At 46.0% G+C, this 144,179-nt stretch overlaps 1 protein-coding gene across 2 annotated transcripts; it reads right to left on the reverse strand.

Moving 5' to 3' along the window:
* Positions 1–13,941: 13,941 nt before the first annotated feature.
* Positions 13,942–85,553, reverse strand: LOC141162070 (lipopolysaccharide-induced tumor necrosis factor-alpha factor homolog). 2 transcript variants are annotated; one of them, XM_073647758.1, is made up of 6 exons: positions 85,278–85,553; positions 75,882–75,944; positions 25,626–25,687; positions 23,749–23,808; positions 16,649–16,808; positions 13,942–14,619 (listed from the first exon to the last, which is right to left on the reverse strand). In XM_073647758.1, exons 3-6 carry the CDS (start codon positions 25,669–25,671, stop codon positions 14,511–14,513), a joined length of 375 nt encoding a protein of 124 aa, XP_073503859.1. In that variant the 5' UTR covers positions 25,672–25,687; positions 75,882–75,944; positions 85,278–85,553; the 3' UTR covers positions 13,942–14,510. The 2 variants fall into 2 exon arrangements, with proteins under 2 accessions (XP_073503859.1, XP_073503858.1); XM_073647757.1 differs by lacking the exon at positions 75,882–75,944 and having other exon boundaries at positions 85,278–85,539.
* Positions 85,554–144,179: the final 58,626 nt, after the last annotated feature.

Below are 144,179 nucleotides of genomic sequence, written 5' to 3' on the forward strand. Positions count from 1 at the left end.
CAAGCCCTCATAAAGCTACGTTGATGAAAAAATAAAAATACTATGTCTCCAGTGGAAAAAATGAAAAAAATAGCTTTGTTCCAGGCAAGTCCTTAAGGAGTTAATAGGAATCAAGGGAAAATCCCATTTCGATAAGTGTGTGGCCTAAAGATCAGAGATCCAGCGTGAGTGTTTATGGTGTCGGCTATCCTCACTCATTCTTGGTAACATATCACAAATGGAATTTGATCTTCTCGTGACTGTATGTTTCACTAATACATGAGCCGTCACACCTAATGCCTTTATATAAGGGCATGACCCAGCTTGTTATGGTTGTGTAAGAGCACAGTAAATTCCTTACGTATTCTGACCTAAGTCTTGTAGCCACAAAAGATTCCCACTTGGAGGGAACTTATCATCTTCCCATACATGTTTCTTTTAATAATTCCTCTTTAAACATTTTGGGAGCACCTTTTCTGAGAACCTAGCGGGTCGGTGGGGCAGTGATATGTATAGGAATACAGTGGTAGCTTTCTGTTATCTAGCATTACTATGTCGTGGGTTATCCTTTATTAATAAGAAATGCTAGCTGTAGTTGGCTGAAATTAAAGCAGTTTTCTATAGGTGCGATGCTACGGTTAATTTTCCTATCAACAAGAAAGTAAAGGTATTGTATTCCAGATCTGCAGCATTTCAACACTTTGAGGCTGCATGGGAGGCCACTACAGGGATGTCAAACTCAAATACACAAAGGGCCAAAATTAAAAAGTCATGGTCCAACCTTGATATTTATAACAAAAACATCTACATTTGAGGAAGTTTTTCCTTATCATCAAATATAACGATGAACCTTTTCATATGGAAACAAACTTAAGTTTTGCTTAATCCCTTTACGACCTATGACGTATAGGTAAGTCATAGGTCGCCTCCCCATGTTTGATGCGGGCTCCAGCACTGAGCCTGCATCTTTTCCGGCAAATGCCAGCTGATTTCATCAGCTGACCTAACAGCCGCGGGTGGAATCGCAATCCACCAGCAGCTGTTAACATGTTAAATGCCGGTGTCAAACTCCAACAGCGGCATTTAACATGGCTTCTCCGGAAGCATGTCACTAGCTCTGGCCAACGGTGCCCCTGTCACATGATCGCGGAGCGTCAATGGGTTGGCATGACAACCCGGGGTCTGCAGGGAATCTCTGTGGTTGTCATTGCCAAACTGCAATGAGCGCTGCCCCGTGACCGGCGCTCATAGCACATGAGCGTTTTTGCTACACATAGCAGGACTGAAGCCCTGCTATGTGTAGCACAAGCGATCAGATGATCGCAGCTTCTAGTATCCCATGGAGACTATTGAAACCAGTAAAAAGTAAAAAAAAGTTTTTAAAAATATTCAAAAAATTTTAAAAATATAAAAGTTCAAATCACCCCTCCTTTTGCCCCATTCAAAATAAAACAATTAAAAAAAATCCAAAATACACATATTTGGTATCGCCTCGTTCAGAATCACCAGATCTATCAATATATAAAGAGAATTAATCCGATTGGTAAACGGCGTAACAAGAAGAAAAATCAACACGCCAGGATTACTTTTTTTGGTCGCCACAACAAATGATATCAATAAAAACATCAGCTCGGCGCACAAAAAATAAGCCCCCACCCAGCCCCAGATCACGAAAAATGGAGATGCTACGGGTCTCGGAAAAAGGTGCCATTTTTTTTTTTTTACAACCTTTGGATTTTTTTTCAACACCTAAAATAAAAAAGAACCTATACATGTTTGGTATCTACGAACTCGTAATGACCTGGAGAACCATTGAATACACTGTGACTTTAAGGCATCATGCTCCCATCTGAGTCTTGTGTTTGGACTAGTCGCCTCCCCCTGCTGTGGTAGGTATGTGCTGAGAGAGAGAGAAGAAACCAGGTAGTAGAGACCTCAGGTGGATGTGTGTGTGTCGGCGTCCCTGATCACCAGAGACTATAGAGAAGACACTCTTACTCTATGGAGAGAGAAGATTACAGACTATAGCCAGTTTTGTTGTTTCGGACTTTGTCGAGGAGTACAGAAATTTATCCTTTTCTTGAAGACCGTTTTCCCTGGAGACTGAGGACCTAAGATAACACATAACACAGAGTGTCAGCCATTTCTGTGAGAGTGAAGCAAGATTTGCTGGAAGAAAGTGTTCCAGTATACAAGGAAAAGACTCAAGTGAATTCATCCAGCTCTTTCCCACCAGGAACAAGCGGCGGCCGCCATCTGCGCCTGATCTGCGCACTCGTGAGTGATCCAACGATGTGAACTGTTAGGGTTTAGCATAGTTTTCTGTAGCTAGGACACTGTAGCAGCGTGGCCCAAATAGCAGAAAACCAGATAAGAGACTAGCTCAGAGTAGTTTGTGAAACTGGTTTTGCACTGTTTGTTCTGAGCTTTCATTGCCATAACTAGATCTACATATGTTCATGTTGGTAATATCGTTATTGTAAATATTGTTATTTTCATCTCCCAGCATATAATTCCTTTGTATACAATAAAGCCAGAGTTTTGTTCAGTCTTCTCGTCTGCTGTGCCGCACTTGAATCTTGCCTTGCGGTGTTCTTTGGAGACCGCTACCATGGAATTGCACTTTTTTGCTGTGAATCTCCTGGCCCTGTGCACAATTTTTAAAGGGGGAAGGCGCGCACTTCGGAAATGCCCCCAGCCAATAGCTGGGAGGCATCAAGTATATAAGGCACATTCCCCAGTAGGGAGATGTCTGAGCAACGTTCTCCATTTAGTAGTGTTGTGCAACTAGTGAGTTGCCAGGTCCCTGTACCCTGTGTTGTAGGAGTCTGAACCTTTTCCTATATCCTGTGTTGTGAAGTCTTGAGTACTGAAGCCGTACCTGTGGTACCTGATTCCTGACACCTCTCCGGCGGTACCTAAACCCTGACTCCACTCCGGTGGTACCTGAGCCTGACACCGCTCCGCCGATACCTGAGCCTGACACCGCTCCTGCGGTACCTGAACCCTGAAGCTGATCCAACGGAACCTGAGCCTGAAGCCACGCCGGCGATATCTGAGTCTGTTTCAGTATCAGAATTCAGACCTGCCTGTGACTCTGGGTCTGTGTCCATTCTGCCCGGTGACCCAGAACCCATGTTGTCTAAACAGTGTCCGAATCCTATCCTGACAGAGACTTCGAGCACGTGTCTGTGTCTGCGATCCTGACCTCTGGTGTAAGCAGCTGCAATACCGGGGACTACCTAGGAGTGGTACCTGACACTAGGTAAGCCCGGCCCATGGCACAGTGGGTTCATGATCTGCATGTGTGACAGGGAATAGGAGAAAATGAACCCTATAATTTGTTATGCGATTTCACCCGATCACAGCGTTACCCCATATGTGGTTAAAAATGAATGTTTGGGCACATTCCAAAACTCAGAAAGCAAGGAGCACTATTTAATTTTTGAAAAGCAAATTAGAAAACTGAGTTGCATTTGCAGAGCCCCTGAGGTGCCAAAAAAGCACCCACAAGTGACCCCATGTGGAAAACTAAGCGGCAAAATGAATTCATCTATGGGAGTGGTGAGCATTTTAACACACAAACTACATCACAGAATTTTATAAGATTGGGCCGTGAAAACAAAAAAAAATTAGGGGTTCTTTCTGCTAAAATTTTACTTCAGTGTCAAAGTCTTAATTCACACAAAGGGTAATAGGACAAAATGGACAAGACAATTTGTTATGCAATTTTTACGGAACGTGGCAGTACTTCGTATGTGGTTGTACATTACTCTTTGAGCACACGGCAGGGATCAGATGGGTAGAGTTCAACTTGGCTTTTAGAACACAGAACAGACATTTGAATGGACTGAGGGCTCCATTTGCCAAGCCGATGAGGTCCCATATCAGCAGAAACCCCTAAAGCGACCCCATATTGGAAACTTCACTGCTTAAGGAATTCATCTAGGGGTATAGTGAATATTTTGAACCCACAGCTGCCTCGCAGAATTTTATAACATTGGGAAGTGGAAACTATTATTATTTATTATTATGGCGTCATTTATTCCATGGCACTTTACATGTGAAAAAGGGGTATACGTAGCAAAAACACTTACAATAATCTTGAACAAAATGAGTCAGCGACTCGTAAAGGAGGAGAGAGGACCCTGCCCACGAGGGCTCACAATCTACAATATAAATATAACATTTTAGTGGTAAAAATTTAATTTTTTTTATTAGCTGCAAATTTGTCAGTTACACAGGGGTTAATAGGTGAAACTTGACCCCACAATTTATTGTGTAATTTCTTCTGAACACAATGATGCCCTATATGTCATCAGAAACTACTGTTTATCCGCATGTCAGGGCTGAGAATAAAGAAGCGCTATTTGGCTTTTTGTTATATTGCTAGAATAGTTTGCAGGCGACATTTGTCGAGCCCCTAAGGTACCAAAACAGCAAAAAAACAAAACAAAGGTGACCGCATTGTAGAAATTGCACCTCTTAATTAATTAATCTATGGCTGCAATGACTATTTTGTAACATCCACGCTGTGATTTTATTCTGAAAAATTTTAAATATGCCAGTTTAGTGCCCATACATTGTGCCTGGCTTGTGGAGACACGCACCCCTAAATTGTTAATTGGGCCACTACAATAATGCTAAACATGTGGCCGCTTACTGAGGTTTAGGCACAATGGGGCTCAGAAGGAGGGGGGCATTTGGATTTGGGAGCATTGATTTCACTGGATTTTATTGGGGGGGTGGGGGGTTGGAGACCTGTTGCTTTTCTGGAGTCTTTCTTCTCCCAGTAACATGGGAAACCCTATATTTCCAGTGACACATGATGGACCTGAGTGGGGACGGGTTATGGTTTTTATTTGCAACATTTTGGGCTACATAAAATTTTTTGATGGCTTTCACTATAAGGCTGGGATCACATTCTTGTGTTCTACACTGAGCATTTATGACAAGATTTCCATGAAAATCCCACAAATATGCGATTCAGACTAAATCTCTGATGGCAGATGGAGACACTTTGTACTCTGCTTGGCATCTTTGTAAGGAGATGGACCTATTGCCCATGTTCCACTTTGAAGAATAAGTGTATCATTGAATTGTCTAATATGAACTGTGACATGTATTAATGATGTTGGTATTGTGTGTTGCCTGATGGTAGGAAGAGTTAGAGTTAAAGATTGAGACTTGCCTAGAGTTGGAGGGGATAAGGTGAAGGGAGAGAGACAGTGTCCTGTCAGGACATCAGGTAGGGCCCACTGTGCATCTGAAGAAGACCTAAGATTGTTATGATCTGCAACATGTACTAAGGAAAGATAGGGGAAAGCTGTCCTTACAGTAAGACTAAGCTGAATCCCTACGATGTAGCGGGCTGCCTGTTCCTAATGAACAGACCCGCCTTAGTCCTCGGCTAGTCTGAACGAAGACCAATAGAATTAAGGGAGGGGTCCCTAAAAGAACTAAGGACTGGGACAAAAATGGGACACCTCCTGCAAAGAAGTTGTTGCAGAACACAAAAAGACAAACTGACAAAAAGTACTAGAGGTCCCAGAGGACCAAGCAAACTACACAGAGAAAGACACAGAAGCACCTGGCTAGAGAGACAGTCAAACACTGTAGTCCAGCACAGCCAGAAGGGCGGAGCTGGAATATAAAGGCAGATGGTCAAGTGACCGCAAAACACAAGATAGAAAAAACAAACAGGAGGGTTCTAACAAAGGTCTAGAGAGTAGCAATGCCGCTTGACGTGGGTGTCCTGAAGTGACAGAAGACCAACACAGTGGATAGAGTGAGCGGAGCCAAAAGGAAAGGAGATCCGACGGACGGACAGAATGGTTAATCAGAGAGGGGTCCCAGAAGAGGATGCCTAGCAGTACAGCCCAGAGTTTATAACGGGCCAAGATGGGACAGAGTATGTGAGACGAAGACAGTGTTCCGGGCGGGAGTTCAAAGCCGTCTGCGACAGAGAAATTAAGTACTGAACTTACTGGCCTCATAGCAATAAGAAAATATCCCTAAAGCACATAATCATTATTGAGTAAGGGACTAGAGTCTAGTGTCCCCCATAAAGTAACAATACCGCCAAATAAAGAGGTGGAGTACTCCGAACAACATGAACAAAACAAGAAAAAATTGCAGCAACCATAAACCACCAGTACAATTAAATATATTAATGAAAGAAATTTATTTTTAAAAGTAATTACCATACAGTACAACAATGTGTCAAACAAGGAGGAAAGAATCTGGAAAGCCACCAAGTAAATCCAGAATATCAAGCAATGTCTAGTGGCATCATAGTTCACTCGTGGTGAAAGAAGACGTGGAACCGGAGGTTGAGAATAGGACTCTTGCAAACTTGACTGTAGTACTGAGCTGGGTTATGGTGAAGTAGAGTGAAACAGTGAACATAAAGAACAAGCGAGAAAAGAGGAAGGAATTAGAACTATGTGTGGAAAATGCTCCATATTGTGAAGGAAACGTTTATTAGTTTGTGTACAGGCAATCTACTGTACATAATCCCACCAAGTTATCATTTAGTAAAAAGCTTATTTTTGACTGGTGGTCTTTCTCATTGAATTGTCTAACATCTGGTCCTGGCCAACCAAAGTCATCGGTAACATACGGCCTGCAAGGGTGTAGCACAAGTCCACGCACCCAGCCAGGACTCTCAACTTCATTTAACGTGTCGGGGCACAAGAGGTGAGTACCTCGCCCATGGCTACCACCCCGCACCATGTTACACATGGTATGGTCAGCAGGATTGAGTTTTGCAACCGGAAGAGCAGAGTGATGCGGGGAGGACTCAAGTTTTGTGGAAGATGGCAACCATTGCATGGTCTAAAATGGCGCTGAGCGCAAACTTTTAAATGGCGGTTAGTGGTGCAGAACAAGGAGATGGTACTGCTCATCATGGGCGTAGAAGGAACAAAGGGTCGCAAAGAGATGTCCAGCCCTCCAGAGATTACACCTATGGAGGGAATGTCGGAGTTGGAAGTATCAGCCCCAGCGTGGGAGGTCACTTCAGTCAAGTAGAAGAAAAAGGCCTGCCCAATGAGGTGTAACTCCGGAAAATGGGCAGAGGAGATATGGAAATGGGATGGTGAACCAAAGATCCCCACACAGCGAAAGGCGAAGCAGTGACGTAGGATGCTGAGTGGCGAGGAGATGGCACCATTAGTCTGCTGGAGGTCAAAGAAAGTGTAATACTAAGCACTGTCAGAGACAAAAAGTGAAAATGGTGGAGTGAAGTTAATGTTGGGAAGGGGAGGCCTTGCGCTGGAAGAGCCGTCCGATGAGAAGATAGGACGCGGTTGGTTGCAGCAGTTAATGGTGCTAATGGAGGAAGAGGTGAGGCCGGATGGCCTGGCACAGGTGCCTGGGTCCCCTCAAGTAGAGCTAGAAGTCAGACGTGAGCCAAAGGTTGAAACTCTGACCATGGCCTGGTTTATTGCTTGCTGAAGGGCCAAGTGGCTTTCCCAGATGCCTGTGGGTCTCTTGCCGACCCCAAAAATAGTCACCACCCCTGAGCGACCACCCCCTTACCACCAAGGCGTGGTAGATCACGGACTATCTGGGACAAAAAAAGAAGAGAAGAACAAGTACAAGCCCAGCTGGTTGACCCTGGGGGAGAGTACTTGGTTCAGTATATAACAAGGGGGATAGTTCTGTCCTTCAACCGCGAACGAGGGTATGGCTTCCTGGAAGAAGAGCGCACCAAACACATTGTACGAGGGGCGATCCAAAAGTAATGATAATCGGTTATTTCTATTTCACACAGAAATTAAAATAAAATGTTTTCTTCTCTCTTAGGTACCCACTAGTCAAGGAAAAAAAAATCACTTAAATAGGCCACGATTCCCGGGAGCTACATTCATTTGAATAGGAACTGCCGAGGAGTGAACATCAAAATGGAAAAAAACGAGCTCAGAGCTGTCATCAAATACCTCTGCTTGAAAAAAATGACTACCAAAGACATACACAGCGACTTGGTGGAAACATTGGGGGACTCTTCTCCTCCATATTCCACAGTTGCACGCTGGGCCAAGGAATTTAAGCTGGGAAGAACATCGACGGAAGATGAACATCGTGAAGGACGCCCATCCACGTCCCTCAATGAAGAAAACGTGAAAAAAGTTGAAGTTGTATTGGCCGATCGAAGAGTGACTATCAGGCATGTAGCTGAGGTCACAGGGATCTCATATGGCAGTATTCAAAGAATCCTTGCAAAAGAATTGCATATGAGAAAGGTCTCGGCGCGTTGGGTGCCAAAAATGTTAACCGACGAGCAAAAGAAGAAACGAGTTGACATTTCAATAGCAAGTCTCGAAAAGTTCCAAGCAGACAAGGAGAATTTTTTGTCACATTTTTTCACCATGGATGAGACCTGGATCCACCACTTTGATCCCGAAACGAAACAACAATCAATGACCTGGAAACGAGCCAACGAACCGATGCCGAAGAAATTCAAAGTGTCAAGCTCAGCAGGGAAGGTTATGGCGTCCGTTTTTTGGGACGCTGAAGGAATTATTATGGTGGACTATTTGGAGAAGGGAGTCACTATTACGGGCTCCTACTACGCAGAACAAATAAGAAGATTGCGGGAGGCTATCAAGGAGAAAAGGCGCGGCAAACTGCGGGCTGGAGTGTTGTTTCACCAAGATAACGCGCTGGCTCACAAAGCTGCAGTTGCCATGGCTACCATTCAAGAAGCGGGCTTTGAACTGGTGGAACACCCCCCCCCCATTCATCAGATCTAGCCCCCAGTGACTTCTTTCTCTTTCCTCGGCCCAAGGAACACCTCCGGGGCAAGAAATTTGATGACAATAGCGACGTGATAACCGCTGTTGGGGATTTTTTTGAGGGTCAAGGTCAAGAATTTTTTTCGAAGGGAATTCTAAGTTTAGAAAAGAGATGGACTAAATGTATAGACTTGTTAGGAGACTATGTAGAAATTTTTTTTTTTTTTTTTACTATATTCATTGTGTTTAGTATTGATTATCATTACTTTTGGATCGCCCCTCGTATATATGAACGCTCGCTCCACCAGCTCGGTCACGTTTCCTCCTACTCACAGAGCTTATAGCCCCGGGAGTGGATGCAGTTTCTAAATGAAGACGGTCCAAGAGGGTGGTTCATGGTGGTCTTCTCCAGTTTAAAGATGGGATCCGAGCCCAAAGGATAGTCCCTGGCAGTCTACAGGTCTACATTTTTTTAACCAATTATTAGATGTGGACAAAAGTCTATTGTGGACCAAAAATATCTCCTAGGTTATGACTTCTCCTGTATGAAAAGATTGGTTTCAAAACTGCCATTCTCTTGGTTTCTAGCCACAGTCCTATGGACAGTATAATTCACACAGCAATCCATAGAAACTGGCACATTATAGAAAATGATAAGGATTTACAAAGAATGGCAGTTTTCAAAACCAATCTTTTCATACAGGAGAAGTCATAGCCTAGGAGATATTTTGGTCCACAATAGACTTCTGTCCACATCTAATAATTGGTTAAAAAAATGTAGACCTGTAGGTAATTTCAAATGCGGGAATTGCCCTAGTTGTCATCTACATATTACAGAAAATCCGCTACATGTTGGACCGGTCACCCATAAGGTGACTGATTTCATGTCCTGTTCCACAAAATTTGTGGTGTACATTATTTACTGCCCATGTATGTTCTTCTTCATAGGTAAAATTATTAGATCTTTAAAAACTCTGTTTCGCAAACACTATCATTCAATTCATACAGGTAAGGGCTCATTCAGACTTATTAAACATCTGCAAGATAAACATGGTTCAGATCGGGAGACACTGCGTTTTGCAGGATTAGAAGTAGTTAATTATCCACCTCAGGGTGGTGATCATAATAAAATATTACTAAGACATGAAGCTCGATGGATCATGAACACTAACACTCAATGATCCCTAGGTCTAAATGATAAATTAGACTTATCGATTATAACTAGTCTGATCATTTAATAATGTATTTTTTAATTTTACTATGTATACTACTTGCAGCGTGATCTGCTTGGCGAATAGCTTTTAGAAGGGTGTAACTTTTGTCAATTATGCACCTGGAACCGTAGAAGCGTTGGACTAACGCGAAATGGCCGTCGTCTTTGTTCTCCTCCTCCTTGCATTCTACCGAATCTATTTCCCATGCAATGGAATAAAGGACTGTTAGTATTTTTACTGAATTGGTGAGTACCGCTTTTCTCTTTTTTCTTATGTGCAATGTACACGCTACTTCAGCAGAGCACCATATTTAATCAATATACCACAGAAGCTCAGTAAACTATGATTTCAATGCTATAATACTATATATTGCCTGGTGCAGATATACTATATTGACTTTCCTTACAACAGTACAAGAATAGTTTTAATTTTTATGCGGTTCATCATGGGGTATAACTGATAAGGCGGCTTTATTATTTATATAGTTTTTTATGTTTTTTACTATCACACACTAAAAATGGTGTTTTAAAAAAAAAAAAAAAATCATCACCATATTCTGAGAGCTGTAATTTTTTTTTTTTTTTGCGAACACAGCTGTACTAGGGCTCATTTTTTGTGCGAAGTTGAAGATTTTTTTGGCACCATTTTGGGGTATGTAACATTTTTTGATCGCTTTTTATTCAGATTTTTCAGACGTAAAATGAAGAAAAACCAACAATTCAGTTATAGTTTTTATTTTATTTTTTTTGAGTGATTCACTGCAGTATAAGTGATAAGACCGACTTATTCTTCAGGTCAATATGATTACAGCGATACCAGATTTAACGTATATCTTTTATTATGTTTTGCTACTTTTACAGACAAAAAACTATATTTTACAAAGATTAATTTGTTTTTGCAGCGCCAAATTCTGAGAGCTGTAACTTTTTTCTTTATTTGCAGAATGAGTCATATTAGGGCTTGTTTTTTTGTGCGACAATTTGGCGTTTTCATTTATACATTTTTTTTTTACATATGACTTTTTGATAGTTTTTTATTTATTTTTTTGTGTGTCAGTATGATGAAAAAGCTACATACTTAGCGTGTTTTTTTAATTTTTTTTACGGTGTGCGGAATAAATAATGCGACAGTTTTATAGATCTGGCCGCTCTGGATATGGTGATGCCAATTATTTAATAAGATTTTTTGCTTTTGTTTTAACCCAAAAGCTGCATTTTTAGTGGCAAAATTACTTTTTGTAATGCGTGTACGATTTGTGTGTTTTTTTTTTTTTTACACATTTTATTTCAATTTTTTTTACTTTTACACGTAGTCCTACTTTGGGTCATGTATATTCTTTACTTTGATCACTGATCTCATGCATTGCAGTTCTGGTGTACTGTGGTGCCTGAGACCCGAAAGTCTCGCTGATTCAACCTGTTAGACTCTGCTTATAGCAGGATTTAACAGGCCACCATACCCTGAGATATGACACCATGACAACCATCGAAACACGCAATTACAATCGCAGGGGGGCTATGGTATCAAAGGGAGTAATGTTACAACCTTTTAACCACTTACAGTCGGGAAAATAAGTATTAGATAAACTGCCGATTTTGCAATTGTTCCCACCTACAAAGAGTGGAGAGGTCAGTAATTATCGTAGGCTACCTTCAACTGTGAGACAGAATGTAAAAATTAAAACAGAAAATCACATTGTATGATTTTTAAATAATTAAATTGCATCTTATTGCATGAAATATGTATTTGATCATCTACCAACCAGCAAGAATTCTGGTTCTCACAGACCTGTTAATTTTTCTTTAAGAAGCCCTTCTACTCTGCACTCATTACCTGTATTAATTGCACCTGTTTGAACTCATTACCTGTATAAAAAAACACCTGTCCACACACTCAATCAATCACATTCCAAGCTCTCCACCATGGCCAAGACCAAAGAGCTGTCTAAGGACACCAGGTACAAAATTGTAGACCTGCACAAGGCTGGGATGCGCTACAGGACAATAGGCAAGCAGCTTGGTGAGAAGGCAACAACTGTTGGCACAATTGTTAGAAAATGGAAGAAACACAAGATAACTGTCAATCTTCCTCGGTCTGGGGCTCCATGCAGGATCTTGTTTCGTGGGGTAAGGATGATTCTAAGAAAGGTCATGAAGCAGCCAAGAACTACATAGGAGGACCTGGTCAATGACCTGAAGAGAGCTGGGACCACAGTCTCAAACATTATCGTTAGTAACACAATACGCTGTCATGGATTAAAATCCTGCAGGGCACGCAAGGTCCCCATGCTCACGTCAGCACATGTTCAGGCCCATTTGAAGTTCACTAATGACTATCTGGATGATCCAGAGGAGGCATGGGAGAAGGTCATGTGGTCAGATAAAACCAAAATAGAACTTTTTGGTATCAACTCCACTTGCCATGTTTGGAAGAAGAAGAATGAGTACAACCTCAAGAACACCGCCCCAACCGTGAAGCATGGTGGGAGAAACATCATACTTTGAGGGTGCTTTTCTGCAAAGGGGACAGGACGACTGCACCTTATTGAAGAGAGGATGGATGGGGTCATGTATCGCAAGATTTTGGCCAACAACCTCCTTCCGTCAGTAAGAGCATTGAAAACGGGTCATTGCTGGGTCTTCCAGCATGACAATGACCTGAAACACACAGCCAGAGCAACTAAGGAGTGGCTCTGTAAGAAGCATTTCAAGGTCCTGGAGTGGCCTAGCCAGTCTCCAGACCTGAACCCAATAGAAAATCTTTGGTAGTAGCTGAAACTCAATGTTGCCCCAACACCTGAAAGATTTGGAGAAGATCTGTATGGAGGAGTGGGCCAAAATCCCAGCTGAAGTGTGTGTAAACTTGGTAAAGAACTATAGGAAACGTCTAACCTCTGTAATTACAAACAAAGGTTTCTGTACCAAATATTAAGTTCGGTTTTTCTATGGCATCAAATACTTATTTCATGCAATAAAATGCAATTTAATTATTTAAAAATCATACAATGTGATTTTCTGTTTTTTATTTTTAGATTCTGTCTCTCACAGGTGAAGAGTACCTACGATAGAAATTACAGATCTCTCCATTCTTTGTAGGTGGGAAAACTTGCAAAATCAGCACTGTATCAAATACTTTTTTTTCCCACTGTAGATGCCGCTGTCACAATTGATTAATTTACAGGGTTAATTGGCCCTGATTGGTTCCAAAACTGGTAGGGGCCATTGTCACAGGGTGCCACCTTAGGGATTTTCATTCGCTGCGGGGCAATATTCACTTAATCCTCAGCGCTGCGAAAAAGCAGATTTGAGCATTAACGCCCTTTAAAAGGTATATTCGTCATTAAGGGGTTAAGACTAGAGTTGAGTGAATATGTTTGGCATTTTCAGCATTGTTCAGCAAATCAGGGATGTTCATGGGCTTAGCTGATTTTTTGGCACGAACAAGCCGGAACCCCGAACTCGTACCCGAATTTGAAATGCCGAACAAATTCGCTAAACATTAGTTATGACAGAGGAGAAGCCAATTTTCTCTAATTTCTTGTTATATATTCATATACATAGTTCTTCCCCCACCCTGATCATTGGAGAGAGAGAATAGAGAGTGAAAGAAAAATAATAATAATCACACAATACCAGCCAAGAATTTCTAAGAGTCTGACATTACGTGACGCAGAGGTTATCAAGAGCAGTGCCCCTCTTAATTTGGCATATGCTACATCGGGCTTTTTTGCCATATGAAACAAGTTTTGATTAATTGATAAAACGAATGTGTGCATCCATAAAACAACAGAAGCACATGAAGGTTAAGTATCTGCCCATAACATGCTATGAGTGCCAATCCGTGGAACTTGTGCAAAGAAGATTCCAAACAGAGCCCTACTCTTAGCTCTACCTACTCATCTGTAAATAGGACATATTTTACTAATTGCACATTATTTTACAGTGTAAAATTATATTTAAAATTATATTCTCAAATAATTTAGCAGAGACAAAATAAGAAACCAGACAAGATAGTTGGAAATAAATTCTTTATAAAATTTGGGTAAACTTTGCAAATGAAAATATAAAGAAATATAAACAGGGAAAACCAGTGCAATTTACCATGCCATATAAAATCCACAATGCATATGATTAGTAAACCAGATCACATTCTCAGGAGCTCATACTTGGAGATCATACTGAAGAAAACTATTGGTGTAATAGCTTTAGATTTTACAAGAAAGAGAAAATATCCTTTCTTTTCTGCACAGTTAAAAGGGTGGTCTGGGACTTTTATACATTGATGATCATTATGATCGTTGGCAGTGTGACACCCCACACTCCTGCTGATAAGCTGTTCTCAGTGCTGGAAGTAGTCCATTGCGGAGCTGCTCAGCACAACTAAACGATATAGTGGCTGCACTATACTATTGACAGAGTTGTGCTGAGCAGCTCCGCAACTGAGCACATATGGTCATCACCGACACAGCTAATTGGCAGTGATGCCGTATGTCTCAACCCAATGATCAGATATTGATGACCTTTCCTAAGGATAGGCCAACATTGTAAAAGTCCCAGTCAACCCCTTTAAGGAATTTTATTCAAAGCCTTTTGTATTTCGATATGTGATGATTGCAGTTGGGGCAAAAATGGTCGACATCCTTACAGCTGTCCATGCAGAAAGGAATCAGGCAGCATCCTAACCAGCAACTACGAAGAAAACACAATAAGTTAATACAAAAATCCAGATTTCATAGAAAATAAGCAGTCCCAGTAATGTTTGGGATTCACCTCTATGATGTTCTTGAACATGTTACTTATTGTTGACTAGACATATTAAACTATAATTTCCTATGGCAATATTGCAATATATAAGTGTGTCTAGTCTTCTAGAGACCTGAGCTGGAACCTGAAGATGCCCAGAAGACCTTCTACTCCCAAAGAACACAAGTGTTATATAGATATAGCATATAGTAGTTTATGGGCCATGTTAGACATTCTATATTCTGACCCAGGAGCCACCTACAGATCATGTTTTAGGATTTCTTAAGTATTTCCCAGGTGATAATTGCATCACTTGGGCATGCAAGAATTCCATCACCTGTGCAATATTAAGGAAATCCTGAAGACATGACCTGTTGGTGGCTCTTGAGGACCGCAGTAGGGGAATACTGATCTACTGCCTGATCCTCATAAACGAACTCATTTGTGTTCATATAGTGCGGATTTAGAAATTAAAATCCACGGGTTAGAATTGAATCCAAAAATACTTGTGATACTGTATCTTTATATTCTCCTCTCTTTTTCAATCCACAATTAGAGATAAATTGACCAATTGCTTAAATTAGGTTTTTGTGCTTCTTGTAATTTTTTTTTTACACATTTTTGGCAGTGTTTTTATTTTCATTTCATGATCTTTATTAAAAAATGAAATTTGTAATCCGCCAGTTTTCACGCTGACTATTTGGCTTATTTATGACTCATACTTCCTGTCCTTTCAGGAAGAATTTCCAGGAGTTTCCTTATCATCAAAGGCAAGATAACAATGGCAGGTCACCTCTGTACACAGCTGATTACTCAGGATCCAAGCTGACCCTGCTCCCCCTCCCTTTATAATGACCTTTGCACACGCTCATTAGATGCTTCAATACAGAAGAGAGGGTCAGAGTCATTGCTGATAATGTACAAGTGCATTTCCTGTAACAAAAGGAGTCTAAAAGAGCCCCAGTGGCCAGAGTGAAAATTACAAGAGTTCTCATTTTTATCTTATTAAAGATTATGATATGGGTAAAAATGGCAAAAAAGAAATATGTTTAACACAAAAACAGAAATTAAACAATGGGTAATTTTCTGAGGATTGTATTTATGGGTCGATTGTAGAAATGCGGTACAAAGTTGGTGCATTTTTCTCTCCCAGTCTAGTGAATCCAAATTAGAAAAAAGTGTGTATTAAAATCTTTTCTTAATTTCGAGTTAGTCCTGATTTGGTCTTAAAAATGCATACAAAAAAGACTTCCCTTTCTTGAACAAAAAAAATCTTAGAGTTAAGTTTTCACAATGAGTTTTTGCTGACTTTTTTGAAGCTGTGAATTTTCACTGGTGCAAAAAAACAGTGTCTAAGACTACGTTCCCACAATGAGCTTTTGGTGAGTTTTTGATGTTGCAGATTTTCTGTACCATTTCTGCACCTATTAAGTAGATTAGGTTACTTGTGTTTTTTTCATTGTGTTTTTGAGTGCTTTTTTTACATGTATTTTTATTGCGTTTTTGGCACGGCATTTTTTGTCTCTTGTTGGTATGTCATCTTTTAAAAAAAGCTGTTTTGTTTTTGATACTTCTTGGTATTTGGCTTTGAGAAAACTTTATTGATATACTTAAGTGCGGATTACATGTGTTTCTGATGTGTTTCCTCCACAAAAACGGCATGTGCGTTTTTTTTACCTGTGGATTTTTCGCACCTAATGCAAGTCTATGGGAAAAATCTGCACATAAAACTCAATGTGAGAGAGAAGTTGACATGTTGCATATTTGAAACATGCACCGCAGGTCAGTTTATGCTGAGTTAAAAAAAAAATCACAGTGGGCATGAGATCTCTATAAGTCCCATCCACCTTGCTGGAACTGTAAGACGCTGCGTCTTTGACTCACCAAATGCTCATTGTGGGAATGGAGCCTAAATGAACCTTTTTCACATTCTTATGCAGGATTAATTTTATAGTCTGTTTATGGCAATGCTTACCCAAGCAGACACAGGATGCCAAATACAAGCCAGACAAGGAGCCCTATGTTATACTCTATACGTGTCACTACATTCTGGTGACACACAGGACAGGTGCACGATGCTGGCGTGTCAGCAAATGATGTTGTCATGATCATGGTTGTGGTAGGAGCCAAAATCACTGTGAAGGAAAAGATAAGAAAATTATTAATTTGAAAGAACTTTGTACATAGAAAAAATAACATTAGAATAATAGGAACCTAGACCTATAACCACATTATATCAGTAAGGAAACAACGCTAGAAAAATGTTCCCAGAACTTTCAGGTTAGATTCAGATGAGCGCTGCACTTGGGGACCAGTTGCGTCTACAAATGGTGAATATGACTGGCTCCATGTACAGGTCTGTGTGCGGATGGATGCGAGAGCTGCCTATTATTTACATGCACTAGTGTGGGCAATAAATGGGACCAGACAAGAGCATGCTGCCATTTTTTCTCCTTGTGAATCTTGGATCTTTGTTAAAAATAGCCCATGTGCAGTAGAATTGGCCGTGAGCTGTCCACAGCGTCGGACTGGAGTACATTGGGCCCCCCATAAAAATCATTCTTGGGGCCCACTATATAGCTACCGGACTATAAGACGCACTTTTTTCCTCCAAAATTTTGGAGGAAAATGGGGGGTGCGTCTTATAATCCAAATGTTGGGGGGGGCGGTGTATATATATGTGGGGTGTGGGGGGAGCGGTAGCGGTGGAGGAGTGAGGCACAGGACGCAGCTGCCGCCCGCTGCAGCCTACACTGTCCCCGCTGCTAAAGAAAATGAATATTCACTGCTCCCCATGCCCATGGGGCATGGGGAGCAGTGAATATTCATGCTCCTTAATAGCAGCACACAGAGCACGGTAGTGCTTTTCCCCAAGCGCTTTAAGCAGTAACTGCTGAGCATCGATATTTTTTCCTCCTCCATATAACCCTGCCACTGGTTGACTCCCCTTGTTTCCACTGGGCAGATCCTGGTTCTGATGAAGGCCGAATGAGGCCGAAACGTAAACTTAATGAATCATGATAATAAAAAATTGTTTTTGAAATCTTTTCACTGAAATTTGGAGTGCCAGATTCTTACTTTTCATAAATTCTGTGAATATTCATGCCCTTTAATAAGCGGGCACACGCGATAGCCCGGCAGCAGCGGGAGCGCAGAGCGGCTACACTGTGTGCCGGCTATGAAGGAGAGTGAAGTCACTGCTCCCCGCGCACACAGTCCCGGCGTGGGGAGCAGTGACTTCCAGCAGCTGATCTCTCCATGTGAGCAGCGCATGGCAGTGACGTCATGCGCGGCTCACATGGAGAGATCAGTGCGGGCAGACCAGACGCAGTGCTGGAGGAGAGAGAAGAAAGGTGAGTAGGAGTGTTTATTTTTTTTTTATGTGCAGCCTGATGGGGATTAGGGGGACCATGCATACTAGGATAAGGATGAGGGGGCCATACATACCAGGTTAAGGATTAGGGGGCCATATATACCAGGGTAAGGATGAGGGGACCATACATACCAGGGTAACACTGAGGGGGCCATACATAATAGGATAAAGATGAGGGGACCATACATAACAAGATAAAGATGAGGGGGCCATACATACCAGGATAACTCTGAGGGGGGCATACATAACAGGATAAAGATGAGGGGGCCATACATACCAGGATAAGGATGAGGGGTGCCATGCATACCAGGATAGGGATTACGGGTGCCATGCATACCAGGATGGGGATTAGGGGTGCCATGAATACCAGGACGGGGATGAGGGGTGACATGCATACCAGGACAGGTATGAGGGGGCCATGCATACCAGGGCAGGGATGAGGGGTGCCATGCATATCAGGATAGGGATGAGGGGTGCCATGCATACCAGGATGAGGATTGCTGTGCCATGCATACCAGGATGGGGATTGCTGTGCCATGCATACCAGGATAAGGGTTAGGGGTGCCATGCATACCAGGATAGGGATTAGGGGTGCCATGCATACCAGGATAGGGATTAGGGGTGCCATGCATACCAGGAGAGGGATTAAGGGTGCCATGCATACCAGGATAGGGATTAGGGGTGCCCTGCATGCCAGGACAGGGATGAGGGGTGCCATGCATACCAGGACAGGGATGAGGGGTGCCATACATACCAGGACAGGGATGAGGGGTGCCATGCATACCAGGATAGGGATGAGGGGTGCCATGCATACCAGGATGGAGGGGTTCCATGCATACCAGGATGGAGGGATGCCAGGCATACTAGGATGGGGATGGGAACCACGTATAAAAGGAAGGGGGGGCATATATACCAGGATAGGGGATATTGTCAGAATTGGGGGATATTACCCCTATACCAGTGTCAGCAGAAGACCCCCTCCCCCTTAAAAGTGCATCATGAACACATTTTTTGCTTAATTTTTTTTTTCCTCCTCTAAAACCTAGGTGTGTCTTATGGTCTGGTGCGTCTTATAGTCCAAAAAATACGGTACATAGAAATAAATACAAGACCATCAATTGTGTGATATATAAGATAATATACTTCTTATTGGTAGAGAAAGAGCTGGTGCTCAGATTTTGGTGCAGACTTAATGATAAATGTCCCCTGATGTGTATTAACCACAAAACCAATGTTTTATAGCACCAGCATAATGGATGGGATTTTGTGACATCTCATCCATACGCTGATAAAATCCACAGCGTGATTTGACTGATGCTGCGGATTTGTCAATATATGCTGCGGATATTCACCATCGACTTCATCCTTTACAGTACAAAAGGATCAAGTCAGTGGAAAAGGTGCATCAGTAGTAAACAAAGCAATATCGGCACAATATCTGTGTGGATATTACTGCTGTTAATTTGCTGTGGGATTTCCATTGTAGAAATTAAGCAGCAAATACATTGTGACTGTACCCTCTAATAGTGGTGGGGACCCTAAATCACTTACGTATGATATTGGAGTGATCTTGAAAGAGCTTTCCCTCACATCACCCATACACTTTTTGCGGAAGTCTCTCTGCCACATTTAAGGCCATAACTTTTTATGAAGGGCCTCATTTTGTTAGCAGTGGGGAAAAAAAACTTTTAATCAGGCAGGGGTGATACAGGCAGAGGGGGCGCAGTGAGGGGTGATACAGGGAGAGGGGACTCAGTCAGGGGTGATACAGGGAGAGGGGGCTAAGTCAGGGGTGATACAGGGAGAAGATGTTCAGGCAGTCAGGGTTGATACAGGGGGATGGGGATCAGTCAGGGGTGACACCGGGAGAGGGAGTGCAGTCAGGGGTTATACAGGGAGAGCGGGCTCAGTCAGGGGTGATACAGGGAGAGGAGGCTTAGTGAGGGGGCTCAGTCAGGGGTGATACAGGGAGAGGGGGCTCAGTCAGGTGTGATACAGGGAGAGGGGGCTCAGTCAGGTGTGATACAGGGAGAGGGGGCTCAGTCAGGGGGTGATACAGGGAGAGAGGGCTCAGTCAGGGGTTATACAGGGAGAGGGGGCTCAATCAGGGGTGATGTAAGGGGATGGGAATCAGTCAGGGGTGATATAGGGTGAGGGGGTGCAGTTAGGGGTGATGCAGGGTGGGGGTGCAGTCAGGGGTAATAAGAGGGATGAGGGAATATGGCCCTCATTCATCTATAAGAAACGTAGCCCCCTCCCCCTCTATCACTCCTGACTAAAGGCCCCCCATTGTACTTCCTCACTATTAGGCTGGCAGGGGGTCTCCTTCAATCATTGCAGCTGTATCAGGGAGTCGTCTATGTCCCTCTGCTGCTGAAACTGTAGGGGAGGGGAGCGGGCACTTTGTGACTCACAGGCTGTGCTGTACAGCCGGGGAGGACACACCAACAAAGCTAACACTGATTGGCTGCGCTGCGGCCAATCAGTGTTAGCCTGATCACGAGCTGCACAGCTCTCCCTGCTTGTTCAATGCAGGGAAGAGTGGTGACATAAGAAGCTAGCAGGACGCAACAGCGCTCTGTTACTTACAGCTAGTGCGCTGCAGTCTGCAGCAGGGGAGCGTGGCTTCAGTGTTCAGTGACGCGCACGCTGTGCTCTGCTCTCCTGCCCGGGTTGTGTAACTCTGGAAGGAGCTGGGAGGAGTAGTGACATACTGTAAGTGGAGTAGTGGAGTAGCGCACTAGCTGTAAGTAACAGAGCGCTGTTGCATCTGATAGCTTCTTACTTCACCGCTCTTCCCAGTTAGACAACATGGGAGAGCAGTCAGTACGCGCATCGCTGGCACATGTGACGTACAGTACAGACCAAAAGTTTGGACACATCTTCTCATTTAAAGATTTTTCTGTATTTTCATGACTATGAAAATTGTACATTCACACTGAAGGCATCAAAACTATGAATTAACACATGTGGAATTATATACTTAACAAAAAAGTGTGAAACAACTGAAAATATGTCTTATATTCTAGGTTTTTCAAAGTAGCTACCTTTTGCTTTGATGACTGCTTTGCACACTCTTGGCATTCTCTTGATGAGCTTGATGAGATCTGTACTGTATGTTCATTGTGCCAGCAGATGACAGTGCCTGGGCCCACCGAAGGATCCTCCGGTCCCCCGGTGGGCCAGTCCAAGTTCTCTTTCCATGTGTGGTTATTTGTGCATATACACTGTGTTCCAAATTATTATGCAAATAATATTTTCTCAGATTTTCCAAAATTACCTATATGAATTGCAGTCATTGTAATTTTCCAGTCAAATAACTATTAGAGTACAATTGAAAGGTTTTTGTACAAACTGCCTATGATAACAGTATATTTTTAAAAAAATAAAAAACTCAAACTGCACTCAAAATGCATGTTCCAAATTATTATGCACAGCAGAGTTTTCAACCTTTTCATTTTAATAAAGAACAAAAAAATGGTCATTTTTGAAATTATAAGCATTAGCAGGTTATTACAAACTGAAATCAAACAGTTTTCAACTCAAAACTTTATTCTAGGTGATGTTACATTTGCACATAGGACCCCTTGTTCGAAAGGAGCTTCTGAACTCTCTCGTCCATTGAATTTGTCAGGTTTTGGATGGTTTCTGCTTTAATTGTTTTGCATGAGGACAGAATACCCTCCCAGAGCTGTTGCTTAGATGTGAACTGCCTCCCGCCATCGTAGACACTCCTTTTGATGATGCTCCAGAGGTTCTCAATGGGGTTGAGGTCAGGGGAGCATGGGTGCCACACCATAAGTTTGTCCCCTTTTATGCCCATAGCAGCCAGAGATGCAGATGTGTTATGTGCAGCATGAGACGGGGCATTATCATGCATGAAATGATCTCGATGGTCCAGATGGATGGAGTGGAGGATGGCTGGTTGATGGACACCCCATGCAAACACGGCTACAGCGCTAACAAGGAGGAGGTGGAGTAATGTTTTGGGCTGGAATCATGGGGAGAGAGATTGTCGGCCCTTTTAGGATCCCTGAAGGGGTAAAGATGAACTCCATAATGTATGTTGAGTTTCTCAAACAGCACTTCCTTCCATGGTTCAAGTAGAAGAACCGTGCATTCCGCAGCAAGATCATTTTCATGCATGATAATGCACAAAAAATAAGTATCTTTAGGGCTCGCTCACACCACCGTATTTTCCGTCCCCGTGCGATCCAACAAAAAATTGGATCACAGGCAGACCAATGTTATTCTATTGGTGCACATCAGATTTTTTTTGCACCATGTCCAAGTTAGATCCAATATTCGGATTTCACTTGGCCATGCAAGACAATGAGCACGGGGAAATCATCAGACTGCATTCGGATAACATTTGAGTGCAGACTGATTTCCATGCACTGACACAATGGAGAAGATGGAGATGGATTATTTCTCCATCTTCTCCTCATCCGAGAGAATCGGATCACACTATGATTACACTCTGATCAGCCTTGCATCAGAGTGACTTTTGCATAATTGGCCCGATTCTCTTGGATGAAAGACATAAGTATCCTAATTTACCTAATAGGTGCAGAAAATCAGCAACATCAAAAACTCACCAAAAGCTCATTGTGGAAAAGTAGCCTAAGGGTAAGATGCTGCGTTTTTGAAGCAGCGAGAATACACAGCAAGTGGGCATACAGCTCTAGGGCTCTTTCACACGTCAGTGTGAACAACGCCCTCATCATGCTTCTCTGTCGGCACTGCGATCAGCACCAGCAGGGACAATGATGAGGGTAGTAGTAGTCAGCTCCCGCAGTGTCCAGCGGTCAGAGGATTACAGCGGGGGACATCTCCGGACAGGTGAGTATAAGGAATTTTTTATTTTATTCTTATTTTTACACAGAGACACTGCGGGAGCAGACTACTACTACCCTCATCATTGTCCCTGAAAGTGCTGATCGCAGCGCCGACAGGGAACCATAATGAGGGCAGCGTTCAGCACCCGGCGTTTGGGAATAGCGCTAACTGTACACTGATTCCCAGGCGCCGGTACGTGTGATCCTGATGCAGCACACAGGCGGCAAACGGTTGCCACACGTGTAATACACACGGGACACACGGGACACGGATATCTCCGGTACCGTTTTTTCTGGTACCAGAAATTTACAGACGTGTGAAACCGGCCTTAGGCTATGTTCACACTAGGCGTTTTTTGAGGATTTTTTTAGGCATTTTTTATGCAAATTTTCAGCTGTGTTTTACAGTACCAGCAAAGTCTATGGGATTTCAGAAATCTAATGCACACAGCTTGGTTTTTTGTCCTCAGTATTTTGTGCTTCGCATGATTTTTTGCACAATAGAGCATGTCACTTCTTTCAGCGTTTTTTCAGCGTTTTTGACCCATTAAAAGTAATGGAAAGCCACAGAGACTGTGTGCTGCTATACCATCTCCTCCATGGGGCCTCATCATTTTTCTTTCTATTTACACTCTGGGATGCGCAATGGCTTCATTATTTGCTGGAGGTTTTTACTAGACCCAGCGGTGACCATATTTCTATTGACTTTTCCTATTACTGACTCATTATGTAAATATAGTGCATGTACTTGAGACTAATGATGTTGCACAATATTGCGTGCAAACTGTTTTGTATGTTTACTTAAGAAAAACTTATTCCCCTAAACAAAAACTACAAATATGTACACAAATTATTGCACTATACCTGCCGGTTGTGGCCCTCCACTTCCATAGGCTGGTGGGGGTGGATAAGCCCCTCCAACACCTGTACAGAAAATAAATATAAGTTTAAAGGAGACTGGATAACAAGGACTATTTACTGCATACTGACATATATACTTATAAATGACGCTATTGCCTTGTAACAATTACATTATTTCCATACAATAATGCCTCCCAACTGTGCTCATTCTCACAAACACCTTTACAATCTTTAGGATAAAGCATGTATTGTACATATACAGGGTGGTCCAAAAGTAGGTGGACTGAAAATAATAACATTTATTTTGATTTATATATAAAATTATATTTACTAACACAAGCATAACACTGACAATTCAATTTTATTCTGAACAATAATACAAAAGCCCTTAAATTTTATCAACGTAGGTGCTCAAACTGTTTTCCATTACAATTTGTACAGCTTTGAAGTCTGCCTCTTACGCTTCGACAAACTTTTTTGCACAAGTCTCTTTGGGTATTCATTTCTTGAAATGCATCTCTTATGTAATTTTTCAAATCACTGACACTTTTTGTTTTTCGACTATAAACTTTGTTCCTGAGTACTCCCCAAAAGAAAAAATCCATTGGGGTCAAGTCTGGTGAACGTGCCGGCCAATAAAGTGGGCCTCTTCGGCCAATCCATTTATTAGGAAATGTTTCATCAAGATACTCGCGGACTACTCTTGAATAATGTGGAGGGGCCCCATCTTGTTGGAAATAAAGGTCATTTGAATTAGGCTCTTGCTGTAACCGGGGAACAACTTGATTCATTCGAATTTCGAGATACTTATCTCCTGTGACTGTTCCATCAAAAAATATTGGTCCTAAAACACCAAAACTTGAAATACCACCCCAAACATTGACACCAGGCTCATTTAGTTGTTGCTCTAATGTTAAATACATGTTCTCATTATACCAGTAAATACAATTATGTCTGTTAATATGGCCGGAGAATTTGAAAGAAGCTTCATGACTCCACATAATGTTATCTAAAATTACTGGATTTTGTTTGATAAATCTTCCCCTTCATAACCTTATTACACTTTCTGTCCACCTACTTTTGGACCACCCTGTATAAAAACAGTACTTAAGTTATGTTACATTGTTAAATGATAGATTGACCTTTTAAAGGACTTTTCCATAAGTAAAAGTAGGCACAGGTCCATTCTTGTCCATATATTGTTTTTGTTTTGATTTTTTACATTCATAATTTTTGCAATAGGGTTTCATTACAAATGTTTGCGAGCTTGTTTCGACAATAGGATTTGTAAGCCTTAACTTTCTTCTTCTCAACCTTCTTTTGGGCTCACATCCATATTATATAGTCTGTACCTGGCATGACAGTGGGTTTTGTGGCCTGAATTAACAACCTTATAAGCATATGTAAGGCTGGTAGTTTGGATCTGAAATAGAGATGTGTCTATTTTTTTGGCATGTGTAAAAAATAAAATGGCACACATTTTATGCATTTTTTTTCTTGACTTTTTTTGGTGAAAATGGGTAAAGAAGAATGCCATTACTTGAGAATGCAACTTTTTGAAGGGAAAAAATTACATAATAAAACCACAACAGAAGAAAATACAATGTTTGTATTTTCCTCTCATGTTGCCCTATTCATTGACTGCTAATATCTGGCATCGCAAAAAAAGCGGTAGAAAAAATTGTACATTAAAAGTGTCTAAGTTGCCGTCACGTGACTCAGAAGAAGAGCAGAATAGAGCTGAATATCGGGGATAACGGTGGAGGGTGAGTATATTAACACACTACACTACATACACATATACACAGATTTAGTGAAAACTACTTAATGGGGGGCTTCTTTAATTAAACACCTGAAGAATTAAACATTGTCATACCCACCTGGTTGGGGGTGAGATGGTGGATAACCTTTGTCTGAGTCATACATGGTAGTTATTTTTCACCTGCAAAAGAAAGAAAAATGATTTGAAAATCATCAAGCCATTCTTACAAATATTAATCCCATCGTATAAAATGATCACCATGCTGACAACCCAATAGATTTCCCCATCCCTTTCTAATACCCCTGCTCGTCCAAAGGAGAGATTGTCTCTGTGACAAGTGGTTCCTGGTGTTTCTGCTGCCTACATCATCCCATGTAGAGGGCCTACTCATGGACTGTAAGATAACATCCATCCAACATCACATCACATGTACGAGGAATTTTGGTTTTGGAATCCTTGCCGAAATTCAGCAACAAAGTACAGTATAATGCTCCTGAATTGGGTTTTTACACAATTGCAGTAGTATTAGTAGTATGTACTATCTCTTGCAAAAAGGCAAATGATTTCATGCTGTGCAGTGATTTGAGCGAAATCCGCCCCTAAGCCGACAACCTAAACCGCATGTAAGGCTGTGTGCCCACAATGCGTTTCTTTAAGCGTTTCTGCAGCGGCAAGTCCGCCGCAGAAATGCTTAAAAAACTCTTCTTAGTAGGTCTGCTATGTTCCCCAATGATGATCCGCATGTGCTGTGTACATGCTGCGGAAATTTCCGCTGCGGATTATCATTGCGGAAAAATCTGTAGCAAATTATTTTGCGAAATCGCGGCGTTTTTGCCGCCATTGACTTGCATTGAATCACTTAATATCTGCATGACTACATGAGCACATGTGGATATTAAGTGATTCAATGTGCGGATCGTACCCGGGTATGGAGAAGAGGAGACTCTCCTCCAGACCCGGGTACCATGGTACCTGTAAAAAAAAAGAATTTAAAATAAAAAAACACATTATACTCACCTTCTGATGGCCCGCGGTCTTCTATCTGGTATGTCTTGGCTCCATGGTAGCTCGCGATGGAGTAAAAGGACCTTCCATGACGTCACTCAGTCATGTGACAGGTCACGTGACCGCTGATGTCGGCGGTCGCGCAACCAGTCACATGACTAAATGACGTCATGGAAGGTCCTTTTACACCACCGCGAGACACCAGGGAGACCGGACGCATCGGAGAAGGAGACCGGGGGCCATCGGAAGGTGAGTATAATGTTTTTTTTTTTACTTTTTACCATTTTTATTCTGTTTCTTAACTAACTTTGTCACACTATATAAAATCCATGCCGGTTGCATGGATTTATATAGTGTGACCAAGTTGTCAAGCACTTTTCCAAGTGATGCTAAAATCGCTTGACAACCCGCATGCGAAATCGCATGTGCAAAACGCGTGAAAAACGCTTGTCCCTGGCTGAAAAAACGCATGTAAAATCCACATGCATTTTTTCTGCCAGGGAGATGCAGAAACGCTCAGGAAAAATCCGGAGCATTTCTGCATTGTGGGCACATAGCCTTACACACGTGGATTTCATTGCAAATTCCGCCGAAAATTTTTAGGCTGGTTTCACAATTCATTTTTGTGCTGTGTGCATATCCCCTTAAGACATATTAAAATGTATCAACATTGGTAACAGTGCGGCAAAAATGAGTACCAAGCACAGCAATGACCTCATGTAATTATATGTAGTTTCCAAAAATTGTGAAAGCAAATTATTTATATTGACAGCAAAGAAAACTCATTTTATGAGGATGTTTGACATCCATTATACAGTATCAGAAATCACAGTATCAGCACGAAACTATACATGAAAAGGGAAGTATGGTAACAACAGAAATTTCAAGAAGGCCATGTTTAGAGGCTGGAACTACACCCAAAACTGCTGGGGGCCAGAGGGGGCGCTATCGAGCAACTGAGCCTCGGCCAGTGCATTGGGCGCTAGGGCATTGATTCAAATTTTGTCTTGAGTGAAAGGAAAAATGGCCTGTATTGCCACAAGTTAAATGCAAGGTTACAGCAAATTAGTTTAAAACAGAGAGAACATAAACCCATACGATTCAATGGAGCTAGTCACAGTGGTGGACGTTGGTGCAACCTGTGCAGCCACACAGCGGCCCAAGAGATTTGGGGGCCCACTTCTACCTCCAAAGTAGGAAGAAGCTTCTGTCATAGAAGGTGCATTCTGATGAACTATTATACTGCAGATGGCTCATATACTGTTCTTGTACGGCGGCCCTCTTCTATGTCCATCCCTGAATTCACATATCTGTTTTTTCAATGGATCTGTGTATTCAATGTTCTAAAACTGTGTATATCTCATTCTGGTCTGTTTTTGATCAGAATAGGCCATTTAAGTCAATGAGGATCCATTAACAATTAACATAAAAGCCATCTGTTTTTTGACTAATCAGTTTTTGTAGACACAAATATGGACATGGTCGTGTGAACATAGCCTCAGCGCAATGTGCTTGTATGACATTTACATGAAATTCCACTGCTTACTTTATTCATTATACTGGCCAAGAGTCCAGATTTTGTCAGGACAATCCCATAGACCCAATCACTAAAGGAATTTGGAGAAATTACAACTAAATTTGTGCATTTCTCCAGGGAATTCTGCGGAAGGGCTTCAAAGTACTGAATTCGTCGCTCTAGATCTTGGTATAACATCAAATACTTGGGATTGCACTGCCTCTTAGTTCTGTAAAATACGTTAAATGTCCATATTGTATTATGGAATTTTGAACATAATGACTATGTATGTAATCAAGTACAATCTAATAACATGATATTTGTCTGTTTGCTTTGTACATACCATATGTCAGGATTCCACCGCTCAGTGTGCCTTGACGCACTCTGACCTTGGAATTCTAATTCTAGACTGTGATCTGACTATGCCTTTGTCTCTTCCCTCTGATTAAGACGTACTCTGACTCACGGCATGTCCGTGAAAAGAGACTCAGCCTCACACCAGACAGTTGCACATTAATTTCAGATTGAGAAACTTGCATAAACTATTAGACTCAATTTTGCACTTTTCAGCCTAAAAAATAGCAGTTCGCCACATACCAACAAATCTTATTAGGAGTTGTAGAACGGGATTTAACATACAGTAGCTGGACAACAATGCACAAGTAGACAGATACCGTACGTTAATGTGGCACCCCAGGGGTCTGGTTTCCACAGTAACGGCAATGTTATGTCTGAGAGCAGGTGGGAGGTCTCTTGGTCAGGAATCCTATGCATGCCACACCTCCTGCCCAGTCCTGGGAGGGGAAGAACTTCCCCTAGATAAACCTGGGGCTGAGGCAGGGTTAGGAAGTTCAGAGGGAGAGTGCAGCCAGGAGGGCTGACAGGGAGCTGTGGCTCCGGCTGGGCCCAGCTCCTGGGCCATGCCAGAAGTAGAGACAGAGAAGAGAAGCAGCTATGGGAAGAAACAACAGGAGCTCTGTGGGAGCAGTGCTACAAGGAGTCAGGGGCTGGCAGCTGCAGAGCTCGCCCTGACTGAGAAGATTTCTTACCGGACCCGGAGTCCGAGGCTGTGGGGACTAACTCCTACCCAGCAGCAGAATCCGTCAGGCAGGGGATTGCAGGTCCTCTGGCCAAGAAACCCGAAGGCACGGTCACACGCATGGGACCAGCACCGCCGTCGTGGAGCGGAAGCTACTAGAAGGCCCCGAGTCACCGGCCATACGGGTGAGCACCACACGGTACACTCAGGGACGTGGGCTACTTATACCCGCCTCTAGCAAGGTAGCCAGAAGAGTACAGTTAGTTTGGGAGGCCTACAACTCCGCCTGGCCAGGGGAGATCCCATCTGCTCAAGGACTGACCAGGCCCCGATCGCTAGCAAGTACTCCGGGAGGGTCTATCTTTGTCACCAGTAAAGACCCTGAACTACACGCATCGTCTCTGAGTGGTTCCTGCTACCCCCATCATCCACGTCGGCTGCCCTGAGGCCATACCCCTCCCGTTGGGGGTTATACCATCCCCGCTGCACCATCCTTCCACCGGCCTCAGCGGTCTGCCCTGCAGCGGCAGCTCCAAAGCTGCATTCAACGGGTGGCGTAGTCATCCAACATCTACTGCTAATAGACTCGCCACTTAGTTTGACTCCCTGGGCACGGACCGGGTCACCGCCACGAGACTACAACCCTCAAGAGATCCGGCTCCGGGTAAGCTCCAGCGTGCGCAACGCAGCGCGACACAGGCCCAGGGGCGCGTCATTAACATAAGTAGAGATTGGAATTCGGCAGATCACTCAAATTTTGCAAGAAAGATTCGATTGGAATTACCATTATTTGATGTGAATTAAATGTTACTTATTGTGCCATTGGGTCTCTCCAGATCCCAGAGCATTACAAACATGGGGTGAAAAAAAATACATTGCCGCCTACTTGTGCGGCAATGTCACTGCAGCTCAGTGTGTCTAATCACATCTTCTTCTGCAATACTGACACGGCACTTAGGGTGCCGAACAAGCCTAAGATGTCACTATGGCATGAAGGACACAGTTACATTTCAGTGAGCGCCATAATGATGTCACACATCTCCTAAGGAGCTGACTAGATGTTGGATGTCAAAAATCAGGCGACGCAGAAGCTAATACAAGACTCCTCTTGTATTCGCTTCCGCGTCGCACCGAACCACAAGTTGCAGCAGATGGACAGGTAATTGGTGAGATATTTTTTTTCACCATTTGTCTGCTGCAAATAACCAAATGGTGGCCACCTATTCGCCATTTTGTGGAATTTGAGGGAAGCAATTGAAAAAAAAATGAATTATGGCAAATTCAAATTTTTGAAAAATTAGAAGCAAACTCAATTTTCCTCAAATGGCTCATCTCTAAACTTAAATGGCTTGTCTACTGAAAACAAGCTATCACTTATCCACTGGATAGGTGATAACTATTTGATCAGTTGGGGTCTGACCGCTGGGACTCACACGGATCAGAAGAATGGGAAACTTTTATCCCCCTTATAATGGAGCGGCAGCGCACATTGCTCATCTTCTGCTCCATTAATTCTACAGTATATAGAGCTGCTAGAAAAAAGCCAAGTGCAGAGCTTGCAGCTTCATGGGGAACGAATGGAGCAGTGGTCAAGCATCTGCTCTGCAGATCCATTCTGACAGGGATAAAGAATTGAGCAGCGGTGGGCATCCGACATAAAAATTCTGCTGATTGGTGCTGGTCCGAGAGGTGGGACACCCAACTATCAGTTATCACTTGTCCATTTCTGTGTGACACCCATATTGTTTTCACTGGACAGACCCTATAATATTTCTTCAGCTGCTGATACAACACTGATAAAGCTTTAAAAGTGGAGTAATAATAGTTACATTTTACCAAACGCAACCACTTCAAAAAGGTAAAAAACTTGATAAGCAAAGTTCTCTCTGGCAATCACACACCAAGATGCTCCCAGCAATTCAATACAATTACACCAAACTCATTGTTCATGAGAATAGGTGCAGGACTTACGTGACTGAATCAGTGACACGCCATCTACCACTTTATTTTTTATGTGCACACAAGGTGTGAAGCAAAGGGACAAGATGATAGCAAGATAGTAATGAATCACCATTCTCACTACACAAATACAGTACATGGCTTTTGTATTATTCATGCATTGTATGCACACCCCTCGACATTGATATTGCAAGACCAAGAAGGAAAAGTCATGGACTTATGGAGTTAACAAGATCAGCAGACATGTTAATGATATGCAAATTATGATAAAATGGAAATACTGAATAAATCAAGATGTTTTGAGAATGTTGAGTATGAGCGCCATATGTCCACAAATAAATGCACAAATAGAGCATGCACACTATGGAGGCTCTGTCTTCCCTGCACTCACAGTTGGGAGATCCATATACAAGATATGGTGTATGGATTCTTGCACTTGGTACAGCACACTTCTGTATCTATTTTCTACATGAAGACAACAAAATAGGATTATTAATTCTATTATATTATTTATCCAAATTTTTTTTCAATTTAAGAGTAAAAAAAAAAGTTTAGTTCCTCTTTAAGGAAAATTGTGCATTGCAGTACAATTTATTAAACGTGCAGTTATTCAGATTGGAAAAAAATATCTTTCTATATCTACAACTGTAACCATGAGAGGGGGCATCCACTGCATCTAGAGGAAAGAAGGTTTTACCATTGTTGTAAAATTGATTCTTTACTGTGAGAGCAGTGAAGTTATGCAACTCTCTCCCCAATGATGCTGTTATGGTAGATATGTGTCAGATTGGAGTGCCAAGGACCGAGCAGTAACCAACTCCAGGGCCCCACTTTTCAACTACATGCAAGTGTAACATTATCCTCAATCACAAATTTATACAACAATAAATTGGGCAGATGTCATGGGTGTGTCATCTTCGTTTGGCATTATAGACACCTTCTTAGACCTGTCTCACTCTACGACCCAGCGGCTACCTTCCTCTTGCTGATTAACACCCTGGCCTGGGTGTTTAAATACTTTCAGTTTGCAATTGGGAGGCACCGGTGATATTCACGTTTCCTTGTGGAAGCCAGGAGCTAATAAAGTCTGCTTATTTCCTCTCGGGTGCTAAGAGGATGTGTGTAAAATCTCTCTGAAGTCAGCTCAAGCTAAGTTACATTCCCCCGTTACATTCGCAGCTTGTTGTCTTTAGTTGTTAGTGGGGACTGACTAGTTCTCATCCCCCCTTCCCTAGTCAGGGTCTAGCTCTAGGGAAATACAGGGATTTAGGTTCCTGTGCGGCGATTGGTGAGGAACCAATATAGGGATGATAGGGGAGACAGGGTGATATCAGATCAGCCTAGGAGGTCTCCACTCCCCCTTTCCCTAGTGTCTGGTCTCCCTTCCCTTCTTCCCTTCGTGTTGCACTTAGTCTTCCACACACCTTGCGTGACAGTAGATTGTTAAATTAATAAGATGTTGCCTTTGTCTGCACATAGTGACTCAAGTGTATAATACCAAGTACTGCTCATATCAGAGGGTGGTGGTCCACTCTTGCACAAGGACCCACCGGAGGATTCTCCTTTTCTCCTGTGGGCCAGTCCAAGCCTGTATTCAGAAGGAACCTGGTTGCCTATCTAAAATAATTTTTTTACAGAGGCAGATATTTTCTTTAGAGCAAGAAACAAAGGTTGTACCTCAAATTTAAAAAATGTGCATGGCTTTGCTAGATACACATAAAATAATGAAGAGAAAGAATCCAGGAGAGTTTTGAGGATGTTCACTCCACATGTAGGCTCTATGTTTTGGTTATTCAGAATGCTGGGAAAATTCTCCTGAGTTAGACATGAATGGAGTTGTCCATCACTCTGACAACCCCTTTTTAAATACTGTATTTCCATGTGTAAAATGAAAAAATAACAGATACCTCCTACATCGGCACCATTCCAGTGATGGTAACGCCGGGTCTCCCAGGGCTCGCGTGACATTGCTATTCCACGTGAGCACTGAAGGCAATCATTGGCCACTAACAGACTGCAGTTCTTGCCTTGCCTTTGGACATCTGAGGTTCATCTGATGGAAGTGTGGGCTAAGCAGCTGATTAGTGGCTGCTTCAGGCTGCAATGCTCATATGGCATAAAAATGTCATGCGAGCCCTAGAGGCCTGGCACCGGTCATCACTAGAATGCCTCCGGAGGAGGTGAGAATCTGTTATTTTTATATTACACTAGGGGATATAATATTTAAGGGGTTGCCAGACTAGTGGACAACCTCTTTAATTTGACTGTTAACTAAAACGAGCCTAAATAGAGAAGACTTTTGCCTCAACTGTATTGAAAAGCTTGGTTATTTATACTTCCAGTTAAACTGAATACAAAGTAAAAATATTCTGTTGCAAATTGATTTTTTTGGTCATTGATAGTGACTATATAGGCATATAATAAAACACATTGGGGCTCTATGTTACGTTACGTTTCAGGAGGTCCCGAGTACAGTGTAAAGCAAGCCTTACAGAGATTTTCTCCCCAAAAGCATTGTAAAGGCATAATAGTGTGTACATGTGGGAGTTCTCTGTGCTGCCAAAGAGGTTTTCCCATGTATTTGAGCCCTAAGGTGGCTTTGTGCCCCCTGGCTAACCTGATGTTTGCAACATTTCATAATGCTTCACTTGCAGGACGGCATGCTGTTTCCTCCATGGAAAGCAATCACAATGTTAATCTTGTTTGCCTATGTTAAGAATACTTCTGCCCAGGCTTGTTGCTTGCTAGTCCCATTGTTCATTTTAGAGCCACACTTATTAGTGGTAAGCATCAAAACAAGTAGGTGGTCAAAGCACAATGCTGCTATTGTTTCCTATGCCAGAACTAATATTTTGTAGTTGATTACATGATAGATATTTGGTTGGAAACCAGTGTCGGACTGGGATGCCAAGGGTCCACCAGTAACCTACTCCAGGGCTCCACTTTTCAGCTACATGCAAATGTCACATTATCCTCAATCACAAATTTATATAACAATGAACTGAGTAGATTGATAAATGAATAAGATGCTGCCTTTGTCTGTACATAGTGATTCAAGTATTTAGTGCCTAGTACTGCTCATATAAGAGAGTGATGGCTCACTCCTGCACAGGGGCCCACCAGAGGATTCTCCTGTTCTCCTGTTGTCCAGTCCAAGCCTGCATATATCTGTATACTTTGTGTCTAAATAAAAAATATCCATGAATGATTTATAACTTTGCACAAAATATGGCCGCTTTTTAAAACCAATTATCTATTATCTTGTGCTCTTTAATATTGATTGGTTTAATTTTTGGTGGGTTTAGGACACTTAACACTAGAACTACTGATGGAGTCATTTTGACTCCTTTCGTTTTTTATTTCTCTTCTGTGACTACATTTTTCAGAATTCCGGCTTGAAACTCGGTGACTTTTCCTCAAATATGATGTGAAAAAAGATTTTGTGAGAATAAATAATTTTGGTGAAAAATTTGCGCGTTTTTTTCAAAATTTACCAAGAACTACTGAAGGGAGTCATTTTGACTCCCTACTATATTTTGAGGTCCTTTTGTCACTAAATGTTGCTATAAAGTTTTGTGCATAATTTTTTCACTCTGTCTTATTTACCCTGATGTTCATATAGATGTAGTTCAATTTACATGTCAACTTTTCACATTTTCCTTGTGTTTTACCTGCTTGTATTACTGAGTAATGCTGAACAAAATAGCTTGTTTACTCTTGGCTCTTATCTTATGCTAATGAAGGGTGGTGTTTTTCTAAGGTCCTAGCAGGAGACAGTATTCTGGATAGTAACTTTACTTTCAGTTCAGCTGAAGAGACAAAGAGAACAGACGCAGATATACGAGCTCTGAGGACTCATACAGGTATGAATTGTTATGAAATAGTTTAGCTGTCTGTCAACTGATTCAGCCCACCTACTTTTGAAGGTGGCAGAACAGTTATTATTTCTTTTAGTTTTCATTTCATTTCTATTTTTCAGCAGGGAACTATATAGAATTATGGAATTTGTGAGGAATATGGAGAGAAGACGTTTGATAAAGCCTCAGGATATTCTGGCTACTTTGCAATCCATACCGGAGGATGAATCGGAATCCGAATTGCAGGAACATGTATTTGATTCTGACAGTGATGAAGATTTCATTCCTCAGAACATATCAAGTGAATCTGAAGACTCAGAAGGAACAAATCCAGAAGGTAAGTAGTTATGTGTATTAATTTGTTCTTCCACACACTGAGTTAGGGCCTGTGCACACTAGCAGAATTCTGGCTGAATAGCCATCTGGATATTCTTGCCGCAATACAGGCCGTACCTGCCCGCTCATGCCTGAAGCTCTGCTCCGAACCCCGGGCTGGAGCCGCTGTCAGGGACAGAGCAGCGCTTGCTTACGCGCGAGCACGGCTCCGTCCCAGACAGCGGCTCCAGCCCGGGGTTCGGAGCGGAGCTTCAGGTATGAAACTCCTCTCTGTACCTGAGCGGGCAGGTACGGGCCGGATTGTGGTGAGAATATCCGGTCGGATATTCCGCCGCTAATCCAGCCAGTGTGCACGGACCCTTACAAAACAAAAATTCTAAATATTCATCAACTTTTTTACAGATATTCCAAGCACATCAACTGGGGATCGGGCTCATGCAGTTATGTTGCCTCGTGACCATCCTCCTGGTCGTGGACAGAAAAAAATCAGCAAAACGTCCCAGAAATGAAAGAACAACAGATAACGATGGCGGCGAAGGTAATGCAACAACAAACACCAGAGAAGGCGAATCTGAAGGAATACTAGTTTCAGCGGATGGTATTCAATGGAAACCTGTTGAAATTGGAGAACACTTGCCTGGTAGGCGTGACAGCCAAAATATTCTTTGAGAAGCACCTGGCCCTACAGGATACGCCAGAAGAAATATCATTATCGATAGTCCTTTGAGCGCATGGCGTTTATTTTTTGATTCATATATATTGACACATATAAAGAACTGTACGCTTGCAGAAGCATGCAGGAACAATAATTTACAGTTTACTCTATATGATGAGGAGCTAGATGCATTCATTGCGATATTCTATGCTCGTGGAATATCTGGCACGAACCGTCACTCGATTAGCAGTATTTGGTGTAATGACTGGGGAATACCGTTTTGCAAAGCGACAATGTCTAGGGACCGCTTTGTTGAAATTATGAGGTTTCTCAGATTTGATGAGAAATCTACTCGATCGGAGAGACTGCAAACGGACAAGTTTGCTCTATTTTCTACTGTGTGGGACAGGTTTATTGAAAATTGTATTGCGTGTTACAAACCTGGCCCATACATAACGGTGGATGAGCAACTTTTCCCAAGCAAAACTAGGTGTCCATTCACGCAGTACATGCCTTCCAAACCAGATAAATATGGCCACAAATATTGGCTAGCTGTTGATAAGAGGAGCAAATATCTGGCAAATGGCTTCCCTTATCTAGGCAAAGATGACACACGCCGTGCTGAGGACCGTTTAGCTGACCATGTGGTAATGAAGTTATTGGACCCGTTTTTGAAAAAAGGTCGCAATGTTACAACCGATAATTATTTTACTTCAGTAAAATTAGCTAAACAGCTAAAAAGCAAAGGAACAACCATCGTGGGAACACTGAACAAGATAAGGCGAGAAGTGCCTAAAGAAATAAAATCCATGAAAGAGGAATTGTACAACACTAAAGTGTTTAGAAATGAAGACAATTTTACACTTACAGTATATCAAGGAAAGCCCAACAAAAATGTTGTCATTTTGAGTTCCGTCCATCCAGATGTTGTTGTTGCGTCTGATTCCGCTAAAAATACTTCAGAAACGGTAAAGTTTTACAATGAAGCAAAATATGGAGTAGATGTAGTGGATCAGATGGCACGAAAATATACCACACGAACATGCACAAGGAGATGGCCTGTTCATGCATTTGAAAATGCCTTAGACTTTGCGGGTATAAATGCATGGATAATATTCAAGGAGATTACCCACCAAAAAATGTCACGCAAGGCATTTTTGCAAACGCTTGTGAGAGAGTTGAGTGGTCCTTATGTCACAGATAGGGAAAAGGGTTCCATGTCCCAAGTTTCTACATGCTCAGAAGTGATGGTTCAAACAAAATTTTGCCAGATCAAAGAAAAGTGCAAGAAAAATAGATCTGTCGGAAATTGTAAGACTTGTGGTAAGTCTTTGTGTGGGCAATGTACTGCCATAAATCAAAGGCAATGCCTAAAATGCGAAACACCAAATGTTTAGAAGGTGAATTCTGCGCCATATTTTCATTTTTATGCTCCTCCACCTACATTTTCTCTGCTTTTTGTTCTTCAGTTGTTGTTTATATGTGTGCACTTGAATAAAAAAAAATGTTTGAAAAACGTCTATTATAATTATTGTTATTTTCTGTAGAAAAATAAGAAAAGCAGAAAAAAAACAATCAAAAGCATTACTGTTGGATCTCACAATAATAATACATTACAAAAAATATAATTATTAATAAATAACCACAAATGAAACTCTAAAAATAAACAAAAACAAGCAAGGAGTCAAAATGACTCCTTTCAGTAGTTCTAGGCGGGGTCACGAGTCCAGTAGTCCTAGTGTTAACAGGTTTTCCTTTGATTAAATAAATTAGACCAAATTCAGATATCCATGAAACACTAATGCAATTTGATTATATTGCATTAGTGTTTCATGGATGTCTGAATTTGGCCTAATTTATTTACGTGTGGACATAGAGCTGCGTCCCTCTGCCCCTATAGTTAAATAAAAAAGAAAATTTCTAATAGAGGATTAATTTGAAGATTATGTTGGATTTCACTTATATACTAGGTTCAAATATTTACCCAGTAAAAAGAAGTGAAATCCAACATAATTAATCCTCTATCAGAATTTTTTTTTAAATCTAGGGGCAGAGGGCCGCAGCTCTACATCCACACGTTTCATCAGCGGTGCGATTGTCAGGTAAAGATCTCTTTCTTCTCCACAGCATGATTCATTCAGTTTACCGCATGATGGCCCTTTATGTACTCCATACTTACTGTTTGTGACCAATAAGAATATAAGGTAATTGTTTTGTATTGAGATGTGCCTTATTATTACAGCACTCCCCATATCTATAGCAGGTGGAAGGGTGTATAGGATATAATAGGTGCTCCTATATGATCTTTCGCTATAATTTTCCCTAGAAACGGTAAGGAAAACTATTTTTTCATCTTTGCACTAAATGCACTGAACACATGCTATCGTCACAGACAGTATGTAGCCAACATAAGAAAATGCTCCCATTTTTTGAGATGCATTACATTAAAGTCATCTTAGGCCTTGCATTAAGTGGAATGATGTAAAGGATGTATTAGGCATTCGTGGTCTGTTTGGGGTTCTTGATTATATGCTTTATCCCATTACTGTTTTTTTGTTTGGAGAAAACATTTTTCATTTCTTTTATCTATAATAGTGTCAGCTAAATACTTCTACTTAAGTCTGTAACTGCAACAATATAGATGCATATCACACATAGATGTATATCACATCTTTGTACACAAAATATTAAGAATTTGTGCCGCTTTATCTAATTTTTAATGTTTTTTTTATATTTTAAAAAAAAATTCTAATAAAGGATAAATTTGTACACTATGTTGGATTTCACTTCTTTTTACTGGGTAAATATTTGAACCTGGTATATGGTTATATTGCATTTTGTGGGAAGTGTCCATCCCTTTGTGGGTTACTCCATAGATTGAAGGACTTTTTTATGATAAAAAATCCATGACCCACTGTTTAAATACTGACCATAATGTCTGGACTGGCCATGGGTCTCTTGACCCAAACTCATATATGCCCATGAGGCTGGCAAGTTCGGGTTAGGAAACCTGTGACTGGTCCGGACTTCACAGTCCGTGCTCGGTTGGACGTCAGAATTTGATCTAATAGAACAATTTATGTAATCACAGGCTAAACATACCAAAATTAAACCAAGCATTATTAAAAAAGGATAAGTAAAAAGAAAAAATATACCAGCTCTCCCTTATTAGATGCTGCAGATCTTGCAGGGAAGCTCATGATCCATGCTACCGTAGGGCATCAGTCAATGAGGGGGAAGAAAGGATATGATCCAGCGCCCAGATTCATATTTCCACAATGTGTTAAAACCAATAGTCCTTTATTATAAACAGTTTAAAAATTATTGTGTCTAAATAAAAAATATCCATGAATGATTTATAACTTTGCACAAAATATGGCCGCTTTTTAAAACCAATTATCTATTATCTTGTGCTCTTTAATATTGATTGGTTTAATTTTTGGTGGGTTTAGACACTTAACAGGTTTTCCTTTGATTAAATAAATTAGACCAAATTCAGATATCCATGAAACACTAATGCAATTTGATTATATTAGGCTTTGGTATCAGAGAAGGTCTGATACCAAAACCTAAGAATGCTTGGCATTCGAAACGCGTCTGGTTGCATACATTTTTTTCTGCCTCCGTCCCCCCTCCATCTCTTGCCAGAGGTTTCACCGCCTGTTATTAATTTTGTCAAGTTACCCCTTAATTTTTAAAATGTTTTTAATAAAAGACTATTGGTTTTAACACAACGTGGAAACATGAATCTGGGAGCTGGATCATATCCTTTCTTCCCCTGCATTAATAAAACCACAAGTTAATAGATAATTGGTTTTTAAAAAAAATGCAACCACATTTTGTGCAATGTCTGAATTCAGACTTATACTCAAAAAACTACGCCAAATACTATTTCTGGTGATAAAGCAGATTTTTTTTGTAATCACCCACAACACTAATTAGATTGGTTTCACGCAAATCATTTTTCAAGCTACTGTTTTTGAAGCAGTTTTTCATGCAGTTTTTTTTAGCTAAAGCATAAAGTGGACTACAAAGGAGTACAAGGAAGGATATACAGTACAGACCAAAAGTTTGGACACACCTTCTCATTTAAAGATTTTTCTCCATTTTCATGACTATGAAAATTTTACATTCACACTGAAGGCATCAAAACTATGAATTAACACATGTGGAAATATATACTTAACAAAAAAGTGTGAAACAACTGAAAATATGTCTTATATTCTAGGTTCTTCAAAGTAGCCACCTTTTGCTTTGATGACTGCTTTGCACACTCTTAGCATTCTCTTGATGAGCTTCAAGAGGTAGTCACCGGAAATGCTCATCCAACAGTCTTGAAGGAGTTCCCAGAGACGCTTAGCACTTGTTGGCCCTTTTGCCTTCACTCTGCGGTCCAGCTCACCCCAAACCATCTCGATTGGGTTCAGGTCTGGTGACTGTGGAGGCCAGGTCATCTGGCGTAGCACCCCATCACTCTCCTCCTTGGTCAAATAGCTCTTACACAGCCTGGAGGTGTGTTTGGGTTCATTGTCCTGTTGAAAAATAAATGATGGTCCAACTAAATGCAAACCGGATGGAATAGCATGCCGCTGCAAGATGCTGTGGTAGCCATGCTGGTTCAGTATGCCTTCAATTTTGAATAAATCCCCAACAGTGTCACCAGCAAAGCACCCCCACCCCATCACACCTCCTCCTCCATGCTTCACGGTGGGAACCAGGCATGTAGAGTCCATCCGTTCACCTTTTCTGCGTCGCACAAAGACACGGTGGTTGGAACCAAAGATCTCAAATTTGGACTCATCAGACCAAAGCACAGATTTCCACTGGTCTAATGTCCATTCCTTGTGTTCTTTAGCCCAAACAAGTCTCTTCTGCTTGTTGCCTGTCCTTAGCAGTGGTTTCCTAGCAGCTATTTTACCATGAAGGCCTGCTGCACAAAGTCTCCTCTTAACAGTTGTTGAAGAGATGTGTCTGCTGCTAGAACTCTGTGTGGCATTGACCTGGTCTCTAATCTGAGCTGATGTTAACCTGCGATTTCTGAGGCTGGTGATTTGGATAAACTTATCCTCAGAAGCAGAGGTGACTCTTGGTCTTCCTTTCCTGGGGCGGTCCTCATGTGAGCCAGTTTCTTTGTAGCGCTTGATGTTTTTTGCAACTGCAGTTGGGTACACTTTCAAAGTTTTCCCAATTTTTCGGACTAAATGACCTTCATTTCTTAAAGTAATGATGGCCACTCATTTTTCTTTACTTAGCTGCTTTTTTCTTGCCATAATACAAATTCTAACAGTCTATTCAGTAGGACTATCAGCTGTGTATCCACCTGACTTCTGCACAACACAACTGATGGTCCCAATGACGCGCCCCCTGGGCCTGTGCTGTGGTGCAGCGTTGCGCACGCGGGGAATACCCGGAGCCGGATCTGTTGGGGGTAGTAGTCCTCGTGGCGGTGACCCGGTCCGTGCCCAGGGTGTCAAACTAAATGGCAGTCTTTAGCAGTAGATGTTAGAGTGTTCGACTACACCACCCGTTGAATGCGGCTATGAGGCCGCCGCTGCAGGGCAGACCGCTGAGGCCGGTGGTACGATTGTGCAGCGTAGATGCTATAACCCCCAACGGGAGGGGTATGGCCTCAGGGCAGCCGACGTGTTTGAAGGGGGTAGCAGAATAGCATGCAGGTAGCAGGAACCACTCAGAGACGGTGCGGTGTAGTTCAGGGTCTTTACTGATGACCAAGGTAGACCCTCCCGGAGTACTGGCTAGCGATCGGGGCCTGGTCAGTCCGTGAGCAGATGGGATCTCCCCTGGCCAGGCGGAGTTGTAGGCCTCCCCAACTAATTGTATTCTTCTGGCTACCTTGCTAGAGGCGGGTAAAAGTAGCCCACGTCCCTGAGTGTACCGTGTGGTGCTCACCCGTATGGCCGGTGACTCGGGGCCTTCTGGTAGCTTCCGCTCCACGACGACGGTGCTGGTCCCTTGCGTGTGACCGTGCCTTCGGGTTTCTGGGCCAGAGGACCTGAAATCCCCTGCCGGTCGGTTTCTGCTGCTGGGTAAGGATTAGTCCCCACAGCCTCGGACTCCGGGTCCGGTGAGAACTCTTCAATCAGGGCGAGCTCTACAGCTTCCAGCCCCTGACTCCTTTTAGCACTGCTCCCACTGAGCTCCTGATCTTTCTTTCCTATAGCTGCTCCTCTCCAGACCAGACTGTGTCTCTGTCTGGGACTCCTCTTCTTCTCTCTAACCCTGCCTCAGCCCCAGTTTTATATAGGGGAAGTTCTTCCCCTCCCAGGACTGGGCAGGAGGTGTGGCATGCATAGGATCCCTGACCAGGAGACCTCCCACCTGCTCTCAGACGTAATATTGCTATTACTGTGGAAACCAGACCCCTGGGGTGCCACATTCCCCCCTAGTAAAATTTAGTACTCCGGGACTAAACATATTTTTGTAAACAAAACAAGTTATAAACAGAAACAGCATAACAAAGAAAAACACATTATGATGGTCACGGCGTGTCCGCAACCGGGTGCAGTTTTTGAAGAACCCAAGGGTGTCCATTTCACCAAGGAACAGGGAGCCGTAACCAGGTAGGGGTCTGTCCTACCCCGAGTCTTTAACAGTCTTAGTCCTTTCCTGGGTTACGCTCCGAACATATATACAAAGGATTCCGGATAATCCATAAAGACACCTATGAAATAACTAGAGATACATAATTATTTACAACAATAAACAGATAAATGCAAATAAAACAGTTTGAGCACTTTAAATCCTCCAACGTACGGGCAACTGGCCTCTAGTGGCTCTAGTGGACCTACGGAGCTTACTGACTGGTCCTGAGCTACAAGATGTAGGAGCTGTCAAAGGTAAACTGGGCAGCTGTCTATGGGCTCTTTGGCTCACTAGGGGTACGGCAGGCTCACTATAAGCAGAGGGTTGATCCTCCTGGTCTGCTTGTGTGGGGTCTTCTGCCTCCTGGACCGGCTGCTCTTCCAGCTCTACCTGTTTCTCCGTAGGCACTTGGGATGCTGGTTGGAGGAAGGTGAGGACTGGTACCACAACAGCGCCATTGACTTGAGTCCAAGACCGAGGGAAGTCTCCGAGTACAGTACTAACCATCTCCTCCCTTTCCTCTACGGGTTGAGGATTTTCTTGATCTTCTTCAGGGTTTCATAACTGCTCGGGACACTTCTTCAGATGATCTCGGGATACAATGGCTGTGATTTCTCCTCCGTCCTTACTGATTATGCAGACTTTCGGGTTCTCATGGCTTGAGGGCAGTACGGTGTACGGGTCCTTCTCCCACTGGTCGTCCAACTTATGGAGGCGTCTCTTCCTCTTCAAGACCTGCTCTCCAGGTACCAGGGGAACAGCGGGAGCATACTGGTTGTAAGTCTTCTCCTGTCTTTCTCTAGCTTGACAGAGACTTCGCTCCACGCTCTCCTGTACTTTCCGGTACTGCTGCTGCCTTTCTGTGTCCCAGTCTGCTTCTGGTGAAGTGTCCTCGGGTGTCAGGACTCCCATCTCCAGATTAAAAGGGAGCTTACCAGGTCTTGCTCTCATTATGTAAGCCGGGGTACAGTTGGTAGAACCTACCGGGATGTGGTTGTATAGGTCCACCAGATCAGGCAGTTTCTCAGGCCACAGATTGCGTTCTTCCAGGGGCAATGTTTTCAGAAGGTCTATCACCACCTGGTTCATTTTCTCACAGAGTCCATTGGTTTGCGGATGATAGGGTGTTGTTCTTATCTTCCGGCAGCCATACAGAGTGCAGAACTCCTGGAAGACTTCCGCTTCAAAGGCAGGTCCTTGGTCCGTCAGCACCTGCTCTGGGTATCCGTGTGGACGGCAGAAGTGCTGCTGGAAGGCTCTAGCTGCTGTTTGAGCCGTTAAGTCCTTAACGGGGACGACAACCAAGAACCGGGAGTAGTGATCCACGATGGTTAACGCATAGATGTAGCCACTTCTGCTGGGGGTCAGTTTTACATGATCCAAGGCTACCAGTTCCAACGGCTGCTTGGTGACGATGGACTGCAGGGGAGTCTTCTGGCTAGCACGGTCCTTCCTTCTTAGGTTGCATGGGCCACAGTCTCTGCACCACCTCTCGATGGTTCCTCTCATGCCTACCCAATGGAACCGCCCGCGCAGCCGGAACTCCAGCTTCTTCCATCCGAAGTGCCCAGCTCCGTTGTGGTATGCCTCCAGTACCATAGCCGCGTCTCTTCTTGGCACCACTACTTGCCAGATCAGTTCATGCGTCCGGGAGTTAACCATTCTGCGGCACAACTTCCCCTTGTAAAGGAACAGTCGACTCTTCTCAACCCACAGTTGCTTGGCCTCCTCCGGAGCGTCTGGGTCAAGGCGGGCATCTGGCTGAGTCAGCATCTCCTTCACCAGTCGGACGGCGGGGTCACTGTCTTGCGTTTCCGCCCAGTTGTAATGAGGTAAGGGGTTGAACGTAGCAGATTGCTTACCCCTTACACGGTGGGAATACTGGATAGTCCCATGACGGTGGAACGCGGGGAGTTCAACTTCTTCCAGTTCCTCTGGATCTTCCCCTACGTCCGGTAGGTTTGGCATTCTGGACAAGGCATCCGCGTTGGTATTGGAGCGTCCTGCCCGGTATTTGATCGTGAACTCATAGTTGGACAGGCGGGCCATCCATCTCTGCTCCAGGGCACCGAGTCTTGCCGTATCCAGGTGTGTCAACGGGTTGTTATCCGTGTACACGGTGAACCGGGAAGAGGCGAGGTAGTGCCTAAAGCGTTCGGTGACTGCCCACACCACTGCCAGGAACTCTAGCTTGAATGAGCTGTAATTCTCAGGGTTTCTTTCGGTGGGTCGCAGTTTTCGGCTGGCGTAAGCAATTACCCGTTCTTTCCCCTGCTGGATCTGGGACAGTACGGCTCCTAGCCCGATGTTACTTGCGTCGGTGTAGAGGATAAAGGGCTGGCTGTAATCAGGGTACGCCAGGATTTCATCCCCCGTGAGGGCCATCTTCAGCTGGCGGAAGGACTCTTCTTCCAGCTTCTCCCATCTGAAGGGTGGCTTCTGGTTCTTGGCCTTCCTGGACTGGCCTATCAGGAGGTCCTGCATAGGAGCTGCCTTTTTGGTGAAACCGGGAATGAATCTTCGGTAGTAGCCTACCAACCCGAGGAACTGCCGCACTTCCTTTACGCTGGAGGGGCTTGGCCATTCCTTAATTGCGGTGATCTTATCAGGGTCGGGAGCCACTCCGTCAGCACTCACCACGTGTCCCAGGTACTGCACCTTTGGTTTCAGGAGGTGACACTTGGAGGGTTTCACCTTTAGGCCGTAGTTTGCCAGGGCTTCGAACACTTCTGCCAGGTGTTTCAGGTGGTCCTCGTAGGTCTTGGAGTAGACGATGATATCGTCCAGGTATAACAGGACCGTCTCGAAGTTTCGGTGTCCCAGACAGCATTCCATCAATCGTTGGAAGGTTCCTTGTGCGTTGCAGAGTCCGAACGGCATGCAGGTAAACTCACTAAGTCCCATCGGGGTGGTGAATGCGGTCTTCTCCCGGTCCGCCTCTGCTACAGGAACCTGCCAGTACCCGCTAGTGAGATCCAAAGTGGAGAAGAAGTTAGCAGATTTTAAAGCAGCCAAAGACTCCTCTATCCTTGGTAAGGGGTACGCATCTTTGTGTGTGATACGGTTGATTTTCCGGTAATCTACACACATTCTCATGGTGTTGTCCTTCTTTTTAACCAAGACTAGTGGAGCTGCCCAGGGGCTACAGCTGTCTCTGATTACCCCAGCCTCCTTCATGTCTCTAAGCATCCCCTTGGCGTGTTGGTAGTGTGCAGGGGGTACGGGACGATACCTCTCCTTTATGGGAGGATGGTCTCCCGTGGGGATGTGATGTTCTACCCCCTTTACTCGCCCGAAGTCTAACGGGTGTTTACTAAACACTCTCTCGTACTCTTGAACCACCCGATAGACTCCCTGTTTCTGGTGTGAGGGAGTGGAGTCAGTACCCAAATGTAGTTGCTGACACCAGTCCTCTATTGTTTTCTTAGAGCCGTTACCTTCCTCTGGATGAGATGGAGGCAAGGGTTCCACGGACTGTACAGAATTTTGATTGATGGTATACAATTTGGCTAGCGTAGCATACCGGGGCAGGTACACTTCCCTTTTCCCGATGTTTATTATGCGAACGGGCACCCTCCCATGGCGTACATCAACCACCCCCCGTGCTGTCAAAATGGTGGGCCTACTGTCTGAGTAGACGGGTTCTACCATTGCTTGGTAGTCTCTACCTCTTAGACCAATAGCTGCCCGGCACCAAATCATCATTTCACTTTTTGGGGGCATGGCAATAGGGAAAGGGTCACACATTCTCACGCTACCAATCTCACCACCGGAGAGTTCCACCTGTTGCCGCCGCATCAGTGCCCGGATCTCTTTTTGGAGCACTCGCTGTTGGCCGGAGCTGGCGTTCTTGGCAACCTGCTGTAAAATGAAAATCACCTCTGCAAGACAATTTTCAATCACATTAGTTCCTAGAGTTATCTTTGGGTGACTCTCGCGCTTGTCAATGTCTACAATGATCAGTCCCTGTGCTGCCAGTTCGACTCTACCGACTTTAATGGTCATCTCTTTGAATCCGATCTGTGGCACGGGTTGACCATTGCTGGCGATGATACTCAAGTCGTCGTCAGGGTAGCGGGTTATATCCGAGTCATTCCAGTACTGCTTAAAGAGCACGTACGGGATGGTGGTGACCTGTGACCCGGTGTCAAGTAGGGCACTCATAGGAATGCCATCCAGTACTACAGGCAAGACTGGACGTCCTCCCACGTATTTGTCACGCCAGTTCGATGGGCCTGGTGATCTTATTCCTAGGGGTTGGCCCTCTACCCCAGGTTGTGCCAGTTTAAAGGACAGTACCTTGCCATATGTCCGGGTTGATTGCAGCGGCGGCAGATGGGTTGTCCGTCCTCGTTGTATCGGTCGCTGGGTCTTCCTCTGGCCGGTGGGGTCCTCCTTGGTCGACGCCACGGGATGTCCTCCGGTCCGGATGCCAGCTGGATCTTCCCTGGAGCAGCAACCTGTAAAGACTGCACAGTTCGGGTTAGCGCAGCTAAGCTTTTAGCTAGCCCTTGGACCTGATGGTGCAGGTCTGGAGCCGGGTCATTGTTCAAAGCCTGCGCATCAGCTCCCACAGGCCCTGCCGACAAGGGCGCCGCCTCCTGGTGGTAAGCGGTAGTAGGGCGCCTGTGGGCCACAACGCCACCCGGTGCCGGTTCTCGGAGCACCCGGATGGCTCTGTCCTTGAACTGTGCAAAGTCCAGATGAGGATCCTGTAAGGCCATTACCCGCAACTGGGTTCGGTGGGCATTGCAATATAGTCCCTCTATAAATTGTTCGGTCAACAGCCTGTCCTCGTTTCCCACGCCGTCAGGGTCGGCCTGCTTAATGGCTCTCAGGGCCTCTTGTAGGTTTAGTGCATAGTCCCTTATATTCTCATGTGCTCGCTGTTTGCACCCGTAGAATCTAAGCTTAATCTCAGCTGAGGTGCGGGTATCAAAGGTGTCCTTCAGCCGGGTTAATATCCCTGCTACAGTCCTCCTCCCAGGTGGCCAGGACTTTACCTCCCTTTGGGCTGCCCCGGTTAGTTGGGCCACCAGGATGCTCACTTTTTGCTCTTCTGTGAGGGGGTACACCTGGAAGAGGCTATCCAGCTTTTCTCTAAAGTCATTCAGGGTATGTGACTCCCCTGAGTACTGGGGTAGCCAGGCTGCCCCCGGGATATAGGGCATAGTGAAAGGCATGACCGCAGCAGCCGTGGCGCTGGCGGTGGCTGCGGCAGTGAAGCTCTCCTCCGTATCCGACATCTTCCTCCCCCCTAGTGGACCGTGGCCTACCTTGCGATGATCCTCTTCCGTAGGCCGCGGCTCCGCAGTGGATCGTCAGGGTTGAGGACCTTCCGTCGCGCTCCTATGATGTCGGCGTCTGCTGGGCTCCTTCCAGGACCTTACGCAACGTCCGGACGTGAGGCGGGGCTTCAGTTCTCGCGGGCTTTTCGGAGTCCACGCCCCTCTTCTTCCCGCGCGGCGTCTTCAAGATGGCGTCCAACGGCGGGAAAACTCCACGGATGGCGGGAAGAAGGCAGAAGATGGCGTCCAACGGCGGGAAAAGTCCACGGATGGCGGGAAGGAGGTAGAAGATGGCGTCGGATGGCGGGAATCTTCACCACAGGTAAGTTTAAAAGTCTCCTTTTCAGGCGCGCAGTACCCGGTGGTTGCGGGCACGTAATCCTGCCGACTACGCCAAAGTTGATGCGCCCCCTGGGCCTGTGCTGTGGTGCAGCGTTGCGCACGCGGGGAATACCCGGAGCCGGATCTGTTGGGGGTAGTAGTCCTCGTGGCGGTGACCCGGTCCGTGCCCAGGGTGTCAAACTAAATGGCAGTCTTTAGCAGTAGATGTTAGAGTGTTCGACTACGCCACCCGTTGAATGCGGCTATGAGGCCGCCGCTGCAGGGCAGACCGCTGAGGCCGGTGGTACGATTGTGCAGCGTAGATGCTATAACCCCCAACGGGAGGGGTATGGCCTCAGGGCAGCCGACGTGTTTGAAGGGGGTAGCAGAATAGCATGCAGGTAGCAGGAACCACTCAGAGACGGTGCGGTGTAGTTCAGGGTCTTTACTGATGACCAAGGTAGACCCTCCCGGAGTACTGGCTAGCGATCGGGGCCTGGTCAGTCCGTGAGCAGATGGGATCTCCCCTGGCCAGGCGGAGTTGTAGGCCTCCCCAACTAATTGTACTCTTCTGGCTACCTTGCTAGAGGCGGGTAAAAGTAGCCCACGTCCCTGAGTGTACCGTGTGGTGCTCACCCGTATGGCCGGTGACTCGGGGCCTTCTGGTAGCCTCCGCTCCACAACGGCGGTGCTGGTCCCTTGCGTGTGACCGTGCCTTCGGGTTTCTGGGCCAGAGGACCTGAAATCCCCTGCCGGTCGGTTTCTGCTGCTGGGTAAGGATTAGTCCCCACAGCCTCGGACTCCGGGTCCGGTGAGAACTCTTCAATCAGGGCGAGCTCTACAGCTTCCAGCCCCTGACTCCTTTTAGCACTGCTCCCACTGAGCTCCTGATCTTTCTTTCCTATAGCTGCTCCTCTCCAGACCAGACTGTGTCTCTGTCTGGGACTCCTCTTCTTCTCTCTAACCCTGCCTCAGCCCCAGTTTTATATAGGGGAAGTTCTTCCCCTCTCAGGACTGGGCAGGAGGTGTGGCATGCATAGGATCCCTGACCAGGAGACCTCCCACCTGCTCTCAGACGTAATATTGCTATTACTGTGGAAACCAGACCCCTGGGGTGCCACACCAACCCCATTTCTAAGGCAAGAAATCCCACTTATTAAACCTGACAGGGCACACCTGTGAAGTGAAAACCATTTCCGGTGACTACCTCTTAAAGCTCATCAAGAGAATGCCAAGAGTGTGCAAAGCAGTCATCAAAGCAAAAGGTGGCTACTTTGAAGAACCTAGAATATAAGACATATTTTCAGTTGTCTCACACTTTTTGTTAGGTATATAATTCCACATGTGTTAATTCATAGTTTTGATGCCTTCAGTGTGAATGTACAATTTTCATAGTCATGAAAATACAGAAAAATCTTTAAATGAGAAGGTGTGTCCAAACTTTTGGTCTGTACTGTATACTGTATTTCTTTTTCCTGCTGGATCTACTTCTGGTGTTGACTTGGAAGAACTCAGCTTTTGGATATTATTTTTCAATAGAGAGACAGACACACTGATACCAGTCCCTGTGGAAGTGGCTTATAACTTGAGATGCCAATGTATTTGGAAATTCTTTCTTCCGGCATCTACCATCAGGGAAGATAGTAGATGAAAATATGGTAGATGAGTGAAATTGGTGAGTACTGATATTTTCCTAATATGTTTGGGCACCTTAATGATAAGTCGGTGTAGTTGGCTCCGTGGCTAAGACTCAACCCAGCTGTGATGGCCATCGGTCTCATGATTTGGTTTCATCCTTAGTGCTGGAGGACTTTACTGTATATGATCATAATTCACTATAAAGCTTCATAATTTTAGCAATTGTGCAATCTTATTGTATTTTCATACTGTTGTTTCCTTTGTGACCTGAATACCTAGGTGTGACGTTCTAAATTATGAGATTTCAAACTACAGAAAGAGGAAGTTTCATGTGGAGTTATGGTGTGGCTCAGTATTTTGTACAACCCATTGTACACACAGATGAAAAGTCAACAACGGCTAGAAAATAAGCAACACTTGCATGTAGGTATAGCTTATTGAATTATAGCAAAATCATTCCTGTTCTAATATCATACGTCAAATGTGAATAAAGTGCATAAACACTGGATAGGGTATTGATTAAAGTGTATGTTCACCCCTGAACAAATGTTGAAGTTTATATACTATCTATTAGAGATGAATGAATTGTTTCAAAATGAATCTAAATAGTGTAAAATTTTAGGAAATTCGCTAGACCTGATGAATTCCAACAATTTGTGATTTGCTTTGCACAAATGACCTAAAAAAATCCAATCACCATTTTGCTCAAAGCGGAATATTTAATCAGCCTGAGAAGACTCACATGACCTCAGCCATAACCAGATGGGCTTTTCCATGATGCCAGATAGTATCTCACATGGTATAGCATATCCAATCTCCAGGAACTAATATAGCCTGTACAAAAGCCAAGGAAGGGAATGCAGCAGCCATTTTAGGGTGAATCATGATAGTGAGAACGGCTCACAGCTAAGCAATAAAAATTGGGAGAGAAAGCCATAAAAGATTGGCCAAATACTACATTGTGTATTGTGCAATTGCAGCACTGAAGAACATGGGTGTTATAGTCTGATTCAGTTGATGGGGGAGAATGAGAGAGCGAGAGAGAGAGATAGGAGAGGTGGCAGCAGCAGTGCCTGTGTCATTGATCACACAGTAATATATTCTACTTGGTGGCTGTCCTGCTGCATTCAGTTACATTTTTTTTTCATTTTTCATGAACAAGAAAGCAACAACACAGCAGTGTCTGCTGGGCCACAGCCCCACTATCAGTATTCGGTCAGTATTTTTTTCTCAGGAGTTGGAACCAAAACCAGGTGAGGAACAATCAGAGAAAAGGTATAATAGAAACAAATCACCAATTCTGCATTTATCACCCACTCCAGGTTTTGGCTTCCACTCCTGAGATAAAATACTGACCAAATACTGATAGTGGGACCTTGGTCTTAGAGAAAGTGTGTTTGTCACAAGCAACTGTAGTGAGTTTTTGCATTTCATGTTCAGTCCTTTTTGGGAAGAGAGAAACAATTGTGCTAAAAAAATCCAAAAGAAAATTTATCAAAATCCAGACAATTAACAGTGATTATCTACCTCGCAAGGTCTGCATATCACAATCTACTTTTTTTCTTGGAACCCACTTTAGTAGTCATATTCTACATCCATACGCTCCACACAAATACTGTAGCCTGTTGCCATTGCTGACTTTTTATGACATGTACCTACTTAAAATTTCTTGTTCAATCCTTTTTTGCAAGGGGGATATAACTGGGGTTGAAAAGAGTAACAAAAGTCAGTTATAGTGTAGTAAAAAAATATAAGGTAAAAGAAAAAGTGGCAATGGGCCTAATGTAATAGAAATAAAACCATACCACGGTATTTGGCAGTAAGAACTGGCACCAGTTGTGCGGCAGTAATATTACCAACTGCAAGCCAGAATTGACCTTCTTTGCCTCCAGTGTATTAGTGGGGAAGAAGCAGAGGACGTTATGGAAGGTGTGGCACATTACTCATATCAGTCAAGCAGAATGGTGTTACCTCTTACAGCGACACCGTCAGTTTGAGTCAGAGTTTTGCATAGTCCTCTTCCTGCACGGCCATAACAGTTAATCTTTTACATTGTGGACTTTTAATTCCAACATTGACATCTCTATTTGTTCTCCAAAGCCATTAAACTCTGCTGGTTAAGGAAAATATTTTACACAACAACTTCTTCCAGTTTATTTATTGGATTAGATGAACAATTAGCATTTAGACTTGGATGAGATGGAGGACATTATTCAAATGCTTTGATGTTTTTGGTGGCTCTGTTAGCTGTGTGTGCAAATGGCACTTTGCAAAGTTTTTGACGCCTAAAAACAGGCATAGAGGGAATAATGCTGATGTGAAAATAGCTGCCCAATCATCAGCTTGCTCAGCCTGTTGGACACACTCTTTTCCTGAAGCCAATCTGTGTTTACCATCAATATTACATTATTAATTATTTTATTTAACATAAATTCACCAGATATGTGATTACAATCCGGAAAGAACCAGAAGTGACCATGAAATTAAAATTAAAACTTTTTTTTTTTTATTAGAAAACACTGATTAAAATCAGTTTAAAAATCAGGAAAAAATACTGGAAAAGATAAAGAGCTAGAAGCTTCAATTAATAATACTAGCAATACAGGTTAACAAGGGTCAAAACAAATATCTAAATTATATTATCAGCTAGGAGACAAGTAAATATCAATTCATACATGTGAGCATATAATTTGAAAAAAATTGTTACAAAATAGCAGCTAAAAAAATTAATCGAATGGCTGCAATAGTATAAAATCACCCAGAAGTAAACAATGCTCATATATACTTGATCATAGAATCATAGAATCATAGAATGGTAGAGTTGGAAGGGACCTCCTGGGTCATCAGGGGAGGAGTCCTGAGGAGATAATTTGCATATTCCCACTGCATTTTGGGGTAAGTGAAGAGTCTCCGCGAGCTCCAAGAACACTGGATTTTGGCTGTTGGAGCTGAAAAGAGGACATCGGTAAACCAGGGGAGGAGTCCTGAGGAGATAATTTGCATATTCCCACTGCATTTTGGGGTAAGTGAAGAGTCTCCGCGAGCTCAAAGAACACTGGATTTTGGCTGTTGGAGCTGAAAAGAGGACATCGGTAAACCGCGCGCCTACCGGCGCGTGCATTTTGAAGCTTTTTTTTAAGCTTTTTTCACTGTTTTCAGAACATTAACAATAAGAACATGGAAGAGTCCAGGAGCCATTTGGTGAGCTGCATATCCTGCTACATGTTCACAGACTTGCCAGTGGAAAAGCCAGACTTCACATGCCAGAAATGCAAGCTTGTGTCCCTGTTGGAGGAAAAGTTGCGAAATCTAGAAGAGAGGTTAACTACCTTGAAAATCATTAAGGAAGGTGAAGAGTTCTTAGACAGAGCAGAATTATCTCTTCATGATTCAGAAAGAGAAGAAATTCTCTCTGCACCTGAGGAAACAGAGGAATGGAAGCATGTGACCCACAGAAGCAGGAGGATCGAGAGGCAGTCAGCACCCATACTGCTCAGGAACCAGTACCAGGCTCTCACGCAGGAGAACCATGAAGAAATACAGCAAAATAAGACTTTGCCAGCAATGAATAACCTTGTAAGCCCTCAGAATCCTCCTGGATGGAGAAAGAAAAATGTTGTGAAGAAAAAACGGAGAGTGGTGGTCATGGGGGATTCCCTGTTAAGAGGAACAGAGGCCGCTATCTGCAGACCAGACATAACCTCAAGAGAAATGTGCTGTCTTCCAGGAGCAAAAATTAAAGATGTGTCTGACAGGATATCAAGACTCTTCAGACCTACAGATCACTACCCATTCCTGCTAATACATGTGGGGACAAATGACACCGCAAGAAAGGACCTGGAAACCATCTGCAGTGACTTTGAAGACTTGGGCAAGAAAGTGAAAGAATTGGGAGCGCAGGTGGTCTTCTCATCCATCCTGCCAGTGGATGGCCATGGAACAATGAGGTGGAATAAGATTCTACAGGTGAGCAACTGGCTACGTCGATGGTGCCGTCAACAAGGATTTGGATTTCTGGATCACGGAATGAATTACCTATACGATGGACTACTTGCTAGAGATGGGGTGCACCTTACGAAGACTGGAAAACATGTATTTGGAAGTCGCCTTGCTACACTCATCAGAAGAGCTTTAAACTAGAACAATGTGGGAAGGGAAGCAAAAGGCCAGAAAAAGCCATACAGCTGACAAATACTATTGAGATCTCTGCTACTGGAAGTGGAAAGGAAGAACAAAGACAAAAAAATCTAAATAATAAAAATATGGGAGGAAGAGAAACCAATCACAAACTAAAATGTTTTTATACAAATGCACAAAGCATGGGCAACAAACAAGGAGAATTGGAACTACTAACGCAGGAAAAGAAATATGATGTCATTGGAATCACTGAAACTTGGTGGGACGATACACATGATTGGAATAAAAGGCTAAAAGGATACAACTTATTTGCAAGAAACAGACTTGATAAACGAGGAGGAGGTGTTGCATTGTATGTTAGAAAAGCGTATATCTGCACAGAGACTGAAGCTTCAGAGACTGGGAGTTCTGTGGAAACTGTTTGGGTAAGAATACAAAGAGAGAACAACGGAAAGGACACCATTGTAGGCATTTACTACAGGCCACCTGGGCAAGCTGAAGATATGGATGAACTCTTTATGTATCAAATGACCAAGTTCTCCAAAAAATATGACGTAGTGGTCATGGGAGATTTCAACTATCCAGACATTTGTTGGGAATCTCTCTCAAGTAAAACTAACAGGTCAAGCAAATTCTTATCCTCTCTTGCTGACAACTTTATCTTCCAAAAGGTAGGGGAGAAAACAAGGGGATCTGCTACTTTGGATCTAATTCTTATAAACAGGGAGGAAATGGTTGAGGAGGTAAAGGTGGCTGGGACCCTAGGAGGCAGCGATCATGCTATTATAGAATTTTGGATAACTAGAGGAGGAAGACATGTGAAGACTCAAACTTCAAGGTTAGATTTTAGAAAGGCAGATTTTAAGAGACTCAGAAAGAGAATAGGAGGGATCCAATGGCTGGATGTCCTTAAGGACAAAAATGTCCAGGAAGGATGGGAAATTTTTAAAAATGAGATTCTCAAAGCACAATCGTTAACAATCCCGAAAAGTAGGAAGAATGGGAAGCATTTAAGGAAACCAGGATGGATGAACACAGAACTTAAACACATGCTAAAAAGAAAGAAAGAAATGTTTATTAAATGGAAAGAGGGAGGCATATCTAAAGAAGATTATAATGCAGTCTGCAGATCCTGTAGGGCACGTATCAGGTTAGCTAAAGCTGACAATGAATTAAGGCTTGCAAGAGATGTCAAAAGCAATAAAAAAGGATTTTGGGGGTATGTCAAAAGTAAAAGAAAAGTCAAAGATGCTATAGGATTTTTACAGGATGAAAATGGAGAAATGGTAAGAGAGGATGTTGAGAAGGCTGAACTTTTTAATTCCTATTTTGCATCTGTTTTCTCTCAGAAAGAAAATGTAACATCAACTGATCTTCACTGTCCTTTTAAAGGAATATGCTTCAGCAAAGCATTTGACAAAGTATCTCACATCATCCTTATTGAAAAAATGACCAAGTATGCAATGGACCAGGCAACTGTTAGGTGGATTCATAACTGGCTTAGTGATCGGACTCAAAGGGTGGTTGTAAATGGCTTCACATCCAGCTGGATGAATGTCTCAAGTGGGGTACCACAGGGCTCCGTCCTGGGACCTGTATTGTTCAACATCTTTATCAATGATTTAGATGAAGGAATTGAGGGTAAACTGATTAAATTTGCTGATGACACAAAGCTAGGAGGGATAGCTAATACTAGAGAAGAGAGAGAGAGGATTCAAAAAGACCTAAATAAACTGGAGCAGTGGGCAGCAACCAACAGAATGGTTTTTAACAGGGAAAAATGCAAAGTACTACATCTGGGCAATAAAAATGAAAAAAGCATATACAGAATGGGAGGAATAGAGCTAAGCAACAGTACATGTGAAAAAGACTTAGGTATACTAATAGATCATAGACTGAACATGAGTCAACAGTGTGATGCAGCAGCAAAAAAGGCAAATACAATTCTGGGATGTATTAACAGAAGCATACAGTCTAGATCACGTGAAGTCATTATCGGTCTTTACTCCTCTTTGGTCAGACCTCATCTGGAATACTGTGTACAGTTTTGGGCACCACATTTTAAAAAAGACATAGACAAACTGGAGCAAGTTCAGAGAAGAGCGACCAGAATGGTGACTGGTCTGCAAACCATGTCCTATGAGGAACGGTTGCAGGATTTGGGAATGTTTAGCTTGCAAAAAAGAAGACTGAGAGGAGACTTAATAGCTGTCTACAAATATGTCAAGGGCTGTCACATTGTAGAAGGATCATCTTTATTCTCATTTGCACAAGGAAAGACTAGAAGCAATGGGATGAAACTAAATGGGAGGAGACACAGATTAGATATTAGAAAAAACTTTTTGACAGTTAGGGTGATTAATGAGTGGAACAGGCTGCCACGAGAGGTGGTGAGTTCCCTATAAATCCATGCAACCGGCATGGATTTATAGTAGTGTGACCAAGTTAGTTAAAAAAAAAAGAATAAGAATGGTAAAAAATAAAAAAAAAAAGATTATACTCACCTTCCGATGTCCTCCCGGTGTTTTGTCCGCTCCGTCCGGTCTCTTGCACTGCTCGCGCTGGTGTGAAGGACCTGCGGTGACGTCATTCAGTCATGTGTCAGGTCACATGACTCAATGACGTCATGGCAGGTCCTTCACAACAGCGCGAGCAGTGCAAGAGACCGGACGGAGTGGACAAAACACCAGGAGGACAGCGGAAGGTGAGTATAAGCTTTATTTTTTATTTTAAATTATTTTTTTTTACAGTTTCTATGGTGCCCGGGTCTGGATGAGAGTCTCTTCTCCTCTACACCCGGGTACCATCCGCACATTGAACCGTGTGATATCCACTTGTGCAGATGCAGTGATGCTGATGTCACGCGGTCCAATGCAAGTCAATGGCGGCGATTACGCTGCGTGTCCGCAAAATTAATGGACATGCTGCAGCTTGGGCATTGACATTTTGGCTTGTCATTGGGGACCCGGGGGACGGATTACCAAGCGTTTCCCAAGCGTTTACGCTGCGTAAATTCCGCAGCATAAACGCTTGGAAAATGCTTAGTGGGCACACAGCCTAAAGGAGTGGTCTGGGATGAAATGTTCCATTTAAAAAGTCAGTACATCTTTGCATACAAGGTCAGGTTTCTATAATCTGTTTTTAATCCTTGCCCTGTAAAATCTACGCAGGGTTATGTAAGGATTAATAGAGTTCTGTTGAAATACTATAAACCAGTTTGATTTGACCAGGAAGCAAATAGTTTAAACCGGTATGTTGCTATTTGTTTTGCCATGGATAAAGTTTTGTATGAAGGGAGCCATTCGTCATGTTTCCACCTCTATACCGGTGTAGGATCTTAGTCACACAGGTGCTGATATCCTGCCACTTTCCGTGACTCAATCACCCATAATCTCTGGCATGTGCTTTACAATATACTGTAAGTACACACCAAAGCTGTAAAACTATCCTTTTTATCATGATTATAAAAAATTACAACTTAAACACCACTGCAGCTGTAAAACCACCAGCCCATCAAATAGACAAATGATAGCAACACATGACGAGAAGAAGAAGAAGGTTATGTTTTGGAAACAAAAGCCTCTGATTACATATAAATTACCAAGGAGTAGTCTGAAATTCAACTCGTTCCTATAAGGGCACTCAAAGAACTGAAGGCAAGATATTGCCTTGACATTGACTTAACAAGTTTGATCACCTATCCACATTTAGATGGGCTCTGCAGAGTTTCGTGGTATGACCACCAGTAATCAGCAAGTTTTCTCCTAACCTATGGATAAGGGATAACGTTAAAACTTAGTACAAACACTTTAATGATAATGTCTTGAATTATTTATGCACTACAGTTAAAAGTCAGGAAGAACACTAACGTATCCTTTCCTACCATGTATGTACCTTCTCCAGAGAAATAGCATTGTTGGCCAACAAGCGGTTAAAATGTGACTGTCATTTTAGGAGAACTTGCAGCAGAATGTCTGTCTGCCTCAAGATCTTCCCTCCTCCACTGTCCATAGAATTTTCTAAACACCAATTGTCATCTCCTATCTCATTAATGGGAAGATCTGTCTGCACTGAAAGCAGATTTTACTTGTGAATTGAGAGCAAAAGTTCAGTCCAGCAGAAGAAAAAAGCAGATTTCTTTGATAAGGCATATTTAAAAGTTACTCTTTAAAGGGGTTGTCCATCCAACCAAATATATAAGCCTAAAAGAGTATGGTGTATAATTCATTATAGTTCAATTATGCCATGTTCCCCCAAATCTCTATTATACTTTCTGGTTCCAGCAGCTTCAAAGATGTGTGTGAAGAGGGTTTCAAATACTAAGTTAGCCTCCTTCAAATACTGCTCTGGTTATAAGTGACATCAGAAATGCTGGAAGGGTGAAATATTTGTCTGAGGTTGTCAGCTTAAAAAGGCAAACTTGGATTGACTTCTCGTTAGTTACCCCATGTAGCAGATTCCACAGGAACCCCGGTCTTCACCCATTAACTACTACACAGGTATCTAGGTTTACAACAGGGCACCCTGGGTTGCATCCATGAAGTAGCTGCTGGCTGGAAGAGCCAGCCAAAGGCATGAGTGGTCAAACTAGTTGGGTTAGTAACTGGAGGGACAGAATCAGGGACAGAATAAGCATATAAAACTGTAGTAAGAGGAATAGCTGGGATCAGATATAAGGAGGTCAGTTGAGAGTGAAATCAAACAAGCCAGAGACAAAGTCAGGTTGGATTATGCAGAATAAGAGGCTGGAATTAAGCTGGGTGAGGAACTGTCACGGGTGTGTCAGATGTGACAGACAGTCGCCCTTCAGTTGGTTGCAGAAGATCTCTTCATTTGGCATTACAGACACCTTCTTACCTCTTTCACTCTAGGACCCAGCAGCTAACTCCCTCCTGCTCTAATTGACACCCTTGCCTGGGTGTTTAAATAGTTTCACTTTGCTGCAGGGCGGTGCCGGTGATATTCACATGTTTCCTTGTGAATGATTGGAGCGAGTGCAGACTGTTTACTTCCTCCCTGGTGCGAAGAGGACTTGTGTGTTATCTCTCTGAAGTCATCTCAAGCTAAGTTATCTTTCTCCCGTGTCTGTCTACCTTGTTGTCTTTAGTTGTTAGTGGGGATCAACTAGTGCTCATCCCCCCCTTCCTTATCTAGGGCCAAGCGCTAGGGAAATAAGGGGATAGGTTTTCGCGCCGCGATTGATGAAGCACCAATAAAGGGATGGTAGGGGAGACAGGGTGATATCAGATCAGCCTAGGAGGTCTCCACTCCCCCCTTTCCCTATAGTCTGGGCTCCCATCCCCTCTTCCCTTCGTGTTGCACTTAGTCTTTCCCACACCTTGCATGACAGGAACAGGAAATCAGCAGACATATCAGAGATGTATAAGGTAAATCAAACAATATTTCCCATCAGATTGCTGGTAGGTTAAATAGGATGTGGTACTGACCCGCTTGCCACAGAAAGGAGATGATTACCTTTACTGAGCAGTCAGACAGCACACACATACACTCTTGGCGGTGATATTGGTTTCCACCATCACCAGCACTGCTCAAAAAGTAAATGCGATAGAGCCTGGTTACACGGGCAAATGTTGCTGGAGTAGGTTCATGTAAGGATATAACACAGTGACGCTGTCGGAGCCAAAGTGGCTACTAGTGGATCTGATTAGCTAGTGTAATAGAACTGATATTGATATAATTGAGTTATTTAACTTAATATGTAAGCTGATTTATGTTTTTTTCTGACATCTATTAGATGTCCTAAGTGAAATTGAGCTGGCTCCTTGAAAGATTCACTGGTACTTTAGATCCAACCGTGGCACATGGGAAATGCACTGCAATTATCATTTCCTTTCACATGCTAAGGCTAATTCCTCTTAGTTTGTTAATAGCTGTGGCCAAGTTACAAAGAACAATTATTGTAAATGTCAAGCACTACAATCGTTTATAATGTTGTTTGCCTACATCAATAAACACAATGACTTTTTCTTTGATTGGATTGCTGGATTATCCATGAGGGTGTTTTCGCAGGTCATAAAAACACACCTTTAAAAATACTAAAAAATAAGTGCGATAATGCCTTTCACGCAATCTTTTTCAGCATTTTTAAAATTTTAACCCTCTAATATGATACAACAAAATAAAAATAGCGTAAAAATTATAAATCTTTTTTTTCTTAAAACCATTTTTTCATCATGTAAAAAAATAAAATAAAACACACATTGGCATGTTAATAATGAATGAAAGTGATAAAAAATATCACATTACTTAATCCATATTGCAAATGCTTTAAAAAAAAAAAAGAACTTGTAAGATTCCTGAGTGATGATCCTTCACCAGCCTGCCCAAAAAAAATCTATAAAAAAAATGATTGTGTGTCCCAAAATTGCTCCAATTAAAACAGTAATGACGCGCCCCTGGGCCTGTGTCGCGCTGCGTTGCGCACGCGGGAGCTTACCCGGAGCCGGATCTCTTGAGGGTTGTAGTCTCGTGGCGGCGACCCGGTCCGCGCCCAGGGAGTCAAACTGAGCGGCGATGTACTAGCAGTAGATGGTTGGTGACTACGCCACCCGTTGAATGCAGCTATGGAGCTGCCGCTGCAGGGCAGACCGCTGAGGCCGGTGGAAGGATGGTGCAGCGTGGATGGTATAACCCCCAACGGGAGGGGTATGGCCTCAGGGCAGCCGACGTGGATGATGGGGGTAGCAGGAACCACTCAGAGACGGTGCGGTGTAGTTCAGGGTCTTTACTGGTGACAAAGATAGACCCTCCCGGAGTACTTGCTAGTGATAGGGGCCTGGTCAGTCCTTGAGCAGATGGGATCTCCCCTGGCCAGGCGGAGTTGTAGGCCTTCCCAACTAACTGTACTCTTCTGGCTACCTTGCTAGAGGCGGGAATAAGTAGCCCACGTCCCTGAGTGTACCGTGTGGTGCTCACCCGTATGGCCGGTGACTCGGGGCCTTCTAATGGCTTCCGCTCCACGATGGCGGTGCTGGTCCCACGCGTGTGACCGTGCCTTCGGGCTTCTGGGCCAGAGGACCTGAAATCCTCTGCCGGACGGTTTCTGCTGCTGGGTAGGAGTTAGTCCCCACAGCCTCGGACTCCGGGTCCGGTAAGAAATCTTCTCAGTCAGGGCGAGCTCTGTAGCTGCCAGCCCCTGACTCGTTGTAACACTGCTCCCACAGAGCTCCTGATGTTTCTTGCTATGCTGCTTCTCTTCTCTACTCTTGTTCTGTCTTCTTTCTCACTCACTCTGCCTCAGCCCTGGGTTTATATAGGGGAAGTCCTTCCCCTCCCAAGACTGGGCAGGAGGTGTGGCATGCACAGGATCCCTGACCAAAGGACCTCCCACCTGCTCTCAGACGTAATATCTCTATCACTGTGGCAACCAGACCCCTGGGGTGTCACATTCCCCCCTAGTGAAATTTAGTACTCCGGGACTAAACATATTTTTTTAGAAAAACATAACAAAGTATAACAATAACAATACAATAAGAAAAACACATAAGATGGTTACGGCGTATCCGCAACCGGGTGCAGTTTTGAAAAGCAAGGTGTCCATTTCACCAAAACAGGGAGACGTAACCAGGTAGGGGCCTGTCCTGCCCCAAGTCCTTAACAGTCTTTAGTCCATCCTGGGTTACGCTCCAACTATGTACAAGGATTCCCGGTAAATCCACCAAGGACTCCTAAAAAGAACTAAAAACACAAAATTATACACAAGCAACTATAAACAAGTAAACATTATAAGATAGCTTAAACATTTAGATCCTCCAACGTGCGGGTAGCTGGCCTCTAGTGGCCCTAGTGGACCTACGGAGCTGACTGTCTGGCCCTGAACTACAGGGTGTAGGAGCTGTCAAGGGTAAACTGGGCAGCTGTCTATGGGCCCTCTGGCTCACTAGGGGTATGGCAGGCTCACTATAAGCAGAGGGTTGACTTTCCGGGTCTGCTTGTGTAGAGTCTTCTGCCTCCTGGACCGGCTGTTCTTCCAGCTCTACCGGTTGCTCCGTAGGTTCTTGGGATGATGGTTGGAGGAAGGTGAGTACGGGTACCACAACTGCACCATTGACTTGAGTCCAAGACCGAGGGAAGTCCCCGAGCACGGTACTAACCATATCTTCCCTTTCCTCTACGGGTCGATGGTCTTCTTGTTCCTCTTCAGGGTTCCTCAGTTGTTCGGGACACTTCTTCAGGTGGTCCCGGGATACAATGGCTGTGGTTTCCCCTCCGTCTTTACTGATGGTACAGACCTTCGGGTTTTCGTGGCTTGAGGGCAGTACGGTGTACGGGTCCTTCTCCCACTGGTCGTCCAACTTGTGGAGCCGTCTCTTCCTCTTCAAGACCTGCTCTCCGGGTACCAGGGGAACAGCGGGAGCATACTGGTTGTAAGTTTTCTCTTGTCTTTCCCTAGCCTGACAGAGACTTCGCTCCACGCTCTCCTGTACTCTCCGGTACTGCTGCTGCCTCTCTGTGTCCCAGTCTGTTTCTGGTGAAGTGTCCTCGGGTGTCAGGACTCCCATTTCCAGGTCAACAGGTAACTTACCAGGTCTTGCCCTCATTAGGTAAGCCGGGGTACAGTTGGTGGAACCTACCGGGATGTGGTTGTATAGGTCCACCAGATCGGGCAACTTTTCAGGCCACAGACTGCGTTCTTCCAGGGGCAATGTTTTTAGAAGATCCATTACCACCTGGTTCATTTTTTCACAAAGTCCATTAGTCTGCGGATGGTAGGGTGTCGTCCTTATCTTCCGGCAGCCATACAGATTGCAGAATTCCTGGAAGACCTCCGCTTCAAAGGCAGGTCCCTGGTCCGTCAGCACTTGGTCCGGGTACCCGTGTGGACGGCAAAAGTGCTGCTGGAAGGCTCTAGCTGCTGTTTGAGCCGTTAAGTCCTTGACGGGGACGACAACCAGAAACCGGGAGTAATGATCCACGATGGTTAACGCGTAGACGTAGCCACTTCTGCTTGGGGTCAGTTTTACATGATCCAAGGCTACCAGTTCCAACGGTTGCCGGGTGACGATGGACTGCAGGGGAGTCTTCTGGCTGGCGCGGTCCTTCCTTCTCAGGTTGCACGGGCCACAGTCTCTGCACCACTTCTCAATGGTTCCCCTCATGCCTACCCAGTGGAATCGCTCGCGCAGCAGGAACTCCAGCTTCTTCCACCCGAAGTGTCCAGCTCCGTCGTGGTATGCCTCCATCACCATGGCTGCGTCTCTTCGTGGCACCACTACTTGCCAGAGTAATTCATGCGTCCGGGAGTTAACCATTCTGCGGCACAACTTCCCTTTGTAAAGGAACAGTCGACTCTTCTCTGCCCATAGTTGTTTGGCTTCCTCCGGAGCGTCTGGTTCAAGGCGAGCCTCCGGCCGAGTCAGCATCTCCTTCACCAGTCGGACGGCAGGGTCGCTGTCTTGCGTTTCCGCCCAGTTGTAGTGAGGTAAGGGGTTCAACGTAGCAGCCTGCTTACTCCTTACCCGGTGGGAATACTGGATAGTCCCATGACGGTGGAACGCAGGGAGTTCAATTTCTTCCAGTCCCTCCGGATCTTCTCCTTCGTCCGGCAGGTTGGGCATCCTGGACAGGGCGTCCGCGTTAGTATTGGAGCGCCCTGCCCGGTATTTGATTATGAACTCGTAGTTGGACAGACGGGCCATCCACCTCTGCTCCAGGGCACCGAGTCTTGCCGTGTCCAGGTGTGTCAACGGGTTGTTATCCGTGTACACGGTGAACCGGGAAGAAGCAAGGTAATGCTTAAAGCGCTCAGTGACTGCCCATACCACGGCCAGGAACTCTAGCTTAAATGAGCTATAATTCTCGGGGTTCCTTTCGGTGGGTTGCAGTTTTCGGCTGGCGTAGGCGATTACTCGTTCTTTCCCCTGCTGGATCTGGGACAGTACGGCTCCTAGCCCGATGTTACTGGCGTCGGTGTAGAGGATGAAGGGCTGGCTATAATCCGGGTACGCCAAGATTTCATCCCCCGTGAGGGCCATCTTCAGCTGGCGGAAGGACTCTTCTTCTAGCTCTTCCCATTTGAAGGGCGGTTTCTGGTTCTTGGCCTTCCGGGACTGGCCTATCAGGAGGTCCTGCATAGGCGCTGCCTTTTTGGTGAAACCGGGAATAAACCTTCGGTAGTAGCCTACCAACCCGAGGAACTGCCGCACTTCTTTTACGCTGGAGGGGCTTGGCCATCCCTTAATTGCGGTGATCTTATCGGGGTCGGGAGCCACTCCGTCAGCGCTCACCACGTGTCCCAGGTACTGCACCTTTGGTTTCAGGAGGTGACACTTGGAGGGTTTCACCTTTAGGCCGTAACTCGCCAGAGCTTCGAACACCTCCGCCAGGTGTTTCAGGTGGTCCTCATAAGTTTTGGAGTATACGATGACATCGTCCAGGTACAACAGGACCGTCTCGAAGTTTCTGTGGCCCAGACAGCACTCCATTAATCGTTGGAAGGTTCCTGGGGCGTTGCAGAGTCCGAACGGCATGCAGGTGAACTCACTAAGTCCCATCGGGGTGGTGAATGCGGTCTTCTCCCGGTCCGCCTCTGCTACAGGAACCTGCCAGTACCCGCTAGTGAGATCCAAGGTAGAGAAGAAGTTAGCAGATCTTAAAGCAGCCAATGACTCCTCTATCCTTGGTAAGGGGTACGCATCCTTGTGTGTGATACGGTTGATTTTCCGGTAATCTACACACATCCTCATGGTGTTGTCTTTCTTTTTGACTAAAACTAGCGGGGCTGCCCAGGGGCTACAGCTATCCCGGATTACCCCAGCCTCCTTCATGTCTCTAAGCATCCCCTTGGCGTGTTGGTAATGTGCAGGGGGTACGGGTCGATACCTCTCTTTTATGGGAGGATGATCTCCCGTGGGGATGCGGTGTTCTACCCCCTTGACTCGCCCGAAGTCTAACGGGTGTTTACTAAACACTCTCTCATACTCTTGAACCACCCGGTAGACTCCCTGTTTCTGGTGGGAGGGAGTGGAGTCAGTTCCCAAGTGTAGTTGCTGACACCAATCCTCCATTACTTTCTTAGAGCCGTTACCTTCCTCCGGGTGAGTTGGAGGCAAGGGTTCCACAGACTGTATAGAGTTTTGGTTGATGGTATATAATTTTGCTAGCGTGGCATACCGGGGCAGGTACACTTCCCTCTCCCCGATATTGATTATGCGAACGGGCACCCTCCCATGGCGTACATTGACCACCCCCCGTGCTGTCAAAATGGTGGGCCTACTGTCTGAGTAAACTGGTTCTACCATTGCCTGGTAATCTCTACCTCTCAGACCAATAGCTGCCCGGCACCAAATCATCATTTCGCTTTTTGGGGGCATGGCAATAGGGAAAGGGTCACACATTCTTACGCTACCAATCTCACCGCCGGAGAGTTCCACCTGTTGCCGTCGCATCAGTGCCCGGATCTCTTTCTGGAGCACTCGCTGCTCGCCGGAGCTGGCGTTCTTGGCAACCTGCTGTAGAAGGAAAATCACCTCTGCAAGACAATTCTCAATTACATTAGTTCCTAGAGTTATTTTTGGGTGGCTCTCATGTTTGTCAATGTCTACAATGATCAGTCCCTGTGCTGCCAGTTCGACTCTACCGATTTTGATGGTCACCTCTTTAAATCCGATCTGTGGCACGGGCTGGCCATTGCTGGCGATGATACTCAAGTCGTCGTCAGGGTAGCGGGTAATATCCGAGTCATTCCAGTACTGCTTAAAGAGCACGTACGGGATAGTGGTGACCTGTGACCCGGTGTCCAGTAGGGCACTCATGGGAATGCCATCCAGTACCACAGGCAAGACTGGACGTCCTCCCACATATCTGTCGCGCCAGTTCGATGGGCCTGGTGATCTTTTTCCTGGGGGTTGGCCCTCTACCCCAGGTTGTGCCCGTTTAAAGAACAGTACCTTTCCATATGTCCAGGTTGATTGCAGCGGCGGCAGTTGGGTCGTCCGTCCTCGCTGTATCGGTCACTGGGTCTTCCTCTGGCCGGTGGGGTCCTCCTTGGTCGACGCCACGGGATGTCCTCCGGTCCGGATGCCAGCTGGATCTTCCCTGGGGTGGAAACCTGTAAAGACTGCACAGTTCGGGTTAGCGCAGCAACGCTCTTAGCTAGCTCTTGGACCTGATGGCGTAGGTCTGGAGCCGGGTCATTGTCCAAAGCCTGCGCATCAGCTCCCACAGGCCCTGCCGACAAGGGCGCCGCCTCCTGGTGGTAAGTGATAGCTGGGCGCCTGTGGGTCACAACGCCACCCGGTGCCGGTTCTCGGAGCACCCGGATGGCTCTGTCCTTGAACTGTGCAAAGTCCAGATGGGGATCTTGTAAGGCCATTGCCCGCAACTGGGTTCGGTGGGCATTGCAATATAAACCCTCTATAAATTGTTCAGTCAACAGCCTGTCCTCGTTTCCCACCCCATCAGGGTCGGTCTGCTTTATGGCCCTCAGGGCCTCTTGTAGGTTTAGTGCATAGTCCCTTATACTCTCATGCGCTCGCTGCTTGCACCCGTAGAATCTAAGCTTAATCTCGGCTGAGGTGCGGGTATCAAAGGTGTCCTTCAGCCGGGTTAGTATCCCTGCGACAGTCTTCCTCCCAGGTGGCCAGGATTTTACTTCCCTTTTGGCTGCCCCGGTTAGTTGGGCCACCAGGATGCTCACTTTTTGCTCTTCTGTGAGGGGGTACACCTGGAAGAGGCTATCCAGCTTTTCTCTAAAGTCATGCAGGGTATGTGACTCCCCTGAGTACTGGGGTAGCCAAGCTGCTCCCGGGATATAGGGCATGGTGAAGGGCATAACTGCAGCAGCGGTGGCGCTGGCGGGGGTTGAGGCAGTGAAGCTCTCCTCCGTATCCGACATCTTCCTCCCCCCTAGTGGACCATGGCCTACCTTGCGATGATCCTGTTCCGTAGGCCGCGGCTCCGCAGTGGATCGTCAGGGTTGAGGACCTTCCGTCGCGCTCCGGTGACGTCGGCGTCTGCTGGGCTCCTTCCAGGACCTTACGCAACGTCCGGACGTGAGGCGGGGCTTCAGTTCTCGCGCGCTTTCGGAGTCCACGCCCCTCTTCTTCCCGCGCGGCGTCCTCAAGATGGCGTCCAATGGCGGGAAAACTCCAAGGATGGCGGGAAGAAGGTCGAAGATGGCGCCGGATGGCGGGAAAACTTCGCGGATGGCGGGAAGAAGGTAGAAGATGGCGCCGGATGGCGGGAAACCTCCACGGATAGCGGGAATCTTCACCACTGGTAAGTTTGAACAGTCTTTGCTTTTCAGGCACGCAGTACCCGGTGGTTGCGGGCACGAAATCCTGCCGACTACGCCAAAGTTGACGCGCCCCTGGGCCTGTGTCGCGCTGCGTTGCGCACGCGGGAGCTTACCCGGAGCCGGATCTCTTGAGGGTTGTAGTCTCGTGGCGGCGACCCGGTCCGCGCCCAGGGAGTCAAACTGAGCGGCGATGTACTAGCAGTAGATGGTTGGTGACTACGCCACCCGTTGAATGCAGCTATGGAGCTGCCGCTGCAGGGCAGACCGCTGAGGCCGGTGGAAGGATGGTGCAGCGTGGATGGTATAACCCCCAACGGGAGGGGTATGGCCTCAGGGCAGCCGACGTGGATGATGGGGGTAGCAGGAACCACTCAGAGACGGTGCGGTGTAGTTCAGGGTCTTTACTGGTGACAAAGATAGACCCTCCCGGAGTACTTGCTAGTGATAGGGGCCTGGTCAGTCCTTGAGCAGATGGGATCTCCCCTGGCCAGGCGGAGTTGTAGGCCTTCCCAACTAACTGTACTCTTCTGGCTACCTTGCTAGAGGCGGGAATAAGTAGCCCACGTCCCTGAGTGTACCGTGTGGTGCTCACCCGTATGGCCGGTGACTCGGGGCCTTCTAATGGCTTCCGCTCCACGATGGCGGTGCTGGTCCCACGCGTGTGACCGTGCCTTCGGGCTTCTGGGCCAGAGGACCTGAAATCCTCTGCCGGACGGTTTCTGCTGCTGGGTAGGAGTTAGTCCCCACAGCCTCGGACTCCGGGTCCGGTAAGAAATCTTCTCAGTCAGGGCGAGCTCTGTAGCTGCCAGCCCCTGACTCGTTGTAACACTGCTCCCACAGAGCTCCTGATGTTTCTTGCTATGCTGCTTCTCTTCTCTACTCTTGTTCTGTCTTCTTTCTCACTCACTCTGCCTCAGCCCTGGGTTTATATAGGGGAAGTCCTTCCCCTCCCAAGACTGGGCAGGAGGTGTGGCATGCACAGGATCCCTGACCAAAGGACCTCCCACCTGCTCTCAGACGTAATATCTCTATCACTGTGGCAACCAGACCCCTGGGGTGTCACAGTAACATATAAGGGAGTATGGCCTGACTGGGAAGGGGTATGGTTTGTCAGGAAGAGGAATGGTGTAATGTGTGACATGTGCCAAGTTTAATGTAAACTTCTGACGAAAAGTAAGCCAACTAATTGGTGGCGTAAACTCACACTAGACAGTCAGATTTATCAAATAGCCTAAAACGCTGATAAATTTGGCACATTTTATAATTATCTAGTAGAGATGGTGCAAATCGATTCGAAGGACCCAATCCAAATGCCACATCAGTTATCTATGGTTGCTGGAGGTAGCCTAGCACACTACCTTCTACATGCAAAACCCACAGCTTTTCTTTCGATTAGCTGGCCTGATGTGGCGTCACATGTGCGTCATGCCGCAATGATGACATTGTGCCAGGCTGGCTAATCAAAAAAGGAGTCGTGATGACCTCGGGTAGGAGGCGGTTCGCCTTGCTCCCATCCAGCAGCCATAGATTACTGACGAAGTCGCAGATCGAGTCCTGCGAATCTATTTGCGCCATCTCTACTGTCTAATCTAAATTTGTACTGTCTAAGGATTACACAGTATACATAAATAAGCCACATTGTAGGTAGTATATTTTATAATTCAAAACAGCCATCTGGCCAAAATGTTTTTTTCATCCTCCAAAGACATAATTAAAATAACTATAAACAAAAAGCCACAAAAATGTTGCTTTTTTTTCTCTTAAGGGAATCTGACAGTGGGATCCACCCTCCTATATGGGCATAAAGGTCATGTTAGGTAGAATTAAATGATACCTTGAAATCTGCAATCAAATGTCTTATTCCAGAAAAATCCAAGTTTTTATTAAAACGCAAATGAGCTGTTAAGGTATATAGGGTGGACACTGGTCTCCCTGAGACTCTGCCTCCTGAGCTTATTTTAAATTAAAAGGGGCTTTGCCAGTGTGAGATATGTATTTGCTGACACTTTGCTCTCTTGATTTCACTGTAGAGTTGAGTGTGATTAGAACTAACACAGTACCGCAGAGCTGAGCGTTGTCTCATTACAAAAAACATCTGCAGCTCTCCTCACAGTGCTATCATATCAGCTGTACCAACAATTGTTTAATAAAGGTATTTTATTTCATTTATCTATGTCCCTGATGTCTTTTTGACCTTATGTTCGGTGTTCTTCTTTTGGTTCTCATATTTTTGTTCTGTAGGTTACCAAAAAAGTGGCAGAAAGAAAAGCATACACATACCAGCAAAATAATATTGTGCATTGGAGCTGTACCCACAGAACAGGAGGATATTTAAGGTTTTCCGATGATACATTTTTTATTGTTTAAGTTTCCATGGATTTTCTCACCACCCTTGGTCTCTACCTCTCCTCTGCTCCCGGTAATTGTATACAGGTTGCAGCAGTGATGTCACAAATACACATTACCGCTGCAGCCAGTAAACAATTACCGGGAGCAGTGGTGGAGACAGGAGCCGATGAGCAAATCTCTGTTTGTTATTTTTAACCCTTGGAAACCTGGGGACTAAAAAAAATAGTAACAGAAAAATACAAGACTGCTTAGGGTAATTTTTATTTAAGCAATTAAACTATTTTAAAAGTCCAAAAACCCTATAAGCTCCCATAATTGCATGGGGAAGGCAGCGAGAGGGTTACTCTTCTGCTTCTCAGCATAATATAAATAACATAAATTACAGATAATTCAACAATTAATGGGGTTTTACAATTTTTAAAAACTGCAAATTTTTAACTTATTTCACTTACTAATGTACAGTCTCTATCTAAATTGCCTCTGTAAGTCAAGCTCACGTGCTGATATATGATCATACTCCTGCTTGTGTGGCATCTGATCCTCATCATATGGGTCTCATGAGAACAAGGTCCCATGCCCCCTGTTTATATGGAGCGTCCACTCATTATGCAGCAGTGCTAATTCAGAGCATGTTCACACAATGGTTTTTTTAAGGCGTTTCTTTGAGCGAGTTTCCTGAAAAAGTGCTTAGAAAATTTTTGAAAGATTCTCCCTATTAATTTCTATGTAAAACCACTTTGCAGTTAAGGCTTTTGTGCAAAAAAATCATTAAAACCTGCTTCAGGCCTCCAAAAATTCCAAGCGGTTAAAAGAAATGAGTGGAAAATTCTTTAGCCGTTTTCCACTACGGAGCCGTGCCATTTTTTACAATACAAGTCAATGGGAAGGCTTAAAAAACAACACACAGAAGACGCCTTGGTGCCTTTTTAGAGCGTTTAACATTTGCACCACAAAAAAGGATAATGTTTCAATCATTGCTTAGCAGAGTTGAAAAATGCCTGAAAAGCGCCCAAAAAAAGTAAAAAAAACAGCTAGAAAAGGCTAAAAAATAAATGTTTCGGGGTAAAAAAAAGGCGTTATTTCCTGATGCAGTTTTTGCCCACCTGAAAAAACATTGTGTGAACATATCCTAACTGTCAATCAATTATCAAAGGGCGAAGTTAGGCAGAGAGTGGATTGTGGAGCTGAGACAATGGAAGTGCACCGCCACACCCCAATGTACTTCCACCTTTATTAGTATATGACTTAAAAATGCTATTTCTCTAAGGGAGAACGGTGCTGTGAGGATACAATGGGATGGAATAAGTTGTATTTTGAACATCTATTTGGGTTGGGAGGGGGTATTGCTATTTTTAATCATTTCAAACTACTGCAGATCATTTTACAGGTAAGCACTGGCGGACACAGGCAAGAGAGGCCTCTGTGCAAGAACAATATATGGACCCTTTGCAGCCCAATATCTCATCATAATGCACAATTCTGCCTACTTTGAAAGGTAGATGTGGCCCCCTTAGCTTTCGGGCCCCTGTGCGACTGCTTAGGATGCACCAATGATATGTCCGCCCTGGCAGGTAAGTATGGTTATATTAAAACATAATACATGTTGCAGGGCTCATCACACCGCTAAAACAGAGAAGATTACATCTTAAATTGAATTGTAGGTTTGAATATTAGACACCAATTTGATTTTATTTGCCTGAAACCAGTCATAGTGGTTATGGATGCCTTTTTGTGATATTAGGAGGCCCTCACCATGGAACAGAGAGCTGCACCAGCACTGGTACATCTCATCACGTATCGTCCCTTGCAGAAAATACTTTGTACACTTGACAAGATTTGCAGCAGCTGCTCGGGAGATTTGAGCTTGAACATTTCATGCAAATAATGGTCACAGCATTCTTTGGCCGTCTTCCATCCCTGCCGCACCCTATTCCCAACTTACAAAACAGAAAATGAATGCCAGTATTCTGATACTCCATTAGGAAAAAAAACATTCTGAAAGAGCAAGTTTCCTGTAAGTTTCAGGAGGTTTTCTCTTGGTCTTTTGACTGGTAAGTATCAGATAAGGGCAGCATGTCTCATTGGCCTTCTGATTGTCTACTTAGCTGCTCTACCAATATAGAGGAATCCTGCAAGTGATACAAACCAATCATTGTGATGGAGGATATGACCAACCCATGCTTGAAAGAGTTTTCCATTTTCAAAAAAAGTAGTCCCAAAAAGATTTTAGTTACCCCACACCCCTTAGAGTCCAACGCTGGCTCTCCACTACAGGCTCTTGTCTCAGACTTTTACCAGCAGCGGTGATGTCATGCTGATAGCTCAGTGATTAGCTGCAGCGGTGATGGCATATTGATAGCTCAGTGATTGGCTGCAGTGGTGGTGTGTACTAAGCGCCCTCTGTGATTGGCTGCAGAAGTGATGTGTGCTGCTGTAGAGGAGGAGCAGTGGTGGAGAGCTGGCACTGGACCCAGGGAAGGCAAATACTTTGGGATTTTTCATGAGTGTAAGATAAGCATAAGAGATACATAATATAGTTTTGTATCACTGCATTTATTGAAAGGACACAGTGGTTCACATTAATGGAGACTAGGATAGCACACTATTCTACGCCAAGCACATTTATTAGAAGGCACGAGCAGGCATATCTTTGCACCATTTTTATATTTTTGTCTTAATAAATTTGACAAAAAATGTTGTCTCCTTACAGATTGTGCCTCCTGTTGTAGTCAGTAGTTTATATTTGGCTTGTGAAAATAAAATAAAAAAAAAATACTCAAATTTGCTGAGCATCATCAATTGTGACTTCCTAGGCACAGAGCGCTTGAAATAAATGGCTTATCCATGGGGCAGCTGCTCTTTATAGTATCTCTCCACTAAAGGGGTGCTGTATAGGTGACAACCCTACACTTTTATAATAGCAATGCATGTCAGAAAGCATTGTCTAAAGAAGACTATCGATAATATTCATGGTGGTGGTTTGTCATGTTGAAGTTTACTCATCATCACATAAACCAGGTAAGCTGGGAATGTGTATAAATATATCATACATCCCTGAATTTCTACATGATCACATTTGCGTCATTCATGATTAGTATTGTTAATTCCCGGCAGTTTGATATATTTCTTGAGAATAATTGGTGAATATCACTTTTATCATGAAAGTTTGCAGATTCTTTGGGCACGATTCATCAAGACTGGCATTTTTCGGGCCGGTCTTGACGAAGAGGGTGGAGTGGAGTCAGAGGTGCCTGATTCATTAAGAGGCGCAAAGTGGCGCGCACTTCTGTGTGGGCTTCGTCACAAATGACTGGAGTAAGATTTGTGGCGTAAGGATTGCCGTCGCAAGGGGTCACCATGCTCCTTCTAACCCCCAACTGAACAAAAGTCACAAAATTTTTGCCTCGCATTACATTAATCGGCTGATATTACAACTCAGTCCTTTTTACTTAAAAAGGACTAAATGTTCTCATACATGGAAAAACGTCAATGCAGTTTTCGATGGAGTTCTTCCTTTATGCACTGGAAGTTAAACATGCATTCCTCTGCTCTATTAAGTGTGTATGGGACTTTAACAAACCCATAGAATTTGGCTGGATTCATTAACACTGGGGTTGTGTAAACAAGTCTTAATGCAGCAATAAGATGCACCAAATTTGGCACATTTTATCCATGGTGTGCGCCTCACCAGAACTGTTACTCCAGTCAATGATTGGAGTAACATTTTTGGCATAAGGACTAACATAAACTTATGAATTTGAAGGGTGGGCGTAGCTATGCACAGTCCCACCCTGGCACCTCGACATCTCTGTCCATTTTGTTGGAGAAGACCCAAACTGTCATGAAAAGTTTAAAATTTTTGTGTAACTTTGCATTGCCCAAATAGTTTGCGACTTTTCAAAATGTTTTTTCGACAGTCTTCTTTTGGTCACTTTAGTGAGTCGGGGATATTGACTTTTAAAACATTCAGAACCCCTAAAGTGCAAAAAAAAGATGATTCTTTGCTTGCCAGTAGGAACTTTGTTGTTTGGATTGTTAATTGGGAAACTTAAACCAAAATGCGTCCACCTTGCTGCATGTAGGGCTGAAAACAAAAAAGCCTTTTAGCTGTACTGATGGCTATATTATATATTGGGCTAGTTTCAGATAACATTTTTCCCATTTCCATATTTTCTGGGGGGGGGAAATATGGAGTTCTGTGATTCAGGATTTGAGCATAATGTATGTAAATAGAAAATTCATTATGCCATCATGTTCTTCCTGTCCTAACATTTCACGATTAGACGTACTGTAGTAACAACCATAAAACGGCCCGCCAAGCTCCAGCACGTAAAACATTACTACCTACATGTTTGATTCGGGAAGAGGTACATAAGCTAATATATTTTTAATGAGCACAAGGAAGCTAATATTTCACAATACTTCACATCATGACAAGTTTGTTGGTGGAACAGGAATGGAATTCTTTATCCTCCTTAATATATAGTAAACGGAACTATAAAACCCTTATAGTAGAGTATTTTACCTATTCTCACATGCCCAGCACACATGCCAATCTACATGTTTAATGATAAATTGCTGAATAAAGTAGGTTTTAACTGTTAAAAGTGATTTGTAACACAAATTTTGACATGTGTTTTGTGAAAACCACTCACAAACTGACCACTAACTGTGGTGTTGTTCATAGAGCCGGGGATTTTTCCACTGCAGATATGAAAACTGATTTAGAAAGTAACATGTCACTTATTGACACTGTCACTTCCTCCCGAAGACCATGGCTGGTAGCCACACAGATAATTCTGCATCCTGAAAATCTGAGGCAGAGATATTAGGGTCAACCTTTAGATATTTCGCAATGGATTTCACATAAGGTCAACAGCCATGGAAACGTGCCCTGTACTTAACTGGCCCTGAGCACAATAGTTACGGATTTTTAAAAACACACTAATGTAGGGGGTGAGCCCTACTGAACATTGATTGACACTGTTGCTTTAAGAGACAATGCTCCCCTCCCTGCTTCCTGGTTCATCTCCCTCTCTCAGAACACACCAAGAAGCACGAGGGGGGGGGGGGGCTAATCCATAAGCAGAAAACCCAGAGGGGAGCATGGTCTCTTAAAGCCACTGTGTCAATCAATATCCGGTAGGGCTGACCCCTACACCAACATAAGTCTTAAAGGAAACTTAGTCAGGTCTATGACTGTTCCAAACCCATCCTACAGCATTATGGATGCGGGTTTGTCTTTTCTAATAAGGTATTTACACTAATATTCCTATCTTGTAAAAATGTAATTTTATTCTGCAGCTTCAGATTAAGAAAGGACTAGTCTTTATACTAGTCCAGCCTCAAATTGACAGAGATTTTCAACAGTTTTACTATGATAAGTATTTATGCAAGCTGTCAATCATGACAGTGGGGGGTGGTTATTAGAGGATCCAAGGAAGGCTAGTCTTGCAGAAAGACACAATCCTTTGGACTAGTCCTGCCTTATTTGCATATCCAGAGCTGCAGAATAAGGCTACTGTGATGCTGAGTCACTACTCACAGGCAAACTGTGAGAAAGGGTAGTCAAGAGGTCGAAAGTCAGATACCAGGAGGGCTCGCAGTCTGGAACGGTAAATCAAATGCGTGGTCAGAAAACAGTCCAGGGTCAAATGCCAGAAGGGTATGTCAAGACAAGGAAGTAAAACAAATGAATAGTCAGAGACCTGAAATCAAGAGCAGGAGGGATAAGCTACAAGAATAGTCATGACAAATCTTAGGTCCAGCAACAAGGTCTGAGGAAAGAGACACAGGACTAAGCAAACACACCTAAGTTAAGCACAGCTACAACTGACACAGACTACTAGCTGCAAGCCAGCTAAATACCTTGCAAATGATTAAGAATGGAAGGCACCCAAGGAAACGCCAGCAGGCTAAACCAGATTTAGCAGCAGGGCTGTCAATCAAAATGTTGACAACTCACCAGCACGCCCCAGGATTAGATTGGATGATTGGACTATCACTCACAAAACTGACAGTCCAGCACACTCCAGATACCATAGGGCGGCTGAGCTGTCACTCACAGCAATCCTTGGCCACAGTCAATGTAGAAACTGTGACAGCTACTTGCCCCAACGATGAGCTTTTGGTGAGTTTTTGATGTTGCAGATTTTCTACACCTAGTAAATAAATTAGGCTACTTGCATTTTTTCATTGTGTTTTTGAGTGCGTTTTTTTACACGCATTTTGTATTGCATTTTTGACACTGCAGATTTTGTCTCTTGTTGGTATGTCATTTTTTTAAACAAAACTCCTTTGCTTTTGAAACTTCCTGGTATTCGGCTTTGCCAAAACATTACTAATACAGTTATGTGCGGATTACAAGCATTTTTTATGCATTTCCACTCTAAAAACGCAAGTGCATTTTTTACCTGTAAATTTTCTGCATCTAATGCAAGTCTATGGGGAAATTCCGCACATAAAGTTCAGCGTACCTGCAAGAGAAATTGATGTGTTGCAAATTTGAAACACGCACCGCAGGTCAGTTTATGCTGAGTAAAAAGGAAGTAAAATTTCTATAATTCCCATCCACTTTGCTGGAACTGTCATAAGACACAGTGAAAATACTCAGTGTTAAAAACTCATTGTGTGGGCACATGACCTAAAAGTTAATTTTCACAAAATATGAGCGTTAAGTGTGCAGCATAAAGCAATACACAAATCCGCATCCATATCAGTGGGGACCCGACTGGTTCAATTTAAAAACAAATAACCAAAATCTTCATCTTAGTTCATACATGAAGATATACTTTTTGATGTAAAATATTTACAATTATTAACAGTTTTTGGTGCTTGAAAGTGAAATGATGTGATGGTAAAGAGAACAAGTGGGTTCTTAAAGGCAAAATCATTTTGGGATCCCTGTACAGTAAAACTTCCATTATGACAAAAACGCACATGATTTTATTTCTAATTACAGCAGATTTGTGCTTTTTGCTATAGTAGAAAAACATTAAAAGAGACATGCGGTTCTTCCAAGAATGTCAGAATATATCCTTTGCTGGCTGCCCCTTCTTTACAGAGTAAGACTAGCATCACACGACTGTATATTCTCTCACCTGAGATCAGAGTGTGATCCAATTCTCTCGGATGAGAAAAAAAAAAAGTCTCTGTTTTCTCCATACTGTCAGGCCATGATAATCGGACTGCACTCAGATGTCATCCGAGTGCAGTCCGATGTTTCCACTGACTCATTGCTTTGCATGTCCCAGTGCAATCTGATAATCAGATCAAATTTGGGCATGGTGCAATTTTTGTCCGGTCCGAGGAAAAAAATCGAACATGTGCATGAACTCAGAATAACATTGGTCCGAGTGCGATCCGATGTTTTGTTGCATCACATGCGGACCGAAAATATGGCTGTCTGCACGAGCGCTAATACTTAAATCCTTGTATGATTTCTGTAGATCAGTCGCACAACTGCCTGACCTGTCCCATCACAGCTGCTGGGCTGCAAAATAAAGCTGCAGGGATAATAGTATTTATCCGCTCTTGTTGGATCCTTTTATTTATTTTTTCTTAATAAAAAGACAAGTAATAATAGAAATAGGTAATCATTAATCACTTTGTAACAACCTGTGTAATTGTCTCGGTTTGGGATGAAAGTCTGCCATCACGAAGTGCACGATGTAAGGATTCAGGAGTCACATGGAGTGACATGCAGTGACTTAAAGGGGTTCTCCCAAGAATGAAAGTTCATTTTAACCAAGAGATCTTGGAATAATAATAATTTCCACAATTGGATGTGTTTAAATAAAATGTTCCTGTTCTGAGATAATCTTATAAATGTGCCCCTGCTGTGTACTGTGTAATGGCTGTGTCTGACCGTACAGGAACATGGTCTGATCATACCACATCTCCTGGGCAGGGAAGGATGCAAAAGAGTATACAGACATTACAGCAGGAGATCACAGCTGATTCTTTCTGTGAGCTAAAACATTTCACTGCCTGTTTATAAACAATGTTTTACTTCAAAGAAACAATCAGCTGAGATCCCCTGCTGCAATGTCTGTATTAGTGTTGAGCCACCCCCGTAGTGTTCGGGTTCGGTTCGGTTCGTCGAACACCGGGATGTTCGAGGAACTGTTCGTCGAACTGTTCGTCGAACACCTTAGAACACCGTCGAACACCGTTAAAACCAATGGCAGGCAAACAAAAACACATATAAACACATAGAAAACACCTGCAAAGGTGTCCAAAAGCTGACAAACTGCTCAGAAGACACTCTCTTTAAAAAAGCCGGCCGGCAAATTCAGCAGCGGCATACACCGGTACCCGACAATTTAGACAAGAAGGAATAGAGCATCACACATAGATTAGATAGATAGAAACATGTCAGTCACACATATAAGAAGCACAGTGACAGTGTTGGTTACTGCACTTGTCATTTAGTGTAAAGGATTTATTAAAAAAAATATTAGTGTTTTCATGCACCGTCTCTTTAAAAAAGCCGGCCGGCAATTCAGCATCTGTACCCGACAATTTAGAACAGAAAGAATAGAGCTTCACACATAGATTAGATAGATAGAAACATGTCAGTCACATATATAATAAGTACAGTGATAGTGTTGCTTACTGTACTTGTCATTTAGTGTAAAGGATTTATTTAAAAAAATAATAGTGTTTTCATGCACTGTCTCTTTAAAAAAGCCGGCCGGCAATTCAGCAGCGGTACCCGACAATTTAGAACAGAAAGATAGAGCATCACACATAGATTAGATAGATAGAAACATGTCAGTCACATATATATGAAGTACAGTGATAGTGTTGGTTACTGTACTTGTCATTTAGTATTAAAATAAAGGATTTATTATTAAAAAAATTGGCGTGGGGTTCCCCTTAATTTTAGGCTCTAGCGGAGGTTAAGCAGATGGCTGGGGCAGATGTTTGAAGCCTGGGAAGGGGGTAATACCCACGGAGCTTCCCAGGCTACTAATATGAGCCCCCAGCTGAATACATAGCCTTTACTAGCTATTAAAATGGGGGACCCCCCAAAAAAAATGACGTGGGGTCCCCCCTAATTTAATAGCTAGCAAAGGCTAGGCAGACAGCTGGGGGCTGATATTAATAGCCCAGGAAGGGAGCCATGAATATTGGCCCCCTCCCAGGCTAGAAACACCAGCCGTCAGCCGCCCCAGAAATGGCGCATTCATAGGATGCGCCAATTCTGGCACTTAGCCTCGCTCTTCCACGCTGCCCTGGTGCGGTGGCAGGGGGTAATAGGGTTGGGGTTGATGTCAGCTTATAATGCCAGCTGACATCAAGCCCAGGTTAGTAATGGAGAGGCGTCTATAAGACACCCCCATTACTAACCCCATAGTCAAAGTTAAAAAAAACACAAACACCCAGAATAAAGTCCTTTAATTGAAATAAAGACACAATTCTTTATTGTTCTAAATTAAACCATACTTACCATCACGCCCATTCCAGCTGAAGCCAACGATCTCCTGCAATAAAAGAAAAATAATAAAGCAACCTCATCCTTACCTTTCCATGGTTCCCACGACAGCTTCAGCTCTGCTACATCGAGATAACAGGCTGGACCGCAGCAGAACGCTGCCATCCAGCCTGTCATCCCGCAGACACTGAGAAGCGCAGGCTTGCTTGCGCTGCTCAGCGTCTCTCTGTGACGACATCCAGATGAGCCGAGTTCATGTCCAATGAACTCGGCTCACCTCATGCACGTCACTGACAGCGTGGGAAAATTCTCACGCTGAAGCGCTGATTGCAGGAGAATTTTCCCACGCTGTCAGTGACGTGCAGGAGGTGAGCTGAGTTCATTGGACATGAGCTCACCTCATGCACATCACTGACAGCGTGGGAGAATTCTCCTGCACTCAGCACTTCAGCGTGAGAATTTTCCCACGCTGTCAGTGACGTGCATGAGGTGAGCCGAGTTCATTGGACATGACCTCGGCTCATCTGGATGCCGTCACAGCGAGACAGTGAGGAGCGCAAGCATGCCTGCGCTTCTCAGTGTCTGCGGGATGACAGACTGGATGGCAGCGTTCTGCTGCGGTCCAGCCAGTCATCTCGATGTAGCAGAGCTGAAGCTGTCGTGGGAACCATGGAAAGGTAAGGATGAGGTTGGTTTATTATTTTTCTTTTATTGCAGGAGATCGTTGGCTTCAGCTGGAATGGGTGTGATGGTAAGTATGGTTTAATTTAGAACAATAAAGAATTGTGTCTTTATTTCAATTAAAGGACTTTATTCTGGGTGTTGTGTTTTTTTTAAATACTTTACTAGAAATTCATGGCGGTCATGTCTAATACTGGCGTGACCCCATGAATTTTGGGCTTGGGGCCAGCTGATAATACCAAGCTGGCCCTAACCCCTTTATTACCCAGTGAGCCACGGCACCAGGGCCCTGGATGAGTTGGGTACAGCGCCAGAAGATGGCGCTTCTATGAACGCGCCATTTTCCGGGGTGGCTGCGGACTGCAATTTGTAGCGGGGGGGGGCCCAGAAAGCTTGGGCCTCCCTGCGCTGCAGATTCCAGCCCCCAGCTGCCTAGTTGTACCTGGCTGGACACAAAAATAGGGCGAAGCCCCACATACTTTTTTTTTAATTATTTCATGAAATTCATGAAATAATTAAGAAAAAAGGCCTTCCCTATATTGTTGTGTCCGGCCAGGTACAAATAGGCAGCTGGTGGTTGGGGGCAGCCCGTTCCTGCCTGCTGTACCTGGCTGGACACAAATATAGTGCGAAGCCCCACTTCAATTTTTTTAAATTATTTCAGGAAATTCATGAAATAATTTAAAAAAAATTGACGTGGGGCTTCGCACTATATTTGTGTCCAGCCAGGTACAGCAGGCAGGAACGGGCTGCCCCCAACCACCAGCTGCCTATTTGTACCTGGCCGGACACAACAATATAGGGAAGCCCTTTTTTTCTTAATTATTTCATGAAATAATTTAAAGAAAATTGACGTGGGGCTTCGCCCTGTTTTTGTGTCCAGCCAGGTACAACTAGGCAGCTGGGGGCTGGAATCCGCAGCGCAGGGAGGCCCAAGCTTTCTGGGCCACCCCCGCTGCAAATTGCAGTCCGCAGCCACCCCGGAAAATGGCGCGTTCATAGAAGCGCCATCTTCTGGCGCTGTACCCAACTCATGCAGGGCCCTGATGCGGTGGCTCACTGGGTAATAAAGGGGTTAGGGCCAGCTTGGCATTATCAGCTGGCCCTAAGCCCGAAATTCATGGGGTCACGCCAATATTAGACATGACCACCATGAATTTCTAGTAAAGTATTTAAAAAAAACACAACACCCAGAAAAAAGTCCTTTAATTGAAATAAACACACAATTCTTTATTGTTCTAAATTAAACCATACTTACCATCACGCCCATTCCAGCTGAAGCCAACGATCTCCTGAAATAAAAGAAAAATAATAAAGCAACATCATCCTTACCTTTCCATGGTTCCCATGACAGCTTCAGCTCTGCTACATCGAGATGACAGGCTGGACCGCAGCAGAACGCTGCCATCCAGCCTGTCATCCCGCAGACACTGAGAAGCGCAGGCTTGCTTGCGCTCCACAGTGTCTCTCTGTGAGGGCATCCAGATGAGCCGAGTTAATGTCCAATGAACTCGGCTCACCTCATGCACGTCACTGACAGCGTGGGAGAATTCTCACACTGAAGTGCTGAGTGCAGGAGAATTCTCCCACGCTGTCAGTGACGTGCAGGAGGTGAGCTGAGTTCATTGGACATGAGCTCACCTTATGCACGTCACTGACAGCGTGGGAAAATTCTCCTGCACTCAGCGCTTCAGCGTGGGAGAATTCTCACGCTGAAGCGCTGAGTGCAGGAGAATTCTCCCACGCTGTCAGTGACGTGCAGGAGGTGAGCTGAGTTCATTGGACATGAGCTCACCTTATGCACGTCACTGACAGCGTGGGAGAATTCTCCTGCACTCACCGCTTCAGCGTGAGAATTTTCCCACGCTGTCAGTGACGTGCATGAGGTGAGCCGAGTTCATTGGACATGAACTCGGCTCATCTGGATGTCGTCACAGAGAGACGCTGAGCAGCGCAAGCAAGCCTGCGCTTCTCAGTGTCTGCGGGATGAGAGGCTGGATGGCAGCGTTCTGCTGCGGTCCAGCCTGTCATCTCGATGTAGCAGAGCTGAAGCTGTCGTGGGAACCATGGAAAGGTAAGGATGAGGTTGCTTTATTATTTTTCTTTTATTGCAGGAGATCGTTGGCTTCAGCTGGAATGGGCGTGACGGTAAGTATGGTTTAATTTAGAACAATAAAGGATTGTGTCTTTATTTCAATTAAAGGACTTTATTCTGGGTGTTTGTGTTTTTTTTAACTTTGACTATGGGGTTAGTAATGGGGGTGTCTTATAGACGCCTCTCCATTACTAACCTGGGCTTGATGTCAGCTGGCATTATAAGCTGACATCAACCCCAACCCTATTACCCCCTGCCACCGCACCAGGGCAGCGTGGAAGAGCGAGGCTAAGTGCCAGAATTGGCGCATCCTATGAATGCGCCATTTCTGGGGCGGCTGACGGCTGGTGTTTCTAGCCTGGGAGGGGGCCAATATTCATGGCTCCCTTCCTGGGCTATTAATATCAGCCCCCAGCTGTCTGCCTAGCCTTTGCTAGCTATTAAATTAGGGGGGACCCCACGTCATTTTTTTTGGGGGGTCCCCCATTTTAATAGCTAGTAAAGGCTATGTATTCAGCTGGGGGCTGATATTAGTAGCCTGGGAAGCTCCGTGGGTATTACCCCCTTCCCAGGCTTCAAACATCTGCCCCAGCCGTCTGCTTAACCTCCGCTAGAGCCTAAAATTAAGGGGAACCCCACGCCAATTTTTTTAATAATAAATCCTTTATTTTAATACTAAATGACAAGTACAGTAACCAACACTATCACTGTACTTCATATATATGTGACTGACATGTTTCTATCTATCTAATCTATGTGTGAAGCTCTATTCTGTCTGTTATAAATTGTCGGGTACCGCTGCTGAATTGCCGGCCGGCTTTTTTAAAGAGACGGTGCATGAAAACACTATTATTTTTTTTGATAAATCCTTTACGCTAAATGACAAGTACAGTAAGCAACACTGTCACTGTACTTCGTATATATGTGGCTGACATGTTTCTATCTATCTAATCTATGTGTGAAGCTCTATTCTGTCTGTTATAAATTGTCGGGTACAGATGCTGAATTGCCGGCCGGCTTTTTTAAAGAGACGGTGCATGAAAACACTATTATTTTTTTTGATAAATCCTTTACGCTAAATGACAAGTACAGTAAGCAGCACTTTCACTGTACTTCGTATATATGTGGCTGACATGTTTATATCTATCTAATCTATGTGTGAAGCTCTATTCTTTCGGTTCTAAATTGTCGGGTACAGGTGTATGCCGCTGCTGAATTGCCGGCTTTTCATGTTTCACTGTTGGCACTGTTCCCATCGATTTGGGCAATCACTGTAATGCCACAACCACCATGGCTGTGGCATTACAGTGAGTGGCAGACAATCCCTGCATGATTGGTGCTCTAAATAGCGCCAGACATGCAGGACACGCTTTTGGTGCACGAACAGTTATCGAACATAACCTCGAACAGCCGAATTTTTTGCAAATCGTTCGGGTTCGTCGAACAACTCGAACACCGCCCAAAACAGCTCGAATTTGAGATTGGCGAACAGTTCTAGTCGAACACCGCTCATCTCTAGTCTGTATACTCTTTTGCTGCCTCCTTTGCCCAGGAGCTGTGGTATGATCAGACCATGTTCCAGCACGGTCAGACACAGCCATTACACAGTACACAGCAGGGGCACATTTATAAGATTATCTCCGCACAGGAACATTTTATTTAAATACATTCAATTGTGGAAATTATTATTATTCCAAGATCTATTGATTAAAATTAACTTTCGTTAGTGGGAAAACCCCTTTAAGACTGTCATTCCAAACCTGGACAACACTTTTAACTAATTTTGGAAAATACAGCTACTGTTGCTTGTAAACATTCCCATTAATCTGTACACATGGAATATACTCAGCATATAGATAGCCGCTCCTGTACATGTATATCATGGGCACTGACGTGTCTCACAGTGGCACCGTATGACGGTACATGAGCATTAGATAGTACGCCTAGTCCTTAGTTATATTATGTCACTTATACATCGAGTCTCTTAAATATCATTTTTCTGCATATTCTGCCCTGACGTATAACTACAAGGTGGGAGCAGCCACGGAGCTTTTTATTAAAGGAAAGGTGGATCCGATTTCATCATTCAGGAACAAGAAGTTTATTGCTGCATATTCCTATAATATATGTTGACTGTGTAGATATTTAATGTATGGCTTCATGCACATATTCTTTGAACAGCATTTTTAGGCTCAAAAAAGCACGCAGAATGGACAGCATTTTTTGGTTGCTTTTTTATGCGTTTAATTAATGTGTTTTAAAGTGTGGTTTTTTTTTTTTTTATTTCTGTTGCGTTTTTAACAGTATGTCATGGGTTTCATAGATCATGAGATTCTAAGTTTTCTCTATGACTGCATTCATATGAAGCTGTTCAATTTAGCTTCCACAAAAAAGTCCGGATCTATTAAAACAAGTCACCCACGCATGGCTGCCAGATGTGTGCCGCTGTTTCTCATTATCGTAGATTAGAACGGCAGAGTCTAATCCAAAAATACAGACCGGCATGGGACAGGCAGGGACAGGGGACAGAGAAAAACACATGAGAGAATCACCCTATCGACTTCTATGGGTTTGTGTATTGTCCTTTTTCTTGAATAGACCCCATAGACTTGCATTAGATGCAGAAAATCCACAGGGAAAAAACGCACATGCGTCTTTAGTGGGTTTCTGCGGCGGAAACACATAAAAAACGCATGTAATGCAGTTCTGTCAATGCCAAATACCAGGATCTATAAAAAAAAAAATTAGCTTTTTTGAAAGCATGGCACACCAAAAAGAGGCAAAAACACGATAAAAATGCATGCTAAAAAAATGCAATAAAAACGCAAGTAACCTAATTTAAATTATTTTGGTGCAGAAATTCTGCCGCTTAAAAAAACTCAACAAAATCTCAGCGTAGGAGCGTAGCCTTACAATCATATGAGTTGTAATGTCACAAATGCAACATAAACATCACCAGGAATGCAATACTCGTTAATATAAGTGTTTTTTTTTCACAAGAAAAAAATATTAGAGGACCATACGTACAGCATAATTCAATTTGGAAAAAATGTCACAATCAAGTAAAACCAAACTAAAATAAACTAAAACACAAAAATAGTGATTGTGAAGGTACCGTACCCTTAAGGCATATAGTTCACAGGTGAAGAAGAAAGCTAAAAAATATAGTTTTATATTGAATTATCCATGCAAATTCAGGACCAACACTAAATAGATATCTGTATGTAATGTACTGTAGAGTTTTACATACTGGTGTTCATTGTAAAGGCTTGTAACATAGATGTCCATAAACTGCTATCTGCATGGTTTTATTCTTCTGCCAATCCCTTTAAACTTGGCACGCGAATGATGATCTCTCGCAATCTTACATTAGAATTCACAAGTATTAATATGATTACATTAATACGATTATAAGATAACAAAACTGTACTAGAATGATAACCGTGCACAGTGACTAGACACAAACATTTATACCACTGAATGGTACTGCAAACAGGAATAAAAAAAAACAACATGATATTGAAAGAAATAAAAAAGTAAAGCTCATTCAGCGAAAATAAAATAAAAAGCCTGCAACAGAAGAGAACAACTCACCAACAGACGCTTCAGACTCTGCAGCTCGGGAAGGAATGGAGAACAGCTAGCACAAGAAAGGAGAGGAAGTGTCCTGTAATTGTAATGTGATGTCACTAATTGGACCACAGCCCACAGTGTACTCTGTCACTTCTACAGTTCTTGCAGGCCGCCCTGGAAACATGAGCTATTTATTCACATGACTTTTTAGATCGGTAACGCCATGATTATTTCTGAGGAAAGCCAAACAATTATCTACTTCTTCAAAACTGTAAAATCAAAAACAGACCTCGGTTAAACCAACAGATAAATGAGGAACTATATACAGTGGCTTGCGAACGTATTCACCCCCCCTTTGGCATTTTTCATGTTTTGCTACCTCACAACCTGGAATTTCACTGTTTTTTTTGAGGGTGTGTATCAGTTCATGTAAAGAACATACCTACAACTCTGAACATTTGGTTTTCTCTTTATTGTGAAGCAAGCAACAAATAGGACAAAATAGCTGAAAACTTCTGTGTGCATAACTATTCACCCCCCTGAAGTCAGTACTTTGTAGAGCCTCCTTTTGCTGCAATTACAGCTGTAGGTCGCTTTGGACAAGTCTCTATGAGCTTTCCACTGGGATTTTTAACCCCAGTAGGGGATAGGAGCTAAGTGGAGCTCTCAACGTAACCCCTGATATGACGCTGCAGAATCACGACAGGCGAATCCGCAGGGTAACCATAGCTACTATGATGCGTCTTATAATGATGTAGGATTAGGAGGCGGAGGGTCTTGCTGCCCGCCCTGATGTGACGTGGCTGAGGTTTAATCCATTCAATTGCCTGGAGACCTTCGTTGTCTTGGTGCAGCTTAAGAAAATATACATCTGGGAGGCGTTATCTATGGTCATACCCCCGGACGTCACGTTACAGAGACCTGGTGTGCGCAACATGCCGGGCTGTGATGGTTTCTAGGATGCGGTGGTTGCTAGGGTGTGGCATGAGCAAACAGGATGCCATGTCACATACATTGGATAGATGGAGTCCAACAGGCTAAAATGATATCGGGAGTGTATCATCTCCTACAAAGGAGGAAAACTATATCTATACCACAATGCCTCATAAAGAGGTGGTGTAAAAACACTATTATAAATGAGGAGCATTGACATGGGATTTTTTGACAACGTGACATTGTATATAACGTTACCTTGGAACTAATAGCTGAAACCCTCGCCACCCCAAAAGTGAGGTAGGATGCCTTCAGCAGGAGGGAAAATCTGTCTATTTAAACAACTAGATCAGGAAAGTGCACATCATCTCTTTTTTTGCAAGGAGAGAACAGAACTCTGTTACCCGAAGAGAATACCCACCATTGTGGGTTTCTCTCTTCATTTCTTTTTTCATTTTTTTTGCTCTATTCTTTGGCACAAAGCACTTTGAGATACTGAGGCACCTTTCTGCTCCAGGAAATAGGGAGTAACGTGGACCTTATGTCCTTTAGGTGTCAATTTCTTTCCCCAACAAGAACATTCCCCTGAGGACATCTCGGGACTGAGAAAAGAAATGCATCGAGAGGATTATGGGGTATTTATTTAAAGCCATACTTGGGTACTGCCCTTGTTAGCCCGGAAGCAAATGCAGAGGGTACGACAGGGCATATAGTTTCCATCAGTGGCTCCCGGACATCCATAGAAACTGGTCGGATATGGTTACCCTCTACAGCTGGAATGGGGTGAGATCGAGACTTTTTTGAATACTTTCTTGCACCATGACACTTTTTTATGTTTCTTATAATCGGGTGTGTTGTTGATTTTCAAGGTGATTACATAAGCGAATAGTGGATCAGTACCATTACGTCCTGTGTTTCCTCATTAGGTAATAGGGTCCAATTATGTACCAAGGAGTTTTGTTATTATGTCGAAGGTTATACGATTTTTTTAAATGCATAATTAAAAGTTTATGTTTTAATGAGCCTTTCGATGCTTTAATAGTTTGACTAGGCCACTCCAAAACATTTACACGTTTCCCCTTAAACCACTCGAGTGTTGCTTTAGCAGTTTGCTTTGGGTCATTGTATTGTAGGAAGGTGAACCTTCGTCTCAGTCTCAAATCACTGACAGACTGAAACAAGCTTTGCTCAATAATATCCCTGTATTTTGCCCCATCTATCTTCCCCTCAACTCAGACCATTTTCCTTGTCCCTGCTGCCGAAAAACATCCCCACAGCATGATGCTGCCACCACCATGTTTCACTGTGGGGATGGTGCTCTTGGGGTGATAAGCTGTGTTGGTTTGGTGCCAGAGCGTTTACCTTGGTGGCCAAAAAGTTAAATTTTGGTCTCATCTGACCACAGCACCTTCCTCCATACATTTGGGGAGTCCCCCACATGTCTTTTGGCAAACTCAAAACGGGCCTTTCAATTTTTGTGTGTAAGTAAAGGCTTTTTTCTGCCCACTCTTCCATAAAGGCCACCTCTATGGAGTGTACGTCTTATTGTGGTTGTATGGACAGATACTCCAGTCTCCGGTTGGGAACTCTACAGCCATTCAAGGGTAACTTTTGCTCTCTGTGCTGCCTCACTGAGTAATGCCCCCCTTGCCCGGGCTGAGAGTTTTGGTGGGCAGCCTTCTCTTGACAAGTCTGTTGTGGTACCATGTTCTTTCCATTTGATGATATTAGATTTGATGGTACTCCAGGGGATCATCAGAGATTGGGATATTTGTTTAGAACCCAACCTTGACTTGTACTTCTCAACAACTTTGTCCCTGACTTGTTTGGAGATCTCCTTGGTCTTTATGCTGGTGTTTGGTTAGTGGTGACTCTTGGTAAATGGTGTTGCAGCTTCTGTGGCCTTTCAGAAAAGGTAAAGTGTATATACTGACAGACCATGTGACATTTAGATTGCACACAGCTGGACTTCCTTTCACTAAGCATGTGACTTATGAAGATAATTGCTTGCATCAGAATATTTTAGGAGCTTTATGGCAAAAGGGGTGAGTACGTTTGCACATACCAATTTTTAATTATTTGATCCCATAAATTTAATTTATGCCCATATTTGTCTCAGTGCAGCGGGCGCCATGTAGTGATGTCTTCACGCCTGATGCGCTGCGATGTCAGATGCCAAGGAAGAATGATGGAGGAGTAAGAGTCAGCTGACACTCCCTCTTTCATCATTGCTTTCAATGATGTATAGTGATGAGCGAGTATGTTTTGTTAACCCTTTCGCAAAGTATGCTCGGGCAAGCACCGAGTAGTTACAGCTGCTCGGTGTTATGTTTGAATCACTCCCGTGTGCATGATTTGCGACTGTTTGACAGCTTTATTACATGTGAGGAATGTGTAAGAAATAGACATTCTTCACATGTATTAAAGCTGTCAAACGGTCGCAAATCATGCACACGGGAGTGATTCAAACATAACATCGAGCAGCTGTAAATACTCGGAGCTCGGCCCGAGCATACTCGGCGAAAGGGTTAACAGAACATACTCGCTCATCACTAATGATGTACAATTGTGTATTTAGTAGTGATAAGCGAGCACTAAAATGCTCGGGTACTCGTTGCTTGGGTCGAGCAAATTGGAATACTCGGGTGCTCGACCCGAGCAACAAGCCCATTGTAAGTCTATGGGAAACTCGAGCATTTTTCAGGCGGCTCCCCCCGGCGGTCTGCAGAGGGCCTAAAAATTGCCCAAATCGATGGGAACAGTGCTCAAATAACATGGGAACAGCATGGGGAAGACCCCTGGAAGCATCTCTGACTCCCAGATCACTGCTGTCAGCAATGTGGTCAGAGTATTACACCACTTTTACGGACTCACAATAAAACATACAAAAACGAAACCAAAATGGATTTTCCTGGGAAATACAGTTATATGAAAAAGTTTGGGCACCCCTATTAATCTTAAGCTTAATGTTTTATAAAAATTGGTGTTTTTGCAACAGCTATTTCAGTTTGATATATGTAAGGAGAACAACTTGCAAGTGGCCACTTTAAGTAGCTTTTCTCATGATTGCATACACCTGGCTATGAAGTTCAAAGCTCAATGAGGTTACAAAACCCAAAAAAGTGCTTTAGTAAGTCAGTAAAAAGTAGGTGGGAGTATTTAAAACAAGAAAATGATAAGGGTGCCCATACTTATGCACCTGTCAAATTTTGTTTGAATGCAGATTGCACATTTTCTGTTAGTACAATAAACCTCATTTCAAGGCAGAAACATTACTTTGTCCAACAGTTATTACATATATCAAACTGAAATAGCTGTTGCAAAAACACCAATTTTTATAAAACATTAAGCTTAAGATTAATAGGGGTGCCCAAACTTTTTCATATAACTGTATGTTAAGGAACATCCTTTCCAGGGTAATGACTTGTATATAAGGCAAAATAAATAACCAAAAACAAAAATACTCCTCCACAACATGGGCTATGTTCACACGTAGCTTTTTTGATGCATTTTTGCACTTTTGAATTGCTTTCAACCAAGACAAATGCATTCACCAGCAAATGTCATTTTAACATTTTACAACCTTATCTGGCCATGTGGTGTGTGACACATCATCAGACACATGCATACAGTGCAGAAATGACATGGGAACCGCATGGGGAAGACCTCTGGAAGCAGCTCTGACTCCCAGGTCACTGCCTAAAAGTGTGCCCATCATAAGTGATCCTTGGCGCATGCGAAGATGCCTCCCACCATGCACCCGTCGTTGTAGACTTGCAACAATCACCGTCCACATCCTTGTCCCACTGCAGTGTTCACTTGTACCTACCCCATTCCTTGGAATGCAAGCGCAAATATGCAGGCAGACACCCACCCACCCACAGGCTGCAATACTATACTGCCAAATTTTTGACAGCTGCTTGCACTTGAAATGTGGCCTTTTAGGCTCGTGGAGGCGGAAGCTTTTCACAACCTCATGCCAACGGCGGCCTAGTGTCCATACTCAGTCCCCAGCCGCTACTATATTTCCTGGTATCGCCTCCGCCTTCCACAAGCACGGGTCCCACAACATTACACATGCCCTCCCCAGTGCACTTACTGGGAAGGACCGCCTAACCACAAACACGTGGACAGGTGAATGTGGCCAGGGACGGTACGGAGCCAGTACACAACTTTTTTTGCTAAGAGTTGTATTTAGCTCGGTGAAAGGACTGGCATAGAGGGAAAACGTATCTACCCTGCATATAATTTCTCCCAGGAAGTCCTGTAATTGAGCTTGTTGCAGAAGCAATGGCAGCCAGTATAACATCAACTCGCACTTGTCGGTGGTGCTTTGACACACACACATATCTTTCTTTGCTCATTTAATTTCTTGAATACAGAGTTGGACAATGGTCTGATCTGTAATGCGTTTTGAGAAATAACATGCATAAGCATGGCCGATCCACATTAGAAAAGCAGCCATAGAGTGTCCGGGAACCTTCCCCCACACTTTTCTTAGCCAGGGCTGCTTCTCGGCAGGGTTGGACGGGCCCACCAGAGAACCGGAGACTCCTCCGGTGGCCCCTGGCTTCTCCTTCAGGAGAGTTCATAGTGCTGAGGTGAGGCCATGATGATGATAGAGGCCACCATCTGCTTAGTTTTCTGTTACTTGGAATGCAAGTGCAAGTATGTAGCCAGTTACCCACCCACCCACAGGCTGCAACACTAAACTGCCAGTTTTCTGGGCAGCTCTTTGCACTTGAAATAAGGCCTTTTAAACTCGTGAAGGCGAAAGCTTTTCACAATCTCATGCCGGCTGCGGCCGGGTGTCTATACTCGGTCCCCAGCCGTCACTATATTTCCCGGTATCGCCTCCACCTTCCACAAGCACGGGTCCCACAACATTACCCGTGCCCTCCCCGGTGCACTTACTGGGAAGGACCGCCTAACCACAAACACGTGGACAGGTGAATGTGGCCAGGGACGGTACGGAGCCAGTCCACAACTTTTTTTGCTAAGAGTTGTATTTAGCTCGGTGAAAGGACTGGCATAGAGGGAAAACGTATCTACCCTGCATATAATTTCTCCCAGGAAGTCCTGTAATTGAGCTTGTTGCAGAAGCAATGGCAGCCAGTATAACATCAACTCGCACTTGTCGGTGGTGCTTTGACACACACACATATCTTTCTTTGCTCATTTAATTTCTTGAATACAGAGTTGGACAATGGCCTGATCTGTAATGCGTTTTGAGAAATAACATGCATAAGCATGGCCGATCCACATTAGAAAAGCAGCCATAGAGTGTCCGGGAACCTTCCCCCACACTTTTCTTAGCCAGGGCTGCTTCTCGGCAGGGTTGGACGGGCCCACCAGAGAACCGGAGACTCCTCCGGTGGGCTCTGGCTTCTCCTTCAGGAGAGTTCATAGTGCTGAGGTGAGGCCATGATGATGATAGAGGCCACCATCTGCTTAGTTTTCTGTTACTTGGAATGCAAGTGCAAGTATGTAGCCAGTTACCCACCCACCCACAGGCTGCAACACTAAACTGCCAGTTTTCTGGGCAGCTCTTTGCACTTGAAATATGGCCTTTTAAACTCGTGAAGGCGAAAGCTTTTCACAACCTCATGCCGGCAGCGGCCGGGTGTCCATACTCGGTCCCCAGCCGCCACTATATTTCCCGGAATCGCCTCCACCTTCCACAAGCACGGGTCCCACAACATTACCCGTGCCCTCCCCAGTGCACTTACTGGGAAGGACCGCCTAACCACAAACACGTGGACAGGTGAATGTGGCCAGGGACGGTACGGAGCCAGTCCACAACTTTTTTTGCTAAGAGTTGTATTTAGCTCGGTGAAAGGACTGGCATAGAGGGAAACAGTATCTACCCTGTGTAACGGGTCTGGGAGGCGGAACCTCTGAGCAACTTATACAAGGGGGCGGTCCTTGTAAGGAAGCGGGTGGCGACCAGGGAAGACAGGCAGGCAGTCACAGCAGGTGACCGGGACAGTCTCTGGGTAAACGGGCAGGAGGTCACGGCAAGTGACCGGGACAGTCTCTGGGTAAACGGGCAGGAGGTCACAGCAAGTGACCGGGACAGTCTCTGGGTAAACGGGCAGGAGGTCACGGCAAGTGACCGGGACAGTCTCTGGGTAAACGGGCAGGAGGTCACAGCAAGTGACCGGGACAGTCTCTGGGTAAACGGGCAGGTACGACCTGTGACGGCTGAGCCTCCAGGTAGGCTAACAGGCAGGTAGCAGATGAGCGCTCCCAGGTGAGCGGGCAAGAGACTCTGGACTGGCAGGTGGTCACGGCACGTGACGGCGGAGCCTCCAGGTAGGCTAACAGGCAGGTAGCAGATGAGCACTCCCAGGCGAGCGGGCAAGAGTCTCTGGACTGGCAGGTGGTCACAGCACGTGACGGCGGAGCCTCCAGGCAGGCTAACAGGCAGGTAGCAGATGAGCGCTCCCAGGCGAGCGGGCAAGAGTCTCTGGACTGGCAGGTGGTCACAGCACGTGATGGCGGAGCCTCCAGGTAGGCTAACAGGCAGGTAGCAGATGAGCGCTCCCAGGTGAGCGGGCAAGAGTCTCTGGACTGGCAGGTGGTCACAGCACGTGACGGTGGAGCCTCCAGGTAGGCTAACAGGCAGGTAGCAGATGAGCGCTCCCAGGTGAGCGGGTTAGCTGGTCCATAGACAGACTGACAGGAGTCGGAAGGCAGACCGTCGGACCTCAGGCTAGCAAATGGGTAAGCGGATAACAGGCAGGAATCAGACAGCAAACTGGCAGGTAACTGGAAACGGGACCTGAGGGCTGAAGCAGAGTAGTGAACAGTGCAACAACATTGCTCGGGCACCTCCATTTAGGAGGAGGTGCCTTATATATGGAGGGATCCTCCGGCCATTGGCCGGGAACTCCTTAGGGCGACGCGCGCGGCCCCTTTAAGAGAGGGGGAGCGCGCGCGCGTGCGCCCTAAGCACAGTGACCGGGGGAGAGCGGGCGCTGCAAGCAGAGCGGGAGGAAGCCGCCGGGCACGGAGCAGAGAGGTGAGGGGAACAGCGTCCCTGCCTAGCAGGAGGCAGGGACGCCGACGCTAAAGTACCCCCCCCTTTAGGCCCCCCCTTTTTTAGGCCAGACAGAAATTTAGCAAGGATGAGAGGGGCATGGATGTTCTCCCGGGGCTCCCATGTTCTCTCTTCAGGACCAAACCCCTTCCAATCCACTAGAAAAAAGGTCTTTCCTCGTACCCTTTTGGTGGCCAGAATGTTCTCTACCTCAAACTCGTCTTCAGCAGAAACCGGAGCAGGAGGCGTACCTGTAGACTTGGAAAAGGAGTTAAGTACCACGGGTTTGAGAAGAGATACATGGAAGGAGTTAGGGATCCGTAAGTTGGCCGGGAGTTTCAATTTATAGGCCACCGGGTTGATCTGTTTGATAACCTCCAGTGGGCCGATGAACCGAGGCCCTAACTTATAGGAAGGAATCTTGAGCCGGACATATTTTGATGAGAGCCAGACTTTATCTCCGGGACGAAATTGTGGGGAATCCAGGCGTTTTTTGTCGGCGTGTCTCTTCATCCGCTCGGACGACTGAAGGAGTGCGGATCGGGTACTCTCCCAAATGGAGGAAAATTTGCTAACGAGAGATTCCGCGGCCGGGTTGTCCACAGAGGTGGAGGCAGGAAAAGGGATCCGAGGATGCTGACCGAAGATTACAAAAAACGGGGATTTAGAAGAAAATTCGCTCTCGTGATTGTTGTAAGAGAACTCGGCCCATGGTAGGAGATCCACCCAGTCTGAATGGTGGGCATTAACGAAGTGCCGGAGGTAACTGGTCAATTTCTGATTGATCCGCTCCACTTGACCATTGGACTGTGGGTGGTAAGCGGAGGAGAAGTCCAGGGTGACGTCGAGCAGTTTACATGTGGCTCTCCAGAAGCGTGAGGTGAACTGAACCCCACGATCCGACACGATGTGGAGAGGCAGACCATGGAGACGGAAGATGTGGCGGATAAAGTCTTTAGCTAGCTCGGGAGCAGACGGGAGGCCTGGCAGGGGAATAAAATGAGCCGTACAACCGGCAGAGACGGGGAGATCTGTTATGAAGTCCATAGCTATATGTTGCCACGGGGCAGCAGGCACAGGCAGAGGAAGAAGGCGGCCGGCAGGCAGGTGTCTCGGAACTTTGTTGCGGGCGCAGGACACACAGGCAGAAACAAAGTCAATTACATCCTTGTGCAGGGTAGGCCACCAGTAGTGCCGGGTAATAAGCTGGAGGGTCTTTTTCTGACCGGCGTGCCCAGCTAGCTTAGACGAGTGACCCCAGTGTAGAATCTTCTCCCGATCGGACTCCGTTACGAACGTCTTACCGGGAGGGAGACGATTTAGGCCCACGGGGGCTACCTGCATTACTCTGGCGGGATCGATGATGTGTTTAGGCTCCTCCTCAAGATCAGACACCAGAAAGGATCGGGACAGGGCATCAGCTTTGATGTTTTTGTCAGCCGGACGAAAATGAAGAATGAAATCAAAGCGGGCAAAAAACAAAGACCACCGGGCTTGGCGCGGGTTAAGTCTCTGGGCGCTCTGGAGATATGCCAAGTTCTTGTGGTCAATGTAAATTATTACCGGGTGGAGAGCCCCCTCGAGCAGGTAACGCCACTCCTCCAGTGCCATCTTAATGGCCAACAATTCTCGGTCTCCTATAGAATAATTGCGCTCAGAAGAGGAGAAAAGTTTGGAGAAAAAGCCGCAGGTTACCTTTCTTCCGGAAGAAGATTTTTGGGTAAGTACCGCCCCAGCTCTGGAGGAGGAGGCGTCAACTTCTAGGAAGAATTGTTTGTTGCCGTCCGGACGATGCAGCACCAAGGCGGAGAGGAAGGCCTGTTTTAAGGAAAGAAATGCCTCCTCTGCTTCGGGCGGCCATTCTCTGGGGTTCGTACCTTTACGGGTGAGAGCAGAGATAGGGGCGGTCCGGGAAGAGAAGTGCGGTATGAACAGGCGGTAATAGTTGGCGAAGCCCAGGAACCGCTGAATAGCCTTCAACCCCTCTGGTCGGGGCCACCTCTGGATGGCAGACAGTTTCTCAGGATCCATTTGTAGACCTGTCTGAGAGATTATGTAGCCCAGAAATGGAAGAGAGGTCTGCTCAATGATGCACTTCTCATATTTAGCGTAGAGGTGGTTCTGCCTGAGCCTGAGCAGGACCTGACGAACGTCCCTCCGGTGAGTAGGAAGATCCGGAGAGAAGACCAAGATATCGTCCAGGTACACCACCACGCAGGAGTAGAGAAGATCACGGAAGATGTCATTGACCAACTCTTGAAAGACGGCAGGAGCGTTACAGAGACCGAAGGGCATCACAAGGTACTCATAGTGGCCGTCCCGGGTATTGAATGCCGTCTTCCACTCATCCCCCTGACGGATACGGACCAGGTTATACGCCCCACGGAGATCCAGTTTGGTGAAGATTCTAGCCCCCCTCAGACGGTCAAATAATTCAGGAATAAGCGGAAGGGGGTATTTATTCTTCACAGTAATCTGGTTTAGGCCTCTATAGTCTATACATGGACGGAGTGAGCCGTCCTTCTTTTTGACAAAGAAGAAGCCTGCTCCCACCGGGGAGGTAGATTTCCGGATAAATCCCCGGGCCAGGTTCTCCTCAATATATTCAGACATGGACCGGGTTTCAGCAGCGGACAAAGGGTAGATTCACCCACGGGGAGGAGTAGAGCCGGGCATCAGGTCGATTGGGCAGTCGTATGGTCTATGAGGAGGTAAAGTCTCTGCCTCTTTTTTATTGAAGACATCCGCATAAGACCAATAGGGAACCGGAAGACCGGGCAGATTGGCTGGGGTAGGACAAGGACGGGCAGGACGAACGGGAACTAGACAAGTCTTATGGCAGTCCTGTCCCCAGCGAAGGACCTCTCCGGTCTGCCAGTCAAGCACGGGTGCATGTTTCTGGAGCCAAGGCAGGCCAAGCAATAGTGCATGAGAGAGTCCAGGCAGAACATGAAAGGAGATGCTCTCAGAATGCAGCATTCCCACCTGTAGAGTCAGAGATTCGGTGATGAGTTGGATGGGATGTGGTAAGAGACCCCCATCCACGGCGGCGACAGATAAAGGTACGGCCAGAGGTTTGGTGGGAATGTGGTATTTTTCTACCAGGGATTGAGAGATGAGATTTCCAGCAGCTCCAGAGTCAAGTTGAGCCAGTTCAAAATAGCGGTTCTCTCCGCAGAAGATAGAAACAGACAGCATCAGGGATGGAGAGGGTTTACTTTTGTCTAGGGCGACCTCTCTGAGCGATCCTAGACACAGGCGTTTCCCGACCTCTCAGGGCAGGAACGGATCTAGTGCTCCTTACTGCCACAGTAGAAACAGCTCCCCTCGGCACGACGTAAGTCTTGACGGGTCTAGACCATCTTGGTCTGGTCGACCTGCATAGGCTCAGGTGAGTGTGCCTGGGGAGTAACAGAGGGAGTGACGGGTCTCTGGAAGGTAGGGACTAGACGTGGAATCCTCCTCTCACGGGTGACCTCCCTAGCGCGCTCCTGGAACCGGATGTCAATCCGGGTGGCAAGTGTAATCAAGTCGTCGAGAGTGGTAGGAATGTCCCGACCGGCGAGTTCATCTTTAATACGGCCGGACAGACCCTCCCAGAAGACGGACACCAGGGCGTCGTTATCCCAGGCCAGCTCCGAAGCAAGGGTACGGAACCGTATGGCATATTGGCCCACGGTGAGACTCCCTTGACGGAGGCGTAGCAGAGATGAGGCGGATGAGGTCTTCCGTCCGGGTTCGTCGAAGACCTTCCGGAAAGCCGTGAGAAAGGCTGGCAGGTCGGACACCAGAGGGTCTCCTCTCTCCCATAGAGGATTTAGCCAAGCCAGTGCCTCTCCCGTGAGATGGGACATGATGAAGGCTACTTTGGCCCAGTCGGAATTAAACTGGTGGGACTGGTGTTCAAAGTGCAGGGTGCACTGGTTAATGAAGCCCCGAGCTTGAGCGGAGTCGCCTCCGAAGCGAGGAGGTGCAGAAAGCCGGATTCCAGAGCAGGATACTATGGTATTGGTGGGCAGCGGGGCAGCCGGGCTGCGAGTCATGACACTTGCGGTGGTTGCTGGTGGGGCAGTCAAAGTGTCCAGGCGAGTATTGACATTCCGCAGGTGACCCAATATGGACTCCTGTTGGGACCTCTGTCGGGACAGTTCATGACAAAGGTCCGAGAGCGAGGGAGCTTGGGTGCCACCGGGTTCCATGGCCCGAGCAAACTGTAACGGGTCTGGGAGGCGGAACCTCTGAGCAACTTATACAAGGGGGCGGTCCTTGTAAGGAAGCGGGTGGCGACCAGGGAAGACAGGCAGGCAGTCACAGCAGGTGACCGGGACAGTCTCTGGGTAAACGGGCAGGAGGTCACGGCAAGTGACCGGGACAGTCTCTGGGTAAACGGGCAGGAGGTCACAGCAAGTGACCGGGACAGTCTCTGGGTAAACGGGCAGGTACGACCTGTGACGGCTGAGCCTCCAGGTAGGCTAGCAGGCAGATGGCAGATGAGTGCTCCCAGGTGAGCAGGCGAGAGTCTCTGGATAAGCAGGTGGTCACAGCATGTGACGGCGGAGCCTCCAGGTAGGCTAACAGGCAGGTAGCAGATGAGCGCTCCCAGGTGAGCGGGCAAGAGTCTCTGGACTGGCAGGTGGTCATGGCACGTGACGGCGGAGCCTCCAGGTAGGCTAACAGGCAGGTAGCAGATGAGCACTCCCAGGCGAGCGGGCAAGAGTCTCTGGACTGGCAGGTGGTCACAGCACGTGACGGCGGAGCCTCCAGGCAGGCTAACAGGCAGGTAGCAGATGAGCGCTCCCAGGCGAGCGGGCAAGAGTCTCTGGACTGGCAGGTGGTCACAGCACGTGACGGCGGAGCCTCCAGGTAGGCTAACAGGCAGGTAGCAGATGAGCGCTCCCAGGTGAGCGGGCAAGAGTCTCTGGACTGGCAGGTGGTCACAGCACGTGACGGTGGAGCCTCCAGGTAGGCTAACAGGCAGGTAGCAGATGAGCGCTCCCAGGTGAGCGGGTTAGCTGGTCCATAGACAGACTGACAGGAGTCGGAAGGCAGACCGTCGGACCTCAGGCTAGCAAATGGGTAAGCGGATAACAGGCAGGAATCAGACAGCAAACTGGCAGGAAACTGGCAGGTAACTGGAAACGGGACCTGAGGGCTGAAGCAGAGTAGTGAACAGTTCAACAACATTGCTCGGGCACCTCCATTTTGTAGGAGGTGCCTTATATATGGAGGGATCCTCCGGCCATTGGCCGGGAACTCCTTAGGGCGACGCGCGCGGCCCCTTTAAGAGAGGGGGAGCGCGCGCGCGCCCTAAGCACAGTGACCGGGGGAGAGCGGGCGCTGCAAGCAGAGCGGGAGGAAGCCGCCGGGCACGAAGCAGAGAGGTGAGGGGAACAGCGTCCCTGCCTAGCAGGAGGCAGGGACGCCGACGCTACACCCTGCGTGTCATTTCTCCCAGGAAGTCCTGTAATTGAGCTTGTTGCAGAAGCAATGGCAGCCCATCCAACATCAACTCGCACTTGTCGGTGGTGCTTTGACACACACACACACATCTTTATTTGCGCATTTAATATCTTGAATACAGAGTTGGACAATGGCCTGATCTGTAATGCATTTTGAGAAATAACATGCATAAGCATGGCCGATCCACGTTAAAAAAGCAGCCATAGAGTGTCCGGGAACCTTCCCCCACACTTTTCTTAGCCAGGGCTGCTTTCCGGCAGGGTTGGACGGGTTCACCAGAGGACTGGAGACTCCTCCGGCGGGCCCTGGCTTCTCCTTCAGGAGAGTTCATAGTGCCGAGGTGAGGCCATGATGATGATAGAGGCCACCATCTGCTTAGTTTTCTGTTACTTGGAATGCAAGTGCAAGTGTGTCACCCCAGGCCTGGATGCCACAAATATTAAAGGCTGTGTCTGAGAGCAGGAGGGAGGTTCCCTGGTTAGGGACAATTAGCATACAGCACCTCCTGTCCCAGGCCAGTAGGGGGAGCTGGCTGCCCCTATAAAAGCTGGTACTGAGGGCAGGGTTAGGGAGAACTGGACGACCTAGCTCAGGACTGAGACTAGTCCCAGAGAAGGAGGGACAGTTGTGCTGTAGCCAAGGAGTCCATGAGGCAGAGGAGAAGCTACGAGCCAGGGACAGAGGCGACGAGAGCCGGTCCTGGCTGAGAGAACTACACTACCGGACATTGGGATCCGAGGCTGTCAGGGTTGCAAGCCCTGCAGCAGATAACCAACCCGCAAGGGATTTCTGGTTCCTTGGCCTAAGAAGCCTGGCGGCTCCGCCACACAGAGGGACCGGTACAGCACGGAAAAGCAAAAGGTACCTAAGCCCGAGTCGCAAGCCATACAGGCGAAGTACACGGCCAGCTCAAGGACGTGGGCTATTACACCACGAAAAGGGGGATAGTCAGCAAGGGCAGAGAGAGAACGGTAGGCCTTCACACTCACCCTGACCAGTGGGGCTCGCCCGAATGCCCTCAGACACCCAGGCCCATTCCTGCCTGGTACTCCTGTTGGGTCAGTAGTAATACCTACAATAAAGACCCTGGACTGTTTGAAGCGGACTCTGAACTCTTATTACTGCGGACTACACCATCACCCCCAGCATCCACCTACATTGCCCTGAGGCTACACTCTTCCCGTGGGGAGTTATCCTATCCCTGTGCTGCACACCAACACCAGCCTCAGCCGTCTGCCTTGCAGCGGCAGTCATCCCTGACCGCAATCCACGGGTGGTCGGACATTCATAACTCTACAAATAGACTGCCACAGCATTCGGTCTGACCACCCTGAGCCACGGGATCGGGTTGCCACTACTCTTCCCAGCATTGCACTGAAGCCCAGTTCCGGGTGCCCCATGGCCCAGGGGGTGAGTCAGCTTTGGCGTAGTAGGCAGGATCTTGACCAACCCACCACAAACGGGTATTGCGTGCCTGAAAAAGACTTTGTACTTACCTGAGTGAAGTTTCTCGCCATCCGGAGCCGTTTCCCGCCATCTTCAGCCGTTTTCCCACCATCTTCAGCCGTTTTCCCGCCAACGGGCGCCATCTTCGGGACGCCGCGCGGGAAGATGTGGGGCGTGGACGTCCAAACCGCGTGAGACCTGAAGCCCCGCCCTACGCACCGACACTGCGCAAGGTCCTGGAAGGAGAGAGAGCAAGGTCCTCGCCCGGAGCAGCACCAGCGGAGCCGCGGCCTACGGAAGAGGATCAACGGAAGGTAGGCCACGGTTAACTAGGGGGGAGGAAGATGACGGAAGCGGATGCTCCCTCTACCACCAGCATGGCTGCAGCAGCGATGATGCCGTTCTCCATGCCCTACATCCCCGGAGCAGCCTGGCTGCCCCAATACTCAGGGGAATCCCATACATTAACTGACTTTAAGGAAAGACTGCACAGTTTATTTAAAGTTTATCCCCTGACAGAAGAACAGAAAGTGAGCATTCTGACGGGGCAGCTAACCGGTGCAGCCCAGCGGGAAGTGAAATCATGGTCAGATGAGGAGAAAAGGACTGTCAAGGACATTCTGACCCGGCTGCGGAGTACCTTTGATACCCGTACCTCAGCAGAAGTCAAAATGCGGTTCTATGGCTGTAAGCAGCGAGCCCAAGATAGTATCAGAGACTATGCCTTGAACCTGCAAGAAGCTCTGGGAGCAATCAAGCAAGCTGACCCTGGCAGCGTGCAGGACACCGATAAACTGTTGACTGACCAGTTCATAGAAGGTCTGCTGTCCAACGCCCACAGAACCCAGCTGCTCCTCATGGCCCTACAGAACCCCGATTTGACTTTTGCGCAGTTCAAGGATAGGGCCATCCGGGTGCTCCGAGAACCTGCACCAAGTGGCCCTGTAGCTTCCCGGCGCCCTGCCATCACTTACCACCAGGGGGCGGCGCCCTACCCTGCAGACCTTGTGGGGGCTGATGCACAGGCCCTAAATCCATCCCAGCCTGCAAACCTGCACCATCAGGTCCAAGAACTAACAAAGAGTGTGGCTGCACTGACCAGGACCGTACAGTCATTGCAGATGGAACCGTCAAGACCAATCAAGCTGGCTTCCAGTCCGGAGGATGTCCCGTGGCGTCGACAGAGGAAGATCCCGTCGTTCAGAGGGAAGCCCGCCGACCGTTACACCGAGGATGGACAGCCGATTTGCCGCCATTGCAGCCAGCCAGGACACATAGCCAGGTACTGTACTTTAAATGGGTCCGACCTGGGGCTGAGGGCCAACCCCCAGGCATAAGGTCATCAGGCCCATCTAATTGGTGCGATAAGTACGTGGGGGGACGCCCGGTCTTACCCGTAGTGCTGGATGGTATCCCCATGAGTGCACTGCTGGACACCGGGTCACAAGTGACTACCATCCCCTACGTACTTTTCAAGCGGTACTGGAGTGACACTGACATAATCCGCTATCCAGACCATGACTTAAGCATCATCGCCAGCAATGGCCAACCCATGCCGCAGGTGGGGTTCAGAGAGATGACCATCAAGATTGGTAAGGTTGAACTGTTGGCACAGGGAGTGATCATTGTAGACATTGACCGTCGTTAAAGTCACCCTAAAATAACCTTGGGTACTAATGTGATTGAAAACTGTCTTTCAGAAGTAATTGTGATTTTGCAGCAGGTGGCGATGAATGTGAGCTCCAGCCAACAGAGGGTCCTCCAGAAAGAGATAAGAGCCCTGATGAGATGGCAACGGGTAGAACTGTCTGGTGGTGAGATCGGTAGCGTGAGGATGAGCGACCCGTTCCCCATTGCCATGCCTACCAAAAGCGAAATGATGATCTGGTGTCGAACTGCAATCGGGTTAAGAGGGAGAGACTACCAAGCCATGGTAGAACCCGTGTACTCAGACAGCAGGCCCACCATTTTGACAGCCCGGGGGGTGGTTGATGTCCGCCATGGAAGGGTGCCCGTCCGGATCTTAAACATCGGGGAAAGGGAAGTACACTTGCCCCGGTACGCTACACTAGCCAAATTGTTTGCCGTCAAGCACAATGCTATCAGGGTCGTGGAACCCTTGCCTCCATCTCCCCCGGTGGAGGGTAATGGCTCCCAGAAACACAAGGAGGACTAGTGCCAGAAAATCCATGTGGGTGCTGACTCCACTCCCCTGCACCAAAAACAAGGAGTCTACTGGGTGGTTCAGGAGTAGAGATGAGCGTTGTTCTACTCGAACTGTTCGCCAATCTCAAATTCGAGCTGTTTTGGGCGGTGTTCGAGCCGTTCGGCGAACACGAACAATTTGAGAAAAATTCGGCTGCTCGAGGTTATGTTCGATAACTGTTCGTGCACCAAAATCATAACTGGATTTTTTCTCAGTAATGATGAAAATTAATGTTAATACGCAGTTTGAGTGTACAGCGGGGTGGGGGGAGGGGCAGGGGATGGATCTCTGCAGGAACAATGAAGATCTCCATTTTTTTTTCTCTTTCCCGCATTTGCAGTGGGGAGGTGCAATCTGTCAGCCTATCAGCAGCGCACACACGGAGCGAAGTGCTTTTTTTCACACAAGCAAGGGCATGTGTCATTGGCAGTGTATGTCACATGTCCTTGCCCTATAAGACCAAGCCATTTTCCCCGTCGCCACCATTTTCTCACTGCTGCAGCTGCGTGTTAGACGGCACCGCTGTTGCTGTGTGCGCTATACCTTGTTAATTTCAAGCCAATTTTCGCACAAATCTACAGATAGCTTGGGAGTAGGGAATAGTTGTGATTGCAGTCCTTTTAAGGACTACGTTACAGCATTTCCTACGACTTTTATCAGGCAGGTCTGTGCTCTTAAATAGATAGATTGTGGGAGTAAAGACTAATTGTAATTGGAGTCCTTTTCAGGACTAGGTTACATCAGTTCCTATCAGTTTTTGCCAGGCAGGTCTGTGCCAGTGCTGTGCAAGTTTTTTTTCACAGCATTTGGCTGAATCTAGCAAAGCTAATCTGTGTTGCAAGATATACCACCTGTGTATAGAATACCAATTTTTTTACTGCACCTAGTGAAGTAAAATCTTTTGGGCATAGCATCATTCTATTAGTCCATCTATACTGACCTCCATCAGGTTGCAAATTGAATATAATTTTTTTCTGCATCTAGCTCTGAAAAAATATTGGGCTTCTAGCTGTGTGTGGGACTTGTTGTACTAGTCCATCTATACTGACCTCCATCAGGTTGCAAACTGCATATATTTTTTTCTTCATCTACCTCTGAAAAAATATTGGGCTTCTAGCTGTGTGTGGGACTTGTTCTATTAATCCATCTATACAGACCTCCATCAGGTTGCAAACTGAATATATTTTTTTCTGCATCTACCTCTGAAAAAATATTTGGCCTTCTAGCTGTGTGTGGGACTTGTTCTATTAGTCCATCTATACTGACCTCCATAAGGTTGCAAACTGAATATAATTTTTTTCTGCATCTACCTCTGAAAAAATATTTGGCCTTCTAGCTGTGTGTGGGACTTGTTCTATTAGTCCATCTATACTGACCTCCATAAGGTTGCAAACTGAATATAATTTTTTTCTGCATCTACCTCTGAAAAAATATTTGGCCTTCTAGCTGTGTGTGGGACTTGTTCTATTAGTCCATCTATACTGACCTCCATAAGGTTGCAAACTGAATATAATTTTTTTCTGCATCTACCTCTGAAAAAATATTTGGCCTTCTAGCTGTGTGTGGGACTTGTTCTATTAGTCCATCTATACTGACCTCCATAAGGTTGCAAACTGAATATAATTTTTTTCTGCATCTACCTCTGAAAAAATATTTGGCCTTCTAGCTGTGTGTGGGACTTGTTCTATTAGTCCATCTATACTGACTTCCATAAGGTTGCAAACTGAATATAATTTTTTTCTGCATCTACCTCTAAAAAAATATTTGGCCTTCTAGCTGTGTGTGGGACTTGTTCTATTAGTCCATCTATACTGACCTCCATAAGGTTGCAAACTGAATATAATTTTTTCTGCATCTACCTCTGAAAAAATATTTGGCCTTCTAGCTGTGTGTGGGACTTGTTCTATTAGTCCATCTATACAGACCTCCATCAGGTTGCAAATTGAATATAATTTTTTTCTGCATCTAACCCAGCCAATAGTTTTGGCCTAATACCACAGTTTGGCCACTCAGCTCTGCTCGGTTCCCATCCATTGTTTTTTTGTGCAAACAACTCCAGAGTTGTAAATTAGTTAACCACCAGAATGAGTGGAAAAAGGCCTGCTGCTGGTGGAAAGGGGAATAGGCATGTTGGGAAGGGGAAAAAAGGTTGTGTCCGTGGGGTAGGTGTTAAAGCAACAGTAACATCTGCAGAAGAAAGACCATCTTCCAGCCAAACTAAAATGTCTACTTCTTTTAGCGGACAATGTGATAAGATCCCTTTCTTACGGCCACGCCAATCGCTACAAATTCCAGATGAGGCACAAAAACAGCAGGTGCTTCAACGGATATCAAGTGCTCCTTTAAGTGGGCTCTCCTCCACATCAACTTCAACATCACAAATACTCCAGTCCTCAAAGGTGTCACCCCAATCGCACTTGCTTCCTCACAGCTCCCAAATCTCCAGCTGCCCGTCTGAGTATGAGGTAGAACAGATGGTTGAGTCTGCAGAGCTGTTTACTCATATTATAGCCTGGGAATCAGAGGTCGACTCCAGCGCTTCTGTGAATCCAGACGAGGAAATGATCTGCACTGATGCCCAGAATCTTTATGAGTCGGATCCAGGACCAGACGCAGAAGGTTCTGACCATAATGTAGACCCTCATTCCCAAACTGTAACTCCTGTTGGTGGAGACAATGAGGAAGATGATGATAAGACTCAAATACCTGATTGGAGCGACAACTTTAGTTTTTTGTCAGGGCAGGAACAGGTTGGCTCTGAGGACGATGGGTGTGATAACGCACAGGGTGATGATGATGAGGTTGGAGATCCCACTTACTGTCAACCCACAGTCAGCCAAGAGATGAGGTCAGCAGAGGAGGTGGAGGAAGATGCTAGTGACGACGAGGTCAGGTTGCGCCTTCCTGGACAGAGACGTAGTACTGGAAGCACGTCAACAACTGCATCCTCAAACACAACTCTGCCTCTCACCACAAGTCGTGGTGGCTCTTCAGGTCGCATGGGTGCTAAGCCTTGCATAGCCTGGGCATTTTTTCAGATCGATAAAGATGACCCAACTCGTGTTATCTGTAACATTTGTCAGCAAAAGCTAAGTAGAGGCCAAAAAATACATAGTTTGAGTACTTCATGCATGAACCGGCACATGGACATGAAGCATAAGTTGCAGTGGGAAGCTCAGTGTGCTACAATGCGGCCTAGCCGGCCGGGCCAACCACCGTCTGCCATATCTTGTGCATCCGCGGCCTCTTCATCCTCTGTGACTGGGGGGACAGCAGTCACACCTGTTTTGGGGCGCAGACCTGCCACCTCTTTACCCGCAACAGCCAGCGTGATTGGCAGGTCATCATTTTCTTTGGAGGTGGTAACACCAGCTGGTGTTGAGCGCTGTCCGACATCGATAGCACCACCTTTGGATCAAGGCAACCTAACATGTCCGCCTGCATCTTCCTCACAGACCGGCAGTTTGCCGGGGACACCCTTATCAACCCCGTCTAAGCACAATAGCCAGCCCTCGGTCCCTCAGATGTGGACAAGTAAAAGACCATTTCCTCCTAGCCATGAGAAAGCTAAGAGGTTGAATTTCACCATCTGCAAGCTCTTGGCTACAGAAATGCTGCCTTTCCGCCTGGTGGACACAGAGGATTTTCGAGACCTTATGTCCGTCGCAGTGCCCCAGTACCAGATGCCCAGTCGGCACTACTTCTCAAAGAAAGGTGTGCCTGCGCTCCACCAGCATGTCGCACACAACATCACCGCTTCTTTGAGAAACTCTGTGTGTGACAGGGTGCATTTCACCACAGACACTTGGACGAGTAGGCATGGACAGGGGCGTTACATGTCGCTGACTGGGCACTGGGTAACTATGGTGACAGCAGGACAAGGGGCTGCTGTCCAAGTATTGCCGTCCCCACGAGTTGTGCGTCAATCCTCTTTATGTCAAAGTTCCTCCACTGCTTCTGCCTCCACTGCTTCTGCCTCCTCAACCTCCACTCGGTCCTCCACCTGCACCCAAAGCCTGTCTGGTCATGCCACAAGCTTTCTAACTGCGCAGAAGGTATCCTGCACACCTCCTTACTATGCTGGCAGTAGGGCTCAACGTCATCAGGCGGTTTTTACATTGAAATGTCTGGGAAATGTGAGTCACACAGCTGAGGAGTTGTGGTCAGCTCTGGAGAACCAATTTCATGAATGGTTGTCTCCACTGGACCTGAAACCAGGGAAGGCCGTGTGCGACAATGCTGCAAACCTGGGTGCGGCCCTTCGCCGGGGCAATGTCACACACGTGCCTTGTATGGCTCACGTGTTGAACCTGGTTGTCCAGCAATTTTTAGCCCACTATCCCAGACTAGATGGCCTTCTGCAGAGGGCACGGTCGCTGTGTGCTCACTTCTGCCGTTCGCATCCCGCAGCTCAGCGACTTACATCTCTACAGAAGTCGTTGGGCCTGCCACTTCACCGGCTAAAATGCGATGTGCCTACCCGGTGGAATTCAACTCTGCACATGTTGCAGCGACTGTGGCAGCACCGACAAGCCCTGGTGCAATACGTTCTGACGTATAGCCTGGGCCAACGAGATTCAGAGGTGGGGCAAATCACGCTGGAGGAGTGGTCTCAGATCAGGGACCTATGCACCCTTCTGCACAGTTTTGAAATGGCGACGAAGATGTTTAGTGCTGACGATGCCATTATCAGCATGACTATTCCGGTGATTTACATGCTGGAGCACATGTTAAACAGAATTCGGAGTCAGGTGGTGGCACAAGAGGAGGTGGAGGAAGTAGAGGAGGAGGAGTTGTATGCGGAAGGGCTAACATCTGCAAGGTCCAGACGGTCGGCAGCACCAAGGCGGCAGGCATGTGAGGGTGGGGGAGATGGTTTTACCAGGGTGCATGGTAGCAGCCAAACTAGTGAGGAAGGTGCAGGAGCCCAGGAAGAAGTGGAGGACGAACTGATGGAAGACTCATCAGATGAGGGAGACCTTGATCACATTTCTGTTGTGCGAGGTTGGGGGGAGAGGACAGAGGAAGGAAGCATGATTGTTACCTCGCCACCAACACAACAGGGACTTGGTGCTCCTGGATGCGCAACACACATGAGTGCCTTCTTGCTGCACTACCTGCAACATGACCCTCGAATTGTGAGAATTAGAAATAATCCTGACTACTGGGTTGCCACACTGTTAGATCCCCGGTACAAAAGTAAATTTGCAGAAATTATTCCTGCCATAGAAAGGGATGCACGCATGCAGGAGTATCAGCAGAGACTGTTGCAGAATCTTACATGTGCTTTTCCACAAAATACCAGTGGTGCACGTAGTGAATCTCACAGTTCCAACTTGCCAACCGTGGGACCGTCAAGTGTTCAGCACTCAAACCATAACAGAACCACAGTATCTGCTGGTAACATCAATTTTGCGGAATCATTTCACCACTTTTTTAGCCCATCCTTTGCAGGGCCACAGGAGACAAGAAGTCTGACACATAGTCAACGCCTAGAGACGATGGTACAGGAGTATCTCCAAGTAAACACTGAAGCCACGACTGTGTCACTGGACCCTTGCTCTTTTTGGGCTTCCAATCTGGATAAATGGCCGGAGCTAGCCACTTACGCCTTGGAGATCTTGTCATGCCCCGCAGCCAGCGTTCTGTCTGAACGTGTGTTCAGCGCTGCTGGTGGTGTGCTGACAGATAAGCGCACGCGGCTCTCCACTGATAATGTAGACAGACTCACGTTCATAAAGATGAACAAATCATGGATCCGAAACGACTTTTCTACCCCTGTGTCATCCTGGGGAGAGTAAAAGCTTGATGATTGGTTAAAATCACCCTACCAACCGTTTTAAGCTTTCAAATTACTAATCATGTTTATCTGTATCTTGGCTGGAAAATAATTTGGGCTTTGTAGCAGTGTGCAGCACTGATTTTATTAGGCCATCTATAATAAGCTCCACCAGATTTAAAATTACTAATCATGTTTATCTGTATCTTGACTGGAAAATAATTTGGGCTTTGTAGCAGTGTGCAGCACTGATCCTATTAGGCCATCTATACTAAAGCTTCACCAGATTTAAAATTAATAATAATTTTTAGCTGCATCTAGCCCGGAAAATAATTTTGGGGCTCCGAGATGCGCAAGACACATAAGTGCCTTCTTGCTGCACTACCTGCAGCATGACCCTCATATTGTCAGAATTCGAAGTAATCATGATCACTGGGTTGCCACACTCTTAGATCCCCCAAACTTTTCGATCAACCTTTTCATTTTAATAAAGACCAAAAAAATGGTCATTTTTGAAATTATAAGCATTATCAGGTTGTTAGAAACTGAAATCAAACAGTTTTCAACTCAAAACTTTATTCTAGGTGATGTTACATTTTCACATAGGACCCCTTGTTCGAAAGGAGCTTCTGAACTCTCTCGTCCATTGAATTTGTCAGGTTTTGGATGGTTTCTGCTTCAATTGTTTTGCATGAGGACAGAATACCCTCCCAGAGCTGTTGCTTAGATGTGAACTGCCTCCCGCCATCATAGACACTCCTTTTAATGATGCTCCAAAGGTTCTGAATGGGGTAGAGGTCAGGGGAGCATGGGGGTCACACCATAAGTTTGTCCCCTTTTATGCCCATATCAGCCAGAGATGCAGATGTTTTATGTGCAGCATGAGATGGTGCATTATCATGCAGAAAAATGATCTTGCTGTGAAATACACGGTTCTTCTTCTTGAACCATGGCAGGAAGTGCTGTTTGAGAAAATCCACATATATTATGGAGTTCATCTTTAGCGCCTTCAGGGATCCTAAAGGGGCCGACAATCTCTCTCCCCATGATTCCAGCCCAAAACATTACTCCACCTCCTCCTTGTTGGCGCTGTAGCCGTGTTTGCGTGGGGTGTCCATCAACCAGCCATCCTCCACTCCATCCATCTGGACCATCGAGCGCTGCACGGCACTCATCCGTGAACAAAACAGTTTTGAAATCAGTCTTCATGTAATGTTTGGCCCACTGGAGCCGTTTCTGCTTGTGTGAAGTGGATAGAGGAGGTCGACAGGATGGCGTATGCACAGCTGCAAACCTCTGAAGGACCCTGCATCTTGTTGTTCGGGGGACGTTGGAGGCACAAGCAGCTTCAAAAACTTGTCTGCTGCTATGACAAGGCTTTTTTGCCGCTGCTCTTTCAACCTGACGTAATTGCCTGTAGGAAAGAGTCCTCAATTTGCCCTTATCAGCACGCACACGTGTGTACTGTGAATCAGCTACATACTTCTTGATTGCCAAGACACTTCATCCTGATCATCGCACAATGTTGATTGTAGTCATGCCTTGACCTAAACACTCCACAATTTGTTGCTTCTCAGCAGCCGACACATCCTTTTTCTTTCCCATTTTGGCAGAAAATGTAGGCTGCTTAATAATGTGAGAGAGCCTTCTTAAGTAGTCTTGCCTTTCATTGGACACACCTGCCAAACTAATTAGCACAGGTGTCTGCAATTGCTTACAGTGATATAAAGAGCCCTGACACACATCACCATCAATGAGTTTACTGACAAACAAACAAATTCTTCCCTTATCACTCCTAAACACTTTTTGCATAATAATTTGGAACGCAGTGTACATGTGCTTTTCCACAAAACACCAGTGGTTCACGTAGTGAATCTTACAGTTCTAACTTGAACTTGCCAACCGTGGTCTGTATGGAGTTGTTCAATAAAGGGCCCAAAATTAAGATAACATAGATGGGAGAGGTCTCTATGAATAGGAATTCCTAAGTATTTGATACCCTGTGAGGGCCAGGCAAAGGGAAAGTTGGACTGGATGGAATCCTATATGGATTTGGGGAGGGAGACATCGAGGGCCTCAGACTTCGCTGCATTGATTTTAAAATTTGACCATGTAACAAAGTGATCTATTTCAGCCATAACAGCATGGATGGATATATGTGATTGAGTGATATATACTAGGACATCATCAGCAAATAGAGAGCACTTGTACTCGGTGCCTCCCACCTCAATCCACCTAATATTGGGGTTATGGCGAATTGATGAGAGCAGGTGCTCCGTCACTAGGATGTATAAGAGAGGGGACAGAGGACATCCCTGCCTTGTCCCATTGGTGATTGTGAAAGGTGATGAAAATGTTCTGACGCACCCCCTGGGCCTTGGGACACCCGGAGCCGGACCCTTTTTGGTGGATGCTGGTGGTTGTAGTCTTCGTGGCGGTGACCCGGTTCCGTGGCTCAGAGTGGTCAAACCAGTGGCGGAACTGTTTATGTGGTTTTGATGTTTAAATGTCCGACTACGCCACCCGTGGATTGCGGTCAGAGTGAACCGCCGCTACAGGGCAGACCGCTGAGGCTGGTGTTGTGGGTGCAGCAGAGCGTAGCATAACTCCCCACGGGAGGAGTATAGCCTCAGGGCAGTGTATGCGGAGGATGGGGGTGATGGTGCAGGGCAGCAGCAGTAACGACACGGAGTCAATGATGCAGTTCAGGGCCTTTACTCACAGTTCTTATTATCCAGACCACGTCTGCAGGTAACGGCTGCCCACGTCGTACTGTGCTCACCAGGTGAGGGGCTCAGACAACTCCCAGATAACTTTGGAGCGCTTCACAGGACCCCCTTTGTGTCTCCTTTGTCTGGCCTTTCTTACCAACACTTCTGTCCCGCTGCCTCGGGCCTCCTCTTGGTAAACTTGGCGCCAGTTTCCCTGACCCTATGTGGTGCCTTCCTAGCGGGTGTAGCGAGGGGCTGCGCCACATAAAATGTCAGAGCCTCCGGTTTCTAGCTGAGGGTCGTTTCCTGCCTCCACTAGTTCGGGGACCAGTCTCCCCCTTTGGCCTGACCCCTCCACGCAGGTGGATTCGGGCGTGCGGTGGCGACTCGCCCGTCCGCACCCCTGGGATCCCTTCATTCCTCGTTCCTGGAGCCTTCTCCGCTCCTCTTCCTTCCTTCTCCCTCTTGCAGGCCTGGGCCTCTGTTACTAGGCCCGCCTCCGGAGCAGAGCTCATGCAGAGCCCCTGCTCCCTGCCACTTCTGCTCAGACTTCTCTGCACTGAACTAAGATGGTGCCCACCTTTTATACTCCCTTCTCAATGCACCCAGGAACTGCTTCCTCCCTGCTCCTGCACTACAGGGTTCCCCTTCCTCAGTGTTCCCTCCCCCCACTCCAGCCAGGGACAGGGACTGTCGTGCCCATCTCAGGGGCATATTGGTCGCCCTGCCCCACGGCAATGTGGTGTAATGCATGCAGGTATCGGGTCCTGATCCAAACTCCATCCTTACCTGAGAGTGAGATATCACACCTCTGGGTGAGGTGCAATACGTCTGTAGCAACCGAGCCCTCAGGGTGCTACAGTTCCATTTATCTTCAGCCTAGGTGACGTATTGTGATACAGGGCCGTGATTTTGGCTATAAAAGGGTCCCCTAGACCCCTACCCCAAGCTTTTTAAGAGAATCATATATGGCGTGCCAGGAGACTCTATGGAATGCTTTCTCAGCATCCAACGAGAGTATCTACTTACAAATTTTTAACTGCATCTAGCCCAGGAAATACTTTGTGCCTAGTAGCAGTGTCTGCTAGTCAGCGGATTATCCCGGCTGTTAAGCAAGCTACACCACCTGTAGTTTGGACACTTAATTTTTTCAAAGGAAATGCTTCGGGACCACGGGATACTCAGTGAAGAGCATCAGGAGGCACCCCAAGGCATAGGGGCTGGGACTGGCAGAAGGATGCCTTGCGGTGGACAGCCGAGCTCGATCCTTATAAAAGCTTTTTAACTGCAGCAGCTTTAGTGGACGCTACTGGAGCTGGAATTACGCGGCTGCTGGCATGAGACTTGCCCTCCAATAGATCCTTGTAAATGGATTTAAAGTGTATTCATTCAAATTAGAGAGACAATTTAAATTAAAAAACTTAGAGCTGCCTCCACCACAGGGGGGCTCGCTCGACCCACCAGCGGGCAGGCACCAGTATTGGGAGAGGGGGGCTGGCCGTCAGGGTTCACCGCGGCTCTGGCACAAACCCGGCGACACGGAGGTGGCACGGGCAGGAACGGACTGAACATGTCGGCTTCTCACTTTTTGGATTTTAGAAGGGCATGACATGCCTATATCTGTGTCTCCCCCTCCTTTTACTCCTCCTCCTCTTTTCTTTTCTCATGACTATATGTACTTGTCACTTTTCCATGTGTTAGTTGTGTCTTCTGAGCAGTTTGTCAGCTTTTGGACACCTTTGAAGGTGTTTTCTATGTGTTTCTATGTGTTTTTGTTTGCCTGCCATTGGTTTTAACGGTGTTCGAAGGTGTTCGACGAACAGTTCGACGAACAGTTCGGCGAACACACGGGTGTTCGACGAACCGAACCGAACTCGAACACTACGGGGGTGGCTCAACACTATTCAGGAGTACGAGAGAATTTTTAGTAAGCACCCGCTAGACTTCGGCCGAGTAAAGGGAGTAGAACACCACATCCCCACGGGGAGCCACCCACCAATAAAAGAGAGACACAGACCTGTACCCCTTGCACATTATCAGAACGCAAAGGGCATGCTGAGAGAAATGACAGAAGCCGGGGTCATTAGAGACAGCTGTAGCCCCTGGGCAGCCCCCTTGGTTCTGGTAAAAAAGAAAGACGGTACCATGAGAATGTGCGTGGACTATAGACAAATCAATCGTATCACCCATAAAGACACATACCCGTTAGCTAGGATAGAGGAGTCTTTAGCCGCACTAAAATCAGCTAACTTCTTCTCTACTTTGGATCTTACTAGTGGGTACTGGCAGGTTCCTGTGGCAGAGGCTGACAAGGAGAAGACCGCCTTCACCACCCCGATGGGATTGAGCGAGTCCAACTGTATGGCATTCGGGCTCTGCAACGCACGCGGGACCTTCCAGCGGCTGATGGAATGCTGTCTAGGGCACCGAAACTTCGAGACGGTCCTACTTTACCTGGACGACGTGATCGTCTATTCAAAGACCTACGAGGACCTTCTAAAACACCTGGCAGAGGTGTTCGAAGCCCTGGCAGGCTATGGCATGAAGGTGAAACCCTCCAAGTGCCATCTGTTCAAGCCGAAGGTACAGTACCTGGGGCACGTGGTGAGTGCAGAAGGAGTAGCCCCCGACAAGATCACAGTAATCAAGAGCTGGCCAAGCCCCTCAAACATCAAAGAAGTGAGGCAGTTCCTCGGGTTGGTAGGCTACTACTGAAGGTTCATCCCCGGTTTCACTAATATGGCAGCCCCTATGCAGGACCTCCTGATAGGTCAGTCTAAATCCAGAAGTCAAAAGCCACCCTTCAAGTGGGACAAGCCGGAAAAGGAGTCCTTCCGCCAGTTGAAGATGGCTCTCACGGGGGATGAGATCCTGGCCTACCCCGATTATGGCCAGCCTTTTATCCTCCACACAGACGCCAGTAATGTGGGGCTGGGAGCCATACTGTCACAAAACCAACAGGGCAGAGAAAGTGTGATCGCGTATGCCAGCCGGAAGCTGAGGCCCACCGAGAGAAACCCGGAGAATTACAGCTCCTTCAAGCTAGAATTCTTGGCGGTGGTGTGGGCCATCACAGAACAGTTTAAGCATTACCTGGCCTCCGCAAAGTTCACTGTGTACACGGACAACAACCCGCTGACACACCTGGACAATGCAAGACTAGGTGCCCTTGAACAGAGGTGGATTGCCCGGCTATCCAATTATGACTTCACAATCAAATACCGGGCAGGCGGGACCAACTCCAACGCAGACGCCCTATCAAGAATGCCTCACCTACCCGAAGGAGAAGAAGACTCGGAAGAGTTGGAGGAAGTAGAGCTCCCTGCGTTCCACCGGTATGGGGCCACTCAGTATTCTCACTGGGTAAGAGACAAAGACCTAACCACCGTCATGTTCAACCCCTTACCCCACCATGGCTGGGCTGAAACGCAAGATAGTGACCCTGCAGTTCGCCTGGTGAAAGACCTGTTAACCCAGGCAGATGCTAGCCCTGGCCCGGACGCTCCAGAGGAAGCCAAGCAGTTATGGAAGGAGAAAAGCACGCTATTCCTCTACGAAGGTAAGCTGTGCAGAAGGCTTGTCAATCACCGGACGCACGAGCTGACCTGGCAGGTAGTGGTCCCAAGACGAGATGCAGCAATGGTCCTGGAGGCCTACCATGACAGAGCGGGACACTTCGGGTGGAAGAAACTGGAGTTCCTACTGAGAGAGCGGTTCTACTGGATCGGTATGAGAGGGGCCATAGAGAAGTGGAGCAGGGACTGCGGCCCATGCCACCTCAGAAGGAAGGACCGTACCAGCCAGAAGACACCCTTGAGGCCCATCGTCACCAGGCAGCCTCTTGAGCTGGTAGCTCTGGACCATGTGAAGTTGGCTCCAAACCGGTCCGGCTACATCTATGCCCTCACGATTGTGGACCATTACTCCCGGTTCCTGGTGGTGGTTCCTGTTAAAGACCTGACAGCCCAAACAGCAGCCAGAGCCTTCCAGCAACACTTCTGTTGTCCACACGGGTATCTGGAACAGGTCTTGACAGATCAAGGTCCAGCGTTTGAGGCGGAAGTCTTCCAGGAGTTCTGTAACCTCTACGGCTGTAGGAAGATTCGGACAACGCCTTACCACCCGCAAACCAGTGGGCTGTGTGAGAAAATGAACAATATCGTCATTGATCTCCTCAAGACGTTGCCCCTGGAAGAACGCAGCCTGTGGCCGGAGAAGCTGCCAGACCTGATTGACTTTTACAACCATATCCCGGTGAATGCTACAAATTGCACCCCGGCTTACCTGATGCGCGTCAAGACCAGGTAAGCTGCCGATAGACCTGGAGATGGGAGTCCTGACACCCGAGGACACCTCCCCAGACGCGAACTGGGATACGGAACGGCGGCTACAGTACAAGTGTTATGATCTGCTACAAGCACTAAGGAAAGACAGGAGATCTGTCCCTACAATAGAACTAAGCTGGATCCCTACGATGTAACGGGGAACCTGATCCTGCGATCAGACCCGCTAAAGTCCTCGGCTAGTCTGAACGAAGACCTATAGATATGATGGCAGGGATCCCTATAAGAACTAGGGACTGGGAGAAAGATGGACACCTCCTAGCAGAAATAGTAGCAGAAATAGGACAAACAAACAACATAGAACATAGAGGTCCGAAGACCTAGCAAAACTGACAGAGAAAGGTAACAGAGTACCAAGCTAGCTCAAGAGTAGAAATTACAATGAAGTCCAGCAAGGCCAGGAGGGCGGAGCCGGATTAAATAGGCAAAAATGGTCATGTGACCAGCAAACTAGAAAAAACCCAGGAGAGTTCTAACAGTACCCCCTCTTCTAAGAGGATCCTCCGGATCCCCTAGGACCGGGCTTATCAGGAAACCTCCTGTGAAACGCTCTGACAAGTCTGGAAGCAGAAACATCATCCGCCCTCACCCATGAGTTATCCTCGGGTCCGAAACCCTTCCAAGCGACGAGATACTGCAAACTCCCTCTATACCGTCTAGAATTAAGGATGCGGGAAATTTCATATTCCCCGTCCTCCACCACCGGAGGAACAGTGGCAGAGGCGTCACCATCCGACACATCAGCTCTTTTCAACAGAGAAACATGAAATACCGGATTAATCTTCCAGGAGGTAGGAACCTCCAACCTAACAGCAGATTGGTTAACTATCTGAAGCACCTTAAAGGGCCCTACGAACTTGGGACCCAATTTTTTAGAAGGAATCCTCAATCGCAGATTCTTAGAGGACAACCAAACCATGTCACCAACAGCAAACAAAACCTCTTGCCGTTTCCTATCAAAGTACCTCTTAGATTTTTTGTTAGCCTCCTGAAGATTACCACTAGAGATGAGCGTTGTTCTACTCGAACTGTTCGCCAATCTCAAATTCGAGCTGTTTTGGGCGGTGTTCGAGCCGTTCGGCGAACACGAACGATTTGAGAAAAATTTGGCTGTTCGAGGTTATGTTCGATAACTGTTCGTGCACCAAAATCATAACTGGATTTTTTCTCAGTAATGATGAAAATTAATGTTAATACGCAGTTTGAGTGTACAGCGGGGTGGGGGGAGGGGCAGGGGATGGATCTCTGCAGGAATAATGAAGATCTCCATTTTTTTTTCTCTTTCCCGCATTTACAGTGGGGAGGTGCAATCTGTCAGCCTACCAGCAGCGCACACACGGAGTGAAGTGCTTTTTTTCACACAAGCAAGGGCATGTGTCATTGGCAGTGTATGTCACATATCCTTGCCCTATAAGACCAAGCCATTTTCCCCGTCGCCACCATTTTCTCACTGCTGCAGCTGCGTGTTAGACGGCACCGCTGTTGCTGTGTGCGCTATACCTTGTTAATTTCAAGCCAATTTTCGCACAAATCTACAGATAGCTTGGGAGTAGGGAATAGTTGTGATTGCAGTCCTTTTAAGGACTAGGTTACAGCATTTCCTACGACTTTTATCAGGCAGGTCTGTGCTCTTAAATAGATAGGTTGTGGGAGTAAAGACTAATTGTAATTGGAGTCCTTTTCAGGACTAGGTTATATCAGTTCCTATCAGTTTTTGCCAGGCAGGTCTGTGCCAGTGCTGTGCAAGTTTTTTCCACAGCATTTGGCTGAATCTAGCAAAGCTAAACCTTTTTGGCCTATTGCAGAGTGTGTTAGTCAGTGGAGTAGCCTATCTGTGTTGCAAGATATACCACCTGTGTATAGAATACCAATTTTTTTACTGCACCTAGTGAAGTAAAATCTTTTGGGCATAGCATCATTCTATTAGTCCATCTATACTGACCTCCATCAGGTTGCAAATTGAATATAATTTTTTTCTGCATCTAGCTCTGAAAAAATATTTGGCCTTCTAGCAGTTTGTGGGACTTTCTCTATTAGTCCATCTATACTGACCTCCATCAGGTTGCAAACTGAATATATTTTTTTCTGCATCTACCTCTGAAAAAATATTGGGCTTGTAGCTGTGTGTGGGACTTGTTCTATTAATCCATCTATACAGACCTCCATCAGGTTGCAAACTGAATATAATTTTTTACTGCATCTACCTCTGAAAAAATATTTGGGCTTCTAGCTGTGTGTGGGACTTGTTCTATTACTCCATCTATACTGATCTCCATCAGGTTGCAAATTGAATATAATTTTTTTCTGCATCTAGCTCTGAAAAAATATTGGGCTTCTAGCTGTGTGTGGGACTTGTTGTATTAGTCCATCTATACTGACCTCCATCAGGTTGCAAACTGAATATATTTTTTTCTGCATCTACCTCTGAAAAAAATATTGGGCTTCTAGCTGTGTGTGGGACTTGTTCTATTAATCCATCTATACAGACCTCCATCAGGTTGCAAACTGAATATAATTTTTTACTGCATCTACCTCTGAAAAAATATTTGGGCTTCTAGCTGTGTGTGGGACTTGTTCTATTACTCCATCTATACTGATCTCCATCAGGTTGCAAATTGAATATAATTTTTTTCTGCATCTAGCTCTGAAAAAATATTGGGCTTCTAGCTGTGTGTGGGACTTGTTGTATTAGTCCATCTATACTGACCTCCATCAGGTTGCAAACTGAATATATTTTTTTCTGCATCTACCTCTGAAAAAAATATTGGGCTTCTAGCTGTGTGTGGGACTTGTTCTATTAATCCATCTATACAGACCTCCATCAGGTTGCAAACTGAATATAATTTTTTTCTGCATCTAGCTCTGAAAAAATATTGGGCTTCTAGCTGTGTGTGGGACTTGTTCTATTAATCCATCTATACAGACCTCCATCAGGTTGCAAACTGAATATATTTTTTTCTGCATCTACCTCTGAAAAAAATATTGGGCTTCTAGCTGTGTGTGGGACTTGTTCTATTAATCCATCTATACAGACCTCCATCAGGTTGCAAACTGAATATAATTTTTTTCTGCATCTAGCTCTGAAAAAATATTTGGCCTTCTAGCAGTGTGTGGGACTTTCTCTATTAGTCCATCTATACTGACCTCCATCAGGTTGCAAATTAAAAATAATTTTTATCTGCATCTAGCTCTGAAAAAATATTTGGGCTTCTAGCTGTGTGTGGGACTTGTTCTATTACTCCATCTATACTGACCTCTATCAGGTTGCAAATTGAATATAATTTTTTTCTGCATCTAGCTCTGAAAAAATATTGGGCTTCTAGCTGTGTGTGGGACTTGTTGTATTAGTCCATCTATACTGACCTCCATCAGGTTGCACACTGAATATATTTTTTTCTGCATCTACCGCTGAAAAAATATTGGGCTTCTAGCTGTGTGTGGGACTTGTTCTTTTAATCCATCTATACAGACCTCCATCAGGTTGCAAACTGAATATAATTTTTTTCTGCATCTAGCTCTGAAAAAATATTGGGCTTCTAGCTGTGTGTGGGACTTGTTCTATTAATCCATCTATACAGACCTCCATCAGATTGCAAACTGAATATAATTTTTTTCTGCATCTAGCTCTGAAAAAATATTTGGCCTTCTAGCAGTGTGTGGGACTTTCTCTATTAGTCCATCTATACTGACCTCCATCAGGTTGCAAATTAAAAATAATTTTTATCTGCATCTACCTCTGAAAAAATATTTGGGCTTCTAGCTGTGTGTGGGACTTGTTCTATTAGTCCATCTATACTGACCTCCATCACGCTGCAAATTCAAAATAATTTTTTGTCTGCATCTAGCTCTGAAAAAATATTTGGCCTTCTAGCAGTGTGTGGGACTTTCTCTCTTAGTCCATCTATACTGACCTCCATCAGGTTGCAAATTAAAAATAATTTTTATCTGCATCTAGCTCTGAAAAAATATTTGGGCTTCTAGCTGTGTGTGGGACTTGTTCTATTACTCCATCTATACTGACCTCCATCAGGTTGCAAATTGAATATAATTTTTTTCTGCATCTAGCTCTGAAAAAATATTGGGCTTCTAGCTGTGTGTGGGACTTGTTGTATTAGTCCATCTATAATGACCTCCATCAGGTTGCAAACTGAATATATTTTTTTCTGCATCTACCACTGAAAAGATTTTGGGCTTCTAGCTGTGTGTGGGACTTGTTCTATTAATCCATCTATACAGACCTCCATCAGGTTGCAAACTGAATATAATTTTTTTCTGCATCTAGATCTGAAAAAATATTTGGCCTTCTAGCAGTGTGTGGGACTTTCTCTATTAGTCCATCTATACTGACCTCCATCAGGTTGCAAACTGAATATAATTTTTTTCTACATCTAGCTCTGAAAAAATATTTGGCCTTCTAGCAGTGTGTGGGACTTTCTCTATTAGTCCATCTATACTGACCTCCATCAGGTTGCAAACTGAATATAATTTTTTTCTGCATCTAGCTCTGAAAAAATATTTGGCCTTCTAGCAGTGTGTGGGACTTGTTCTATTAGTCCACCTATACTGACCTCCATCAGGTTGCAAATTCAAAATAATTTTTTGTCTGCATCTAGCTCTGAAAAAATATTTGGCCTTCTAGCAGTGTGTGGGACTTTCTCTATTAGTCCATCTATACTGACCTCCATCAGGTTGCAAACTGAATATATTTTTTTCTGCATCTACCTCTGAAAAAATATTTGGGCTTCTAGCTGTGTGTGGGACTTGTTCTATTAGTCCATCTATACTGACCTCCATCAGGTTGCAAATTGAATATAATTTTTTTCTGCATCTAACCCAGCCAATAGTTTTGGCCTAATACCACAGTTTGGCCACTCAGCTCTGCTCGGTTCCCATCCATTGTTTTTTTGTGCAAACAACTCCAGAGTTGTGAATTAGTTAACCACCAAAATGAGTGGAAAAAGGCCTGCTGCTGGTGGAAAGGGGAATAGGCGTGTTGGGAAGGGGTAAAAAGGTTGTGTCCGTGGGGTAGGTGTTAAAGCAACAGTAACATCTGCAGAAGAAAGACCATCTTCCAGCCAAACTAAAATGTCTACTTCTTTTAGCGGACAATGTGATAAGATCCCTTTCTTACGGCCACGCCAATCGCTACAAATTCCAGATGAGGCACAAAAACAGCAGGTGCTTCAACGGATATCAAGTGCTCCTTTAAGTGGGCTCTCCTCCACATCAACTTCAACATCACAAATACTCCAGTCCTCAAAGGTGTCACCCCAATCGCACTTGCTTCCTCACAGCTCCCAAATCTCCAGCTGCCCGTCTGAGTATGAGGTAGAACAGATGGTTGAGTCTGCAGAGCTGTTTACTCATACTATAGCCTGGGAATCAGAGGTCGACTCCAGCGCTTCTGTGAATCCAGACGAGGAAATGATCTGCACTGATGCCCAGAATCTTTATGAGTCGGATCCAGGACCAGACGCAGAAGGTTCTGACCATAATGTAGACCCTCATTCCCAAACTGTAACTCCTGTTGGTGGAGACAATGAGGAAGACGATGATGAGACTCAAATACCTGATTGGAGCGACAACTTTAGTTTTTTGTCAGGGCAGGAACAGGTTGGCTCTGAGGACGACGGGTGTGATAACGCACAGGGTGATGATGATGAGGTTGGAGATCCCACTTACTGTCAACCCACAGTCAGCCAAGAGATGAGGTCAGCAGAGGAGGTGGAGGAAGATGCTAGTGATGACGAGGTCAGGTTGCGCCTTCCTGGACAGAGACGTAGTACTGGAAGCACGTCAACAACTGCATCCTCAAACACAACTCTGCCTCTCACCACAAGTCGTGGTGGCTCTTCAGGTCGCATGGGTGCTAAGCCTTGCATAGCCTGGGCATTTTTTCAGATCGAAAAAGATGACCCAACTCGTGTTATCTGTAACATTTGTCAGCAAAAGCTAAGTAGAGGCCAAAAAATACATAGTTTGAGTACTTCATGCATGAACCGGCACATGGACATGAAGCATAAGTTGCAGTGGGAAGCTCAGTGTGCTACAATGCGGCCTAGCCGGCCGGGCCAACCACCGTCTGCCATATCTTGTGCATCCGCGGCCTCTTCATCCTCTGTGACTGGGGGGACAGCAGTCACACCTGTTTTGGGGCGCAGACCTGCCACCTCTTTACCCGCAACAGCCAGCGTGATTGGCAGGTCATCATTTTCTTTGGAGGTGTTAACACCAGCTGGTGTTGAGCGCTGTCCGACATCGATAGCACCACCTTCCTCACAGACCGACATCTTCCTCACAGACCGGCAGTTTGCCGGGGACACCCTTATCAACCCCGTCTAAGCACAATAGCCAGCCCTCGGTCCCTCAGATGTGGACAAGTAAAAGACCATTTCCTCCTAGCCATGAGAAAGCTAAGAGGTTGAATTTCACCATCTGCAAGCTCTTGGCTACAGAAATGCTGCCTTTCCGCCTGGTGGACACAGAGGATTTTCGAGACCTTATGTCCGTCGCAGTGCCCCAGTACCAGATGCCCAGTCGGCACTACTTCTCAAAGAAAGGTGTGCCTGCGCTCCACCAGCATGTCGCACACAACATCACCGCTTCTTTGAGAAACTCTGTGTGTGACAGGGTGCATTTCACCACAGACACTTGGACGAGTAGGCATGGACAGGGGCGTTACATGTCGCTGACTGGGCACTGGGTAACTATGGTGACAGCAGGACAAGGGGCTGCTGTCCAAGTCTTGCCGTCCCCACGAGTTGTGCGTCAATCCTCTTTATGTCAAAGTTCCTCCACTGCTTCTGCCTCCTCAACCTCCTCTCGGTCTTCCACCTGCACCCAAAGCCTGTCTGGTCATGCCACAAGCTTTCTAACTGCGCAGAAGGGATCCTGCACACCTCCTCACTATGCTGGCAGTAGGGCTCAACGTCATCAGGCGGTTTTTACTTTGAAATGTCTGGGAAATGTGAGTCACACAGCTGAGGAGTTGTGGTCAGCTCTGGAGAACCAATTTCATGAATGGTTGTCTCCACTGGACCTGAAACCAGGGAAGGCCGTGTGCGACAATGCTGCAAACCTGGGTGCGGCCCTTCGCCGGGGCAATGTCACACACGTGCCTTGTATGGCTCACGTGTTGAACCTGGTTGTCCGGCAATTTTTAGCCCACTATCCCAGACTAGATGGCCTTCTGCAGAGGGCACGGTCGCTGTGTGCTCACTTCCGCCGTTCGCATCCCGCAGCTCAGCGACTTACATCTCTACAGAAGTCGTTGGGCCTGCCACTTCACCGGCTAAAATGCGATGTGCCTACCCGGTGGAATTCAACTCTGCACATGTTGCAGCGACTGTGGCAGCACCGACAAGCCCTGGTGCAATACGTTCTGACGTATAGCCTGGGCCAACGAGATCCAGACGTGGGGCAAATCACGCTGGAGGAGTGGTCTCAGATCAGGGACCTATGCACCCTTCTGCACAGTTTTGAAATGGCGACGAAGATGTTTAGTGCTGACGATGCCATTATCAGCATGACTATTCCGGTGATTTACATGCTGGAGCACATGTTAAACAGAATTCGGAGTCAGGTGGTGGCACAAGAGAAGGTGGAGGAAGTAGAGGAGGAGGAGTTGTATGCGGAAGGGCTAACATCTGCAAGGTCCAGACGGTCGGCAGCACCAAGGCGGCAGGCATGTGAGGGTGGGGGAGATGGTTTTACCAGGGCGCATGGTAGCAGCCAAACTAGTGAGGAAGGTGCAGGAGCCCAGGAAGAAGTGGAGGACGAACTGATGGAAGACTCATCAGATGAGGGAGACCTTGATCACATTTCTGTTGTGCGAGGTTGGGGGGAGAGGACAGAGGAAGGAAGCATGATTGTTACCTCGCCACCAACACAACAGGGACTTGGTGCTCCTGGATGCGCAACACACATGAGTGCCTTCTTGCTGCACTACCTGCAACATGACCCTCGAATTGTGAGAATTAGAAATAATCCTGACTACTGGGTTGCCACACTGTTAGATCCCCGGTACAAAAGTAAATTTGTAGAAATTATTCCTGCCATAGAAAGGGATGCACGCATGCAGGAGTATCAGCAGAGACTGTTGCAGAATCTTACATGTGCTTTTCCACAAAACACCAGTGGTGCACGTAGTGAATCTCACAGTTCCAACTTGCCAACCGTGGGACCGTCAAGTGTTCAGCACTCAAACCATAACAGAACCACAGTATCTGCTCGTAACATCAATTTTGCGCAATCATTTCACCACTTTTTTAGCCCATCCTTTGCAAGGCCACAGGAGACAAGAAGTCTGACACATAGTCAACGCCTAGAGACGATGGTACAGGAGTATCTCCAAGTAAACATTGAAGCCATGACTGTGTCACTGGACCCTTGCTCTTTTTGGGCTTCCAATCTGGATAAATGGCCAGAGCTAGCCACTTACGCCTTGGAGATCTTGTCATGCCCCGCGGCCAGCGTTCTGTCTGAACGTGTGTTCAGCGCTGCTGGTGGTGTGCTGACAGATAAGCGCACGCGGCTCTCCACTGATCATGTAGACAGACTCACGTTCATAAAGATGAACAAATCATGGATCCGAAACGACTTTTCTACCCCTGTGTCATCCTGGGGAGAGTAAAAGATGGATGATTGGTTAAAATCACCCTACCAACCGTTTTAAGCTTTCAAATTACTAATCATGTTTATCTGTATCTTGGCTGGAAAATAATTTGGGCTTTGTAGCAGTGTGCAGCACTGATTCTATTAGGCCATCTATAATAAGCTCCACCAGATTTAAAATTACTAATCAAGTTTATCTGTATCTTGGCTGGAAAATAATTTGGGCTTTGTAGCAGTGTGCAGCACTGATCCTATTAGGCCATCTATACTAAGCTCCACCAGATTTAAAATTAATAATAATTTTTAGCTGCATCTAGCTCGGAAAATAATTTTGGGCTCTGAGATGCGCAAGACACATAAGTGCCTTCTTGCTGCACTACCTGCAACATGACCCTCATATTGTCAGAATTCAAAGTAATCATGACTACTGGGTTGCCACACTCTTAGATCCCCAAAACTTTTCGATCAACCTTTTCATTTTAATAAAGACCAAAAAAATGGTCATTTTTGAAATTATAAGCATTAGCAGGTTATTAGAAACTGAAATCAAACAGTTTTCAACTCAAAACTTTATTCTAGGTGATGTTACATTTTCACATAGGATCCCTTGTTCGAAAGGAGCTTCTGAACTCTCTCGTCCATTGAATTTGTCAGGTTTTGGATGGTTTCTGCTTCAATTGTTTTGCATGAGGACAGAATACCCTCCCAGAGCTGTTGCTTAGAAGTGAACTGCCTCCCGCCATCATAGACACTCCTTTTGATGATGCTCCAGAGGTTCTGAATGGGGTAGAGGTCAGGGGACCATGGGGGTCACACCATAAGTTTGTCCCCTTTTATGCCCATATCAGCCAGAGATGCAGATGTTTTATGTGCAGCATGAGATGGTGCATTATCATGCAAATTCTGATCTTGCTGTGAAATACACGGTTCTTCTTCTTGAACCATGGCAGGAAGTGCTGTTTGAGAAAATCCACATACATTATGGAGTTCATCTTTAGCGCCTTCAGGGATCCTAAAGGGGCCGACAATCTCTCTCCCCATGATTCCAGCCCAAAACATTACTCCACCTCCTCCTTGTTGGTGCTGTAGCCGTGTTTGCGTGGGGTGTCCATCAACCAGCCATCCTCCACTCCATCCATCTGGACCATCGAGCGCTGCACAGCACTCATCCGTGAACAAAACAGTTTTGAAATCAGTCTTCATGTAATGTTTGGCCCACTGGAGCCGTTTCTGCTTGTGTGAAGTGGATAGAGGAGGTCGACAGGATGGCGTACGCACAGCTGCAAACCTCTGAAGGACCCTGCATCTTGTTGTTCGGGGGACGTTGGAGGCACCAGCAGCTTCAAAAACTTGTCTGCTGCTATGACAAGGCTTTTTTGCCGCTGCTCTTTTAACCTGACGTAATTGCCTGTAGGAAAGAGTCCTCAATTTGCCCTTATCAGCACGCACACGTGTGTACTGTGAATCAGCTACATACTTCTTGATTGCCAAGACACTTCATCCTGATCATCGCACAATGTTGATTGTAGTCATGCCTTGACCTAAACACTCCACAATTTGTTGCTTCTCAGCAGCCGACACATCCTTTTTCTTTCCCATTTTGGCAGAAAATGTAGGCTGCTTAATAATGTGAGACAGCCTTCTTAAGTAGTCTTGCCTTTCATTGGACACACCTGCCAAACTAATTAGCACAGGTGTCTGCAATTGCTTACAGTGATATAAAGAGCCCTGACACACATCACCATCAATGAGTTTAACTGACAAACAAACAAATTCTTCCCTTATCACTCCTAAACACTTTTTGCATAATAATTTGGAACACAGTGTACATGTGCTTTTCCACAAAACACCAGTGGTTCACGTAGTGAATCTTACAGTTCTAACTTGCCAACCGTGGTCTGTATGGAGTTGTTCAATAAAGGGCCCAAAATTAAGATAACATAGATGGGAGAGGTCTCTATGAATAGGAATTCCTAAGTATTTGATACCCTGTGAGGGCCAGGCAAAGGGAAAGTTGGACTGGATGGAATCCTATATGGATTTGGGGAGGGAGACATCGAGGGCCTCAGACTTCGCTGCATTGATTTTAAAATTTGACCATGTAACAAAGTGATCTATTTCAGCCATAACAGCATGGATGGATATATGTGATTGAGTGATATATACTAGGACATCATCAGCAAATAGAGAGCACTTGTACTCAGTGCCTCCCACCTCAATCCACCTAATATTGGGGTTATGGCGAATTGTTGAGAGCAGGTGCTCCGTCACTAGGATGTATAAGAGAGGGGACAGAGAACATCCCTGCCTTGTCCCATTGGTGATTGTGAAAGGTGATGAAAATGTTCTGACGCGCCCCCTGGGCCTTGGGACACCCGGAGCCGGACCCTTTTTGGTGGATGCTGGTGGTTGTAGTCTCCGTGGCGGCGACCTGGTTCCGTGGCTCAGGGCGGTCAAACCAGTGGCGGAACTATTTATGTGGTTTTGATGTTTAAATGTCCGACTACGCCACCCGTGGATTGCGGTCAGAGTGAACCGCCGCTCCAGGGCAGACCGCTGTGGCTGGTGTTGTGGGTGCAGCAGAGCGTAGCATAACTCCCCACGGGAGGAGTATAGCCTCAGGGCAATGTATGCGGAGGATGGGGGTGATGGTGCAGGGCAGCAGCAGTAACGACACGGAGTCAGTGATGCAGTCCAGGGCCTTTACTCACAGTTCTTATTATCCAGACCACGTCTGCAGGTAACGGCTGCCCACGTCGTACTGTGCTCACCAGGTGAGGGGCTCAGACAACTCCCAGATAACTTTGGAGCGCTTCATAGGACCCCCTTTGTGTGTCCTTTGTCTGGCCTTTCTTACCAACCCTTCTGTCCGGCTGCCTCGGGCCTCCTCTTGGTAAACTTGGCCCCAGTTTCCCTGACCCTATGTGGTGCCTTCCTAGCGGGTGTAGCGAGGGGCTGCGCCACATAAAATGTCACAGCCTCCTGTTTCTAGCTGAGGGTCGTTTCCTGCTTCCACTAGTTTCGGGGACCGGTCTCCCCCTTTGGCCTGACCCCTCCACGCAGGTGGATTCGGGCGTGCGGTGGCGACTCGCCCGTCCGCACCCCTGGGATCCCTTCGTTCCTCGTTCCTGGAGCCTTCTCCGCTCCTCTTCCTTCCTTCTCCCTCTTCCAGGCCTGGGCCTCTGTTACTAGGCCCGCCTCCGGAGCAGAGCTCATGCAGAGCCCCTGCTCCCTGCCACTTCTGCTCAGACTTCTCTGCACTGAACTAAGATGGTGCCCACCTTTTATACTCCCTTCTCAATGCACTCAGGAACTGCTTCCTCCCTGCTCCTGCACTACAGGGTTCCCCTTCCTCAGTGTTCCCTCCCCCCACTCCAGCCAGGGACAGGGACTGTCGTGCCCATCTCAGGGGCATATTGGTCGCCCTGCCCCACGGCAATGTGGTGTAATGCATGCAGGTGTCGGGTCCTGATCCACACTCCATCCTTACCTGAGAGTGAGATATCACACCTCTGGGTGAGGTGCAATACCTCTGTAGCAACCGAGCCCTCAGGGTAATACAGTTCCATTTATCTTCAGCCTAGGTGACGTATTGCGATACAGGGCCGTGATTTTGGCTATAAAAGGGTCCCCTAGACCCCTACCCCAAGCTTTTTAAGAGAATCATATATGGCGTGCCAGGAGACTCTATGGAATGCTTTCTCAGCATCCAACGAGAGTATCTAATTACAAATTTTTAACTGCATCTAGCCCAGGAAATACTTTGTGCCTAGTAGCAGTGTCTGCTAGTCAGCGGATTATCCCGGCTGTTAAGCAAGCTACACCACCTGTAGTTTTGACACTTAATTTTTTCAAAGGAAATGCTTCGGGACCACGGGTTACTCAGTGAAGAGCATCAGGAGGCACCCCAAGGCATAGGGGCTGGGACTGGCAGTAGGATGCCTTGCGGTGGACAGCCGAGCTCGATCCTTATAAAAGCTTTTTAACTGCAGCAGCTTTAGTGGACGCTACTGGAGCTGGAATTACGCGGCTGCTGGCATGAGACTTGCCCTCCAATAGATCCTTGTAAATGGATTTAAAGTGTATTCATTCAAATTAGAGAGACAATTTAAATTAAAAAGCTTAGAGCTGCCTCCACCACAGGGGGGCTCGCTCGACCCACCAGCGGACAGGCACCAGTATTGGGAGAGGGGGGCTGGCCGTCAGGGTTCACCGCGGCTCTGGCACAAACCCGGCGACACGGAGGTGGCACGGGCAGGAGCGGACTGAACGTGTCGGCTTCTCACTTTTTGGATTTTAGAAGGGCATGACATGCCTATATCTGTGTCTCCCCCTCCTTTTACTCCTCCACCTCTTTTCTTTTCGCATGACTATATGTACTTGTCACTTTTCCATGTGTTAGTTGTGTCTTCAGAGCAGTTTGTCAGCTTTTGGACACCTTTGAAGGTGTTTTCTATGTGTTTCTATGTGTTTTTGTTTGCCTGCCATTGGTTTTAACGGTGTTCGAAGGTGTTCGACGAACAGTTCGACGAACAGTTCAGCGAACACACGGGTGTTCGACGAACCGAACCGAACTCGAACACTACGGGGGTGGCTCAACACTAATTACCACGCACATCCATCCAAACTCTCTCCAAATCACCGGAAAAACTCTCCTCCTCAGGCATAGCCGATACCAATTTGGAAAATGACCCAAAAGACGGATGTCTCCCAGAACAACAAAAAAAAGGCGAACACCCAGCAGAAGAGGATGTATGGTTGTTAAGAGCAAATTCAGCAAGTGGCAGAAACTCAGACCACCCCTCTTGATTGTCTGCCACAAAACAACGCAAGAACTGCTCAACATCCTGGTTCTTTCTTTCTGTCTGGCCATTAGACTCAGGATGATATCCGGATGAAAACGACAAATGAACTCCCAAAGTGTCACAAAAGGCACGCCAAAAACGAGCCACGAACTGAGGTCCCCTATCAGAAACAATGTCAGTAGGAACGCCATGTAGTCTGACAATTTCCTTGACAAAGGCCTTAGCGAGTGTCTTAGCGCAGGGCAGTTTGATGAAGGGAACCAAGTGACACATCTTGCTAAAACGGTCCACGACCACCCAGATGACCGTGAAACCCTCAGAGGGGGGAAGGTCAGTAATAAAGTCCATAGCCAGATGTGTCCAAGGTGCACTAGGAACCTCCAGAGGGCAAAGCAACCCCGCAGCAGGAGCATGCAAAGACTTAGATCTAGCACACACAGTACATTGACGCACCCACTTAATGACTTCCTTCTGCCATCCGTTCCACCAAAAACTGCGACCCACAAGTATCTTGGTCTCAGAAATTCCTGGATGACCTGCCAACCGAGACTCATGACACTCAATAAACAATCTCTCCTAAAGGTCCTACGCACAAACAACCTCCCATGGGGAGTGTTAGATGGGGCATTCTCCTGAGTTTTAAGAATCTCATCCTCCAAAACAGAGTCCAAAGCAGCAATCACAACACCTTCTTCTAAAATGCTCTCATCCTCCTCAGCACCGACCATGGGAGAAAAGCTGCGAGACAAAGCATCAGCTTTAACATTCTTGGTACCCGGGATGTAAGTAACGGAAAAATTAAACCGCGAAAAAAAAAGTGCCCACCTTGCCTGACGGGCATTCAAGCGCTTGGCAGCATCAAGATAGATCAGATTTTTATGATCAGTAAAAACCTGAATGGGAAATTCAGCACCTTCCAAGAGATGACGCCAGTGTTCAAATGCGAGTTTAATAGCCAGCAATTCCCGATTACCAATATCGTAATTAAGTTCAGTCTCAGAAAATTTTTTTGAAAAAAAGACACAGGGATGTACTCCATCCTTGTTTTCCTGAGACAACACCGCACCGACCCCCACAGAAGAAGCATCAACCTCAACCAAAAACGACTTAGTCACATCAGGCTGCATAAGGATGGGGGCAGAGCTGAATCTCTCCTTTAGAAACACAAAAGTTCAATGGCCTCAGAAGTCCACTGAACCGCATTAGCACCTTTCCTGGTGAGATCGGTCAGTGGTTTGACAATAATAGAACATTTTTTTATGAATTTTCTGTAATAATTGTGGAAACCCAAAAATCTCTGTATCGATTTCAAACCAATAGGCCTAGGCCATTCCTGTACAGCCTGAACCTTCACCGGGTCCATCTCAAAGCCTTTCTCTCAGGAATAGTAAGATTAAATAAACGACTTTTAGGAAGAGACGCTCCAGGGACAAATTCAATGGTACAATCATAGTCTCTATGGTGAGGTAAAATTTGCGATTCCTTCTCAGAAAAAACTTTCCAAAAATCCTGAATAGGTACAGGTAATTCCCCTTTATCCACAGCAGCAATGCGCCCGTTACAACACTTGTCATAACACTTAGGGCTCCAGGACTTAATTTCATTGGTAGACCAATCCAGTACAGGATTGTGCAATTTTAACCAGGGTAACCCCAACACTACTGGAGAAGGCAAATTATTTAATACTACCAAATCCAAATTCTCTTGGTGAATACCATTAATAGTGAGGGGAAATTCACAGACCTTGTGAGTAACACTCTTTAAGGGAGAGCCATCAACAGAAACCACGGCAATAGGGGATGACAAAGGTTTGGGTTTTAATTTAAGTTTTTCCAAGAATCCCCCATCAATCACATTCAGAGTAGAACCACAATCCACAAATACCCGAAATTCAATTAATTCTTCCTGAGCAGTGGTAGTAGCAGAAAGAAGTACACCCTGTGTATTTAAACAGCCAATACGAGCGTAACTGACCTTTTTTTTCTCTTTGTTCATACGAAGCACACAGTTCTTAATGAAATGATCAGATTTTCTGCAATTAAAGCACAAGCCTTCAGAAAATCTGCGGTCTTTTTCCTGAGAGCGGGGTGACATCGCCCCAATCTCCATCGGCTCACCAATGTCAGTACAGACCCTCTCAAGACTCGGAGCTGACATGGCAGAGGATTTACTCTCATTAACCCTTGCACGCAGTCTCCTGTCCACCCGTATAGCTAATTGCATTGCCTCCTGCAAGCTTCCAGGTGAAGGATAAGCAATCAGCAGATCCTTAACCCTTTCACCTAGCCCCGCAAGAAACTAACTTTTCAAAGCTGAATCGTTCCACTCCACCTGAGCAGACCACCGATGGAAGTGAGTACAATAATTTTCCACATTACCTGATCCCTGCTTCAAACGTCTTAATTCAGACTCAGCAGATGAGACACGATCAGGATCATCATACAACAACCCCAAAGCAGAAAAAAAACTATCCACTGATCTAAAGCACGGATCACTAAGTTGGAGAGAAAAGGCCCATCCCTGAGGTCCTTTGCGCAAAAGTGATATTATGAACCCTATGCGCTGTGATTCATCACCAGAGGATCTGGGTCTTAAACGAAAATACAATAAACAAGCATTTTTAAAGGAAAAAAAATCTTGTTGTTCACCAAAAAATAGATCAGGCAGACGTACCTTTGGCTCTACAAAATGTGCTCCAGGACAGCTACTCACATGTTGTTGGAGCTTGACCACCTCCAGAGAGAGTCCCTGCAAGCGTTGAGCCAAATCCTGAACTGAGACCATGATGGAAACTGGGGGTCTTTCCTTAGAGAAATTTTTTGGCTGGACTTACTGTTATGATCTGCTACAAGCACTAAGGAAAGACAGGAGATCTGTCCCTACAATAGAACTAAGCTGGATCCCTATGATGTAACGGGGAACCTGATCCTGCGATCAGACCCGCTAAAGTCCTCGGCTAGTCTGAACGAAGACCTATAGATGTGAGGGCAGGGATCCCTATAAGAACTAGGGACTGGGAGAAAGATGGACACCTCCTAGCAGAAATAGTAGCAGAAATAGGACAAACAAACAACATAGAACATAGAGGTCCGAAAACCTAGCAAAACTGACAGAGAAAGGTAACAGAGTACCAAGCTAGCTCAAGAGTAGAAATTACAATGAAGTCCAGCAAGGCCAGGAGGGCGGAGCCGGATTAAATAGGCAAAAATGGTCATGTGACCAGCAAGCTAGAAAAAACCTAACAGGAGAGTTCTAACAACAAGAAGGTACAGGAGAGTGTGGAGAGGAGTCTGGCTCAAGCGAGAGAAAAGCAAGAGAGGCTCTTCAACCAACACGCCCCTGCTGGTCCCCTGGAACCTGGTGAGCAGGTCCTGAAGCGGAAGAGAAGGCTTCACAAGCTGAACGACCAGTGGGAGAGAGACCCGTACACAGTACTGCAGTCCGACCACAACAACCCGAAGGTATGTGTGATTACCAAGGATGGAGGAGAAACCACTAGCACCGTCTCCAGAGACCACCTAAAACGGTGCGCCGAGCAGCTACAGAGTCCAAGTGAAGATCAAGATGACCTTGAACCCGCAGAGGACAAGGAAGAAATGATCAGCACAGTTCTCGGAGAGTTCCCCCGGACCTGGACTCGGATAAATGACGCGATAGTGGTACCCGTCCTACACTTCCTTCAACCTACCCAGCAGGGGCCTACAGGAGAGCAGGAAAAACAAGAAGAACAAGCAGCCCCAGAGGCAGAAGAACCCTTGCCAGCAGCCCAGGAGAGTAAACCCTCTGCTGACAGTGAGCCAAAGAACCCGCAGACAGCTGCCTGCCCTGCCTGTAAACCCAGCTAGTAGCAATACCCTAAATACTAGAGGGGAAAGCCAGGTTAGACCACCACCAGACTGTGGGTTACGGAGGTCAACCCGGAGCACTAGGGGTCAAATACCAGCTCGCTGGAGGATCTAAATGCACAGTGTATATATTTAATGTTTTATGTTTGTACCCTGGTTATTAATACTGTTTTCCCAGTTTTTCTAGATATATGGACTAACAGGTCACGAACTTTGAGTAACCGGGACTTCCTTGTAAATATGTTCGGAGCCTAACCAAAGGAATGAATAAAGACTGTCAAGGACTCGGGGCAAGGACAGACCCCCACCTGGTTAAGGCTCCCGTTGTGTTGGTGAAATGGACACCCGGTCACGGATCATACTGTGACCCTCTCCTTTTGTTGGTGATATGGACACCCGGTCACAGACCACACTGTGACCTAAAGAACTCAATATGTGATGTTGTTCGTTATTTCCTTCCCTGTTGTGTTTATGGTCATGCATTTATACCCTGTATTTGTGTTTCCTGTTTAGTCCCGGAGTACTAAATTTTACTAGGGGGGAATGTGTCACCCCAGGCCTGGATGCCACATATATTAAAGGCTGTGTCTGAGAGCAGGAAGGAGGTTCCCTGGTCAGGGACAATTAGCATACAGCACCTCCTGTCCCAGGCCAGTAGGGGGAGCTGGCTGCCCCTATAAAAGCTGGTACTGAGGGCAGGGTTAGGGAGAACTGGACGACCTAGCACAGGACTGAGACTAGTCCCAGAGAAGGAGGGACAGTTGAGCTGTAGCCAAGGAGTCCGTGAGGCAGAGGAGAAACTGCGAGCCAGGGACAGAGGCGACGAGAGCCGATACTGGCTGAGAGAACTACACTACTGGACATTGGGGTCCGAGGCTTTCAGGGTTGCAAGCCCTGCAGCAGATAACCAACCTGCAAGGGATTTCAGGTTCCTTGGCCTAAGAAGCCTGGAGGCTCCGCCACACAGAGGGACCGGTACAGCACGGAAAAGCAAAAGGTACTTAAGGCCCGAGTCGCAAGCCATACAGGCGAAGTACACGGCCAGCTCAGGGACATGGGCTATTACACCACGAAAAGGGGGATAGTCAGCAAGGGCAGAGAGAGAACGGTAGGCCTTCACACTCACCCCTGACCAGTGGGGCTCGCCCGAATGCCCTCAGACACCCAGGCCCATTCCTGCCTGGCACTCCTGTTGGGTCAGTAGTAATACCTACAATAAAGACCCTGGACTGTTTGAAGCGGACTCTGAACTCTTATTACTGCGGCCTACACCATCACCTCCAGCATCCACCTACATTGCCCTGAGGCTACATTCTTCCCGTGGGGAGTTATCCTATCCCTGTGCTGCACACCAACACCAGCCTCAGCGGTCTGCCTTGCAGGGGCGGTCATCCCTGACCACAATCCACGGGTGGCGCATTCATAACTCTACAAATAGACTGCCACAGAGTTCGGTCTGACCACCCTGAGCCACGGGATCGGGTTGCCACTACTACTCCCAGCATCGCACTGAAGCCCGGTTCCGGGTGCCCCACGGCCCAGAGGGCGAGTCACAAGTATGCAGGCAGCCACCCACCCACAGGCCGCAACACTAAACTGCCAGATTTCTAGGCAGCTCTTTGCACTTGATATATGGCCTTTTAAGCTCGTGGAGGCGGAAGCTTTTCACAACCTCATGCCGGCAGCAGCCGAGTGTCCATACTCGGTCCCCAGCCGTCACTATATTTCCTGGTATCGCCTCCGCCTTCCACAAGCACGGGTCCCACAACATTACACGTGCCCTCCCCAGTGCACTTACTGGGAAGGACCGCCTAACCACAAACACGTGGACAGGTGAATGTGGCCAGGGACGGTAAGGAGCCAGTCCACAACTTTTTTGGCTGAGAGTTGTATTTAGCTTGGTGAAAGGACTGGCATAGAGGGAAACCGTTTGTACCCAGCGTGTCATTTCTCCCAGGAAGTCCTCTACTTTTCTGTGGGAATTTGCTTGCCTCCTACCAGCCTGGAATATTTTCAGCAAACTATGGTACGACGCCATGGTATTAGCACTGCCCCCAGTACCAGTAGCAAAGCCATCCCCAATTTCCTTCTCAGGAATTTTATTTGGTAGACTGAGTGGCTGCCCAAATACATTTTCTCACAAAGGAGCTGAAGATAGAGTGGCAGTAGGTGCAAGTTTCTCAAGCCTGTTAGATATTAGACGGTGAATGGCAGCACATTGGATCAGCACTGAAGCCTTGCAGCGCTGGGATCCTGGGTTCAAATCCCAACAAGGACAACATCTGCAAGGACTTTGTATGTTCTCCCCATGTTTGTGTGTGTTTCTTCCTCAGTAAAAAAGTAGCCATAGAGTGTCCGGGAACCTTCCTACACACTTTTCTTAGCGAGGACTGCTTCTCAGCAGGGTTGGACGGTCCCACCAGAGCATCCTCTGGTGTGCCTTGGCTTCTACCTCAGGAGAGTTCATGATAGCGCTAACTTTGCAGCTGCTATGCAGCTCTTGAGCGGGTGAGAAAGGTTAGCCCTCAGAATCAAATCCTCTGGTGGGCACAATGTTTTTCAATCTGAAACAGCTTCTCAGTGGGAGTTGTCTTTCACCACAGCCATATTCTTTAGCTCGGTGAAAGGACTGGCATAGAGGGAAACCGTATCTACCCCGGCTGCCATTTCTCCGTCACCAGGTTCCGCCCATTGTCACACACGACCATGCCTGGCTGTATGTTCAGCGGTGAGAGCCACAGATCAGGCTGCTGTGTTACAGCTTTCAACAACTCTGCAGTGCTGGGCGGTTTGTCAATTAAGCATTAAGCATGTTATCTTCAGAACAGCCTGTTGCCGCTTGGTCAAGGCAGTGCTGCAGTGCTGTCAGCTTGTGACTGATGTGATCATTTCGGAGATGGAGGAGGAGGTGCATGAGCTGAACAATGTGATTACATTGAGGTTAAATTGGTGACGCTGTTTTTTATACTAAAGAAAGATCCTGTTTTGTTTTTTTTACGTTATTTTTTAAGACAAATGCATTCTCCGGGAAATCTCATTTTAACATTTTACAACCTTATCTGGCAATGGGGTGTGTGACACATCATCAGACACATCCTTTTTTATTTATGATGGAGGGACTCTGAAAGTCATAAAGCCTATTTTTACAGGGACATCAGACGGCCCTTACTATTCTTAAAAGGCCAGCTGTTGGCCATAGCTATTGCTAGAGAGCCATCAGCCGGCTATGCTTTGCTGTTCCCATTATTAACAAGTGGATCTCCAATACTGTTATTGCGTATCCAGTGACTGCAAGGGCTGCCAAAAATTTGGACACAACCCAATACCCCTTTGAAGAGACATAGAGGAGGGTCTCAGTAAAAAAATTGTTCCCATTATAAAGGAGCGGGTCTCCTATAGTGGTAATGCCCATGCTATGACTGCAAGGGCTGCCAAAATTTGGGAAAAACCCCACTAAGAATTTAAAGACACATAGAGCAGGGCCACAGTAACAAGCTACGATATATTTCCATTAGAAAGGAGAGGGTCTGCTATACAGTTATAGGGTATGCAGTGAGTCCAACGGCTGACCAATTTTAGGAAAACCCCCACTAAGAACTTAAAGACACATAGTGCAGGGCTACAGTTACAAGGTACGACATGTTCCCATTAGAAAGGAGAGGGTCTGCTACACAGTTATAGGGTATGCAGTGAGTCCAATGGGTGACCAATTTTAGGAAAAACCCCACTAAGAATTTAAAGACACATAGAGCAGGGCCACAGTAACAAGGTACGACATGTTCCCATTAGAAAGGAGAGGGTCTGGTATACAGTTATAGGGATATGCAGTGAGTCCAACGGCTGACCAATTTTAGTAAAAACCCCACTAAGAATTTAAAGACACACAGAGCAGGGCCACAGTAACGACAAATTCTTATAGTGTTGTCCTATGCAGTGAATGCATGGGCTGCCAAAAATTTGGAGGCACTTCAATGCCCCTTGGAAGAGACATGGAGGAGGGCCTCATAAAAAAATGTTCCCATTAGAAAGGAGCGGGCCTTCTATACTTGTAATGCCCATGTGTGGCACCCCAGGGGTCTGGTTTCCACAGTAATAGCAATATTACGTCTGTGAGCAGGTGGGAGGTTTCCTGGTCAGAAATCCTATGCATGCCACACCTCCTGCCCAGTCCTGGGAGTGGAAGAACTTCCCCTATATAAAACTAGGGCTGAGGCAGGGTGAGGGAGAAAGAGCAGAGAACACAGACAGAGACACAGTCTGGTCTGTAGTGGAGCAGCTTTAGGAACAAGAAAGATCAGGAGCTCTGTGGGAGCTGTGCTAAAAGAGATCAGGGGCTGGAAGCTGTAGAGCTCGCCCTGATTGAAGAGTTCTTACCGGACCCGGAGTCCGAGGCTGTGGGGACTAATCCTTACCCAGCAGCAGAAACCGCCCGGCAGGGGATTTCAGGTCCTCTGGCCAAGAAACCCGAAGGCACGGTCACACGCAAGGGACCAGCACCGCGACGTGGAGCGGAAGCTACCAAAAGGCCCCGAGTCACCGGCCATACGGATGAGCACCACACGGTACACTCAGGGACGTGGGCTACTTTTACCCGCCTCTAGCAAGGTAGCCAGAAGAGTACGATTAGTTGGGGAGGCCTACAACTCCACCTGGCCAGGGGAGATCCCATCAGCTCACGGACTGACCAGGCCCCGATCGCTAGCCAGTACTCCGGGAGGGTCTACCTTTGCCACCAGTAAAGACCCTGAACTACACCGCACCGTCTCCGAGTGTTTCATCATCCACGTCCGCTGCCCTGAGGCCATACCCCTCCCGTTGGGGGTTATACCATCCCTGCTGCACAACCTTACCACCGGCCTCAGCGGTCTGCCCTGCAGCGGCGGCCTCATAGCCGCATTCAACGGGTGGCGTAGTCGAACACCGTACCATCTTCTGCTAAACTCTGCCACTCAGCTTGACTCCCTGGGCACGGACCGGGTCACCGCCACGAGACTACTACCCCTATCAGATCCGGCTCCGGGTAGGCTCCCGCGTGCGCAACGCTACTCAGCACAGGCCCAGGGGCGCGTCACATGCACTAAGTGTATGGGCTGACAAACATTTACTCCTGGGGGGTATGCATGAACATACTGTATAAAAATTTTTTTTCACGGGCATCATAAACACCCTTTAAAATAATTATGTGGGTGTTGCATCATGGACCACTGTCACCCTGTTGATATGGTGGTGGAGGAGAAGGAGGAGGACAAGAGCAAATAGCCAAAATCAGGAAGCGTATACCCATGTGTGGGTGTGAAAAGGTGCATGTGAATACACCTCCCAAGAAAAGACACTGGATTTGAGTTTATGTTACGCTGCTATCATTCGGTGGTGTTGAGAAGTCTGGCCCAATCCAGCCCTTGTTCATTTTTATAAGAGTCAGCCTGTCAGCATTTTCAGCTGACCGACGGATGCGCTTATCAGTTATAATTATACCAGCAGCACTAAAAACTGCTCTGATAAAACGCTGGCGGCAGGGCAGGCCAGGACCTCCAAGGCATAGAGAGCCAGTTCATTCCACATATCCAGCTTGGATACCCAATAATTATAAGGCACAGAGGAATCACGGAGAACGTTGGTACAGTCGGCAAGGTACTCCCTCAGCATCTTCCCAAACTTTGCACTCCTTGTGAGAGTACCTTGCGCATCAGGTCCTGTCCGATGGGAGGGTCTGAAAAAACTCTCCCAGAACTTTGACAGTGTTCCCCTGCTTCTGCTGGATTGAAGTTGTGTCTCTCTCTCCTGTACCCCTTGGTTGTCCAACGAAGTGTGCCCTCTGCTGCCAGCGTTTTCTGATGGGATTTTTTTTAATAGTTCCGCAACAAGGGCCTTCTGGTACTGCCCCATTTTTGTAGACCTGTCCGCCTCAGGAATAAGAGATATAAAGTTCTCCTTGTAGCGTGGGTCTAGAAGTGTCACCAACCAGTAATGACTGTCACCCTAAATTTTGAGAATGCGAGTGCCATGGGAAAGGCAGCGTAACATAAAGTCAGCCATGCGTGCCAGACTACTAACAGGCAAGACTTCCGTGTCCTCATCAAGAGGGTGACTGACCATGCTCTCCTCCTCTCTGTCCTCTGGCCATACACGCTGAACAGACGGTATGACAGCTGTGCAGGTAGTACCGTCTATAGCGCATGAAACTAGATCCTGTCCTTCCTCCTCCTCGTCCTCTTCCTCATTGTCACCCAATCCACATTGGGATGAGATGAGGCTTGGCTGTGTGTAATCACCCTGTATGGTTCCTTGCTTCATCTCATCGTGCTCTGTCTGCAATGCATCCTCTTTGATTGTGAGCAGAGAGCGCTTCAGAAGACAGAGAAGCGGGATGGTAATGCTAATTATGGCATCATCGCCGCTCACTATCTTGGTAGAGTCCTCAAAGTTTTGGAGGATGGTACATGTGTCTGACATCCGTGTCCACTCCTGAGGTCTTATGGTGGAGTCTAAACTGAATACCGACGGCCTTGTTGATGGTGGTACTCAACAACTGCCCTCTTCTGCTCACAAATCCTTCCCAACATCTGCAGTGTAGAGTTCCAACGTGTGTGGATATCACACACCAGTCTGTGAGCCGGAAGCTGCAAACGCTGCTGAAACACTGCAAGGGCGGCGGAAGCTGTAGCTGACTTTCTAAAATGGGCACACATGCAGCGTAATTTGACAAGCAGATCCGGCAGCTCCGGGTAGGATTTGAGAAACCGCTGAACCACGAGGTTAAGCACATGGGCCAGGCATGGTACGTGTGTGAGCTCGCCTCGCCTCAGAGTCGCCACCAGGTTCCGGCCATTGTCACACACGACATGCCTGGCTGTAGGTTCAGCGGTGTGAGCCACAGATCTGCTTGCTCTTTCAGAGCTGTCCACAACTCTTCAGCATTGTGCGGTTTTTCACATAAGCATATTAGCTTCAGCACAGCCTGTTGCCGCTTGGCCAAGGCAATGCTGCAGTGCTTCCAGCTTGTGACTGATGTGATCATTTCAGAGATGGAGGCTGAAGAGGAGGAGGAGGCTGAGGAGGATGAAGTGCAGGAGCTGTAGACCGTGGGGGCAACCCTGATTGACCTATGGCCCTCAATCCTTGGCGTTGGGAGGACGTGTTACGTCCCAAGGTCCGACTGGGTCCCAGCTTCCACTATGTTAACCCAGTCTGCCGTCAGCGAGATGTACCATCCCTGCCCACAAGCACTTGTCCACGTGTCTGTGGTTAGGTGGACTTTACCGGTAACTGCGTTGTTGAGAGGATGGCTGTTTTGAGACATGTGCTTGAGTAATGCGGGGACAGCACACCGGGAGAAATAGTGGTGGCTGGGGACCGAGTACCGAGGGATGGCCGCCGCCATCAGGTTGTGGAATGCTTCCGTCTCCACGAGCCTAAAAGGCAACATTTCGGGTGCAAGCAGTCGTGAAATGTGAGAATTTAGTAGTGTGGCCTGTAGGGCGTTGGCTGCATATTTGCGCTTGCTTTCCGAGGACTGGGGTATGGACAACTGAACACTACGCTGGGACAAGGACATGGACGTGCTTCCTGATGCTGCTACTTGAGAGTGTGCAACAGAAGGTATCATTGCATGCACCATGGACAGGGGATTGTCTTGCATGCACAACAGCGGAAGAAGCAATGCTGCCACCTGCAGACATTGTATCTGGACACTGGGGTTCGGCCCACAAAGTCAGGTGCTTTGCTGCCATGTGCCTGATCATGCTGGTGGTGGTCAGGCTAGTCATTTTGCCACCCCTGCTGATGCTGGCCTGGCAGGTGGTGCAAATGGCCTTTTTGGGGTTATCGGCAAAGTCTTTAAAAAACAACCAGTTCTAAGAACCTCGGCACTCAATCGTCCTTTTGCAAGAGAAAATTTATTGACTTTGTGAAATAAACTGCACACAGAAATAACACCAAAACGTTTCGGTCTTAGCGACCTTCTTCAGTTGACTGTAGAAAATAGAACAATGTCATAGACGATTAGATACAGCAAGATCAGAATATCATTTCTAGATAACACAGTGAAAAAGAACAGCATATTCCAAATAGTGAAAAAAACAAAGAGAAAAAGAAATTTTTCTATTTCATTATACAAGTGTGCACATTAATACATAAGTGAAATATATAGTATATACATACATAGTATATACTTTAGTAATATGCAGAGAGATAACAAAGGAGGGGGGGAGAAGGACTGGGAGAAGGGGATACAGGGATGGAACAAATAGGCTAGAGGGAGAGGGGAAGAAAAAACAAAAAACAAAATCGCTGGCAGTAGTGGGCACATACCGGGTAATTCTGCGGGAGATATGAGCAACAAATGGGTCCCAATGGGGCTGCCTAAAGGTGAGAGGGTAAAAGGAATCAGAGGCAAAGACCTCACAGAGAGCTCCAGAGAAGCGTGTTGTGCCAAAGGTTACCTGTTGAGAAGCGCGTGGGGGCATAGACATCGCAACGCGGTCTCCACCGCTAGTTGGAGTAGCCACAAGTGCAGAGAGGGAGGTTTATAAAGGGCCTAAATGGGCAAAATGAAAAAAACGCGCGAACCCGTGGCGCCGGACCGCGCATGCCCGGAAGTGTCATACGACGCAACCGGAAATGACGCGAGCGGGTCACCGTCTGCGTTCCACTAGGGGGAGAACGCATACCGGAAGTTCCGGTGTGGTCCGGTGCGTTCCATGGAGGGATATCTTGCGTTCCAGGATGATGCACGTAGCCAGGGGAGGGGAACAACGAGAGGTATAGATGGAAAACGAAGGGGAGGTGGGAGAGGACCACAGTACAAGGTGAATCTGCAACAAAAGAGATAAAAGTGAGAGCGCAAATACGATTTTACACAACCACAACAGTCAAAGTCGCGATGGTAGATTTGTTATGGGGTAACACTGCGTCAAAACAGTACTAAATAACAGACAGAGTATACGATAATGTATAACAGTGAACCGGATGGACAAAAGTATCTTGGGCCCACATGCATGGGATGATCCACCCAGATTAAGAACCCAGGTGATAATATATCAAGAGGTGTAGCACAGCTACTGTATATAAACAGATGGAGGAGTAAGGGAGACTTTAGTTAAAGGAGAGGAGATCGTATTCCCTATTTATTCCCCTTGGGGAAAGGGTGTCCAACGTGTGGATCCAGAAGGCTTCCCTCTGTTTAAGGAGCAGGATCCTGTCTCCACCGCGGCGCGGCGGTACCACTTGTTCCAGAACCTGGAACCTAAGTTGGGAGATGTTGTGACCTGAAGTAATGAAATGATGGGGGATCGGTAAGAGTAGATTTTTACACCTGACCGTAGATTTGTGCTTTGAAATTCTATCACGGATTGGTTCCGTGGTTTCGCCTACGTAGAGAAGGCCGCATGGACATTTGATGAGGTAGACGACAAACAAGCTGTCACACGTGAAATACCCTTTGATAGTATATTTCCTGCCGGTGTACGGATGGTAAATTGAATTCCCTTTGGTGACATTGTTACATTGTCTACAGTGAAGGCAAGGGAAGGTACCAGTTTTAGGTTGTTGAAGGAAGCGTTGTGTCGAGAGAGATCTGTTAGTACCAATGTCAGCTCTGACAAGTGAGTCTCTCAAATTGGGGGCACGCTTGAAGCAGGGCATAAAAGGCCTTTGAAAGCCAGCAATAGAGGGATAGCCAGTGCGTAATATGCCCCAATGTCTACGTATGGTTTTGTGCAACACATAGGCAAATGGGTGGAAAGTGTGGACAAAAGGGATACGACAAGAGTTATCAGGGCATGCACGGGAAGACTCACTTGAAGATTGGAGAAGCGCTTGTGGATAGCCCCTGTTAGTGAATTTGAGGTTCATTTCATGAAGTCTGTGTTGGCGGGTGACGGGATCGGACACTATGCGTTCTACCCTTTTGAACTGGGATTTGGGTATGGATTTCTTGACATGCACAGGATGGTTGCTGGTATAGTGCAACAGTCCGTTGCGGTCCGTGGGCTTTGAATATAGGTCTGTAGTGAGAAAGCCATTATCATCTTTGATGACTAGTGTATCAAGGAAACTAATCTGGTGTAAATCATATGTAATGGTGAACATGAGGTCGGGCCATGCAGAGTTAAGATCGGTGAAGAATGATTCAAGTGTAGATAAAGGACCGTCCCAGATACAAAAAATGTCATCGATAAATCTCTTCCAGACAACGGAATGTGACTGGAGGAGAGGATGGGTGTAGACAATGTCGTCCTCGAAAGCCGCCATGTAGCAGTTAGCGTAAGGTGGTGCCACATTAGAGCCCATTGCAGTGCCTTTTGTTTGTAGATAGTATCTGTCTTGAAACAGAAAATAATTTTTGTGAAGTATGATTGATAGTAAGTCAATCACTAAGTCAGTAATCTGTGGGTCTGTATGGGATTGGGTCAAGAGAGACTTGACTGTATGGATACCCATGACATGTGGAATAGACGTATAAAGACTCTTCACATCCAATGAAACCAAAAAGGCACATGAAGGAATCTGTCTGTGATCGGCCAGAATCTTAAGAAAAGAGCCCGTGTCAAGTAGGAAAGAGGGGCTTTTTTTGGATGAGAGGAGTGATTAATTTCTCCACAAAAATGGAAAGAGGGGAAAACAATGAGTCTGTAGAAGCTACAATGGGACGGCCCGGAGGTTCTACAAGGATCTTGTGTATCTTCGGTAGGACGTAGAACACCGGGGTAATTGGGTTTATTTTAGTGAGGTATTCACTTGTTTTGGTATCGATAGTCCTAGCTTTAAGGTGACACTCAATGGTATCACGTATCAGATCCCTGAGTTCGGGGGTAGGGTCCCAAGGTAGCTGATGGTAAGTTGTGGTGTCACTCAGTTGGCGTTCAACTTCCCTAATGAATTGGGCCTTGTCCATAACGACAATGGCACCCCCCTTGTCCGCCGGTTTAATGATCAAATCATTGTCATCACGCAGGCTGCGTAGTGCCTGTTGGTCTAAAGCAGATAGGTTGGGTTCGAAGTGTAATTTCCCTCTATCCATATTGGACCGTAATCCTCTAAAAGCTGAATCAATAAAACCTATGAATGTTTCGAGAGCATGAGAGTTGTGGGGGGGCCTGTATGTGCTCTTGGTATAAAGACCCAAACTTTTAGCAGTGATGGCTACATCAGTGTTAGGGGTCGGAGTTTGTCGTGTAATATCGGAGGGTGTAGGGCCTTGATCGAAGTGGACCTTGAGCCTAAGGGAACGGTAGAAACGTTGTAACTCCATGTACAACTTAAAGGTATTAAACCTCATTGTTGGACAGAAAGTAAGACCTTTTTGCAGTACAGATAACTGGGCCATGTTTAGAGTCTTTGAAGAAATATTTACCACCAAGTGGGGCGCGTCTGGGACCTGGTCACTCTGCCGTAGTCTGTACTGTCTACGATGCCTGCCACCCCTCCTCGTTTTCTTCGTGACGGGTATCTCCGCGGATGACCTAAAAAACGAGAGGGATTTATGAGCCGGTCCCGTCTCTCAGGTTCGGAGCCAGAGGAGGACTCGTCAGTCGAAAGGTGGGTGAACCGTGATGAATGGCCACCCGGTGGATATCGTTCCTGCCACTGGTACACCCTATTCGCCTCGTAGTCCTCTGCGTCGCGTTGGAACTTGGCCCTTTTCTTGGATTCAGTATCTCTCTTATGTTGGTCAACGTTGGATTGGATTCTGGTTTTCAGGTTGGACCAATCATCCGGTTGCAGAGTCGAGGTAAGTTGT

The sequence above is a fragment of the Phyllobates terribilis genome, unplaced genomic scaffold (genome assembly GCF_046119375.1).
Source record: "Phyllobates terribilis strain yellow unplaced genomic scaffold, ASM4611937v1 Scaffold_9__5_contigs__length_417890890, whole genome shotgun sequence".
Lineage (NCBI taxonomy): Eukaryota > Metazoa > Chordata > Amphibia > Anura > Dendrobatidae > Phyllobates > Phyllobates terribilis.

Coding starts and splice junctions, on each gene's coding strand:
- LOC141162070 (XM_073647758.1), bottom strand. CDS start 25,671: ATGTATGACTCAGACAAAGGTTATCCACCATCTCACCCCCAACCAG. Junction 23,809..25,625: donor ACCATCTCACCCCCAACCAG/GTGGGTATGACA, acceptor TTTTCTGTACAG/GTGTTGGAGGGGCTTATCCA. Junction 16,809..23,748: donor TGGAGGGCCACAACCGGCAG/GTATAGTGCAAT, acceptor TTTCCTTCACAG/TGATTTTGGCTCCTACCACA.